The 144,179-nt window shown below is 42.4% G+C and overlaps 2 protein-coding genes across 3 annotated transcripts; one reads left to right on the forward strand and one right to left on the reverse strand.

Annotated features, from left to right (window-relative positions):
- Positions 1–47,196: 47,196 nt before the first annotated feature.
- On the reverse strand, positions 47,197–100,345 carry FAM120B (family with sequence similarity 120 member B; the record flags this gene model as incomplete). Its single annotated transcript, XM_082481549.1, has 11 exons — positions 47,197–47,242; positions 47,745–47,802; positions 51,742–51,855; positions 53,132–53,240; positions 57,129–57,335; positions 74,728–74,820; positions 78,867–79,039; positions 86,575–86,670; positions 92,362–92,542; positions 95,828–96,873; positions 100,303–100,345. 11 exons carry the CDS (start codon positions 100,343–100,345, stop codon positions 47,197–47,199), a joined length of 2,166 nt encoding a protein of 721 aa, XP_082337675.1.
- A 7,650-nt stretch (positions 100,346–107,995) lies between these two features.
- Positions 107,996–115,413, forward strand: DLL1 (delta like canonical Notch ligand 1; the record flags this gene model as incomplete). Of its 2 annotated transcripts, XM_082480949.1 has the most annotated exons (11): positions 107,996–108,055; positions 108,277–108,588; positions 108,894–108,954; positions 109,217–109,474; positions 111,940–112,000; positions 112,478–112,608; positions 112,741–112,910; positions 113,053–113,269; positions 113,985–114,777; positions 114,896–115,010; positions 115,401–115,413. In XM_082480949.1, the coding sequence occupies 11 exons, from the start codon at positions 107,996–107,998 to the stop codon at positions 115,404–115,406; spliced, it is 2,184 nt and encodes a 727-aa protein (XP_082337075.1). The 2 variants fall into 2 exon arrangements, with proteins under 2 accessions (XP_082337075.1, XP_082337074.1); XM_082480948.1 differs by lacking the exon at positions 115,401–115,413 and having other exon boundaries at positions 114,896–115,034.
- Positions 115,414–144,179: the final 28,766 nt, after the last annotated feature.

The raw sequence follows: 144,179 nt of genomic DNA on the forward strand, positions 1-144,179 counted from the left end.
TTGGACAGCAAAATGCAAGGGCAAGGAACACATGCAGTCAGCACTGGACAAACAAGCAAGCCCTTCAGATATATAATGTGCAGGAGCAGAATTTGCAGAACAATTAATTTGTGAGGATTTCCAGTTAAAGGAAAGTGACTGAAGAGATGAGATACGTGCAAAATCCAACCCCTTTGAATGCAAATACTCCTTGATCTTTATTTGGGGCAGAGGAAGTAATTTCTTTTCTGTCTTCTCACACTTGCTATGGAGATCACAATTCAGTATGCACCTCCTCCCCAGGTAATTCATCTTTTGGGCTCTTCCACTGCCACCCTCCCCCCCCCCAATCATTTTCCACCCCTACCACTCCCCAGTTACCAATGCTCATATTCCCACACGGGTGCTAAATCCCATCAGTCTCTCTGTCAGAAGGATAAGGATTGAAGAGGATTTCTTTGATCTCTGAGACTCTTTCATGGGTCGTTTGAGAGGTGAGGATGGAAGAAGGTGAAGATTTCCAGTTTATCAGCAAGGTGTTGATGGCCGCCAGATTGCTGGGAACATAATAGAGGACATTCCTGAAAAAAAAACCAAGGTGCTTTACTGCCCAGCACTAAGTTGTTAATGAGCTCCCGGTGTAAATTCATAGGGTGCAGGGGCTGTACCTAAGCAGGTGGCTCTGTAGTGTCAAGCAGCCGCCAGTTATCTACTTATGAGTAGGTTGTACAGCCCCTGTCCCTGAAATACCTGCGTGCTCAGTATGTGTGTTTAGATCAATGCTACAGAGTCCACAATGTACTGGGCATATTTCTAGAAACATGGACCCACCTTACAGACTGTAAACCAGAGAAAAAAACAATTTCTGTAGGAGCCCCGGAGGGGGCCCAGGCTGTGTCGCAGAGTGGGCCCGAGTCCTGGTACCGGCAGCTCATTTGCCTTGTGGCCATCTGTAAAAGGGGCTGCTCGGAAGTCACGGCTCTTCGATCTCTCCATACGTGAAGGTGCTACACATGTAGAAATGTTGCAGGTAGCTGCAGTCTGCCTGTTGTAGTTATGAGTACTATAACTCAGGTAACGGATGCCAACACGTAAGTCTATTGAAATGATACAGAGGGACAGAGCTACAGCTACATATTCAACCTTTGTTGTAAATTTCCCAACTTGATGGCAAAACTGACTTTTTTTCATGCTCCCAACTTGCCTTTTGTCTCTTCCAGTCCATCTACATCACATCCCTTGCAATTATATCCCACTCCCTTTGTCTGTATGCCAAGAATTTGCCGAGGACTTGCAAAATCCTCATTCCTGATTGTTTACCTGTTTTGTACAGCATTTCTGCCTTTCTTCAGAAAGCAATTCTGCTATAGCCTCCTTCTGTTAGACAAAATTATGCAAATTGCATAGATTAAATTGCTGTATAATGCTTGATCAGCTTTTCCTTATTGTTTGCCATTTGTTACACAGGATTTGCGTGCATTTAAGAGTTTTATGTGTTTAATAGTTATTTAAGAGGCTTAGCATAGCTAATACCTTCAAGCAGTTCTGCCCCTGCAGACTACAGAGAAGTAAAGGCTACCTCTGTCGTCAGTGGGTTTGACTCTAGGAGGTTTAAAGATTGTTTTAAAGGCCTGAGCGGCAAAGGAGCTGGGGAGAAGATGCAGCGACTGCTGACGTTTTGAGGGTGTGCTGCTGTTTACCAAAACGACCCCTGTCCCTCTGCTGATAAAAGGAGCTACGAAGCAGACCCAGCTCCCACTGGTGGAACGGGCCCCGCAGGATGCGGCTCTCCAAATTCCGTGTTGTTCAATTACAGCCTGTTTCCGCTCATGTACATGCAAAAGCCTGGATGTGAGCATAGGCTCCTATTCTGGCTCGAGGCTGGTTGCGAGCGAACACATAGGCATTTCCCCTCAGTTGCCAGCTCCTGTCCTCGTTAACGTGTTGCCAAAGCGTTAATCATATCTCGAATCCCGTGTGCCCCTGAGCGGCCTTTCCCTCCCAGCTGCCTCATCCCCATTCCTTGATAGACAGACTTTCAACTCTCTCCAGCTCCTTACACGTCCTCCGTCTTTTCCAAGAGCTGCCGCCCCGCTAGAGCGAGCGGGCCGGGAACAATGAGCGGTGCGCTGCCATCGAGCTGCCTTTTCTGCTCCCTCGCCGGTCGCGTAGCGGAGGCCACTCCAGCACACTCAGCAAAGCACACACAGAATCCATGCAATACCTACAGCTTTTCTGCAAGCAATTAACTGAAGAAGTCAGGTTTGGTTTTCTTAAACAAATTAGCCTTTTAGTATTGAGTTATACACACCGTTGAGAAAACAGAGAGTAAAGTAAATACGTTCTTGAAAAGCAACCCTTCTCCCATGCAGCCCCAGAGAGTAGTACTCACACATTTGCCCACTGCAAACAGATGGGCCATTTTCTTGTGTCTCTATTAGGTAATAGGCTCAAGCTGTGAACAAATAAAGCAGAAAACACCCAATATGCCAATGTGTTAATTTTGTCTTCCTGTAGGTGTCCCTGTCGATTGCAAAAACAAGTCAGACTCAACTTTTCACCTCTTATTTTTCTCTAACAGAGAAAAAGACAAGCTATAACTTTTTTCCTGTGCAAAATAAACTCTCACCATTTTTTCAGAGTAACACATCTATAAAAGGTGTTGATTAAGCCACACACGAGAAACAACAAAACTAGCCCTAACAGCTCGATAGGCTGTTTGTGTATGTGTTACCTTTTTAGATAGCTGAATTCTCCTTTAAAACGTACATCTCTATAAATGTTCCTTACCAACCCTAAGTTTTAATGATATGCCCAGAACCAGTCTCCCTAATGTGCATATGAATACCCACAGTATATATAATTAATTGACATCTGCATGGCCTTTCTTGCATGTGGGACTTGATGTACCTCACTGGGGTGTAGCTCGGGACAGAATCTGGCTCAGGCTGCACAGGCCTTATGAACTAGTAACATGGGTGAATAGTTCATTATCACTTTTATACACAAGACTGTTTCCACGCTTGCATTGGAACTGCCAGGAAGTTTCCACAGGGACCAGAATGGAAGATAACAACCTCTAAAGAGGTCTAGGTAATGACTAAACCCAACAAAGATTCTAGATATTTTTCCAAGGTACTTGGTCCAAATCTGCAGTTTTACTTATTTTGCCTAGAAAGCCTTTGTCCTTGCAGGCCTGAACCCTCAGCCCAAGGGGGAGCAAGTGCCGAGCGCCACAGGGATTTATTTGTGTACTTCCCAACACAAATCGCACAGTTCTTAATGCACTCAGGCCTATACCTGAGAGATATAAAGGTGCTTCTCTTTCTTTAAAGTCTAACCTGATTAGAGTCACTCCTGTGTCTCTTAATTTACCACTATCAAGCTACCTCTCCTATTGTTATAACCTTTCTTTCTTTCATGAAGGCCCTTTGGAAGCTTTTCACATACTCGTTAAATGCTCTTGGTCACAAAGCCTGCTCAAAGTTCCCTTGATCATGTCATTGCTATGGTGTAAAATTGAATTACTTTTACAATGCGTGCTGTACCCTGGCAAAGTGAAGCCTTTTCCCACAGTTAACAGAGGTGGAAGGCTTCAAAAATAAACGAATAAAGAAAGGGAGAAAAAGAAGTGAATTTTCATTAAAAGGAGGAAAAAACCCTTTTTCTTGAAATGCGAGGAAGGCAAGCTCAAACGGCTCTCTAATAAGTGTCAGCCAGGCACACTATCTCACTGTTTCAAAAGAGAAATGGATTGACTTGCTGGGGATGGGTTAATAATAGTGAAAAATAAAGCATTTGCAGTTTGCATGATTTTTTTGGTGGTGGTTATAGACAAAGACTTGTCCCCCGCAAAGAATCAAGAACACGAACAGCTTCTTCCTTGCTGAAAACGGCTGTGGGATGTTGTAGGGTTGCAGATCACAAAGTTAGTTCTCATCCTTATTTGTGTCCTTTCCATAGGATTGAACGTTAAATGAATGAGGTTGTCCGAACCAGAAATAAGTGTTAAAACTAAACAAGCATGCTCAGACCATAGTCTTTCTTGGAAAATAAGACAGGCTTTGTTATTGCTGTTGTATTGTCTAAATAAAGGACTTTGATTAGCCCTGTTTATTCCAGATTCTTGTTACGTTTGTAACACTGTACAATAACAAGGCTGCTCTAGCAATCTCTGATGCTGGAGATAGCAGAGTGCCCCTTGGAGGCCCAAGCCTCTCCTCAGGAGAGCTCAGTGGTGCTACACTGTCTACAAGGTGTGAAACTCATGCAGCAAAGCACATAGACATGCCTAACATCTTGCTTGAGTTCAGCATGGTCCTCCAGTGACCCTGTTCATCAACTATTTTACCTGGTGTCAAAAACTGGGGCTAATGTACCTTTTCCCTCAGTTTCTGGTGAGTGACCTGTTCCTTCTCGTTATACTTGTCTGTGAAGCTCCTGTTCCTTCCTGTCACAGCTACAGTGGCTTCCTTCAGCTTCAGGTCTTCAAGTACTTGACAACACATTCAGTCCTCAAGCCAGTGGGCCGGGACCAGCAGGAGCTCATGGCCAGGGAAGCAGCAGTCATCCCCAAGCTCCTAGTTGGAGAGGGTCTAGATGCACCCATTCTTATCTTTGGTAACTCAGACCCAGTTTCAGGTGCCCATAAAAACCTAGTTTGATCCAAGACAGTCCCAAGTGGTTTCAGTCCTGCCTATTCTGTAACAGGGACTGTGCTGCCATGTCACACGGTAATAATTTCCCACTGGTAGCTGTGCTCGTAGGTATATATTCTGCTAAAACCATGCTTTCACGGTGAGAGCTTGTGTCCTGCCTAGCGGCGTGATTTCATTGTACTGTTACCACGAAAGGTGTTTGTGGGGAGCTGCTTCCACACTGGCAGCACTGCCCTGCCCTGGGATGTGGGCAGAGCACATCTGGGAAGATGTGACCTCTCTGCTGCTCAAAGGGATTTCCAGTTAACCAAGCAGCAAGAAGAACAATGGGAGCAGCAGCCTTTTGACTTGCATGGTTTTCATCTTTCTTTTGCTTCCCTTGGATTTTCTAAGGCAGGCTGTGAATACCGCAGTGTCACCACTTGCACTTAAAGACTTCGCAGGTGATAGCGCGATGCTTGTTCACACCAATATGAGAGGAACCCCACAGCAGGAAGTCAGCTCTCTCGGACCGCTTTAGAAATGTGTGATAATCTTATAGTGCATCGACACTTTCTCCCTCCCCTCTCTCCCAGCCTCTAATTTCTCTTAAATGAGGCTATGTCATTCTCTACGTTTTGATGCTGATGCTGACATAGCTCTCCTTTCTCTAAATTTGCTTTGTTTCACACCACAGTATCCCATACCGTTGGACTATTCAGTGTTTTGGGGACAGGTTTATGCATTCAGTCTACACCTAGCCTGCTGTGTTGCACTCTTCATGATGCTTTTTTCCACATGCTTTGGAAAAGACACATTTGATGATAGATATGCAGTCCTTTTTATATTCTCTTTCTTTTTTCTTCTCTCCTGTTGTGCCTTGCTTTCGCTATAAGGATTGGCCCATATTTAAATTTTGCACTTTTGCATCACATTCCTTCTGTTCTTACTACACATAGAATAAGGGTTTTTTAACCACAAACCGCCTTTTTTTTTTTTAACCGAACTCCTCAATTCTGAACACTTTTCCAGAAAAGGAAAGCCCCACTTTCCAGTCCATCTATGAAAGGAGGTAATAGAAATTTGAATGCAAATCCACATCCCATAGGAGCATGCTTACCATCAAAATTATTTCTCTTCTATGTATGTATTTGTTTCAATTACCAATCCACCAAACAACCTTTGAAAGATTGTTTTATCTTGATGTGCAATAATGTTGAAGGGTCTGAGAAGAGTTTCCTGCCCAGGTCTATTTATATCACTGTAGTAGCTGAGCGTCTCTCAGAGGTTGATTAATTTGCTCATGCAATCCTGCAAACAAGGCAGTAACATATCAACTTGAGTTTAGAGTCGGGCAATACACAGAGGACAGGTTAAGCAATTTTCCCAAGGTCACACTCAAAATGGGAATGTGCTCCCCCACAAGACTCTTCCTCATGCCAGACTAATACTTTATCCCCAAGCTCATAATTTTTAGTTAAGTTCCGAGCAATATTTATGCCATCACCTGATATCGGAGCACTGAGATTTACTGAACCTTTCATTAGAGCCGTGTGCAAACACTAAATTCTCACAGTGTCCATCTGGAGCAGCCACCACTATTTTGTCTCCTCTGTGGGTTGTGACACTGCGGGACACATGGAAAGATGACATGACCAAAACTGTGCTGAGAATCATCGGGGAAAGTGCTGTCATCATCCCCGTCCACTCACAGGCGCACACTGGGTTCCCTGTAGAGGACACCAGGTTCCCAGGCGGCTTTTCATTTAGTTTAAACATTGGATGCTACCTTATTAATCTTGGTGAACATCAGTGTTTCCCTTTTTAGTGCAACTGAGGTGTGTTAAAACCCACCAGGATTTACACACCACATGTGGGCCTCTCTTAAGAAGCTCAGCTGTAAAAATAATTCTCATCACACATTAAAAAGTTGACTGTGGTGTTAAACATAGCAGACATTTGGTGAAGTGTACTCCTGGACAGGACCGAGTAGTTGTTAAGCATGCTGAGAAACTGTTCTTTCATTCAACAGAGGCCACCAAAATGGTTTTTGAATAAGAACTCACTGAGTTTTCTTCACCCTTTCATCTTGTCAGGAAATCTCTGTGAACTTCCCTCCTCTCCATTTGCTTTCCTTCCCCTTTCTCTACTGTCATTTACCAGCCGGGCTATTTTCTTCAAAGTACCCTCTAAATGTCACAACCACCAAACAACCACAGCAAATAATGGAAATGCCCTAGTAACCCTTCCCAAAGCACTCATATACCGACACTGAATAATTTGGCCTGCTCTCATTCTTGGGAGCATATTTCACGGTAGTGGCAGAGGAAAGAGAACAGTTTTAAGATTTTGTTCCCTTTTCTCCTGTTTCTCTTTTGATGTAAGACAGCTCTACAGACAAGAATTAGAAAAACCCTACAGCCTAAACCAGACACCCCTCAGAAGGAGTGTGCCAGCTAATGCAGAATGAGGAACATTCCCATTTCAAGTGAAATTGCGCATGCTTCGCTGTGTCCCCCTGATTATAAGAAAATTACTTAAGAGTCCTCAGGGACCTCTAAAACAAATAATGCATAACAATAAAGGGCTTGGGTATAGCGAAGGTGTGCACATGTTTATCTTTGAACACAGAGTTTCACCTGAGAGACACAGTCTGTAATACAGGATTTCAGGCAGAAATACAACTCTTCATTCAGTTTTAAAAAAAACGGGAGTTTTTCAAAAAGCCATGATAACTGTTCTTTTGCTGATTTTTTCTAATGTATCAAAAGACACTTGCTCTAAAGGCTCACACTAATAGGCATTTAACCATGTTAAAATATGTTAAGATACCCTATTTGACTAATCTTGGGATTTCTGTATAGTTTCTTTCAGTGTTGATTAAAGTTCTCATCTCCCAAACAGTTCATTTCTATCTGTCTCTTTGATCACTGACAAATATGAATTTCGTGGTATTTTGCATTCAAGATGTGCCTGAAGCAATATCCTCAAACCAGCTCCTACTCAACATCAGAAAACGAATATTTAAGCCGGCTTTGAAGATGATCTTGTTGCAGTCCCAACAAGACCTCTGGATCTAATCTAGATCGGGGCTTTGGTTGCTGCCACCTTTCTCTTTTACAGGGACAGAACAATACTGGCTGTATTGTCTTAGTCACGATAGCCTTCCCTCCTTCCCTTCAGGCCTTTCCCTGTGCCTAATTTGCCTTACCCTAAACAAGCAACACTGACCTTATCTGCTCTCACCAGAGAGATGCTTCAAACCTAACTGAGTTACTCACTCCGGCTTACAGGTCAGGAGCGAACAGAAGAGTTGGATTCAGCTCTCAGAGGTGTGGGTTTAGCGAGACACTTATCTGTTCACACGTAAGCTCCTTCTGAGCTGCTTTGCACCTACGGAAAACAAAACGGTGGCACTGACAGTGCAGCCAAACCAAAGTCTAGATGCTTCCCTGGACATGGCCGGGGTACACGACTGAAGGAAATTCAAAAGAAAGATCCTCTCCACAAATTAAGGTACTATGCAATTAGGTAATGAAGAGAAAAATTGTTTCTGGATCTCAGCTGTGAAACTTGAGTACTGACATAACCCTTCCTTTCCAGGTCTGCACTGGCAACTCCTCTCAGATCAGCTACTGCAGCCAGGAGTTGGAGAATATTCTTTCTCTTACCACCATCATTTTGCCAGGAGAAGCCCTTGTTTAGGTACAACCAAATCAGCAGAAGAGTTATTTGCTGATTCTGCTCAGAAAACGAGCAGGATTGATACTGGATAGAGAACACGACGGCTGGTAGCTGGAGGGCTTGCCAACACGGTTCAGCAAATAACTGCACCAAGATCCCCTCTGAAGCACAGACAAAGCCTTGTTCTCCTCGCTGTGCAGTCGCGGGAGCTATCTGCCTCCTTGAAACCATGTGGCAGTATGTTCCTCTGGTTAATTAGAAGCAGCATAAGGAGGAGATGTTTGTACACCCAGTCAGCCCCCTCTGTGTCTTACACAACTAGTAAGGAGACAAGTTGATCTTGTGGTTGATGGCACTGGCCCGTCTCACCAGAAATGTGTTGCTGCAATACCCACACTACTCGTCTGCTGAGCCCTTCGTCTCTCGTCAGTCAAGTCTGTGGCAAGGACGATCTGGGCATGTGTGGTGCCCGATACGACTTGGGTCCCCTATCTGTCAGCTGTGGTTTCTGAACCCTTACACAAGCAGTTGCTAATGATAAGAGATCCTTTGTCGCCAGTGTATAAAAATAAGCAAACAGTTAAATGTTTTAAATGCTCAGCTCTGGCTTTTCCTGAAAGAATGGCAAAATGGCCAGTGGAGTTGGAAGGAAGGAGGCCCAAGCCCTTCAGCAGTGCCCTCACCCACCTACCAACCCTGTGCCCTCCATTTTCGTTGCAGCCTCTTTGGCTGCACGGAGCTCTTAACTGTTAATATACTGAAGGTCATAATTTCCTAACCTGCCCTGTTGGCTTCCCCATGGGATTTACAAGCTCTTTCTGGTGATCTGATTTCCATGTGTATGAGATGAGGTGAGAGCATGGCCATTTCAAAGCCTCGGAAATGGACCTCCAGCACTGGGATGCTGAAGGAGGGCAGAGGAATCAGCATGAGAATGTTATCCTAACACCTTGGCAAGAATGGGAACCCTCACACAAATGTTTATTCAGAGGCAGGGGGATGGCCTATCTGGGCAGCATTTTATTTTTCACTCCTAGGAGTGTGAAAGGAGGACACGTAAAGAAATTTACAACTTGTAATTCCCCTCCTGAGACCAAAAAGATGCTACAAAGCTGTGGAAAAACAAAAGGCTTTTAAGATGAGGGAGGGCGTTTGCTGCCCACAGTGAGCTTAAACCTGCAGCTGGTTCTTCTGTGTTCAGACAAAATGTTGATGTCAGAAGAGATGTATCAGAAAAGAGCAATGGGATTTTACCCAGGCCGTGGCTTTCAAAATCAAACAGGATCCTTCTTGTTTGTGGTTGACAACACTCAGCAGCCTGACACAGTATGGCTGCAGAGCTGTGCAAGGGGTGAGATATCTAACAGGAGATCAGCAAATCTGGTCAACTAATGAAAGTTACCATCTGCCTAGCAAAAGCTGCGAGTACTTATCTGGTGCTCTTGAAAGAGCACATGGCATATTAATTAGTGTCAGACACTAATGAAAGGCTAGCCCAGTGATTACTGATGAACCAAAGCAGCGGCTGCTGCTGCTCAGCGCGCGGTGCAGGAGAATGCAGAGAAGGGTCTTGTGTTGGGGTCCAGCCTGACCTGGTCTCGCTTGTGCCCTGGGAGCTGCCTCCAGCTTCCAATAGCCCCCCTCTCTCATGTCTTCACTCTATAGCAAGAGCAGGGCACGTGGCTTTTCACATGAACATATCACACCTTTCTCCTGGATGAGTACACATATGGGTTATTTCTAAACATTTTGTCCAACTTTAGGAGAGTTTTGCAAAAAAGCAAGCCTCTTCTGGCCCCCACAACATCCCTTAGGAGACCATCCTGTAAGTATATTTGACATATGTAGCACAACAGCCAAATATAATCAGAACGAACTATGTCTAGACGGGCATATTTCAAACCCAGAAAGCCCATTAGATTTTTTCTGACTTGAACACTTGTGTGTCCTGAGTGTCCTCAGCCATGGAATTTCAGCCCATTCCTCTGTACCGAGCAGGGCTTTCACTTTGGAAAGATGATAAATTGCTATGCCCTGGTGGAGATTAAAAGCAGGTAAATGGACAGCATGGCCTTGACCTATTTCTCATACATTTCACACAGGTGAGTTCACCCGGTTTCTAAAGTTTACCTACCTGTCAGTGATAAGCAGTTTACATTAGTTTCCTGTTTTAACCACCAGCCTCTGGCTACCTTGTGTTACAGGGTCACGCTTCTCTGCTCCAGATCAGTGAGTCCATCCCATGAGCGTGCTTCTCACCAAAGCTGGATCGGATGAGGAGGAACTGAAGTAACAGGCCTAGCACAGCAGCTTGATGCTATTGCCTGACCTTTTAGACAACCGAACGAGAGGAACACATTCATCGGTACATCAGAAGATGGTGGCACATACTTCTAACTTGCGTTAATGTGACTAGGACTAACATGAGCAAGGCCACTTTTGTGGAGCAACATGTTGGCAAATCACAATTTATTATTATATTTAGTTTTCAACAAAAAGTGGGCTGCTCTTATTTTAAGTCTGCAGGCATGAGTGTCCACGTTCAGATGTCACAACAGACTGTTTTCTAATCCAGATAGCATATATCTTCACTTCATCAAGAAAACCAGCTTGGTAAGTCAAAAGCTTTTGGTAAGGCATTTGTGTCCCATAGATGGTAACACTTACAGACTTCCTTATTCGGAAGAGCAACAGGTCCCAGAGAGAAATTTCCAGTGAACTGGCAGAGCTCTGGGGCTCTGCAACAAGTCCCCTCTCCCTCTCCTCCAGAATAAGACTGCGGCAAGACAATCTGGTTTCATCTTAACACTCTCTCTCTGAGCTGCCCATTTCTAACAGTCAGAGGAAAACCAGCACTTCCCAAGGGCAGATTCGGGTCTCAGGTGAACAGAATAACCCTCTGGAAGAGACTGTCTTTCCTCTACCTTGAGCAGAAGCGAAGGGAACAATGAGGCTAACGGGGGCAACACACACCTCAGGTAATCAAGCCACCAAAAATCAGGCTTCTAGCTCATGTCAGCACTTCAGGCTCTCTGTACAATCAGAGACAAAACAAGCACCTGCGGGAGATAATTTTCCCACCTATTTTAGGAGGGGCTAAACTGCCCTCTGAAAATATCTATGGTGTCCTGACTGGCAAGAGAAGGAAGACAGACTATGGGTTTGGACCTGCAGCGGCTCAGCTTTCAGACAGCTGTTGCTGGGTGAGCACCCTAAGGCATCATAGGTTAGATGCCTCCAGTTAGTTGACAGGGAAATCTGGGCCAAATACCATTGTCAGCTTCAGAGGAGTTTCACATTTTCAATATTGAAACTCTTCTAAAAAGAATCAGAAAAAAATAGCAGAAGAGATTAGGTCATATTGCAGGCTATTTATTGGACACTTATATTTTAAAACTGAATCATCTTCCGCTATGCGAGGGCAAAACAAGAGCAATCAGAAACAGCTGCAATGATTTTAGTCGAAGGAGTAAACTTTCCAGCTTGGGCTAAGATCTTGCATACACGCTGGTCGCTCTGGCTAGTGCTATACTCACCAGCATCTTGGGAGATCAGATGATAAGCTTGCACATCCCCATGGAATTTTCCGCAACAGCCACAGGCAAGACTTATTTCAGTGATCCAACCTCAAACTTCCTATCAAGGCATTTTGATTCCCGTATTACTGAAGACAGAGCACAGCTGGCTGCAGCTTTTGGGGGCAGTAAAACTGCACGGAAAATTCAGGGTGTAGATTTAAAATACTCAAATAATTCTCATTAGAAGCCCCAAGACCCTCAGAGTTCCATGCCTGACTAGCAAGACTCACGTGCAAACAACTGATAGTGAACCTAAGATGCATTATACATTCTTTGCAATGTTATAAAGAAGCATTCCTGATTTCTTTATAAATCATCAAGCTCAGCCTATATCTGAAGATAGCATCAGGCACCCTGAACTGATAGTCTGATCTGGTGCAGCAAATCCCACTTTGTTTTGCTTTCAGCGTCTTCTTTTCCACCACCAATAGTTAACATTTGATATGCAGGGCCCTGGGATAATTATCACTGCATCTGTTTTCTCTATTACAGACTGCATTTTTAGCCATATAATCACTTACAATTGGATGGAGAATTCTCAGAGTGTGTTTACCAAAGAAGTGTAGTGGTAGGCATCTGTCTAATGAGAAAAAAAAAAAAAGTCAAAATTGAATACCTACCCTGGAGCAATGCTGAAATTACGCTACATACTAAAGTCCAGGCTACTACTCTATTAAATCAATTTTTAATGCCTCCTTATTAATTCTACTAGCCTTTCCTGCACCAGACATGCCCACAATTCATGAGCATCCTTGCCAATACTAGGAAACAACTGATGCTAACCAAGAACAGAACGCAGCAAAATTTAATTCCCAGAGTAAAACCAGCTTGTATTTTGCACTGTTATAATAAGCAAACTCTAATTAAGTGTACTAAGCAAAGCCCTGGCTTGCAGAAGCTCTGCACAGACTGCAGAAGCTCTGAAGGGCAGGAGATGCTTTACTTGACAGCTTCTGCTAAAGAAAATAAAAATAAATATTTATACAGAACATTCACATAACCCCTTGCTCATTTCAGAGTCTGTGGTTTGCAGATCACTGCAGAAGAACTAAAATTGCAATACTTGGCCATGTGAATTCCCACATATCTCTCTCAAAGTCTTGTTGTTCTTTGAAGACGGAGGAAGTCTCAAGTATTAAAACCATCTTCAAAATCTTTATGAGACAGCGTGACGAGGTATGTTGTGCTTGTAGGGAGATGGAAAAGCAAAGATTTGTAATTTTTTCCAGCTTTTCTTATGCTACTTATGTTGCACTTTCTTATGCAACACCCTTGTACATGGGGATACTCTCCTCTCGCCTCTCATCTCCCTCCCAGTTGCTGGCAGAGTAGGACCTTGGGCTGCAGAGCAGAGACATCCATTATCTGAGAGGACACTTCACAGGTCCTGGGCATGTCTCAGCTGTGCCCCACGCTACACCGCTTAGCCTGCTTGTAGAGGTGTAGAGGTCCCCAGATCCAAAACCCGAAGGAACAGGTGGACTAAATTAAAAACACCTCTTCCCCTGGGGACACTCTGCCCCTACATACCTGCATATCTCTTGTTGCGCTTCTCTGATACTGTGATAAACTACTTCTTTCCATAGCTGCCTCCCTGAAGCAAACTACCAAGCAGGTTTCTGATTGCTGACATTTAATTATTCAATCCAGAGGTTGCTTTGCATGGGTTTTGCATTTGCATTAGAGCTCTGGTATGTATGGTGACTTCCAACAGGATCTGGAACTAACTATCTATCTATCTGCCTACCTATCTATCTGCCTGCCTGCCTGTCTGTCTGTCTACCTATCTATCTATCTATCTACCTACCTACCTACCTACCTATCAACCCAGAGCTACCAGCATTAACTGGTGTTAATAAAACACTGCATAAAATTTCAGTATTTAGAAAACCCAACAGCATGAGGTGAAATTTAAATAAAAGCACATGTTTCAAAGTCATAAAAATGACCATCAAAGATTGACTTCTCGTTACTCTCTCAGCTGGCTGCTGTCACTGTGAAGAACTAAGCAATTCCATTTTTTAATGCCATGTAAATTATACCACTGTGTTGTGATACATCAATTAAGTTCTTTGAATAAATTAATCAGAAAATTCTGTAAGGATGCTTCTTTGCCTTCTAAAGGGAAAAAATAATAAACCCAAACACAAACCCAGGCTTTGTGTTTATCTGGTGGTTTGTTTTCCTCTGGAGTTAATTCATGGGTTGAAATCTCCATGCATGTATATTCACACATGTAAATAAGGAATGAAAAGCTTCACATTCTGTGTGAAAGGCCTCAAAACACTTCTCATAATTTAACTTAATAGATGTTAGCAACATGCCAACTAAATAAAGTGCCTTACACACATTTAGATGAAGCATCAGATTTGCAGCTGACTGACTACTGCTCCATTATTTCTACTAATTACATATTTATCTGCCTTAAGGAGCAGTTTTACTATTGATTCAACTAGAAACAGCTTGCACACAGCTGAAAATAAAGCAGCATTATGAAGTCAGACTTTTACATGCAAATACAGGACCCAGTTAGCAGGGTATAAAGCAGCAGAGTCATGTAACTTCACTAAGAGCTGCACCACCTCATCACCCAACCAAAATTGTTTCATCTCAGGTTTTAACATGAAAGCAGACAAGTTGGTTGAAATCGGATGAACTTACGAATAATATGGTACATGTGAGCGTCCTGTGGTTAGTGTAAACACATCAGTGCTTCACAAAAGAATAAGAGTCAGATTCACAAATGCTGAGTATCATCCAAGCTCTCATCATGGCATGAAGAGCTTGGGTCCTTTATAACAGAGTAATGCTATGTGTTGCCCAGAACCTAATTTCTCAAAAACTAATTGCTTTAGTACCCACAGAATGAGCTGAGATCAAACCTTAGTTACGCCTGAGTTTTGCTGCAGCCTGACCTATGTTAAAACATTGTAAGAGTCAACACCCTCCTATCTGATCCTTGATCTCTGCATCAAACTCAGATCCCGATTTTTAATTTAAACGCTGAATTTCATTTATTTAAATTAGATCATGATTTTTAATGCTTACAGCTTCTCAGGAGTGGCTCCGGCTGTGTAAGGGAATGAATGCAATGTTTATCTGTTGCACAGAACTCTCAGATGATGGTTTTGTTCAGCCATCTCCAGGTATAATGTGCTTTCGTTAACTAATAAAAGGTGCATCCTAACCCTTCTCTCCCCCAAACAACCATAGAAAGCAAAAAAAAACCAACTGAAAAAGGGAAACATCATCAAATGTCATGGATCCAAATCTCACCTGGCATGGGCCAAACCACTGATGCTGAAAGTCTGTGGAATTGCACTGATTTATGCAAACAAAGAGCCTGGAAGCTGAACTGCTGCAATGGCCTGCCCAGCCTCAAAATCAGTCCCTGTAATGTTCTCCAAAACTCAAGGTCCACAAGGAAACATCACAGCCAGGTCAGGCAGCCACAGTCAAAGTCTGGCTGACGATAAGACAGAGAGAGGCTACCTCATAGCGTGTTTTATTTTTGGGGGGGATTTTTTTTCCTTTTTTTTTTAATTAATCTATGCATTTAGGGATTTTGACATCCAGTGTATGGAAGGTAAGTATGTGAGTACTGTATGCAGAAGCAGAAAGGGTATATATTGTACACTTCTAGTATAGGTGCCGAAAGTGTATGCATGCATGCATGCGTGAGTAAATATATAACACACGTTACGCATTTTCAAGGGAACACACAAGTGTTTCTTTTTGGAAAAATGAACAGAGCACTAGCTGGGGGGGGGGGGGGGCTGAAGAGTCTCCCCATCCCCTCGCAAAACCAAGTGTCGTCTGTACTGCATTCTGGCAAATAATAAGCATTAATGCCCTTAAACAATGTGTGCTTGAAGAAAAAGGATGGATGGATTGAGGGAGGGGAGGTTTGTAAATATTGCCCACAAATCATTCAGTACTTCTTTCACAGTGCAGTATTAAAGCCAGACTAAATTAGCAGTCCACTTCCCCCGCTCTCCTTCCCACTCAAGTCATGTCTGTTTACCCTCAGTAATGACAAAACGTAGACAACTGTCTGCTAGGACTGTGGTGACATTGGCACACACATACCAGACAAGCAGAATGTTGTGGGAAACAGAGATTGAAGCATCTTGATATACGAGAAACAATTATCATGGGAATTGTTGTTTCTCAATGCAACAGCTATAATAAATAGTTGCCATATGCTAAGCACAGATGCCTCCTTGAAAAGCAGCCCTGTGATGGCACAGCCCATGTTCTCCGGAGTCTGGGGCTTTGATGAAATGATTGGCTTTTTGCAAGCAGAACCGCTGCCCCAAGGAAAGGTATCTCAGGCCACTGAAGAGCTTAGGGGGAAAAAAGGCTCAGCAACAGCTTTGTGTTTTGCTGGTGGGTTTTGCGGGGGAATCTGAAGCCGATCCCTTCAATCAGGTGAGAGAAACAGAGGTGCCTCTCGGTAACAGAGATTTCACCTCTGCTTGCTTCTCAAAAATCAGATAGATGGAGAGGCACAGAAAACCTTTTTTGGGAAGAAGTACTGGTGGCCTGCTTCATGCATGTACCAGAACTGCAAGAGGATTTGGTGCACTTGCAGGGGTTTCAGGCTTTGTTTGATTTCAGGACTTACGGGTGGAACGGTTCATAGATATACATGCACACACACGCACACACGCTCATATGCATGTATCTTCACCCATATATCACAAGATTGTTCTGTCCATGTTATATTTGTAGCAGGGGAAGGTAAAGAAGTAAATGGAAGACTGTGAGGTTTTTCCACCTATTTCACTAACACATCACAGGAGGCTTGTGCTGTTCAACGCAAAAAGCAAAACAAACCAAAACCATCTAACAGGTCAAAATAAACCAGGCAGACCATCTTATACAGGATTGTGCCGAGGCTGGCAGAACTGATGCTATTTCATCACCACTCCTGGTTTTGCCTCTGTCTAGATCCCAAGTTCTTTAAAACCCTATCTTCCGTGCATTCACAAAACCCTACGGGCACTTCTCCAGCCTTTCCCACTGCACAATGCAAAGACTAGATTGTCAAAGCTATGTGCCTAAAAAGGCGAAGACAGCCCAGACCGTTAAAAGACGGAAGACACCTAGCTAGCAGATTTCAGTGAGAGTTAGAAGAGTAGATTTTTCTGGGGAAGGGGGGGGCTGGGAAGGGGGGGTAAAAACCCCCAAATCTTATCTGTACCATTAGGCATCAAAACCTTAAAAAAAAACCCTGCCTCTGTATTCTTCAAGGTTTTACAGCATTCGGCAGTCTCAACCCTCGCACAATGCTACAAGCAACTATTAATGCGTTCTACTTCTTCACTTGCACTAAAATGGGATTACAGCCTCAGTCTGGGCATCGAGGTGTTACGGTAACAGAAACATCTGCTTAACACTCGGGACTTCGCTGCCAGCACACACGAGCACTGACACTCCAGCAGGCTCCGCTAAGTGAGAAAACTGGATGAAAATCTAAACCTGCCAACTGTCTCAGGGGGTGTGTGTCACTTTAAGAACATGGCAGGGCATATATTTGGAAAGCCAGCTGTAAACCCCTTAGATAGGCTTTGGGAAAAGCCAACCCATCATGCACAGCAGATGCTGGCTTCATAAATGTCACAGAAGGCAATGATGTAACCTGCTGTACTCTTTGGCTGACATAATTTATGTGTGCTATCATACAGAATGCTAATGGTTTTTAAAATACATTTTAAAAAGTGTTAACCAAATTAATAAAACATGTTCCAAAAATCTTGGCTAGTTTTTCATTTCTCATATGATTAACATATGACAGTGATTAACAACTAAGAGAAATTTCCAATAACTTTTCAGATTTTTCATTCATACAGTCCCTTTTAATCAGAAACTTTCTTTTATCTGAATTCAGTTTTATGCTTTGTTAAGAGCTGTAACATCAACAATACCAGGAACTTCCTTATTATTATCCTATTTATGCCAAGGATTCTGATTGCTACCCCCCACTCCCATCCCAAATTTAAAGGAAAATGGAAAACTGTTAAGGAAAATTAAACCCTGCCGAGTGGTTGCTATGCATTTTGAATAGCCCTTTTGTGCATGTATTATACATACATACATACTACACGAACCTTTTATTGGCTAAATTTGTATCTAGTGTATGTTTATTAAACAGCCAAAAAAAAAAGCCCCTGTTAAGAGGCTGCCTGTTTTCAGCTCTTGCTGCATTTGCAACACCACTTACAAGACAGCTGAATAAAGGACAAATGCTCAAGTGTTATTCTTTTTTTAACATATGAAGAATTTATGGCTTCACACTTGGAGTTCTTAGAAGTTCCCCTGTTTCCAGGATCTTTTTAGGCTCTTACTGAAACCCTTGATACTAATTTTTTTTTTTTAAAGCTGACCTATTGGTCATTAAAAAAAAACAAAAACAAACAAACAAAAACACCCAGGATTTTTCTCACCAGCCTCGCTATTAGCCTATTAAAGATATTGTACAACGATCACGATATCAATATAGAAGCTATTTTAACTCTGTGAATTCCACAGCACCGTCTTACCTGAGGGACATAGAGACTCAGACCCCAGTGCTGCACCTGGCTGCCGACAGAGCAGCCTTTTCCATCTCTATGGATTCTATGATTCTATGATCTCTCAGAGCTGAAGAGAAGGAGTGAAATTCAATACTGGCACCAGAGTCTGCTTTAATTTAGACCTATGGTTGGAGGAATTTTGCAGTCCTTACTTAAACTGTCTCCTCACAATATTCATACTGCAATCAAGGGAAGCACCAGGAGGAGTAAGAACCTCTTTGGATTCAGCCTGTAGGTAGCGCCGTGCAAAACAAACTCGTTGCTGAAATGCGGCTGCTCTTGGCTAGAGCGGCACAAGGAAGGAGTTGAGCCTAACAAAGTGCTACCTGACAGCGTGGGTCAATACGTGCAGGAGGGAGCTGAAACCACGTGAGGAAGACGGAGAAGTGAAGTCCACTAACTCCAAACTGGAATTTAGCTGCAATGCGCAAGTTGGCACCTGACAGCTGTGAAAAGTAGCAGGAGACACTCAATAAGAAGAAAGAGTCAGGTCCCTGGCTTTACAGTTTATTTGAAGGAGAAGTTCAGGCACATCAAACAGCATCTGTGATGGACCTGAACTGTGTTTGCAGAGGGCAGGAAGCTTTCCGCCTCTTTTAGTCCATGCTCATTAAGGAGGGCAATTTCCTTCTGCTTCCTCTGGATGAGAAGGCTTATTCTGGAGACAGCTGGAAGTGAAAAATCTGACACTCAGATGAAGGGAAGGGTTCGAAAACCAGTAGCTGATAGAGGTAATGACAAGAGGTATAAGCTCCTGAATGTTAAATCATGGTGTGTCTAAGAGAGGTGACACAAAGCACTCTACAGAATAGACCAAGTTGAACAGAATGGCACTCATTTCCTGAGTTACACATTTTGCCAACCGCTTCTACCGCGACCCTTGCCCTAGCCTCCCTGCACAGATCCTCCCAGCTGAACACACTGCTGAGCCATCCACGCATCACAGTATGCTGCAGGAGCTAAGGTAAAGCTTTTAGAAAAAATGCAGCTCCAGGTTATTTCCTCATTTCTTCATACCAGCTAAGGTCAAAGTGCTTTTACAAGCACTGTTACGATACACTGCCCACGAGGAGTTCTTCAGCAATCCCCTGAGCTTGGACTCTAAACGTAAGACAGTGTCTCCACCATTCTTCAACACCAGCGATGCCAGACGTGCTTGTAGCACAGCCTGCTCCACGCGTCCTCTGAGCTGCAGCAGCAGTGAGGCAAGACAGCCATCACACCCACCTCTCACCAGCCTTTGGCTGCCGTGAAAGGGACAAGCATGTGTGGCACCAACACGTCCCGCTACGGTCTGAATGCCACCACGATGGAAGTACTGAAGGACCGAAGGGCCAAAAAAAGACAAGTGCAGAGTTGCTACGGATGCTACTCTTCACTGTTGCCTTCTGTTGGCTTCTCTACAGCCAAATAATTTGAGCATTTGTTCTCTCATCTGTAAGCACTTCAGACAATCTATTTCAGGGGTTACATCTGTATTCTCTTGTGGCAGATATGATCTTAAATATTGATGCACACCTTTTTGGCAGCAGTTATCTTACAGCGCTGCTCTGAACGGGGGTTATCGCAGCCATCCACAACACCTCCCGCTCACGTCGCTCGCTCGGCTTGCAGGGCCCGAGAGGAGGACCGTGGTTGTTTCTGACTCTCCCTTTCTTTCACCTCTGCTGCCCCAATGACAAATTTCTGACGGACAGTGCAGCCTCTGGGGAGAACGGCTCAGCCTGCTGGGCCCAGCGGCTATTGTTAACTCTGCTTTCAGACACGTCTAATTCAGGACAGACTCTTAAGCTTGTGTCTGGAGTGTCAAGAGTTCCTGTAGAGGGATCTTCATCTAATCTCCTCTGGGATAGTCTTAAGTGTCTTGTTTTCCCTTTTCCTCGTGCTTGGGCTTTGTCCCTTTTGGTTTGCACGGCAGCTAAATTCTCGAGTTGACAGCAGTTACTGAGAATCTGGAGGTAACTTCAAGTGTCTCTTTCACAGGAAGAAATTCCTCCTATTTTCCTCAGCTCTACTTTGCAGAGTAGTTGTCTTGGCTAATTACCTTAATTGTTCTGGTCAAAGACAGATACGGTTTCTGTGTTCGACTCTTAAGTTTTCCAAGGCATTTAAAAAAAAAAAAGGCAAGAATAGCCAATGGTTTCAAGCATGCAGTGCGTGTTTTAAATAGGACAAAACCTCCCATTTGAAGAGCTGTGTCCATGTTCCTCTGTAGTAAGCTGGGAATGGACAGAGGAACTTCGTACCTCACTACATTTTCAAAGGAGATAAGCTATTAGAAAAAGTGATCTTCAGATCAGATTCCTAAATGTACACACATAACCAGATAAGAAAGCTCCCAGAACATCACGGATTCACAACTGCAATGTAGTCACTGGGAGCTGATGGAATATTACCACACAGAGGCAAAAGCCTGATGTTCAACAATAATTTTAAGCAAAGTTCACTGAAAAAAGAATGTTTGTTCAATGATTTTCTGCACATTTTCTGCATGTATGCCTAGCTCTCTTAACGGCCTTTGAGTTAAATAGCCAGGTTCCATCAAGTTTGAGGGAGGCTGAAATTACACTCCAAGATATTGAATTCCTGCAAGTCTCACAAAAATGGACACCCGGGTTGAAGAAGGTGGTTCTATTTGTGCCCTTATTGAGGAAGAGTCCTCAGCTGAAGCTAAACCTTACTAGGTGCAAGGAATCCATAGGGCAGACATTATGTCTTAGTTATGGGGAAAAATCTCAACTAGAGCCAACACTTAAACACCAGGGTACGCAAGCACAAAGCAGAAGTCCCGCATAGATCACGCTCCTCCAGTTCCTCTGCTCTCGCCACAGAACTCCTCATCTTAATTTTTTTAAAAAATGTCTTAGGTGGCTGACTCCCATGTTTCCCTGTCTTGATCACTATGGGTCATTTAAAAGATCCGAATCAAAGCAGAAATACAAAGTATTATATAGGCAGTCAATCTACCTTATTCATAGTCTCCTACCACTTGTTCCACTTACCATCTAAATGCAGGTAATTAAAGAAAGATGAGCGGGAGAGCTGTGCTAACAGTATTCTGCACGGGCAATTGCTTTCCGAGGGTAATATTTATTTCATTTATGGCACTACCAAATACTGCTGGCCAGGGCTGATGGGGGCATTTGCAACCACATGAAATTTAGCCAAATATGTTGTTTTGCTAAGGATTAAGTGTTTCCCAGAAACATATCTATTTCAACAATTTTCTGGTCCAGATCCATCTAGTCGCTACTTATTACAGAGAGAGTGGAGAATAAACGGAAAGGTTTGAGTTTTCAAGGCTATATACATATGAAAATCCATTAACAGTGCAGTTATCCATCTGGTTCTGAAGAGCAGCCAGAAAAGTATTAGTAATATTGGAAATTTATGTGAGTTGAGTAACACAAAGCATTGAATGAAAGCAGTTTGTTCTGAGAGGAACCCATCTTCACATTTTTTTGCTGTCGTATCTTATCCAGATGCTGAATTCCGCCCTTTTGGTAAAATCTCATACCCTCTGCTTCATTAAGGAAAGTGAAGGATAGCGCAAAGAATATCTATCTTCCTCTTCCTATTACTGTTCAAGTGCTTGCTGAAGTGGAGATAACAACACTTTTCCTCATAATCAATGACTCTGGGTTGTTAAGTGGTACCATTCGAAGGGCAAAATTTTGAGTTAGGATGGATTTATCTGTATGAATCAGCAGACTTTTCATTATCTCTGTGGTTTGGCTGTTGTTATAGAACTTATCTATGTGGTTTAGCATTTTGGTGACAAACTACAACTGTCAATATTGTTAGCTTTTCCAAGGTGGTCACCAAATGAAAACTGAATGCCACAATATCGGGTTTTGTTATGCATATGCTCATTCTGTTTATGTTTACATGATGGTGAACTTTGCTGCTGCCTCCAATACATTCCTCTTCTATTGCAGATTTGAAGTATTAGTGTTATATCGATGAAAGTAAGCAGTAAAGAGAGGAGGAGTGAACATCTTTGAAACAGCACAGAAAACACACACACACTTCACGCAATTTCAGAAGACCAAGCCCTAATCTAAAGCCACATCTAAGAACGCATTTGCAAGTACTCTTCTGAAAGCTGCCCAAATCTGCAACCAGATTCTGTTTCAGGATGTTGCCAAATGCTTGAAGAAAAATGAAGCATCACAGATCCAGGATTACGAGAAGTATGAATAACCATGGCCAAAATCAGGTCTTTTGGGATGTCATTGGGTCAAAGGAGTAAGGCAATAATGGCTGAGAAGGGAGGAACTTCTAGGAAAACAAACAGGATCCAATGTGTCTTCCACCACAAAAAAGCCCAAAACTTAAAAAAACCAGCCCCCAAAACAACCCCTCAAAATACTTGAAAAGACAAGGTAATAGTAACCACCTCTAAAATGTAATATACCATACGCTGATGTGCAAGTAAGGAATATTGCAAAGAACCAGGAACCTTGTCATTTTCAACAGAGAAACTGTGGCTACAAGCGTTCATTAACGACTGGCGGTGTTGCTATTTGTTCTTTACAGCGAAGGCAGCCAAAATAACAGCGGTGAAGAATACCAGATGGATCATCCAAATTCTGAATATTCTGCAGGAAAAAAACCCTTTATCTACCAAGCGATCTTTGCATTTATGATGAAGTGTCTTTGTTAACCCAGATATGATAGCAACTTTTAGCTCAAAGCAATAGTGGTTCTATCAGAAAAAAAACCAAAGCAAACATGCAAACCAATAAATAATATTTCAAATGAGAAACAAAATATTTGGAGCCTGAAAGACCAGGTTTGAAGGAGACACTAGGTATGTATCCGCCCGAGTGACAAAGGGAAACAGATCACGTAGCCAGACAACTTGTTGATGGATATGCTTGCCAAAGATAATTTAGTGCTGAACACGGGGCTGAAAGCAACCAAGTAAAAATCAATAGGCATCCAAGCGGTGCTGCGTAGAGCAGTTTTACAGAGGACAGCAGACATCAAAGTATGCAGTGAGAGTGAGCTGTGGCCTTTTCAGCCCTCAGAACTGAATTAAGTCAAATGCACATGGCTTCTTCATACAATGCTAACAGGATAGAAGGAAGACTTAAGCCCATCAGCAAGAACAGAGCAACGGATAAACCTCTTTGACTAAGACTTAGTTTATTTAGTCAGATGGGGGAAAAAAAAGATCCTCCAAAGCCCCCCTGAAACCATCACTATCCCATCTGTCTGTGTTATTAACAAAGACTTGTCCAAAGGCTGAGTGGTGTTAACAAGGCATCTCTGCTCATTCGAACTATACGGAGGTGCAGAAAGTCATAAAGTTAATACATTGTTAAACATTTACCAGGCAACAACAGCAAAAGGTGGTGAGAAATCCAAGAGGATCCACTACCAGCATTTATTTCAAGGATACAACTGCAGGCCGTGAAACCCAAATAAGAGACAAATTTTTCTCTTGTCCCATCAGCAAGTGAAACCTCATCAAATTCTTGCTTAAGAGATGCTTGTGCATGTGTGTGTAAATCACAAAGGTAAAGCACATCACATCTCTAGTCAGCTGTGATCCTCTCTGTGTTCCTAACCGGAGATGGCCCCAAGAAAACAGAACTACTCAAAGTACCATTAAAGAAAGAAGATGTGTGTTATACTGCATGCTCAAATGATGGGTAAAATCCAGCAGTAATACAGATCTTCTCTAATGCATTAGAAAGTCAGAAAACAGACACAAAACATCACTCACTGACAGTAATATAATAGCGTGCTCCCCCAGGACTAACGCATGCAGAGTACTGAGTCTTTTTGGGATGCAATGCTGTTAGTGTTTTTTTTTTTAGACAAAGGAAAACTGGGAGCCCTAGAACTCATGCAAAGAAAATGCCATTATCAATATAACTTGCCAGTGTTTGGACAGCCCTGGGAGCTTTCATCAGACTTCTTTCAGAAATCACAAGAATTCACATGCCATCTGTTTGTCCCTAAAAGTGCAACAACTGATGCCATTATCAACCCTTCTCTGCCAAAAGGGATGAAATCGACTCCAGCCAGCTTCCCCCATGCAAAGATTCCTTATTCCAGCATGAACTGCATGCAAACTATTAAGCAGGAATTTGGAGATGATTCCGGCAATGTGAACCCGCTCTGCTGGATCCAACAAGTTATGGCTGGACAACTGATGCCAAAGGGAATTTGGACATTCAGTGAATGCCTGAATCATCATCACCCAAAACTGTCTTGAAGCTTATGAATTACAGATGTGCAATGTCCATTCCTGCCAAATTGATGAATGCTTATGCATTAGTAATGGATTCAAATGCACAAAGATATGCAAGTTCCAAGCCATACCAACTAAGTGACTGATGGTGGAAAGGAACAGAGTTTGCAAGATCACTCCAGCGAAGATTTGGCAGAGAAAGATGAAAAAGAGAATAATCACGTTATCTGCAATACCATGTTCAAGAAGCGTAGTGTTATACAAGACCGGTGAAATAAATCTCTGACATGCTTCCACAGGGGGGATATGTGTCTATTGATGGTATATTTAAACTTATCAGTTCCCTACTTGTGTTCAGAATCTCTTTTTTACCCACAAACTATTTAATCAGATAAAATGAGGATCATCATCAAAAGCATGCTTAGCAGCACTGAACTACGCCACTGAGAAAGTTATCACATCCAAACAAACTCTAGAGGTTGGAACACCAACAAGGAGCTTCATAAGAATTTTTGACCACAGGAAACATCATCAAGAGGAACGCCTGACCTTGGCTCACCGGCTGTTGGCTGGACAAGATACTCACTTGTGCTACCATAAGATCTCCTCAAGTGGCTTCTGTTGGCAGATGATCCAGCTGCTAAAAGTGGGCAAACTGTCCTTACTAAATGGGAAAACAGACTTCAATGGAGACAACAAGCTAGTGCCAACGGAAAAAAAAAGTGGTCCTGCTCTTTCTCTGCCCTGGCTGCCCAATTCTATCCTTGGTGGTACCACGTGCTATCTACTGACACAAGGATTTGTGTAGTCATGCAGTGAACTAGACTGGGAAAAATGGGTCCAGCTACATCCCCTTCACCCCCCTACCCCAAACTCTGAAGTAGTCTGAAAAGGCTATTTCCAGCCTAATCTGCTCCAGTTCACCATTAGGCTGCAAAAAGAAAAGCATGGTAAAAGGAAGAGAATAGTACAAGGGTGAGAACAAGCAGCCAGAACCCGGGGAAGTGTGGAACTACTGCTTTTATCAACACTGACAACTTATGCCGGCTTAAAGTATTTATCTGACTACAACCCTGGGATCTTCCAAATAGCATCTCATTTCAGTTTATATATTACCACTCCATAATCCTGTCATCACTGCCTGAAGCTGGTCAAAACACTGCAAGGCAAGAGTGGTTTTGGAAAAGAGAATTTATTTTTCAAAAACTAAACTCAAGCTTTCCTTCAGGTGTAAAAAGGAGTGAATACCTGAAGACTACTCCTACAGATTTAGATCCAGCATGATCCCTCACCCCAAAATACGTCTTGCCTCATTGCCCTTGACAAGCGAAGAGGCTGAGAAGGGAAACCCAGAATAAACTCGCGAAAGCCAAAACTGAATAAATCAATTGTGCGCATTCAGAGACCATTTCATCCTCGTAGCTGATAGACCTAGCTTCAGCGCTCCTCTCCCAAGCTACGGAAGCGATAACCATTACCCATTCCCCTCTTTTCTCACATGCCGCGCACAGCCTGTTGTGCAGGTCTGATAGTGTGCAAAACCTGTGCAGGTCTCTCACCTCCGGTGGGAAAAACAAGCAGTCTTCGTACAGCTCTAGATCACTTATATCTGCTCACCAACGGTGTCAGCAACAAGTGCCAGCTTGAAAGCTTTTGGCCAGGATTTTAAAATAAATGTTTTTCTGTCCATCAGCCCCCATCCCCAGCATGCTTTGATTTTTTTACATTGGTATGAAAAAAACCTTCAAACATTTATCTTATCCTTTTCATTTTGTTCATTTTGGCTCAACTTCTTAGTTTCAATTCACCTGTTATTAAAGGGAACTGACTTTTGTAATTAAAATGTTTTAAACACATTATACTAAATATTTTATTTTAAAAACTTACCATAATCTGCCATATTTTATAACAATTCAATATTGCATTTTCATGTGTTTTAATATAAAAAGCGTAAAGAAGCTGACACGACTGAAATAAAAATTTCATCCTTCTGAAATAAAAATATTCAATCGATCTGAAGGAATAAAAAGTGGCGTATCTCGTCTACGACCTATATAAGCACTTTTGCGTTCCACACAGATTCTGAAAATAAGGATCCATAGCATTAATTTCCCCGTGTACTTCCCACCCCTGAAGACCCTGACTGTGGAGCAGCTGCGGTGGGTACCCCAAGACCTGCATTTGCTGACTCAGTGGCAGCGCTGGTGCTGCTGATCCTTTGGACAAAGAACGCAGCCTGCAGTGCTCTCCCTGAGCTGCAGCTTATGAGTAACGATTTTCCTTGTACGTTTTTGTGAAATTGATTGCTGGGCCAAAGCTTTTACACTCAGCACCAGTCCCTCGGGCATCTGCACGCTCATTTACTTCACCCGAACCCAAAGTTGCTTTGCGATCTGGGGGTTTTGCGTGTGAAACAAACTCTGGTGAATTCAGATGACGGTGTTACCCTTCTCAGCGTTCAGGTGATGAAAGAGATCTCATTTCAATCTAGTGACTCAAACCCACCTTTGCTGTAAAAGCCTCGTCTCCCAGGCAGCCTACAAGACTGTCTGAAAAACTCCTGGAGCTCCGACAGCCATTCTCTTTCCCTCATACCCCTCTCCAGGCCCTTGCATCAGCCCTGAAAATACTACCAGAAAGGACAAGAAATTCCTACTGGAGGGAGGCCCGGCGCGTCCGGGAGGCAGGCAGGTAACGCAGCTCCCTCCTTCTCCCCAGCGGATCCATCCTCCCCTCGACGGGCGCGCACACGAAAAGGTTTTATGAAAGTGACATATGTCTAATTGGCTGAAAGGTAATATTCAAAGGCCCGCCGCTCCTCTCGGAGCTCAGGGACTGCAGCTGGCAGAGTGTTAAATCAGTTAACAGTTGGGCCCATTACGGCGCTGCACCACTGCTGCTGCTGCTGCTGTTACCGGGGCTGCTGCCCAGTTTGGCTCATTGAGCTCCCCAGTCAATGGAGAAGGCATCTCTATTGTGCACCTCAAAGCACGCTCACAGCCCCTGAAAGAGAAACAGGCCCCAAACTACTGGGGCAGATCGTATGACAGGATTACTTGCTTGTTGTTCCTCTTTCTTTCTTTTTTTCTTCTTTAAAGGACTTCTATTGGACTACAGGAAGGAATTACGTGAGGGGGAGACCATATTACATAGTGACAGCTGGAAAACTGGGGATTGCAGGCTAGTAACAGAGCTGGGTTCCTTCTGTGCCGGCTGGACACCTACCTAAGGCATCTTTTAATTAATTTGTGCGGAGAGTGATCTCCAGAACCCAGGCAGCGCAGAGCAAATCCTCGCGCAACTGATGTTCGTGGCAGCCCGCCCCCCCCCACGCTGCAGCGAGGACAGGATTTTTTCACAGAAGCACACGCAACGCAAACCTTAGAGCGCAGCAGTGCCAGCAAGGATTTATCGTTCTTAGAGGATCCAACCACCCCGACTCAGGAAATGCGTTAAAGCTGTGATTGAGCAGAGCTCTGACTGCCTAACGCTGCAGCCACAGCAGAGATCGGGTACTTGGCTGGCAAAAATCAGTATTTCTCTAATGGTGTCAACAGACACTGACTGGCTGCGGAACTTCCCTCACAGCCCCACAGCCCTTCCATAACTAGTTCTGATACCCCTGTCGAAGCAACATCAAATAGGAAATTTATATCCACCCCTCCGCTTTTTGCAAGCGAAGGCCGTGCGTACCCATCTCAGAAGCCTGTGTATGAGCTTGCGATGAAACATCTGCAGTTTGCCTTCCACTGCTGTAGACAGACACGGCGCCAGGGACCTCCACCACCAGTTAAGATGAGGACACTCACCGTTACATAGCTACCCATGAGGGCAGCAAGGACGTCGCTATCTGGGATTTCAACACAACCCTTAGCTGCTACACTCTCCCAGAAATTCGCAGACATCACAAATTTCTCGTAAAGTACATGCATGTGCCCCATCTCACCTTGTTAGTAGCATCTCAGCTTTGAAACTCTTTAATTTACCACTCTCACTGTTCAAGTATCACTCAGTAAAGCCACGCTGTAATCCATCTCCTCCGCCACATGTAGAAAACAGTGCAACCATTTAATCTGAGTCTAAAAACTGCACAAAACATGCATTACCTGTCCCACGTAAAAATAGCACTTTCAGTTGGGAGCTGCAAATCCTGCTGGAGGCCGGGCAGATGGTGGCTCGTGCTACAAATTTTCCTTCACGTTTTTTGATTGAGGGAAAATCAAGCTGTCAAATCTTAAAGCAAAGTGTTAAATTCTGCATTGTTTTGATTCAAAATGCATGTTAGTCCGGGCCCGTAAAGCCAGCAAAACCCCCAAGCTCTATGACATTTCTTGGAGGGGAGAAAAGATTGGCCCAACATGATTTCATCTACGTCCTGGCACATTTGCACCATTCTGGCAACAAACAAGGACACCGAAGTGGATTTAAAAGCAGAGGGGCACCAAACAAGTTGCCACAAGAGAGGGCATAAATTTCGAGTGCTCAGGCTCCGTTGTGGTAATCGTGATAAACTGCAGATAAATGATTTTATCATAACCGGAATAAAGGCAAGGTAAGAGACCCGGCTTGCCACTCGACAAGAGCACAGAGCACTACCTCACACGTGCCACGGAATAAGACCCAACACTCAGGCACTCACCACAAAGCAGATGAGGCAATGTAAATCCCCACCCTTGCTGGCCTTGCGGTAATTTGTTCATGTACTCATCCCCAGGGTGAATAAAACCAGCCTGTGGTGCCAGAACATCCTGAAATAGCAACACATGCTGAAGCTGTACATTATTATTAACACCTAGAATTATGTCAGGATGTATATCATATCTTATCCTCCCCTACCACATACGTCATGTAGTTTCTGAGCGCACAGCATTATTGTACTATTCAGTCATTTAATTAAAACAATAATTGATGTATAGGGTGAAAAATAAATAGCCCTTTTCCTGAAGAGTTTACAACTTAGCCTTACGAAAAGATTGCATAGATATCTGATGGGATGCGTTAAAAAATGGGAAGAGGATTTTTGCGCTAGGAACAGAAGAAAAGAGGATTTTAGAAATGTGAGAAGAGAGGGGAGCTGGCAGAAAGGCCAGTCAGAGGGCGACTGACCGGCCAGGCTACAGGTACGATTGACAGAGGACTGTGATAGGAGAGAGAAAGGATACACTGGAGGAGAGAAAGGCTAAAAAGTTCGCTTTTGCTGTGTAGGGCCTGCAAAAGGACAACGTATCTGAGAAAAGATTTTGGAAAAAGAGGAGAGAGGCAAGGCTGGATGCAAGGCAAGGGAGAGGAATGGCAGGACGATGGGAGAGTCCTTGGCCCCAAGGCTGAGGCTGGGAGATCCTGGAAGTGACAGCTGTCAACCTGGGACCAAAACCCCATGATCAGCGGGGAAAACACTGATGAATACCAACACAGCAAACGAGAGGCCAAGCCATTTCACAGCTTCGGAGTGTCTGACACTACCGAGCATCCAGACTTTCTGCGTCCCAAAGGCCGCCACTTTTTACCCTCGTTATCGTGGTCAGCTTCACCAACAAAGTTCATTTATCAGACGCTGCTCTTTTCCCTTTGCATATAAGGTGGAAAGAACTACAGGACACAGTCTACTTGGCCCTCACGTCTGGTATGCAGCCCCTGTTGGCACCAGGGCTGAGTGGGGGCTCTTGGTGTGAGATGAAGGGCAATATGGTCTAGTGATCCCAGCAGGCGAGGGCCGGGAGGTGGGCATGCCGCGCTTCTCGTGCCAGCTCTCACACTTTGCTTCTCCCTCTTTAAAACGGGGATACCACCTGCCAGCCCCACAGGCTCGTCATGAGGCTCGATTAACGTGTGGAGACATTTTTAAGAGAGGGGGAAAGCTCACCAGACAGAGCCGCAAAAAGGCTGCGTGCGGGCAAACGGTTTTATAGTCACTGCTACGGCTTAACATCACATTGACTCCACAAACTGAGGCCCACACGGTAAAGGAATGGTTACATTTGCATTCCGTTGAGTCTGAAAGATTCGTGGCTGTCAGGCACAGCTACAACCCACAGCAATTACAGAACCAGCGACTTTCAACCAAGGGAAAAGTCGCTCACCTCTTGCCTTTTGCTTGGCTGCAAAAATCCCTCTGTAGCCTTGCACATCTTCAGGGCTATAGGTGATTCTGTGCTCTGCCAGTCGCAACTTCTTCTTCCCACGCAAACTTTCTAACCACCCCCAAACGTGCTCCCCTGACCCTGGGCTCCCATCGCGGACCGTGCCTGCCCTTACGTCCCGGCCTGCGATGCCAACGCTTTATCAGGGGCACGTTAGCTGTGCTGCAGCCTTTCACATTCGCCCTATAAACTAGTAACTTGAATTTTGACTGCACATCCACCCCCCCCCCCCCGCCCCCCCCCAACCCCCGCAAAGTCGAGGGAAAAGGCAGGGATGGGGTAAACCCGTAGCGCGGCGGGGCTGCCATTCCAGAGCATAGATAAAAGTGAAACCTGAGCGGAAAATGTTTGCGGTGCCACTGGCAATCAAGGGCCGGGTTGTCCCAGCAACGGGAACACTTCATCAGCTCAGCTAACAGATGGTCAGTGAGCAACAGGCAGCATATGTTCCAATAAGCACTGACATCAGCACAGATGGAGGGTGGGCAGGAGGCTGGCCCTGAAACATAACCTGACATTTCCTTCTCATTTGGTGCTGCATTGTTATAACTCACACAGGAAGATTAGCAGGGAAAAGTGAATAGCATTAGGGAATCTGCTCAGGAACCGATTACTAACACTTCACTGCAGTTTTAGATTTTTTACTTAACCAGAGTGCAACATTGTTAACAACATTCAGGGGCAGAAAAGGAAAATGCAGTGGGTTTTAACGACGGGGCTTTATTTTCATCACAGGCAGGTTTTCCCAAGAACACTAATTAACAGATTGCCACCTTCCAGGACTCTAGATCTCCAGCTCCACTGATTTCTACAGCTTTTTCTTTTGCTGCTTCCATCCCTCCTCCAACAGAATGCACCCAAATACCCCACAGGATTAAATAAAGCCCCACAACACATTGTCACAAAGGGTATAACTTTCCTCAGCCCACAAATAAACTTTAATGGCTGCTACAAAAGACAGAAAAACAGCCACAGAGGAAAAAAAATAATCAAGCATATATCCCTGCTGATGAGCATTCAATAACAACTAGGAATCAAAGGAGACTATAGTCCTTGGAAATCAACAACAGATTGATCTGAGACGCAGGGAATCAGTATGCAAACAGGTTACACACAAGTTGTATATTTATAGACTTGCACTGATGATAATGGGAAAGCATGCTGGATGGCTCCAAAATGCCTCTTTGTGACAGACAGCAAGATGTCAAGTAGATACATCCAAATGATGTAGGCATACAGCTGTATCACAGGCAGATATTAAAGAAATGCAGCACGTGCAGCAACAACTTTCTGTTGCCTCGTGAGACACCTTTAGAAGCCTTTTCCTCTGCTAACGCGTGGGAAAGTTTAGCAGGCACCTCCCTTCAATGCTAATGGGACTTGTATGTACATCCATCTCTTGTGTCAGCAGAAGAACAGACCCTCCAGTGAAGCCAGTCTACAGTCCTGGGGGACTGCCAAGCTGTTCTGGGGATGGCAAACCCTTGCATCTCTGCTCCTTGTGCCTTTCTTTGGAGAGCATGAATTTAATCAGAGATTTGCAGTCTGGATAACCCCGTGTACACTGCCCTATTTATTCACAGTTTCTTCTCTGAAGCTTTACCCAGATACTATGCAGTCCTATAGCCCATTCACATAAAGATCTCCTGCCGTTCCTCAAGCTCTAACCTTTCTGAGAGGTGAATATCGTCAGCAAAACAAACAGCAAACACAGCAAACAGCAGCACAGGCAGTCAATTGCCCATATTTTCAAGTGTCTTCTAGCTTTGCACACCTCAGTATCTGGTTGCAGCATTACAGAGTTATTAGGGGTAATATTCCACACATTTAGTGGCCACCCACTACAGCAATCAATGCCCAATGGATCTAAGCTTCATAGAGACTTCTAGAGATGGCAGGCTGTGATCCAGCAGATGACAATGGGTGGTACAAGACGTTGATATGTCTTGACCAAGGTCATAGAGTACGTAAATGACAGGTCTAGGAAGGAGCAGGGGAATTAATCAGGTTTCCTAACTCTGTCCCATATCCTACTGATTAGACAGAATCCTCTTACGGTAGACCAAATTAGATACTCATCAACTCTGAAAACATGTGTTCAATGAGAACTCCCTAATGAAGGATGTACGCCGACGACTGAACAATCACACACAAACTGCAGATTTCTGCATGAGCAGCAAGGCGCCCCAAGCACGTGCTCTTGTGGCTGACTTCCAGAGACAAGCAGCATAACTCCAGTAAAGCCATTTAAGAACACTCTTAACCTGAAAAGACTGAGTAGCCGAGCCATTTCTGATTCATTTCAAGCACCAGGATGCCAGGCTGCTGAGAGGTGCCCATTTTTCTGCTCTGGGCTGCTTTATGCCATCAATGACTTTTAGCCTATCTGCAAGACAAACTACAAGTCTGGGACTGTCCTGTCAGAAGCTCACCTCCTTCAGTGTCATTTCAGGGATGCTTTTCCAGTCAGAGGGGATGTTTTTTTCCTTTCCTCCGCCAGATGTAAGCAAAGTTTGTGCATACGTACAAGTTTGGTGCAGCTTCGCTGTCCCCATTACACCAAAGACACTTGGTTCTTTGGCAAATCTTCACCGAGGTTAAAGAAGCACAGGTCCTTTGTGATCAAGGTTCTTCTGGAACCTGGAAGTTGAAGACAGTCAAAGATACACTAAGTCAAAATGAAAAATCCAAAGCATGTGTTTTAATTGCAGGGATAACACTGATTGTTTATTGCAGGGTGAGCACATATGACCAGTATCTGCCATTTGGAGTGACATTTAACACATGAAGACTTTCAGGATCCAAAAGGATTGGTCTGGTTTTGTATAATATGCTCTTTATCAGAACAAATTTCTTCTGTATCTCTATTTGTACTACGTATGCTCCAAAAAATGAGGCAAGTAGGGTATTGGGATTAGTTATCCAACAGGACAGGGACTGAGCATGCCATTTCTCCATGTATATATCTGTATGAGACAGGATCTGGACAGAGATAATTTCTCTCGTAAAACTGGCAGCTGAAGGCTGTTAACATTGCTTAGATCTTCAGAAGATTCCTGCCTCCACGTACGTCCGTTAAAGAATTAACCTGGCCAAGGTACCTGAGCACTCCCTTTCAGTAATTCCTTCAGTTCCCTGGTGCAGTATGGGTAAGGGTTTGGACAGGTGGCTAACCTGAGCAAGAAACAGAAAGAGAGGAGATTGCTTCCAACTCTCCTTTACTCTCCAACTTCATGACCCTCAGAACAAGAAGCATCTTCACGTTTTGGGACCAGCACTGTTCAATATCTTCATCAATGACATAGATGGTGGGATCGAGTGCACCCTCAGCAAGTTTTCAGACGACACCAAGCTGAGTGGTGTGGTAGACACATTGGAGGGATGGGATGCCATCCAGAGGGACCTGGACAGGCTTGATAAGGGGGCCCATGTAAATCTTATGAGGTTGAACAAGGCCAAGTGCAGGGTCCTACAGCTGAGTCGGCGCAACCCCCAGCATCAATACAGGCTAGGGAACAAAGAGATTGAGAGCAGTCCTGAGGAGAAGGACTTGGGGGTACTGGTGGATGAGTAGATCAACATGACCCAGCAATGTGCATGCACAGCCCAGAAAGCCAACAGCATCCTGGGCTGCATCAAAAGAAGTGTGGCCAGCAGGTTGAGAGAGGTGATTCTGCCCCCCTACTCCGCTCTGGTGACACCCCACCTGGAGTACTGCATCCAGCTCTGGAGCCCTCAGCACAGGAAGGACATGGACCTGCTAGAGTGGGTCCAGAGGAGGGCCACGAAAATGATCAGAGGGCTGGAGCAGCTCTCCTATGAAGACAGACTGAGAGACTTAGGGTTGTTCAGCCTGGAGAAGAGAAGGCTCCCGGGGAGACCTTGTTGCATTCTTCCAAGTACTTAAAGGGGGCCTACAGGAAAGATGGGGACAAACTTTATAGCAGGGCCTGTTGCGATAGGACAAGGGGTAATGGCTTTAAACTAAAAGAGGGAAGATATAGACTAGATATAAGGAAGAAATTTTTTATGATGAGGGTAGTGAAACACTGGCACAGGTTGCCCAGAGAGGTGGTAGATGCCCCATCCCTGGAAACATTCAAGGTCAGGTTAGATGGGGCTCTGAGCAACCTCGTCTAGTTGAGGATGTCCCTTTAAAGGTCCCTTCCAACCCAAACTATTCTACGTTTATTGAAATAAAGGTTATTCCTTTCTCCTGTTCACTGCCTTCGTTCTGATTCACTGCAGCCACTATTCATAATGTAAGGCACCCACTTGCTAAAGATTAATCTCTATTGCTGATGACACTAAACTGGGTGGTGAGATGGACACACCAGAAGGGAGAGACATCTTACAGAAAGACTTGGACAGGCTGGAAGAGTGGGTGAGCAAAAACAGTATGGAGTTTAACAAAGACAAGAGCAAAGTCCTGCACATGGGAGGACAAAATTGAAGAGCCCAGTACAGGCCAGAAGCTCTGTGGCTGGGGAGCAGCCTTGATGAAAGGGACCTGGGGTCCTGGTGTACAAGCAGCTGAACATAAGTCAGCAGTGCACTGCTGCAGCAAGAAAACCAAACTGGATCTCGGGCTACACTAGCAGAAGCGTTAACTATCGGAGATAGAGACACAATCATCCCACTTAGCGCTTGTCAGGCCACACCCAGAGTATTGTGTTCAGTTCTTGTCCCCATAATTCAAGAAAGACGCAGACAGACTGGAGAGTGTCCAAAGGAGGGCCACAAAGATGATCAACAGGCTGGAGAACCTTCCTTGTGAGGAAAGACTGAAGGATTTAAGGTCTTTTCTCCCTGGAGAACACAAGGCTCGGGGGGACCTCATCACAGGATTCCAGTACTTAAAGGGCAGCTACAAAGTGGACAGAGGCTCTCTCTTCACATGGAGAAGACAAAGCGCAACGAGTACAAGTTGCACCGGGAGAGGTTTCATCTCAATATAAGAAATAAATTCTTTACAGTGAGAACAATCATTCACTGGAACAACCTCCCCAGGGGTGTGGTAAAGTCCTCATCGCTGGAGGTTTTCATGATGTGGTTGGGCAGGGTGCTAGATAATCCCATCTAGGCTCCCTTTCCCACGAAATGTTGGACGAGATGATCTTTGGATATCTTTTCCAACCTAGGCTCTTCTATGATTCTGTATCTCCCACTGCTTAAAAAAAAAATATAAAGGTTTACAAAAAGCTTTTGGGAAGAGAGCCTGGGTTCAACTTAATGTGGAGCAAGTCCTTCCACTAAAGAGAAGGTCCTGTGTTCCCTCACCTGCTCCCGGCTACCAGTTTCTGCCCCTCCTTTGTGCTGACATTACCTTTTGTGCAGCCGCAGCAGACGGATTGAGTGACTGATCAAAACCCGGTATTTATTTTTAGTTCCTTAAGCAGGTTAGCTCTCAGGCAAGCCAACTCCCTGACTTTGTAAACAAGCCATGAGCAAAGCGAGTCTGCGGCCACTACTTTTCAATTTGCTATAAGGCACTCCACTGGAAATTTTCAGGCCAGACAACAGTAATGGCAGTTGATTTCAACTTCTGTGGACACGTAGCCTCAAAAGGTGTCCAAGAATTAAGTGGCAGACACTGGGCAATGTGGGTCTTGTCTTGAATGTTACCCATCGAAGCTGCAAAGTACTAGCACGGGCAGGACCTACAGCCAACGCACTACACCTACAAGTAAAATCTGTGTCAGGGCAGAGAAACGAAACCAGGGCATTAAAAATCAGTTCACTGTGAGCTTCCGGACCAGTTGCCTTTGGGACACGGAGAGCGGGGCCCATAAAATAGAAGAAGGATCCTCACTAATAGCGGATCCCGGAGCCTATGAAAGAGCAAACGGAGAAGCTGCTTTGCCTAACGTCCTCATCAATACGAGGGCTTCAGGCATACGTTGAAGCGCCGCAAATAGAGAGGCCGCAGCAAAATTTGCTCTGAGGGAGCACAAACAGAGCAGCTCTAAGGCGGCTCATGCAGTGTTCGGAGCATATTTGTGCAGGGACTGGTAGCGTTTTACAAGCCATTGCAGGTGCCTGATCTTCATGCTAGCAGCCGCTTCTTTTTGTCTGTACTGTAGCCAGGACTTGTGAGCCTGAGAGAGATTGAATGCTTTGTAATGAAGGTATATTGTAACATTTCTCTCCAGGTGGCACTTTGTTAACAACAATTAGATCCTGATTGATCTTTGAAGGGCTAATTCTTATGTGGTTTGCAAGGGTCCTACAAGGAGCAAGTGTTGAGTGGGGGCACTTTAAAAGTATTAGTGGGGAAAAAAAGAAGAATAGTGCCATAAGAAATTTGCAATACAATGCCCAAGCCTCCTTTGCACCCCATAGTAATTTGTTCTTATTCCTGTTATTATCCCCTCGGGCACTAATGGTCACTTTATTAATTAGTTGAAAATTGCATTCTAGGTCAAATGGCAGCTTTTTTCCCCTCCCATTGTTGCAAATTGCTAGTGGTATGGCCCAGTAAATGGCAGTGTTACTGCAAAATGGGAAAGATCCTTTGCTTTTCAAGATAAAGCCCACGGACCAGCTGCACTTTCCATGACATTTCTAAGCAGAGCATTTCCCCAGGCCTGCTTTTAAGCAGTTAGAAATTAAACAGAACTCACTGTCATTGTTAAGATTTCTAATCATAGGCTGTTACTGTATTTGCTCTCGCTCGCCTCACCATCCCCCCCTCCCATTTTAATTCTAGCCGAGCCTGTTTTCTAAGGTGCATCTCTGCAGCGCTCAGCCCCGTTTTTCAGGAAAGTAGGCAGTGCGCTTAGGTGCCTTCGTTTCTGGTGCGCTACTGGAAATACTTTAGAGCCATCTGCTTTAGCAGAAGAGGACAGATCCTTGGCAATTTCTGAGAAATAAGGTCCTGTCTGTGGCATCTGAAGTTAGAGGCTCGAAAATTACCAATAGCTCTTGAAAATATTTGCTGGCTACTGAATGTAGGAATAAAGCAAACCACAGTCTCAGAAAACAAAATGGGAAATTACAGATTTTGTAAAAGTTTTTCATAAAGAAAACTCCTGCTGAGGACAATAGATGTTTAGCCTTTAAACCAGAGGATCAGCCCACCAGAAGTGAACATCAAAGCAGTCTATTTTCCATTAACTACTTTCTGCAGCCTACTGTGCTGGATGCAATCTGTCACGCGAGTTTGTAGTCCAGCAGTCAGGAAAGCTACCAGAAGTCAGAAGGCCTGGGCTAATTTCCCAGCACTGTCAGCCTAACGCATCTAAAAGGGGGCAGTTAATCTCAAGGCTGTTGCATGAGCCATCTAGGACAAAACACAGCCCTTCATTTCTATTTTTCAAGCATTTCTGGCTTCATATCCTCTTAATCTTCTTCTGTAAAGTTACCTTTAAATTGATTTATCTCCTCCTCTGGCCCAATTTAAAACCAACAGAACCCAGGGAAAAAAAACAACTCCCTCTGGCCCTTCAGAGATTTAATTGAAGTCACAAAAAGAGTAAGGAAAATCTTTGTACGGGAGAAAAATGCTGCAGAGTGTCTTACAGAAAATTCATGCGTGCTACCCTCACGTACCTAGAAGTACAACTGTTTTGGGGTTGAAACTATTCCCTCTTGAGGGACAGACCCTATCCAGCACGCAGAAAGGCAAATGCATCTCATCCTCCAGCAGGCCGGACACTCACCCTCTCAAAACCTAAACGCTGTGGGCTGGCAGCAGCTGTAGCCCCCAGCGAGCATTACACAGGGCAGCTAACAACCCCTTGAATCACTGCACTCCTGGAGCAGAAGCAACAGAAGAGCAGCTCCCCCTTCCCCCCACCTCCCCCCCCCAATTTCTAAAAAAACAAGCTATCAGCCTCGCTAGGTTGGGCTCTCTACAGACAGATGGGGCGTTTATCAGGGATGGGGATGGTGGGTTGATTAAGCAATAACACGTTAGTGTAAACAAATGCACAACCACAAATTTGGGATTTCTTTCCTATTCCCAACAAGTAAGTGTTAGGACACACAAACTGGCTCCTATTAGCACTTAATACTTTTTTTCTTTGATGCTATTTTTTAATTTGCTTGCAGCAAGAGTTTCTCACAGCCCTATTTGATGCCAAGAATTAATCTAGTAATCACTCATGCAAAGAAGTAAAAGTCCATTCTCAGAGTAAAAGGGGAATGAATTTGCAGGTTATTACTTACTTCTTTCGTTCAACCACTTCAGGAAATCATTCAAAATGTAAAGCATAAACCACAATCACTGTCTAGGCTTGCAGAGGGGACATAGAAAGTTGCAAAACGAGCCCAGATATGCAGAGAGCCAATTAAAAAATATAACTAGATTAAGTGCATTGCAACCATGATGCAAGTACAGTATGGCCTAGGTTTCTGCATTGTTCTTAAAAACTAGAACTTTTGGTCTAGCTGCACTACCCACCCTCTTAATGCTCCGTGCTGCTGTGCATCAACTGTAGAGCTGCTCTCCCTCTTTTGTCTGGAAATGAAACGACGCGAGCGGATTTTTTTAAACCTCTCCCATTTGCTCCTTTGAGGAGTCTCCTCTCTGCACAGGGAAGGTAGAGTAGGAATTAAATCACACCTACGAAATCAAGGCTTTGTTAAAGAGAGAAGTATTGCAATTTGCCCAAAGAGGGTTACGATTCTGAGTCAGCCTTATCAGCATATTTAAATACGGTGATCTTTCATATGCGTATCACATAACAAGAGGTCTAGCTTTATCAGCAGTGTGCCTCAAACCTGGGTAAACCTTACTCAGATTGAAAACCCTCCAGCAGAATGTAGATCAGAAAGGCTAAAGGATCTGACGGGTAATTAAACCAGAGTGCAAAGATGATTATCAAGCAGCACCACATTATACATTTACATCCCTTTAGATGAGCTGCATCGTCATCACAAATGAAAATTAAAGTATTCTCAGAAAGTAAATACAGAGCCTGCTGGGCCTCTGCTGTTAACAAACAAACAAACCCTTGACTAAAATGAAGTTGGATCTGATAAAGCTAAACCCTGAATGGTTACCTTGACTTAAATTTTCAAAATGCCATAAACGACAGGGAAGTTTCTCATCATAATTGTCTCAAAATTATGACTGCTTTCACTGAACGATGACTTTTTGAACTACCTACAGCATATTTAGAAATGACATCTGAGATCATAACAATTCTTACAGCACAGTTTTGCTTTTTAATAAGAGTCCAAAGGCCAGCTGCATACTTGGCTACCTAATTTTTGGCATAGGGGGCACCACTCTCTATTAAAAAGCCTGCAGCTATCAAGCATTTTCAGACAGCTTATTCCCAGGATTGGTTCCTGTGCCTAGTATTTCTTGTTTCTTCTGGCATGAAAAAGAGAAGATTAATGCATTTGAAATATATTTGAAATATATATTTCATATAAAAATTCATGCTTAGATTAAGGAGATTAACATTGAATATATCCCTTTTTATCTATGTGACCACTGCTAATAATATCTCATTCAATAAGTGATCTGATGACTAACTGTGGGAGAATAAAAAGAATCAACACAAAGATAAATGCCTTAAAATATTAAATATTGTATGCATCCCTTGTATTCTGTCTCTTCCTTGCTTCCTAGACTCTGTAATTTTCAGGTTTGTGATTGCATCAGATCAGCAAATCAAGTCCTTCATCTCTGAAGGACTGGTAAGCAGTAGTTGCAAATATAATCAATAAGGAGAGGAGAGTCGTTTGGTGAAATACAATTTTGATGTCAAATATGAACAGCCAGGGCAGAATGCAACACTCTGCGTGACTGAAATTCTGCAGTCAGAACGGTTCTTTGGCCCCAGTTAAATGTCCCTATTTGTAGTACATAGAGATATGGGAGACAGAACTTGCAATTACTACAGCTCAAGTCCTGATTTCAAGCTTTTTCAGTTGTGCACTACCATAACTCCTACTCATGTGATGAGCAGCACTCAATACCAGATCAGGGCCAGTCCTTGGTTTTGATTCCTCGCCTGAACAAACAAATATTCAAAATGGTAAGGTTGTGTTTTGTTTTTTTTTTTAAATACAATAAAGGTATATTTACCCAGTTGGCACGAGCAAAACCAAAGATTAGTCCTTAGTTTTGTAGTAAGATTAAATAACACATGTAGGCTAGTGAGTACTCAGCCAAAATACCCTGCCAGCTGCCTCTTCTATGGACACTCGTCGACTCATCACGTGTTGTCTCAACTACAGAGCCCTAAGAGAAAGACATACTTCCAGGTAAAAAAACCTAGCCAAGACACTGTAGGTTAAACTTAACACCTAATGCCTTACCTAGGACTTCAAAAGCAGTGCAAGCCAGCAGAGCTCTAGGAGTACTAGCTGCAAGAACACACTCTCTAACAAATGAGCTTCCGTGTTCTGAACCAGTTTCACGTTTGTGGTGCGTAACGTTGAAACACAGTGTACTCAGTAGCTTGATTATGGATGAGAAAGGTCTGGATGTCAGCTGCAAGCTCTAGGAAAGCAGTGAGTGCAAGCTCCTAACCGTATAGAGATGCAAAAAGACATTTTACTCGCTGTAGCTCTTTTCAGTTTTTCAGCAGCAAGTAATCCCACAGGCCATATCTATTGTTTTGACACCATCCAATTACTATGGTAGCCACAGCCAAACTTTCTGACCACCTGTGCTGTCTGGGCCTTAAAGCCCACTGTGATGGAGCAGCAAGGGTGGGCTGCTCCACAAGGGAGGGCAAGCCAGCAGCTGCCAGTGATGGCACAGGTCGGACAGTGACCTCACTGGTGAGCACGGTGCAGTCCCACAGCAGCTGAACAACAGCAGAGCAGGTCTGATGATGGTAACCAGGTTCACACAACACTCCTGTGATCACTGGACAAGTCCATGGTGATGAGGCACGTCCCAGGTCAAACCAGGAATTCAAATGAGCAAGCCAAGGGCAGAATCGGCAAAGTGCCAGGCTCAGCACAGGCCTATCTGCACAGGAGATTAGGCAAGGACTGGAGCTTGAAGGTATCTCTTGAGCCAAGGAGCAGAAGCCTCCCATGAGACTTTTCACAGCTCTCTCTCACGGGTCTTTCTCCCACACCAGTTGGATCAAAGGTCATCCAGCTGCAGGCGGCCAAACCCCTTGGGGGCCACGAGAGCCTGGTAGAGCTTGGAGGGTGCAGACAGCCATGTGGTTGTCAGGCACCTCTGCACCTGGGACACTAGGAAACGCCAGAGCTTGTATACTCGCCCTCATTGCACTCTGTCCTGAGCAGTCGCAGCCAGTCCGAATGACCTACGTTCAGAAGCAACCTTACCAGGACAACAAAACGTATCTAACAGGGCAGCCTCACCGCACTCACAAAACGCCCTGGTATACCTACACGCTCAAGCTCGATACGCCTACGTGGCACACACAAGTCAAGGTTTCTGCTTATTTACTGGGCTGACCATGCTTCTGTATCACCAAAAGATACTCTCTAAGAAGGCTCTGCATCACAGACAACTCTCCCATCAACCTTCCCAGGGAAGGAGCATATACTAGCCCACCTCCCAGCTTCACTGACAAGAAGGGGTCAATGTTTAAACATGAACAAGTAAACTTTTGATCTTCCCCAACATTTAATTAAAGGCCACTTTTGCAAAATAATACGTGTTTGATTAACCATACAACTTTGCCCAACCACATGGCACAAGAAGATTTGTAGGGCTTCAGCACTGCTGTTCCCTCCCCACACACACCTCAGTACAGCGCTTGCTAAGGCAGCAAAGCAATTAAACCCGTAGTTTCCTGTTTTACAGAACAGGCATAATCTATATGGTTTGATACTTACAGAACCACAGTCACCATAAGATTAGCTCAGTTCCAGTGTTTTCTGCAGCCATGATTCAGATTCCCAGTGTGATGATGTCACAGATGAGCAAAGTAATGTAAGATGAAGGACACATAATAGATAAAAAGAGGAAAGTTGACAAATGTCTTCCTGTCAGTCACTCTTTCCCTCACCATGACCATGTCGCTATTTCTGTTGAGTCACAGGTGACTAAGTGAGTGATGTTAATGAAAGTTCCCCACATCGCCTTCCAGAAGGGGAATAAAGCAAGCTAATAAATAAATCCACAATTTCAGTGAACATTTGATGAAAGGCAGCTACCCAGTTCACAGGCTAGAGAAGACAGTATGCGATATAGCCAAACAAGAACTAGGAAAGCTTTTCTTCACAAACATAGGTTCCTTCACTTCAAACCCACGTCTGTTTTTCCTCTGACCTGTACCCATTCAAAATAACTCTGTAGTTCACATATTAAGGAAACCCTACTAGACTGGAATCTTTAAGGTCACGTTCTTGTATATGATTTGCTTCTACAGTCCCTAAGCTTTATGGTACTCTGACCAATTTAAAGTTCAGTGAGACAGGAAAGTAGCACCTCTGTGTTTCAATTTCATGCTTCTGCTTTCACTCTATGATTCCTGGTGGGAAAAAAACCCCAACTTTTGGCTTGGAAATAATAATAAGCAGCTTCTGGTTATGGTCTAACATTAACAGGAAAAAAAACCTCACAGAGAAGCTAACAGTTCTTCAGTAGTCAGGGTAATTATTACCAACGATTCATAACATACCACAACCAGCACAGCAAAACTCCCACTCTAACTGTATTTAACTTTGTTTATTGAGGCCAACAGAAATCTTTTCTCATATCAAAGCCTGAAGGGAGAATTACCAACAAATTCTGGCACACAGTTACATTCTTTTCAAATACACTATTATACATCATGAGATTCCTGAAACTAGAGAACTTTCCATAAAAATCAGACCACATTATTCCAAGGAGGGGGGCGGGAGAAAAGACAAAAATGGTAGTACAATTACAGTCAGTGAGAAATCAATAGAAAAAGGAAGCAGGAATGCCCCTATCATGACAGGATCCCTGCAATGCAAATCAGACAGTGTTGTGTAGCAATTGTGTCTGTTTAGGCTTTTAGCAGCTAGAACCTGTATCGCTGCCAATTTATTTGTTTAGCTGGACTGTTGCTATATGCAGAGTATAAAGGAATATATTTATCGGGTTACAAAGAGAAAAATACATGTGAGGAGATTATAGGATTGAGTTATGTATGTCTGGCAATACTATTCACTTTGACATCACTTGTATTCTAAATAGGAACTAAGTTCCACTGACAGTTGCCTCAAAGGAATTACCTGCACAAGGCCTAAGAAACAACATTAACTGAACAATAATGGACTAAAACCAACAGAGTTTAAATGGGTAATCATTGCATCTTATAGATAAGTGTAAACCGTACAATAGCTACGCTACGTCTTCTGAAAATAGATTTCAAAATTAGAGTTAAATTTTCTCTTTGGAATATAAAAATAATGCTTCTTTCTCATGCTAAACACCTCTAAAGACATTTAATTTCAAGTGTACTTACATACTATTCTAAAAATACACATATCCCCAAAGTAGCAATAAAGTCTGTGTGATGAGTAATAGGCCAGTGAAAATTAACAGGAGATACCAGCTTGCCCTACCTGTACTCTGTCCACTTACTTTGATCTCTTGGGATTACCTTATTGGTATAAAGTGAAATCATGGTGCCACTAATGTCAGCAAAAGATGCACCAATGATGTCAACTGGGAAAAAATTTTACCCTGTGCGCTTCGAACAACTGCCACTTAGGAAAAAAAAATAAAAAAAAAATGCATTCCAAATGTCTGATAGTTTCCCCTTGACTTAGAATTTCCTCCATAATTATACTGACCAGAGGCTCACACTCACACCTTTACATTGAGGCTAAAGACAGATGTAAGGTCTGGCATAAACCTTAAATGTTTCATAAATGACTCACTACATACGGAGGAGAATTCTAGGTATTCCAGAAGAGCTGCATGTGATGGAGCTCTGAAAGGCCCCAAAATAACAGGATGCTAAAACTGTAGCAGTTTTGTACATAGAAACTAATTTTATAACTCTCTGGAATGTTTTAGCTACCCTTTTCTCATTCTCTGACATCGAGGAATGATGAATGTAAGCCATACGATGGAAAAGTAACATTTTTTAACCAAGATATCATTGTAAACACTTTAGAAGTACCCTTTTTTGTCTGAGACTGGGCACTTTCAGCCTCATATAGCATAAAGGTTTAACAGAAGAGACATAATAGTTTTGATGACAGAACCAGATGAATTAATTATATTTTTGCAGAATAATGATATTCTTCAGCACCTCAGACTGGCCTCTACTTTTTAGACATAATTTTTAATGATAATTTTTCATAACTGTGTCAACAAGGTTCTTGTCAAGTGCTCCAAAAAATACTACCCGGAACCTAAATTATATAATAATTGTTTCACAACATTCCATAATTTACTTCTCTAAGCTATAGGCTAGGAGAAAAAAGTATACAAAATAAAATGGAACTAAAAATGAAGCATGATAAATTTCTGATGAGAGCCTTCCCACTCCATTCGTGAAATATACTGATGAAGATTTTATGTTCTTCAGCATACAGCATTTCATAAAAATGTATCTTGTTCTCTTGTCCATTTTCATTTACTTCCAGTAATGAGTAGGGTCACGTGGATGATCTAAAAGACAAACAGTTGTGAGGAGACAAATAAGACACACGAACATCAACACTGAAGAGATTTTAGAAGTTATGGCCTGTTGCAGGATAAGATTTTGTGATCTGTATTTCAAAGGTGATTAAACTACCATAACGATGCATTCTGCATTTAGTGATCTATGTATTAATTATCCAGATCAGCACTTATGTTTTGAACCTTAAGTTCTGCAAGTCTTAATGCAAGAATTAAGTTTTATAGTGTCTGCTACTCTCTGTTAGTATGGGTCATGAGATATAGTTTTCAGATATAAAACCGATTTTCCAATGCATAAAAAAATAAATAATCCTGGCAGTAGTACAATAAGAATCCTAAGACAGATACAGTTTCTGTATCAGTAAAATCTAGAATGATGATTATGAGAACTACGCTAACAAGATACTAATCATTATTATTGAAAACAAACAAAAAAAAATCCAAAAGAGTGGACTTTCCAACAGGATAAACATTAAGGCCACAGTTTTCTGCATAAATTGAAAGTTTTGTCCATGTGCAACACCACTGACTTTGCTGTTTGGAATAGTCATCATTCTCAGCAACTAAACATGCTCTTATAAAAATCTGCAAACTCTATGTCCTGTTTTGAGGTAAAACAGGACCAATTTTGTCCAGTAACTTTGCTTCTTAGCTGGGCCTTGTCTAACTACTGAAATTGGCAGCATATTTTGCAGAGACTGTTCGCTCTCAGAGTAATAAGACCTATGTTTATAGTTGATGCCAAGGCACGGTATTTCAAAATTTGCTCTTAACATTTTGCCTCTATCTTTGGATATCCTCTTTTTCTGCTGCTCAGTCTTTTTTGAGAGCAGAACAGGCATCAGGCTTTCATTCTTCTTTCATCATATACCTTGCGTATGAGAAGAAGAGAGGTTACTATATAACTTAATGTACTGAAAATGCTGAAATACAAAACTAAAGATACTGCGATTCCAAAGCATATAAACAGATGAAAACCCATCAGTTCCATAAACATCCACTCCAGTCAACCCAATTCTAAGACTGCTAGAAACCTACAAAAAGCATGAAATTCTTGAAGATTACATAGATGGAGACAGTTTTCAATTAGGTTGAGATGCAGATCAGCAAAGAGATAACCACAGTTATAAGTGTGTCATCCACTTTCTATGTGACATAAGTGCTGTTCACACTTTTTTCCTCTAGTACAATTTGTACACTTCATGATTTAAAACGGGATTTCTGCATAACTGCCTATTTTTTCAAGCCTGAAGACAGTAATTAAGTAAAGCACCTCTGATTATTTTTAACTGAATGGGTATGCAAATGGAAGACATAAGAAAGTTGCTGTAATCTCAAAAACAGTTTCTTAAAAAACACAAGTAATGACTTGAAGAGGGGCTTTTGTGGTACCAATTTACCAATATATGATCCTATGGTGCTGTTAAAAATTGCACGTGCTTTGTTATTTTACATTTCTTTAGTATCATTTACATTAACTCTATTTAAAATAATTTAATTTTATAATTAAATACATACATCACTGAAAGTTATTCACAAAATGAAATATATTAATTCTTAAGAAACAATTATGAAGATAAGTGTTTAAATTACAATTCTGGACAGGAAAAAATACTTAGTTCTCATAAATATTATTTATTACAGAAGTAAAGCACAACAAGACTCAGATTCTTTCTCTCCTCAGCAATGATGTGGGTTTACTCCACACAGTCAGCTGAGATAGAAAAAGTTGCTTAATTGGAAGTGCCAAAAGTAATAGCAAATTTTGGCTCTTGAAAGAAAGCGCTGCATTTTACAGGAAGGTCAGTTTGTTTCACTGGCAGCCAATGTTTACATCAGTGATGTCATGTTTCAAACTTTTCAACAGGTTTCAGTAACAATGGTATAACCCTTAAAATAAAGATATAATCCACAATTAAGACACAAACCACAATTCAGCATGGATATACCACATTATTCATAGTGAGCAAACTCTTGTAATATACACAACTATAACAAAAATATGCAAAACTTATCGTTTAAGTCTTAAAACTCATAGTCAGGAATACCTCACTATGTTGTAAAAACACTTTAAACACTGACAGTGTAAAAACACTGTCAAAGGGACAAAACTATGTAGCTATACCGTGCTATGCTTCAGCTGGTATCTTTAACTTAAGTTTTAGTGATTCTGGTCTCATAGCAAGCTTAGACCTAACATGACAAGTGATTAACAGGCTGAATAGTCTCAGCTTCAAGCGATTTCCTCCGCAGTCACATTTTATTCTGTAAGGTTCATAAAGTCACAGCTACTCTGTAAAGTTCACAAAAAGAGGCTCTCATAGACAAAAATTATCTCAATGGTAACTATCCCATCATCTCAGTTTCCTACCTGTATACATGTAGTCTTTACCAAGGAGGAAGGTGGAATCTTCTCCTCCGGTCTGGATGTCCCAATCTATATTCTCTACCTGGAGGGAGTAGCAGAGGAATTAAATACTTGTAGTTAACATTAAAGCAGGAAAACAAGGGCTTATTCAGATAGTCTGCAAGAGAAAATACATTAATACATATTACGAAAAAATAACATTTCTGTCTCCAGTTGATGTATAGCATTTTGAGATGTTGGAGGATAAAGTCCACGGTGGCATTGCTCTTCTTAAAGCTCCTGGGCCACTTTAACTTTTAAATGTAGTCCAATTAATGCGCTAGGATAGTGAATCATACAGGTCATACACTCTGGTTAGTAGATCAGACTGTGTGAATTCAGGAAAGGAAACTAAACTATTTAGAACCAGACATAAGCTATATTAACAAACATTTTCATACTGGTTTAAGTATGTCTGTGTGTGATACTGCTTTATTTCTAGATTCCTATAAGCAAAGTACTACTCAAACTGTAAATGCAACCTTTTTTTCAGCACCGAAGTTCCACCAAGGCCCACCTACATTACAGTTCTATCAAAATCCTATTAATCAGAAACGCGTTTGAACACAGAGTATGCAACATGAGCGTAGAAGCCTTTATTAAATACCTAGCAAATGAAAACTTGCTACAAACTCAGATCCTTCAGTATAATTGTATTACATTCAGCTACATGGTTTACAGTGTGCTAAGACTGAAGTGAATGTACCTTTTTGATGCAATTACATTCCATGAAGAAACGGGACTCTGGATAATTCCCTTTTGTCTTGGACAAAAGAGTTTCTCTTGAGTGAGATATACCTCCAACAATTCTATTTTTTCCATATCTTTCCTTCAAACTCATCTTTCCTTTCCCCTGAAAAACTGCTTTCCATTTTCCAAAAAAGCTTTTCTCCAAGACCTTGCTTTTAAAGAAAAAGAAATACTTTTGAAAAAGTGGCAGTTCTAATTTAAATTATTTAAAAAAAAAAAAAAAGCTGCCTATTTTCCTTTTACTCTTCCAATGGAGAGATGGAATCAAAACAAGGCAAGGTGGATGGAAACAAAGAAAGCAAGATTATTTTTTTGGAGAGAACAATTTTCTTAGGCAGCATATAGTTGACTCCCAAATCCAACAACTTCTAAATGCGAGTATGAAATTGTCAAAACTCTTCACTATTTCCCCATCTCACTGTTTATGATTCTGCTGGTAGATGACTGGTAGCTGAAATTCTCATCTATTACTTCTAGCTCTCTGACAGCTCTTACTCATTATGTCCTCATCCCTCCCCTGGGTCCATTATACAGAGAGTTCGGGTGTCTACCTTACCACTGGCAGAAATTATATATCCTTGCCAATACCTTTCGCTATGTCTAATGTATTAGGCTATTCTTGATTTCAACCATTAATGTAGCAATTCTATAAGCAGTTCTAAAAGAATGAGTTAAGAGATACACTGTGTGTACTAAAATTGTAATCTTCAGAAGTAATTTAGTAACAAAACCCAAAGCCTTATATAAAGCTCTAAAAGACACCTGAAACCAGTCCCATAGACACTCTCTTCCTGATATTCTTCCCTTATCTTCAGCTCAATGTTCAGACAGGTTTTCAAATACTAGTATGAGAACCATTGTCCAAATCACTGGAATGTTAAAATACAGCTATAGGAGTATATAAGGCAATGCATAGATAAGGTTAGACTTACTTTTTTTATTTTCTTTTTTTGCTATCTTTCATACATTGATTCAGAATTAGGTGGTAATTTGTATGCTATGACAAACAAGCTCAGTATTTATGAGCTGGACTGCTGAAGAGAGTGACAAAGACACATGATACTCAATAGTGATTTCCATAGTTCTTAGTGCTCAATTTATTTTTAGCTATTTGTAGAATGAGGTAACAATGTGATTCAAAACAACGTATTGGTGGCCTTAACTGCTAATTAATGAAGTTTGATCTACCAGTAGGCTATATGGCGTGCAGTGCGGTCTTTCAGCCATGAACCTAGAATCCGGAAAATCATGCTTTATTACAGACATCTAGACTACCTCAGGCAAGACTTTTAAACTCAAAGCACACGGATTACAAAGTGTTGCAATACAAAGTTTTATATCTCAATAACATAAGACCAACGTTCGCTTTAAATTAGATACCTACAATCTGTTTAACAAGCGTCAGAGTGGACAGACACTCAGAATGGGATACACAAAAGTCAGCGTGCTAAATAGGAAGTCTTCTAAATTAACAAACAAGAACCACTAACGAAAAATCTACCTCCCTGTGAGGCTTAGCTGTCCTGCTCTGAGTTATGTGGATGCACTCCCAATTGGGATGCACGGCCAAGTAATTTATGAAGACAACTTAAAATAAATACATAAAATCAAAACAAAACAACTCCCCCCCCCCCAAAAAAAAAAACCTGAAAACCCACAGCTGAATTCCCTTCTCTCAAAATACAGCTAGAGGATGAGACATTAATTACAACCGACCAGTGGTTACTATTCACCATAAAATGAGGGATGCCTAAGTTCAATTCTTGTTCTGCCTGAGGGGATTCAAACCATCATCTCAGAGAAATACCAGTGCTTCTTAGGTTTATGCTTTCTGGGTGGTGGCACTCCTTCCTTCACAGGCTACATAATGAAGCAACCCAAATACTAATAAATATGTCCTAATATTAGCAAAATTAGGAAAAAGAAACTTTGTCAAAATGAGTCATCCTGGTAGATCAGTTTAAAAGGACGTCTAAAACATTGCAGGGCTCTTTGATAAGGACGGATATATTGTCCCAATAGATCTATTTTACTTATAACAGGGACAATTTAACTGCACTTATGGGATCATGTTTTAAGAGCGCCCTGAGGGTAGTAAACAGGACTCGTGTAGAAGAAACCAAGAGGTTTTAATCATGCTACTGAAACACATTTATAACACAGTTCAGCACAGTTACTGAGGAACATACTTTGTGGAGTACATCTAGTCGTAAGATCTCTGGAGTTGGTCAGAGATGACCTGACTCCTGAACAGCTGGTTTCTAGAGATGGTCACAGTAACAATGACCAGATTTGGTTCTGCTCACAGTCAGTACACACACTCTATATTTTAGCTTTACATTTTGCCTACACGATCAAAGAATCTTATCTGTGAATCAAATGAAAGTATCTCTCTCCCAAGCATAGAACAGTGGCAGCTGAAACACATTAAAGACTTTCCTGTATTTATTTATTATTTACCCTCCCTAACCACATCATCAATCTTCTTTGAAAACCTCACCTGGAAACACAGAAATTTAGGCTCTGGAGACTTAATAAAGCAATTGATCTTTCTTAGACACTTCTCTTCCTTTTTCTCATTTTCTTTAATCTATGTGAATATGCTTTACTTCCTCATTATTATGAGTTAAAACTGAATTATGTTAGCTCAACAGTGATATCCACAGTGATGCTTCATTGAAACGTCTGTTCTGTTCAAGAAGTGAGATTGGTGAATTACTTAAGATTAATGCCAAGACAAGATAGAACTTGCATTTGTATTGCTTAGGCAATGATCTGGTAGCTGAGACCCTGATCTAGAAAACCACTTAAGAATGTCTTTAACTTTATTCATATGCTTAAGTATTTTGTTGAAGTATGAACTAAGATCTGCAGCTGAAGACTTCAGACAGACATTTCTGTGCAGCTGTGCCAATTCATTTTAGAACTACTACAATTTTAAACACACTTCAGCTGAGCCCAAGCATGGAAATATCACATGAAAGCTTTGTTCCAGAACACTGTGAGTAAAAGATGACTCCAGATTATAATGCTACACTCCACCTCACCTTGCAGAGTTGCATTTTGCTAATGGTAGTTGCTAACGCAACCAGAACTGACACAAGTTTTATCACTGACTGCTGTGGCCACAGGGTAACTGCCTACATACAAACACAAACTGCATATAGACATGGAGCTGTTATACTGTCGATAGAGACGATTCCAAATACACACATGTGCATGCGTTTTTTACCTTGTGGTTGAGGATTTCTCCATAGGAACCCCCTCATCTGGTTATGATACGGAGGAACAAAAGAACTTCTATGTGATTGTTGGAACCTGGGATTAAATTCTCTTTGTTGCATTCCTGAAAAACAGTATTTACTAAGCAACTCTGACTGTATATAAGATTAAGTGAAGAAAAAGAGAGACAGCGTATTCTTTTTTGGGAAACTGCATTTCTTAGTTTTATGCCAAACTACTTATGCACAATTATGATTTTTCCGAACTAAAGTCAGCCTAATAAGCATGGTTCTTGTCCTCATTTCTATCTATGCACATCATGATTACAAGCTGTTAACATGAGTATTTAGAAACCAGATCAAAATTTTATGATACAGATTTGGAGACTGCAGTCATTAAAACAAAACAGAAATCTCTGTCCAAATTGGAATCACAAATCATAATTAAAATGGTTAAGTACAGCTCTCAAGCAATAGCAGATGCTAACAAGGTCTGGTATCATAAACCACCAACAGACACCCTTAGTTTTGAATGTCCAGCACCAATATGGTGGAGTAACACATCAGAAATATTGCTGTCACATAATGCAAAGTACTGAACCAGCAGAAAACAATTTTGCCTGTTGTAATTTGCTCAAGGAATTTTGAAGGGCTAATTTTTATCCTCACAGACATTATAACTGATCAAGTATTAAGCAGGCAATAAACATAATATCAGCATAAACACTGAGATTCAGTGTGAATTATTTCAAAGCCTCAAAAGCCTCAACATTCAGGCTGATCTGTGAATGGTGCTCAAAAGCTTTTAGAATTTTTTTTTTTCTCCAAAAAGGCAGGCGGATCAGGCGGGGAAAACCAATGTCTTTCGTACACTGAGCCATAAAGTTGGGGAAAAAAAGCTCAAGGTCTTAGGCAAAAAAAGAGCCGTTCTCCAGGCTGCCCGAAACCTTTCTTATATTTTGAACTATATCAGTCAGTCCAATAAAGAGTATTCTCTCTTCAATGCCTCACTCAGGCCTTCAACTATCAAAGTTAAAATAGGTCCCCCGAGGGAAAGGAAGAAAAAACTCTGAGTCATCTAATCCCTCCTATAAAAATAACTTTAGTCACCGAGTAAATAGCAGTGATGTTTCTGTCAGTGAATGTATTTTATTTACTGTGTAGATCTCACTAATTACATAGCTAGACAGAAATATTATTTTAGCTGAACTTAGGTAATCAAATTCACATGAATTCCTAAACACATGAAATATTTTCTTAGATGTCTCCTTAGGTTTCTTGGAGAAAGACCTTACAATTTACTTAGCTTGATGGGCTGCCTATATAAATATTGCTGCTGCTGAAGGATAATAGAGCTTATCAATATATTGACTTCACTGAGAAAATTAACACAATGCCAACCTGTGATAAAGCCATTCCCTCTTGGTCTGCTCTGGATTGTTCTCTTCTCCGCCATGCAAGCCTGGCAAATGAAAGACTTCAGATTGTGGAAGGGTGCATACAAAGACTCCTGCAGACAATGGGGTTAAAGATCAATGACTGTTCTGCTTTTCTCTCTTCAGGTGTAGCACAAATCAACCACATATACAACAATGAAGAAAATGTTCTTAGCCCACACTCATACGTATATGAAGGTGGTAGATCTGGTTCACATTTTTTCAGGAAACAAGGTTCAAACATTTAGTATTAAAAGTGGATCCTTGGAAGGATTGGAGTAGGGGTGCAGAAGGGATGTTTTCCCCTTTCTCACTGAAGTTGATTCTTCTCTGATGACATCTGTAAATCACTTGCTTCTCCTATTTTATTACCTTGCACCTGTACATATACTTAATTAGACGTCTATCAGCAATACTTCAGGCAGAGATGGTTAAAGGCTCCAGGTGAGGACTGATGAACTCACAGAAATCACACCAGTAAAAATCAAAGTATCTTAATCTCATATATTAGTAACAAAACTTAACACAATAGTAGTACATCATCCCCCACTGCTGACAGATAAAATATAGCCAAGTCTAAAGAGAAATGGGGAATTAAATACAAACGTTTACCTTGTGGTGTGATGAAAAGTTCTACTGTCAAAAGGACAAGATGAAGCTCTTTTAAGGTGCAATATTAAGAGATGTGATATATCTTAACTTTCACAGATTAAAGTGAGCTTTGAAGAAGTGTCAGATCTTAGAATATTTTTCTTTTTTATTGATTTGTGCTGGGCATATGGGCAGTAGTACACATTAAAAAGAATTATGAAAAGACATATTTTAGAGCAATATCATCATTTGTGATTTTCATAAAACTGAACCGATGTCTACAGCGTCCTTTTTGTAACTGCCAAGGCAGAGGGGGAGCAGGAAGGAGTGGAGAGGATTACAGGATAAGGTGAAAATCCAATAGGAAGCAAGATTGCAGCAACTAGAGAGGTTTCTTAAATTAGAGGTAGGTTCTGAATCCTGAACCCTCCTGCGAAGTTTCCTAGCACGTTTTTTGAGTTAACAAAACTCTTTATAGAGCCTTAAGCAAAACCCACAGATTTTTTTTTTCCCCACACAAATGGAGTCTGTGAAGAACACTCACTAACGGGAAAAACCTTTCATTGTATTCTTGGGAGAATAAATTCAGAATGCGTTCATGAAGGTTGGATGAAAGGCATGATCAGAAAAGGAGAAAACATATCACTTATGCTGACCCCATTAAGTAATTTGGTTTTAATTAAAAAAATCGATCATGAACATTCTCATTAGTGAGAAGCACAATAAAAAGGCTAATAAAGTGATAATATCATTGCCTCACTGCTTTATGAGACTATTATATCCAATTTTCTGTGTGGATAAACAAACTAATATGATTACTGTTATGAAAAACAGACATCTAGCATAATATGAACTTAGAATATTTTTTTAAAAAGCAAGATGGCTCTATTTTTGATTCTTATCAGAAGATTTCCATTTTTTATCTTTAACAGCTGTGAGGCTACAAATAGCCGAGCTACACAAAAACTTGCCCACAAATATATCAACTACATTTAATTGATACATTTTCTTCTTCTTTTGGTACAAGAATCTGTGGGAAGCAAACCCTAAAATGTTCAAAATTTCTGGTATACATGTAAACATTTAACCAAGATTGTATTTCTACTGTAATTTCATAAAGCTATTAATTGTATTTAAACCCATCATAATCAAAACAATGCTGATTCTGAGATCTCCTGAACTCCCTGAAGTAATGTAACTGTCCAGATCATAGAGGAGGGACCTTAGGAGACAAGCGTCGAACACCAAAAGGAGTAACCTTTTCCTATTATTTATCTTTTCTATAACAAAACATCCCATCTAGACTAACTTTTTTCTGAATACAATGCTGTTGCTATTATCAGATTAGGTTTGTGGTGCTCAAGGGTAGATTGTTAACAAACAAGTGCTGAAAGATCTTGGCTTCCAGCAGTACATTAAGCTCTGCCAGGAACTAAGTACCAGTTTTATTTATTAAGGTTGAACTTATAATAATAGCAAAAAACAATCACATATGCTTGTTGCCTTGCCAGTGTCCTCAGCTAAACTGGCATCTCTTGGCAATTCTCCCAAAAACAGATTCTTGCCTCAAACTGATAAGCTGGAAAGTTATTTTATTAGTCTGGGAGCACTCTCTGCCACATACATACCATAAAACCGTACCTAAAAAAGAAAATATATATTTGAACTACTCTAAAAATTCACAGGACTAGACTATTTTTCCCCACAACAGAACAGTTCATCTGGGGTTTGGCTAAACTAGAGCATCAGGCTTTTAAAAACCCTAACCTAGATATTTTAGTTGATCAATCAAATTTCCAACTCTCTTCTAGGGATCTAAGCATCTTCCTTCATCTGCTTTCTGAGACAGGTTAAAAGACAACCTCAACCTGACCACATCAAGATTTTTAAATGTGTTAGCTAAAACATACTACCTAACACATTTAAAAATACCTCTCAGACAATATAAATTTTGTATCGATTACATATTGTAAAAGTTATTCACTAACACGAATTCTACCCAACTAGAAAAGTATCAGTTTCACATAATTTGTATAGTTTTATTTTGTTCCATTTATTCTTTAGACCCTCTATTGTTCTGCTAAAGCCCTACATGAAAACCTGGATGAACCAACAGCTCAATCCATAATCTACTGAAATCAATGGAGCAATTAATGGGAACCACAGGATTTGGATAGAGACTATAGTCCTAATCATATGATTAATTCCATATGGAAAAGATTACCATCCTCCTCCATGCTGAAAACACATACATTCCACCCACCCACAAGCGTTCCACTCATCACTCCAGATCAGGATGGTATGTAATTGGAATTAGAAAAGAAAACTAATTATACAACAACTAATATTGAATGCATGAGATTAAAATAATTCAAAACTGAAAACCTTTTTTTCTCTGTAATCACTTTTATTTATTTTAACCTCAAGTGATATATGTAACAGCAGGTAAAAACATTTCAAAGGTAAAAATTTCAAAAGTAATTAAATGATACAGGATTTTCATTTCCACATTGAAAAGAGATGCATTAATTGAAGGTCTTAAGAGCTATCTCCACAGATGAGTACAGACCTACCCAAGCATCTCTCCATATATTCTGTGCTGGTGGGGCACAAGCCAGGTCTGGTCCTTGCATCCAGTCTAGCAGACCCGACCTCTGAGCCTGGACATGATGCTGCCCTAATGCGCCAGACATGGCCCGTACCCAGCAAGACTCTGCTGATAGCTCCCTGCCATTGACTGGGCAGACATGTTTTAAGTAATACTGTTTTTTTGGTGACATAGCATGCAAATTGTACAAATCCCCACCTTCTGAACAGTGGGATTGAGAGATAAATAAGTACTTAAAGGCACAGGAAGGTACTTGATGAGATTCTAAAAAAATACCTAGATATATACCTTCCTCTTATTTCCAGTTCCTCTTTAAATTCACCAGACCTTCATCTCCAACTTTAGATTCCGTAATACTTTTAAAACTATCACTCTTAAACACTTTAAAAATTATGCCTAGTATGCTTATTTAAAGACATTCTTAATATTTCACCTAAAATCTTACACTAATATCTTAGTACTAGAAAACCATTACAGGTATTTTCATTTTTTGAAAATGATGACCATTTTGACACTTCCTTATATTATTTTCTGAGTAGTGGAAACAAAAATAAAGGTAAAATTATAGCTTCCTTCATAGTCTCAGTATTCCTACCTTTTTAGGGTTTTTTTGGTGGAGAGGATGAAAAAGGAATAAGGAAGAGAGGAAAAGTACAAAGAAAGGGGACCAGTGTAAACATGAATATTAAAAAGAACCAAACAAACATGGCCAGCTACAATTCACAAAGAATAAAGAGCTGTCTAAGAGGATGCGATTACTCACATTGCCTTCCAAAAGCTCTTCCAAAGAGCAACCTTGGTGCGACTGCTGGTATTTTTCTTGAAAAAGTTTCCCATCAAACACTTCCCAAGGCATCAAATCATCCATTCTGAATGGAAAGCCACAGGCACTATTCGCCATGAGCAAAATCGTAAGGCCACGAACGAACACAGCACCAAGATGTACAGCTCTGGAGTCCACTTGCGCAAGCTGTTAACATTAAAAAAAAAAGTAGGCCTCACAAATCAGGGAATATCAGCCACCTTTCCGTCACATATAACCATGCGAACAGCAGAGCAAATGACAAGCAGTCCCAAAGTTGTGACAATGATGGTCTCTATTGCATAGTAGAATTCATCAAAGGATTCCATATCTATCTTTATTCAATAAAGTGAAATAAGTGCAGTTCGTTTAAACAAATACAGCATCTCACTCAAGTTTTTAAAACAGAAACTCAAAATGAAAATGTAAAGACAAAATAAATGGCTATTCTCCATAGTATTTCTCAAATATTAGCAGTTCCCCAGAAAAAATTCTGTTACTGGAATGCAAAACATGAACTGGGAGTATAAAATGATGCGTACAGTGATCCACTGACCTTCCACAGTTTGATCAACTAGGAAACGTTACAGCACTTAGAGATCATTTGAATTGTAAGATTTGACAAAATAAAGTGTATTGTGCCCAGACTTTTATTTTAAACACTCTGAAATTTTCTCTGACTGTAGTCTGAAAGTCAAATTATTTCACTTCAACATGGACGTCTCCAGAAGAAATACTGGAATGGTATGACAACATCCAGAAAATGCAAAATGAGAAACTCAGCAAGACAATTGAAACTCATGGCCAAAATAAACTTGATGGGTGAATTTAACATCCTGCTGTGGCAGAGCATAGCAAACTATAAAAGCTTTGAATCCAACATGAGGAAAACTGTGATTTTAAGTATTGTGTAAACAGTACAAAGCTCCTCAGTAGGGAATGCCTCTTCCACAGTCAGCACCGAGGCAGCCTGTGAGGAACAGGAGGGATTCATAATAATGCAGACATCAGTACTGTAATCTGTGGCAGCTGTTGTACCCTTACAGTAGAGTTTTGCTTACAGTCTAAGTTATACCAGGAATGGAATTGCATCTGAAATAGTCCAGAACAGAAAGGACAAAAACGTGGCTCAAATTTGATTTAGCCCTAGCTCCCGGAGAGCTGTAAATTGTTTGTTTGAAATGCAATGGAAAGGGTTAGCCCATTATTACTAACAATAATAACATGTTACATCTTGAAAGATTCCCAAAGACTTAAAGGTATGAACATACAGCATCAGTGCCCTACTTAAAAAATGACAAGTAATAGCAGACAACATGAAATTTTGTACTAATGGATCAGAACTTTTACCCCGCTAAGGTCCACATAACAAAATCAAGAAACCTTTGCTAGCAACACAGAGCTACAAAACTTCTTCCAAAAAAGACAAACACAATAAATCATTTGGAGAATACAGCTAGAACCTAGTCAAGGACTTAGGTTTTCTGTATTATTATGCAATAAGCTAAAGTCTGTTGTATAATCTGACTACATGAAACTGGCTTCTGTGATAGGGTTCCTCCTAACCAGAGGCAAGGGACAGTAGGGTTCTGTTAAGCCGACTTGAAGATATGAGGTGTACTTCCACTAACTGTTTTTACTACAGTGTAAAAGCAAAAGAGGATCTTGAGATGATGTTGCAGGCAAAAGATACAAGGCAGGGTGGGCCAGAGCCCTCTTGGAAGATCTTCTGCCTCCAGTGATTCCTGGAAAGGCACTGACCCACTGACACTCAGTACTTTAAATTCACCCAATCCAGACAACCGAAGACAATCACTGACATCCTGACAAACGCAGGCAACACAAGTTAATTTGAGCAGTCATTTAGAAAATGAAAGACCTATCCTTGTCGGACTGTGACACTCATACTTGAATAAGGGAGACCTTCTTCTCCCCTCCCTTTAAAATAAAAGTATTTTCAGTATGGGATCAGGCTATTGAGTTTCAGGAAATTAGTATCTCCAGATGTAAGCTATCATTTTGCCAGCTGAGACGCGTCACTACATGCACACTCATAACGCTCTTGCTCTGGCAAGTAAAGCAGGTTTTTGCAAACCACTTAACGCTGAAAGGTACTTGAAAGAGGAATGTGGTTTAAGTGAACCAGCATTATTTGTACTAGAGTGTAACAGTGCACACAGCCAGTTATCGTGTTTCTTATATTGCACTAACCAGATGGCTTCTGATCACCTGATCAAATCTCAAGACCTGCTAAGGAAATAAGTCCACAACATCAAAAGCTTTAAAACGAAATCTGCTTGGTTTGTGATCGCAAAGGAAGAATTTTTGAGCAGAAGTACAAAGAGAACTGCTGGGCATCTTCAGAACTCTCCGTTTTGGGTTTGTTTTTTTTTTTTTTGGTAAACTAATCCAGCTAGGGAATTCTTTCAGAATTTATGCACCCTGGTCTCATTCTCAATGCAACAATAAATTAAACTTCAAATAACTTCATTAAAATACTTTAGAGCACTTTGACAAGTACTAAATGTAGGTAAAGTTTTCCTCTTAAGCTATACAGAAAAGGGACAGGTCAAGCTACAATTAGCAGTAGAGTCCAAGAGTGACAGTAGCACACCAACCAGCTGAATCCAATTTGGCCAAATTTATATCAATTTGATTTATACCATAAATAGTCTCTTTATTATAGATCAGCACAAAACCAGACTTAAATTCCCTGTCATACAAATCAGTATATTCTGTCACTGAACGATCAGTAAGTACTGATAATGTCAAAAGACTTAATTGCTGAAAACACTTTCATTAAGAATAATGAAAACAAGTATTTAACCTGCTGAAAAGAAAATAGTAAATGCTGGCATCTGCAGCAAGCAATTTCCATCTTCTAATTTAATGGCTGTGAACTATATGATTATTCATGCCTTTTTTTCATTTATTGACAAAGTCACTTTTGCTGTCCTTTTTAATCTCACTGGTACCAAGGATGTAAACCAGCTGTTAGAACAGATTACTAATACTATATGTGGAAGCTGGATGCCATCTGGGCCATAAATCTTAAAATAAAGCTTTTATATCTTTATTTTATTCTGAAAACTCTAAGCATATACCCAACACAAATATGTGTACCCAACTTCCTTCAGTGACGTTATTCAAGTTAGTGCAAAACAAATGCATACATATTTGCAGAACAAGTGTCTAAGTGAGAATTTGAAAAATTTTGCTTTTGATGGTGACGCACAAAATAGTAAAATATAGAAGAGGACTTTGAGTACTGTCTGGAGATCAGTGTAGTACCATCACTGATGATAATTGTTACTTCTGCCTAAGTGAGTATGAAGTCTGAGCCACCCATACACCCTAGCTGTGCTCTTTTCAAATCCACCGGAGACATACTGGTTAAAAAGATAAAATAATATTGCTGGTGACAGATTTTACAGGTAGAAGACTTCGCTGCCTAGGGATATAAATCTAGAACTTTCCTAAAGCACTAAAGCATCAAGGAGTGGATACCAGGTAAGGCTTGTTTTTTTTAATGGAAATCAATGTTGGTAAGACCAAGGCAAGAACTATCAACAGTGATTTCTTTATTTTAATCAGACAGGAAATACATTCACTAAAGGGTAGTTTCTATTTTCCATGTCTGGCAATGAAAACCAAAGAAAATGAAAGCACAGTGAGTCTATAACAATAAGCCTGTGCACATGGCAAACCACAGACTTGCTTTGCCATGGGAATGCTCACAACTGCTCGGTGTCTGCAATGCAAAGACATCACGATGAGGAGAAGTGGAAAATTCCAAAAGAAAAGGAGGCTGGCTTCCAGGGCATTACACCCTAGAGATTAGTTCTTATTGGAAATTGTGTCTGTTCTTTTTACTATTTTTATAAACTCAGGACCCCAGTGAATCATGTGAGATACACCCCTGTGATCTCGCTGCTGCCACTCCTACCATCAGCTGATGACATTTGCGTGAGAGAGACAGGGAGTGCGTGAGAACTGCTCCTCCTGCACCAGCTGCCTGCGCTGTGCCCCTGCTGCTGCTCCTACCAAGAGCAGCTCCCCACCCACTCAACCTTTCGGGGGAAAAGCTTACTTTTCCCATTTGCTAACATTAACTGAGGACTAAGAAGAGAACTCAAAGCTCACGGTCCTCTAGTATCATTGCAGCAGAGGTTACCGATATTGTGCTTAGAAGGCCTGAGCGGAACTGGGTAAGCTCACTTGAAAAGAGCGAGAGAAGTGCTACAGCACCAACATCACTAATGTATCTTGTTTTTTTCTAACAATTTGAGAAATGTCTTTGCTAGAAGAGTCGTCATCATAGACTTATATCATGCCTTTTTCTGCTCTAGAAACACAGAGCTTTAGCCTGTGGACCACAAGTTCAGGCTGATCTCTGTGCTTGTGTGTGTCCTCGTTGGCTATGGGAAGAGGCTTTGCAAGAGCGCAAGTGTTCGCTAACAGGAGCGGTTCGCAAACCTAAAACCTGGAGACTGTATATCCTGCTGAAGAGTTTTTACTTACAGGAAGAAAAATACATGGATCTTGTAAATGAAATGCAAATTTCCAGTTCAAATTAGATCTACTACTACTAATAGTAATAAAAATAATCAGGATGTAAAAACATTTTTATGTTTTAAGGAAATACTGCTAGTCCTCTGACTCTTCTTTGTGGATTAACAAGTGATTCTTTGACAGAGGTGTAAACTTTATCCTATGCCCTTTGAAAGCTGCACAACCTATTTTCAGGAACATACTAAAAAACCCCGCAGATGCTTCATCCTTACAACAGAATTTGAACCCTCTAAACTCCATAGAAGATGAATAGGTTCTACTGCACTTGAAATGTGAGGGCAAGTATCTGAACATGCCAGATCTCAGCAGACACAAATGAAGGCCAGAAGCGCACCCACTGGCAAAGCCACCTCACTATCTTCATTTCTAGAACCCAAGGAGAAAGGTGAAGATATGACACTAATTTTAAAGTTCTTTACTTGCGCTACTTAACACATTGTCTGTATCTCAATGCACTAAATACTACATTTTGTTTAAGAACTGGTTCCTTTAGGAGAATTTTCAACAATATTCTGGGGACACACTTTTTTCAATGCAAAAAATTCATATTAGTAATTGCTATTTAGGTTAAAGTTGTTCTTATGCATTTAATTTTTTTCCTAATCTGTTGTCTTCTTCCTGTGGTTGAGCTGAATACAGAAGACATGGCTATGGCTAACATTTTGAAACACAAATTTAAAAAGAAATAACTTAAAAATTACATGAGGCATTTTTCCCCACCCCACCCACCCTCAAAAGAACATACCTGTTTCTATTATGAAAAGGAAAACACCACACTCAGGGACAGGTTAGTATTTGCTAATTTCTAGTTAAAATTAATCTATTGAAGAACAATAATTAAAAATCAATTATATGTGACCCAAGCAATAAACTGCTGGAATTCAAGTGATGGTGATCAAAATCTGAATACTTTCCCAGTTTAACCAGTTCTTTTTAGATCCATTTGAACTCAGTCAGTGTATTATCAGTATACTTCGTACATTACCTCCCCCAAACCCACCTGTATCTTAAACGATCAAACATTTAACCATAGGCAATTTATGCTTGAGCAATAAAGGCAGCAGGTAGATCCTATCTCAGGAACTTGTCGTTAAAACAGTAAAGCTTAGCTTTGCCTAGGAAAGGTAAGGCACATTGTGTTCCAAATATAAAGAGATGAACCGTCAGCTGATCACAACTTCACTGAAGTTAAATTCTCTGCAATGGAAAGTATCACTAAGCAAATTCTTACAAACAAAAGACAGAGTCCTTTCTTGAATTCCAGATCTTCCTGCCTTCAGCTATTAGTATAAATTCCCAGTGTGAGTTGTCAAAAGACATTAAAACCCCTGTATACTGGAGCTATGTACTCTGTTCTTGAGCAAAGAGAACCTAGACTGGTGCAATGGTGGCAAATTTAAGGAGTGGTATCCGACAGAGATGGGCTGGTGAAACTGCACGTTTATTTGGCATCAGTCAGCTTTAAGCAATAGGCTGCTGGGAGCATAGTACATCACCAGCTTCCTTGACCTGTCAAATTGAGTGGGGAGAGGAGCAGCAGTATTTTGAAAACACGACTAAGGTTTATTCTGATAAAAGATTACAGCTTAAATTAAGCTCTTCCTGCTTAAAAAAGGTGTGGGCAAAGGAAAATGGGGATTGAAAAGAGATCTTATGAGGGTGTTTGCTGCAACAGAAACTCGAAAAACCAGTTTTTAAACGCTTCTAAGGCTTCACAGTAAATATTTAGCAGTAAACAACCCAATTGCTTAGAGTTTACTGCTGAGTAAAGTTTATTTACTGGGGTTTAATCAGGAGTTTGATGTAAAATGATACCTCTCTGTGGAACAACACCATTATTTACATCAAGCCAAAACGTCCAATGAAGTCAACTTAAAAAAAGCTTCAAAATTGCTTTTATCTTTAAGCACCCTACAAAATAATAACATAAAAGTACTACTGCTAACCAATCTGCAACTAGACAAAAATCTCCTTCAGTTCTAAAGATTGCTTCTCATTTCTTGTTTAATTTTAAAAAATACTGGCCTTTACCAGAGCTTTTAATCATATCTACAAGAAATCCCAGCATAAATGACATTTGTGTGATGATGAGTATCACCAGTTAAAAAGTTTAGCCCCCTCAGCTTATTTGTGCACAGTTATGTAATAGACAGCACACTAGCACCTGCCAAAACAATTAAAATAACATTACTTTTCTTCCTTTAGCCACAACTGCTTGACTCTGATCTAAATGATTACTGGGCTAATGACAGTCCATAATACATGTGACTTTACAGAACATTCGTATAAATTTTGAGTTATAGTCATCGGGCTAACCATCTGATTGTAGCCCAGCCTGCAGCCACATCCTTTCTATTAAATTGAATGGATTCATTAGGTTTTTAATTTTTACTCTTAAATATATGCTTACGTTTCTGGTGACATACGTATCTTTGAACCTCCTCACTTTTCTCTTATATAGATAATATTGGATTTATTTGGTAGCAAAATGTATTTTATTTGTTTCAGACTCTGCAAGCTCTTACGATCACATTTTCTTTCCTTTTTTTTATTTTTTTTTTTTTTTTTTCTATACATTACTTAGATGTTGTGGAACTATGAGAAGGGGAAGTATTGGTAGCTCCATTTGCCTTGCAACTAACAAAATTTGTCCCTGATGGGGGACAAATTTCTGACAGACTCCTGGTATGTCTGCACCAGGAACTGATGGGCATCTCTATGTGCTATGTCACCGGCATTTGAAGTGGTTCAGTAATTATTTGAATATTTTTCCCAGGCCTGTAGCAATGTCTCCCTCTCACATGGATGCCCTGCTAATGTGATGTCACATTAAAGCTTCCTCCTGTTGGGCAATTTAGAGAGCCTTCCCCTTCTCCCCAGCTGTCTATTTAAAACAATCAGCAGTAATCTTTCTCTCAGAGACTCCTACATCTCTGTCAAATGTGGCTGAAATTAGCCAATGTATTCAAAAGTTATTAGAGGACATGGAGAAAAAATAAAAGAACACACAAAAGGTCACTTCCCTCTCTTAGTTCCAGTAACTTTCCAGTATAAGCCTTCAGAGATCTGAATTCTTCCACTCCCTTACTTTCTGACACTCACTATATATTTCTGTATTCTACTCCACACTAGCTCCTTTACCAAAATCTTTAAAATAAGGGGCCACTACCTGCATCTTGACCATACTCCTAATCTAAAGCCCTTATCCACACCCTACCCCAGCCCCTTCTGTTTGTTTAATCATAGGGACTGGTCCATGGAACAAAGTTTTAGGAGTAAAAATTCTGCCACCAGCACAACTCCTCGACAGAGTGTGCTTGGCTACCTTTGCTAACACAGCGTGTCCTTCCACAGCCGCACACTGTACTGGCAAATGATAGCTGGTTAGGCATGCAACTGCTCAGCGTGCTGCTGTCTGGTGGCCCATCGTGTGGACATTTTTCACAGTGTACTGTGAAACCCTTGCCATGGATTAAGACGTCACTGAGACTACAAAGAAATTTTGATAGGTGGGAGTTCACTTCTAAAACTGTCCAAGGCTTAATTAGCCAAGCTTAGAAATTAGGTTTGTTTTTTTTTCTTCCCCAGAGTCAGAGTAGATGTTCAAGATCTATTTAATTGTCCTAACGTACAACCATTCCCTCTCTTAAGCTGTTTTGAGCATCTACTTTTTAAGGGTCTGATCTACTTCCCAGTGAAACCAACAGAAAGACCAGTGAACTTCAGCAGAATTAGATGAGGCACAATTTATTACGTCTGAAGCTCTGCAGCTTCCAGAAATATTATGACAATTGTTACTAATGTCATGTCTGGTATACAAGCTCTTAAAATAAAACTGTTATTGAACCAAGATGGTTAGTACAGAGAATTCCAAAAGAACAAATACTGTTTGCCAGTGCAATATAGGTTTTGTTGTTTTGTTTTCTTTTTTCTCCTAGGGTTTCTTCGTATTGCAAAGCAGCTGCACAATAAGATTGTTGATACTACGGTTCACCTTTTCAAGTTATATGGTCCAAGGTAAACAGCTCCGGCTAAGGAATTTTCCAGGTGTTAAGTCCACAGGTTGAGGAAGAAAAGAACTGGTCTGCTTCTATTTCATGGCAATCCCAACGTCCAAGAGAAATTGAGCCATGAATCAACACAGCAGTATCTCAGATGGCCTACGAAAAGCACTGCCAACTGCAGCCTGTGATCAGGTATGGTCAAGATACTAGGAACTGATTTGTAATTTTGCTGCAAGAGAGTAACCACTTCCAGAGCACCTATTTCTTTTGGAATGGAAAACTGCCACACACAGCTTGAAAGATGCTACCTTTTGGCACAAGAACATCAAACCTATGCTGTAGATTAGATGAACACATACAGTGAAATTAGAGAATCCTTGTTTGGTGCACACAGCTGTTGCATAAAGATGGTCTTCTGAGCTATGCAAGAACTGACTACAAAAAAAGGTTTTAAAGAAAATAAGATTACTTACATGTAATATTCTACATTTTCTTGTATCAGCACTATGTCAGAGCAAATTGAATATAAGTAGGGAAACAATTTATGTGAGAGTAACTTGGCCATTTTTAAAGGTGTACTTAACATGGAGAAGAATGCCGTTTAAAAGAAAACGCATGCTCTATAATAAGCCAAACTTTGGGATCTCACCACTTCAGCCAGCATTGGACTCTGCAGGCACTTTGCCGATGAAATAAGCATTCACTGACATTCCAGCCTCAGGAACTGATCCACAGCCATTTTAAAACAAAAGGTACCTTATTTTTTTTGGCACGAGGTGCTGTGCCAAAATAAACTTCCTGAAGAACTGCTATGCTTTCAGCCTCCTGTAATTGAAAAATACTACTTGCCATTGTTGCTAGACTGAAGTATGCCTCTGTTGTATTGAAGTCGCACTGTACAAATACAATATACAATTGTATAATTTTGCTAAAAAGTAAATAACACTGAGCAGATTGAGGGATGTTTTTTTCAAAACTGTATTGGCATAGCTCTGCTTTTATTTAATTCAGTAGTAAAGCTCTCATTGACTTTAGTACGAACTTATGGAACTTCAGTCCTAGCATAGAAATATTTTCCGCCAAGATGTATTTCTGTATCCTATACACAGAAAGTAAACAGCAAACTATTGCTAAATAGGAAATGATACTTAGGTATGCATTAACCGCCCTTGCTAAAACCAATGCATACATAATTTTGTATTTGGCAAGGAACTGAACGTCTCTTCTTTTAAATCTATCAGGGGAATATATAGCAGCCTAGCTGACTGTAATATACCTTTGTAGTTACTGTGCATATACTTCCTACTAGTGTTGGTGAGACACTAGACACACTGATTAGATTCCTAAACAATTAACTAAATCTCCTCATAAAGCACTAATTTTGTTTGGAGATAACACACAACCACCTTTACACATCTGATGTTTACTGTCCCTGTGTGTTGTTTCCTCACTTACAACACTGGGATAGAATTGTCTTAACAAGTGATGATGTCTTGAGGTGCTAAGATATAATGCTGGTAAGGGATGTTACAATGTACGTGTATCACTTTTCTCTTAACATAGCTCCATTTCTTTATAAAAAGCTCCTTTAACCACACCTCAGCACATGACACTCAGTGAATGTCAAATGAAATAATCCCAAAATAAAGGGGAAGGGGAGGAGAATTATATGTGTTAGCAATATTAGTGTTACGACGATATTAAAAATTCACATTTATACAGCACTTTTGGCTAAAGAACTTCTATTATTGAGACTGCTGGCACATGACTGTCACAAGTCAGAACTAAAATATGAGAAAGAACTGAACAATTTGACCAAAGTCATAGAGGAAGCAAGAGATAGGAACTGGACACCATCTTGACTTTTAACCCCTGGAATGACAATGTCAATCAAGAATACACTTGAAAAGAAAGGGAACAAATCTGTTCTTGGTTAGCTTTGCCGTTTCTGGTATCTTCAACATGAACATTTCTACTATTGCAATTTGAAAAATTCCCGTACATCCTACAAAGCACTGTACCCACATGCCCAAAGGCTTGTTTTATCTTCTTTCTCCATCCACCTATAAATGGCTCATTAGGTCATTTCAGAAAACATTTTTGCTTCTCCGAAGTTACGCATAGCCATCTGCTTCTCCAGAGAAAGCCTAGACAGATGTGCAGCTTGCATTCCTGCTCAGGCGTGACAGGGGCAAGCAGGCAGGTGCAGGCAGCCCTGAGCAGATGACAGGCAGGTGCACGCGTGCCACCGCTTCCTGACGGCACGCTCCCTTCCTTCCCCGGCTCCAGCCCCTGCACGTCACCTGCCCGGTGGGAACACAGGTCAGCCCTCAAAGGCAATGGAGAGCAAACCCACCTACGCCACACAAACACGCCTCCAACCCTCACGTACTGCCTGCTCCTTCTAACATACAATATGCAAGGAAGTGAAAACTATTTATCTCATGAGTAAACGTACACTTTGACCAACACCAACTTGGCAGGAGAATGTCTGCTGATACCAGAAATTATTGTTCTCCCTCTCTATAATAAGTTATCTCTGACTTTTTCAAAGCTGTCAGTTTGCTTAATATTTGGGAGAGGTTTATTACTCTCGCTAACAATAACTACATTTCACCTTCTGCAGTATTATTAAGCATGGATTAAAAATCAACAGCAATTTTGTTATCCGAAATTCCAGAGTGTCTTTTACCTTAAACATGATGAAAAATTCTTTATGCAATATAAAGCCTAAAAGGAATTTATAACTGAATCATTGCTCCTATTTCCTTGCTGTTGAAACCTTGCTAATAATGACCTACATGGCAGTAAAGGGGAAAACTCAGAGAAAAGCAGAGCAAACTCATACAGTTATGGAGAAAAATGAAAGATCATCTGCCATGAAAAAGAATATGAATCCTCTCATTTAAGAGCCTTATGCAAGATCTTGCTCAAGATTTTCTCCGTAAGCAAACTGCATCCAGCAAAATTAATGCATTTTTCTCAGAAGGTAGAAGACCTGATCTAGACATGCTGGGGTTTGCGTTTGTGCCAGTGACACATAATAGAATTCACAGTTATGCGAATTCTGATACTTCAGCTTATGTCAAATGTAAAAAATGTTCAGGGAAACAGAGTCTAATAATGCTAATAAATATACACAATTTGGCGAAGAAAAAAATGGGGGAGAGTGGAGCAGAAGAAAGGAAGTTCATCTGGAAGTTGAGTATGTTAGCCTACGAAAGTTTTTTTATATGTTTATGAGCCAAGAGCCACAAAGAAAGATAAAGTCAGTTCTCCATACAGCAGGACCAAGAAAACTTGAATTTCTTCAGAACTTTAGAAGATGATTATGAAAATAGCAACAGATTATAGATGGGACTTTCAAAAAGTACTGTAAACAGTGACTAACTTTAGCTTCAGAGATATTATTTGCACTAATGCTTAATCCATGCAAATGCAATACTTCAGTCTCCGTAAAAGAATGGGGGAGCCATATCCACCACTTCAAAGTCATTAGAGAAAATAAATAGGCTCTGCGATACTGAACTAGGCATGCAGGCCTGGGAGGCCAAAACACAGCTATTAGGAGAAAAGCAGAGTATGGAAGCCTGAATACATTCAGCTTTAATATACAGATTTAATATAAGCAGGTTCATTTGATGCAACTTTCTCTTGATTAATCACGCGATTTTTTTTAATGTTTTAAACCAAAACTAACTTAGCTGCTGTAAGACTTGAACTGCTTCTCTTCGGATTAGTTCATTTAAGACTATCTTGAGGAAATTAGAAGAAAGTTATATTTCTGAGGTTGAAGAGGGACTGAACCAATCTCAGCTTGCAATCACATCCCATACTGCTGACTTTTGTTCCAGGTTAGCCCAGAACACTGAGAAAACCTGGAGACTGTAGATGATAGAGAATGGGCTGGGAAGCAATGCCAAGATCAGTAAACCACCTCAATCCCCCCGGCTCCCCATCCCCTGCCAGTTACAATCTCACCTATCATTTTAAAAACACTTTTGACAGATGCATATTTTGTGGGAATATAAAGCCCCGATTCAGTAAAGCACTTGGGAATGCACTCAAATTCCACTTTAGTTAATACCAACGTACATCACAGAAGCAGGTCCTAAGTATGTAAGAGAGGTTTATCTTTGAGATCTTTACAATATTCTTCCTTGTATTTTATGTTTTCTTCAATCCAATTAGACTTCAAGCAAATATTTATTAGGAAACAGTCACATAGGCACAATAAACATACACCCCCTGGGGGAGAAAGGTTTTTTTTAAACAATTATATTTTGAAAAACGTAGATAGCTCATAAAGCCCGTTTGGACTCTGTCTGAAAAGTATCACATCTAATGGTGTTGACAAATGTAGCTTGGCTTGCCAAATAGGTCAGAAGATTGAAATTCTGGAATGTTCAGAATCTGGGTATTATTTATGCTTTTCTGTCTGCATGGCAAGGGAGAAAGAATACTGCATTTAAAAATACAGAATAGATTTAGCAACGTCTTTCTGAAAATTGCAAGACCCTAACAAAGATACCTACACACTACTCTAAAACATCCTGCTTTTTTGCATGCACGTAGCTAACTATCCCTCAGGAAAATATTCAGAGAAAAATATCTTGTGTAACATCAGTATAATACTATTACCAAGCTAATTCTGCTTCCATGATACTGTACAATAGAAAATATTCAAAGGTTCCTTGCAACTACAGTTCTTGCTAAAGCTACTTCTGTGTGTCAAACTAGTTAACTAGTTTCCTCAGTGTTTTTTTTTATTATTCCAAAAGCTAATTAAGCAATACTTAATATGTCTTTTGTGAAAGTTCATTTGCAATCAAATTGCAAAGACTCTCTGGAGCTTATAATTTAAGATCTAAAATGACTCTGCTTATTTCATATTAGTAATAGTTTTTTAAAAGCACTTGCAAAGTTGAAGGAATACACTTCAGTGTTTGACTTTCTTATACGTCATACACAGCCAAACTGTTCTTTTTACAAGTGGCACAAAAGATGTAATTACTCCGAAGCAGATATTCTGGCATAACTAGATATTTTATGGCAAAGCCATAAAGAGCTTGCAAATGCCCTGAATTCCAGAAGTAGGTGATGTCTACCCATGAGTCTGCTACTGACTTTGAGTTCATATTTTCTGACATATATTACACTTCTAAAAGCATTTAACAGGATGCAAATTTCATCTACCGTTTTCCAGGTTTATTTCCTTTTTAACCAAATTTTCCTATCATCTCTTCTTTGGCTACAATGTTTGGAAAAGATGTGATTCACAACTTTCCACTTCCAATACAAATTTTTCCTATATTCGCAGATTTAGAGATATCTTAGAAGAAATGTATTTCTGTTTATAATTCACTCTGGCCTGGCCTGTTTGGACAGTATTTTACATGCATTACAGGTGAAAGATGATCTATAGTTGCACTTGTAAACAACCAGGGCCAGTACAACATAAGAAACAGACTGCAAGCATGACTGCTGGTGCCTCTTTTTCTCTGCAATGGCCTCAAAGTTAAGACTGATGGCTCTCTGGGCTTATTGCCAAAACCACACACCAGATTAAAATAGAAAGAAGGGAAATAGGCAACCTGGGGTCCAAAATTTAATTCTGACCTTATGTATAAGCTCTACGGGAGGCTTGGGCAAAGCAGAATGTTAATCTACCATATAAGGGGGGCACAAGGAAACTAGAAAAAAACTTAGAGAAAAAGAATGTATAAAATCTCTTCTCTATCGTGTGCACATTTTGGTATTTTGAAACCATGGATCTTGAAAAATAATCAAATCTTCATGTATAAATATTATGTTATTCTCAGAAAGTAACTATTTAATGTGCATTTTAGTTGTATGTCCACAGCCCGCTTTCTTTCAGCATGAGACAAACTATATTTTTTATGGCTTTAACCCACTTTATCCAAACTGTGGACATTTCTGTTCTATAAATTTGTGGGTTTATGGATCTCATTAACTATGAAATATGGATAGCATATCAGAAAGCAGATTTGAAAGTGAAGGCTGAAAAGACCTCTTCATCCTCTGAGAAGAACAGGCTCTATTTGCATTTTCTCTCATACTTCACAGTGGAAGTTAAGTTTTCTCCTGCTAAAACATATTTGTTAATGGACTGAAACAGGGCAATTATCAAAGCAGTGCTCTTCACAGAATTGTTTACAAGGAGTAAACGCTTTTTCTACACTTAAAATAAAAATAGTGTTAAGTCCAAAATTGCAAATGAGCAAACATTTTCATAAAATTTGGCAGATGCTAAGTTTAACATAGCTTCCTTGAAAGCTCTGTTATTAAGTTGCTTCTAGGGATCATGTCAGACTTCTCAGTGGAGAAGAAAAAATTTGTCAAACAGATTAAACTGTGTTCCTCTGTTTTCCTACTATAAACCCCATATATTAATTAGCTACATACTAGTGTAATTCATTGCACTTGGATTCTCCACTGATTTTAAACACAAATACCAAGAAAATTAAGCTATTAAATACCTATTGATAACCTAATTACTACCTATTAAAATAACAGCATAACTCAATTTTGTAAAACAAAGGAATGTAGTAATGAGTAAAACCAGTTTAAGGTATTCTGAAATGGAATCCTGAAAGTGAGATACTTGAATTACAATGTTCTGCATTCTTGTTTTATTGATGATTAGTTTCAGAATATTCATATAAGATATTATCTTAGTTTAGTCTCCTGCCCTTCCAAGAGAAAATTCACACGATGTTTTTAAGTTCATCTACACGCCACATCTCATAAGCACAGAAACGAGAAACAGACCGTTTCTTAGTCTCCTGTGAAGTGAGATTAACCTCATACAAATCTTGAAACTGATCCTGGTCCTACCACAAAATTACAGGTGGCTTATATATGAAGAAAAAGAGTATTTTTATGGCAATTAATACAACATAACACCCTCTTTTGGTATAGCTGTACCAGTCAGAGATACACAACAAACAGAAAAGGCAGCTATTTTCCACTGGAAAATCCAAGTCATTAAAACACATGAGGGGAGGTTTATTTGAAGGTAACGGGAAAATTTTGAAACTGTTACTCACCTATTCACAACCTTGGAAGGGAAAGAGGCCAAAATCTTTCTCACTATTCTCTTCAGAGGGATTTATTCTGGCTCAAGCTACTAACAAAGGCACTACCATGAATTTCAACAGAATAAGACAAGGAAGTGCTCTACAAAATACCCTGATACAAACATTTCAGCTGCATTACATGAATTTTTTGTTGGTTTTTAGCACAGCAGAAGGCATTATGTGTCAGTGCATGAAGTGCTTACATAAGCAGCAGAGTGATGTAACTTTGGAAAGTACCTGCCAATAGCACACATAAGCCCATTCCAATAACATACCGTCTGCTTCAGAGAGTGATACATGATACAGTGTACCCCAGACCAGCTTCATGTTTCGTGTACTTTTATGTCAACAATGGAAGAGCGGGCAATACCTGATTTGCCATAAGCTTTGTGGGAAAGTTACAAAATTTTGTGAACAACTTTGAATTAGTAGAATGACTGCTGATAAGTAGTATATATTGATTAGTATGATGTGTTTGGATGCAACACCTGTTTTTAACTTCATAGAAACACAACACAAATGAATCACGCAAAGACATCTAATTCAAACAGAATAAATTTCCAAGCACTCTACAAACTTACATAATAGTACCTGTAAGTGCACCTATAAACAATTTGTTTCAATATTTCCTGCTTATGCTTGGTTTCCTTTATGCTTTTACTGAATGACTGACACAGCAGACTTGATAAAATAATGATACTCTCAATGTTAAGTGCAGCACTATGTGCAATAATGTCTTCGACAGAAATAAATCCTACATTTTTGCTGTTTTCCATATTGCCTTCATCTCATTGCTTCCTTTTTGTTACACAGATCTAACACTTGATCAGCTGCAGAACAAACTATTGATTAATTTGGAAAAAAATAATAGGAGGCTGGACTTTACCTGTCATAAAGAATCAAAACATGAAACTGGAATTACTCTGGTTTTGTTATTTTGGTCCCTGTGCATTAGAAACCAATGGATAGTAACACGAGTGGTTAATTTAATTTGGTATCAGCAAAAAGTACTTTTAAAACTCTAACATGGTCTGGTGAAAGTAACAGAGAATTTATTGGAAATATAAACAAGCTTTTCAAAATTAAGATACATTAAGATTCCAAGCTGTCCCTCTCACTTCAAAGCAAACCCACAACTCAAAGAGCCATTGACAGGTACAGTCTGTGCTGTACACTGCTAATACTTTGAATACAATCTCAAACTATGGGATTGAAAACACTCTTGTATAATAAGATATGCAAGAAGAACTATTTAGATGGTTCTTCTGCAATAACCATCCAGGAACCTGCTTTTTCACATTTGAATTAAAGAAGATAGGAAAGGAAAAAAACAGATTTCTACAGAGCATAGAAAAATTTAAAAAATAACTCCTGAATAATTACAGATTAGTGTGATCCAAAAAGTCTTCACTACAGTGGGCCACATTAGGTAACAACACATTTTTTCTGGTTAGGTTTATGTTATGTTTACGTTCTTCAACAAGTAGTAATACTAAACTTTATTTATGTAGCGATTTTCATACAACTTATGTCCCAAAACACTATCCTCCTCAGGTAAAAAGAATGAAGCAATGTTGCAAGACAGGATTCACCACTTCAAATTTTCCATCAGCTGGAAGTCTGGAAGCCAAGTCAGGAAGAAATCTGAGACTAATTCGTTCACCCTAGGAGTGCAACCAGCAGAAAACGCCCCTTCTATTTTTTTTTTTTTTTACGTGATTAATAAATGTAAGAATTCAACTGTAGCACATTAATAGCCTATATATTTACGGTGACCCTCAGTTCTGTATCTGAAAAAACTTAATGCAGAAAAACTTTCCCCAAAAACATTTATCCCAAAGCTACCACAAACACTTTATGTTACTCAGTTATTCCAATCCATACCTGCAAACCTGCCAGTTGAGCAGCTGATTTCCCTTTGAGGCAGAGAATGACTGCCACAAATGCATTTAAGTCCTCCAGAGAGAGGCTACTGACCTAAAATAGATGAAAAAATAACACATTATCTGAAGACTCTGAAGAGGAGCTTTCTGAAAATTGGCTTTTCTTGCTCAAGCACATCAAACTTAAATCAATGACCTCATGAAGTTGTGACCACCGAGAATGCATTGTCTAGGAAAAGACAATTAAAGTGAAAAAAATACTTACTTTCACAGTTTAAATGAAGTGCATACACCAACACCCATGTATAATGTATATACATGGATTTCCACACACCAAACAAAATGCCCACCCTTCATGTATTCCCTTCTCTTCCCTTGTTGTTTCTTAATAACAGGAAATTTGTTCATCTCCGTAACACTAAGCATCGTAAAAAAAATGAGATTTATATAAAATATAAATTGCTTTATAATCAAGACCCAGAATAAAAACCACCTCAATGAGCCACAGATGTGATGACCATTTCTTTCAAATGCTTACACAGTTATCTGTCGGAAACTTTAAAAATTATCTAAAATATTTTAGCTACCTATTTTAAGCTAAATTTCAGGATTTAATAAAACATATTTGGATTCTTTTAGGTTTTTAGGTTTCATATTGAAGTGGGAAGAGCTCAAAACTATAAGAAAACTAAACTTGTGAAAACATAAAGGAAATTCCTAAATTTATGTAACAGTTCACTCTAATACTTTTATCAGAAAAGGGAGGATGGGGGCATTTACTGTTGTGAAGAAGTATTCTGAGATTCTACAGAGGCCCTTTCACCTCAGGAGAAAGGCAGCACCTCTACACCAGCTGGGCTGATTCCCTGATGCTACCAGCCCAGTTCTGATCACATGCTTCCTCTTATAAGAGCACGATAGATTATGCATGTGCACCAAGACCAAGTATCTGTTACAAATGTTGAGGCTGTAAAGAGGGCTCTAAGCGAGATCCATAAAGCATTACAATTCTTTATCAATTGGAATTCGAGGGAAGGTTTCTCTTGCAAAGTGTGGAAATGTGCATTGTGGGCTTACAGTACAGTTAAAAGGCTGCCTAAAACTCTGCATTGCCTTTCTTTTAACAGCTTGATTTTCTGGGAATGTTGTGTACTTCCTATTTCAATCCATTAAGAGTTTCTATTAAGGCTACTAAAAATCAAAAAGTGACAGAAAAAATGAAGGAGTGAAAAATTTACAAAAAAAAGTATTGATGTAAACCAATAGGAAAAAAAAACACTAAGAAGCTGTTTATAATTACTTCATTCGTTTATTTGCTTAGGAGAAGTAACCCATTCTTTCCTCCTCAAGATAAAAATTATTCAACCACTACTGAGAATTTCTTTTTTTCTTTTTTTTAAATCAGGCCTTGCTGCTTATCCCACTGTAAAATACTTTGCCCTCTACGACTCCGTTAAAACTTGAATAAAGCACAAGAATGTGAGGGGTATCAGAAAAGTTTTAAGCTTTCAAAATGCTCCTTGGTATTCATTAACTTCACCTGGCTGCTACGATCTGATAACACTTTACCCTGTATTTCAAGTCAGGTGTCACCTTTGTGTAGATGGCAACAAGCGAGGTTTACTAGACCTGCACATTTTATACATTGCAGTACAGAAAAAATGACTTTAATCTACAAAACCATTCTTAATACTTTCACAATGTTGGCCTAAGGAAAGTAAGGCAAAGATTGCTTGCAGGTACAAGAGCAAGGAAATGCCCCCAACAGAGCAGATCAGCCAAATGCTTACAAATGTCAAAACACTTCTTTAGAAAAATGTTTTATTCAGTAACCGAACTTGGTGGGTTATCACACTTCCATTGTAAGATTTCTTCCAAAACTGGAAGAGCTTGAAAAATAAATTTCCCCTTTCTTTGGAGGCTCTGCAGTTTGATATTTGAATTAATTCACTCCTTTCCCTAACTTTAATGACAGACCTATTATTTCGTACTTTTTTCACTAATTTTGCTCTTAATTTGGAGGATATTTGAAAAGTACCCTCACTGAAAAGATTACTTTTCAAATCGACACTTTCTTTATATAGTCAAGATTTGCTTATTGGACATTTTTTCTCACTTAAAAAAAATGCACCTGAAGTTTTCATTAAATACTTGCACATAAATTTTGAGGAAGCCAGATGGGTTGATCAGTACGCTGGTTCCTGCAAAAACCTAAGTTTTAGGTTAGATTAAATGATCAGTAATGAAATTTTTAAGAAGTTTATTTCTCCCTCATATGAGCTGAAGGAAACGATGTTAGTCTGCTTCAAGGCAACCTAGAATTGCTCAACTTAAATCATCTTTGGGCTAACATTCCACCTTCCCATTCTAATACAAACGGAAGACTAAAGTGTAAAGTAAAGACAAGAATTAGGCCACAGTTAGACAGGCATTGTTTTCTCAGCTATAAAACAAATGGAAGCAGTATGGCCAGCTCAAAGCATGGTTGCTGACACTCTTTTTTCCTCTCAAACATCCCAAGAAACCAAATGGATAATACCAGAAAACTAACAAAGTTTAGAAGAACTCAGCAGTGAAAAACTTTTTAATTCAAATCAATTACCTACTCTGGTTCAGAGTAGATTGTATCAGTGCAACTCAGAGGGCAGAAGAGAATTGGGAAAATGGGACAGGTGTTGAGAAAAAGGCACTGCCATGAAAAACCTTCCATCAAACTAAGCCCTTTGCACGATCTCTCTGTTATTATTCTTGTTGAAAACATGAGCTGCAAAACTGTTTTCATCTCTGTTTTTAATATTAGCCATTGGATAATCAGTTCTCAAAACCATATCTCTAACAAGCTTTTTTTTTTATTAATATGCTGTGATCAAGGCTCAGTGAATACACATTTCTGTAGGTGTTCTGTTACTCCTCCTCTTAATCCCACTGAAAAAATGCTTCTCAAATAATAATCATGCTATGAAAGGTTGTACAGGATAGCACAACAAATGAAGTGAAAATAGATAAATAAATGAAACGGTGATTTCATATCCAAACATGAAAAACACTTAAAGTTTGTTTAAAGCTAAGTACATGATATGTATCTTGCTGAACTGAAACCACAAGGCATGAAATGATGTTTAATGAGTTTCATCTTCAAAAAATTTTCCATTTATATTCTGCTATACAAAAATTAAAGACAAAAAAAGACCTATACGGATCATTTGTATAATTCCCATATGTACTTCCTCAATGCATCACTTAAGTTTGAACAAGCATGTATGAAGCAAAAAGAAAGGAAAAGTCAGAGAAAACTTTTTTCATGTATCACACACCAGTATAAATCTGTTATTGAGGAAAGTGAGGTCTGAAAGCAAAACAAAAGACGAAATGCAGTTCAGTGTAAGTAAAAGTGCAACACAGCTCATCAGATTAGATAAATGCATTATAATTTTCTCATCCTTAGAGAGAAAAATCTGCTTGTGGGATCAGCATTTGAAAGGTGGCAAGTACAGACAATCTATTAAATACGTAAAGAGAAATGTAAATAAGGAAGCAATACTGTATTTAATCTTGTGTTTCTTTTTATTACAATTAAGATAGACTTCAGGCTGCCAAATATTTGGAATTATAACAGAACTGCTACCTGATGATCGCTTATTACTCAGAATTTAATGAGAAGAGCCATATCCTCAGTTCTGGCTTGAAACTGAGTAGATTGACAAGATGGTGTGAAAATGTAGTGAGAGCTGACTAAATATTTATATTGTCTGTTTGCACAGCCTGCATAGTCACCTGAGGGAATGTCTTCTTTTGACAACACAAAGGAAACACAAAAAGAGAAGCTTTAATTTGCAAACAGGTCCCCCAAAGTGGGGGAAATCCCTCAGTTTATCCTCTGTTAAACTGCCCAAGGGCCTTTTTCATGGGCATGTGAGAGTTATGATTAACTACTAAAAAACCCAAGCGTTTCCTGAACAGGATGACGCATGTTAGATGGAGTAATTAAAAATACTGTAATGCAGTACTATTATATTTGATCAACTATGCCTACAGAAAAGATTAAGAGAAAAATCCAGCACAGGCTAGCAAGAAACAGTATATTAGTCAAACACATCTATCAGGGCTGACAGCTAACGAAAAAGCAGCTATCCCGGTTACCTGCATCATAAGATAGGCCAGCAAGCAACAGAATGCTGCAACAGGTGCTTCTAGAGTTTGGAGCTCTTCCATCCCATCCTGAAGGTGAAAGCACGCCAGAAATGTACTATACCGTTGCTTTTCCACGTCAGGTCCTTTGGCAAACCACAGTGTTTTCAAATTAGGTGTTCCACCTACAAAAGAAATCCATTATTTTATCTTGGCAGCAACAAGATAGAACATGCCTACCTCATTACAATCTAAAAGGAAAAAACTGATCTGCTCTTGGCACTTGCAAGGACAACAGAGTTGAAAATAACATGTACTTGGCAAAACTTAGCATTTGAAAAAAAGAGTTAACCAAAAAATTAAGGCCTGTAATTTAAACAAATTGTATGGAATAGAGGCATGTTTAAGCAGAGTGGACTGAATTCAACTATTACAACAATATAGACAACTTTTGAGACATCAGGCTTTTACCCTTTGCAAGGACAAAGTTTGCCTACAAGTGTGTCCTTTCCCTTGGGGATCCACAGCACTAAATGAGATGAGCTTCATCATAAAATAGCGATTCAGCAGAAAAGAACCATATCTGTTTTTTCTCTCTCTCTCTTTCTCCCTCCTAGGGCTAGTGTATCAGGGGTCCTTGAAGGATCCTCGCATTGCCTCACTTATAATCACCTGTTTTAATGAACAAACTGGTTGCCTATGCCATTTGCTGGCAACTGCATCCTCCACAAAACGCTGAGTATGACTCCTCTGCAGTAGGTTCCAGTTTGGGAACAAAAATCAAAGCTTTCTAGTATTTTGGACTCCCTAGGCTACTGTATGAAATGCTGTTGCAAACACACACAAAAGAACTGCCATCAGTTATGTATAATGTATCTTTCCAGACTTTCTATAGTATCATTCACTCTTGTCTCTAAATCCTTAATATTTACCCCGTGTTGCCATCTCCCGACTTGTGACATGTGTGAACTAATGTAAAATTTGCTCCCCATTTAAATTACGTTTAATCCATTATCAAAATAAACATTAATGCACGTGAAATAACAGAACAGCTAACTGGTTCTGCCTAAGAATCCCAATTAAAGACAGAAGCCTCCCATAAAGTACTGCTGCTTCTGTAGTTAAATAGAACGAGGTGTGAATTTTAAATGTGGACTAATTAAGCTACATTTGGTAACACCTTTTCTTTTTTGTGACATGCAGCAGCTGTAGTCCAGTTAGGAACATTTGGGGCTAATAAATGGTTAAAGTGACAAGGTGCTGAAATCTACATAGACGATGTTTATTTAACCAAGAAAGCCCATTAACCAAATGGTACTAATTCTTCAGAGAAACTGGAAGAGAAGTTAGTATTTTCTTTCTTCATCTCCCTGATGGATGTTTCTTTTACTATTTTTAAGACTAACTCCCATCAAAAGTATTAACCATGTAAAGAACTACCATCATACAATCTGTAAGTTTCTAATCTTATTTCATAGAGAAATATATATCTATTAAGAATAATACTAGTTGTTTGATTTGTGTCAGAAATGCAGGTTAGTGATAACACAAACACTGGCAGTGAGCAGGCCAGTACAGACAGCACAATAAAACTCAGATTACTGGTTTTCCTACTGGTAATTGCTTCCTTAGGAAAACAACAGAACAGCAGAGCCTGACTTCCAGGAAGAAAAGCAAAGATAATATGCATAAAACCAAAACAAAGCCAACTTTTCCTACCAAAGCTAAGCAACTTTAATGAGTGAGACAATTTTTACATGGGTAAACTCAAATAGTTTTGATGGTTTCTGTTTTCCAGAAGGTTCCCAGTCAGCTGCATATGAAGCGATATGCCAAGAACCAGTTAAAGGAAAGTACTCATTCCATCTGTACAGCTTTTTTTTTAAATGAATTGCATCCAGGGGTATACCTAATAATAGAAATCCTCCTTTCTTCAAGTAAAACCATGAACTACATCAATAATCAAGATTACATATCTATATTGAGAGAGCTCAACAAAAAAATTCAAGACATGTCTTCCATAAACAGTTTCTTACACTTTCAGAAACAACATCTACTTGCGCCTGGGAAAAAGAGGTACTGGTGAATTATGAGTTATTCACTCTGGGAAAGAAAACTTGACACTATCTCCTTGTGGAACATACCAACAAAAAGTGTTATTTTTCTGAAAGGATCTCTTCTACAAGTAATTAAATTCCATGTAATACCCAAGAGTGAGCCATTATATTAACCTTTAAATGAAAGATAAGTAAAACAAAAAAACTAATACACTGAAGTTTAATGACTCTCTCATCTTGAATACAGTCAACAACAGACCTAAAATTCATATAAAGTAGACCCCCAAAACTGTTCTCTGCTCTAGTTAATCCTCACTACATACTTTACAGCAATCAGAAAATATTCCTGAAAGAGAGAAATTTACTTGCACAGGGAGGAGAAATATTTTACTTTCTGAACACATCTAAATATTTACTAAATTAACCTAAAAAACCCCAAATCTGAGCAACAAAAGGGAAATACAACAAAAAATTCTGATATATATATAATTGATACATCTTTACTGTAAAGATTAGTCACTAATTATCCTACTGGGGTCATAGGAACCACAAGTTCCTATGAATTACAGAGATACACTCAAACACTGCAAATGCTTATGGTTATTCTCAACCTGCACAAAACTGTGTGATTCTGCCCCTCTACTCCGCTTTCATGAGACCCCACCTGGAGTACTGCATCCAGCTCCGGGGCCCCCAACGTAAGAAGGACATGGACCTGTTAAAGTGAGTCCAGAGGAGGGCCACAAATGATTAGAGCGCTGGAGCACCTCTCCTATGAAGACAGGCTGAGAGAGTTGGGGTTGTTCAGCCTGGAGAAGAGATGGCTCTGGGGAGACCTCATAGCGGCCTTCCAGTACCTTAAGGGGACCTACAGGAAAGATGGGGAGGGACTCTTTATCAGGGAGTGTAGTGATAGGACGAGGGGTAACAATTTTAAACTGGAAGAGAGTAGATTTACATTAGATATCAGGAAGAAATTCTTTACTGTGAGGGTGGTGAGACACTGTAACAGGTTGCCCACAGAAGCTGTAAATGCCCCATCCCTGGAAGCATTCAAGGCCAGGTTAGATGGGGCTTTGAGCAACCTGGTCTAGTGGGAGGGGGGCTGGAACTATATGATCTTTAAGGTCCCTTCCAACTCTCACCATTCTATGATTCTATGAAAACCATATTCAGTACACTGTAAACTGCAGTCCTTGGGAACCCCAAGAAGAGGAGCATCAGAAAGACCTCCATGGTGATCAAAAGGTACTACTTGCCTAAACATAAAAATGGACAACCAACAAGTTAAGAGAAAAAGCATTGCTTGAATTATTTTTTCTTTTTTTCCTTTTTCCTTTTCACTCACATATTTGAAGATATTTTCATATAGAAAGCATCATGATAAACAAGCACTTCAAGGGAATACATACCTTTTTTCATTTGTTTGAAATTCAATAACTGATTTATGAATATACAATGCATGCAAAAGTTGTGGAATGCATTAATACTATAATATTACAGAATGACAGAATCACAGAATGGTAGGGGTTGGAAGGCACCTTCAGAGATCATCTAGTCCAACTTGCCTGCCAAAGCACATTCACCTAGAGCAGGTTTGACGCAAACACATCCAGGTGGGTTTTGAGTATCTCCAGGGGAGGAGACTCCACAACCTCTCTGTGCAACCTGTTCCAGTGCTCTGTCACCCTCAAAGTAAAGAAGTTTTTCCTTATGTTCAGACAGAATTTCCTGTGTTCTAGTTTGTGCCTATTGCCCCTTTTTCTGTCACTGGGCACCACTGAAAAGAATCTGGCCCGATTGTCTTGACATCCACCCTTTAGATATTTATGACTCCCTCTCAGTCTTCTCTTCTCCAGGCTAGACAGACCCAGGTCTGTCAGCCTTTCCTCGTAAAAGAGGTGCTCCAGTCACTTGATCATCTTCATAGCTCTCCGCTGGACTCTCTCCAGTAGTTCCTTGTCTTGAACTGGATAGACCAGAACTCGACACAGTACTCCAGATGTGGCCTGATTAGGGAAGAGTAGAGGGGGAGTATAACCTCCCTCGACCTGCTGGCCACGCTCCTTTTAATGCACCCCAGGATACCATTGGCCTTCTTGGCCACAAGGGCACATTGCTGGCTCATGGTCAATTTGTTGTCCACCAGAACTCCCAGGTCCTTCTCCACAGAGTTGCTTTCCAGCAGGTGAACCCCTAACCTGTACTGGTGCATGGGGTTATTCCTCCCTAGGTGCAGGACCCTACACTTGCCCTTGTTGAACTTCATTAGGTTCCTCTCTGCCAAACTCTGAATATTGTTGAACTCAAGGCTTATACAAAGGTGATCCTCACATTCATACCAACTTAAAACATCATCAATGTGTATATAGATGTAAATGTATAATATTAACTGTTCATATATATTTGAAGCAATGACTATAGAAATTTCACTGTATAACACCAGCAATAGAACTTTAACGCTTCAACATTTTACATGCTCATATATATACTGAGCAATAAAAATAAATTTATAAAAACACACTTGCTAGGAACACTCAACGTGAACTTGCCAACAACTGTGGCAAATTTTAAAGATGCCATAAACCCAAATGCCAATTAAATCTGGCCATTAAAGAAGCATTCCAGAGACACCATTTTGAACATAAGCGTATTCATGACATATTCCTGTAAGATGCAATGATTAGAATATTGAAAGTACATCCAAACTGCCGTGGTATGAAGCTACAATATCCTACACATTTTCAGAAATAAAATGAAAAGCAGGATCCATACGTTTGCAGTAAAGACTTTAAAACTTCCTCTGTTCCATATAAACTGTACACATATCAAACAGATCAGCTATGTTCACACGATATAGATGTTAAACAGTACTGTCTTGGATCACAGATCTTCTAACAAAATTAATTTCTCAGAGACATTTTTTATCAATTTGAGTGTTGCTCTGTCAATGTGTGGGAAACATCATGTTCACATTCATTCAACTGAAAGGAAACATTCCAGAAGGGAGAAAGAGAGACAGAGAATGCGAGCAAGTGCAGATGCTAATTCAGAAGACTTGTCTCTCAACAAAAATACATATGCATAAAATACAGTATATATTAAATATATTTTAAGCTATCATCTTGCAGCCTTTAGGATTCAATATTTCATTTTTTTAAAAAAGCTAACATTCAATCTGTTACCTGCAAGCTTTTCAGATGCAAGACAGTTCTGCTGTTTTATACACCCAGAAAAAAATCAGTGGGAATTCTACTTTTTTTTTTTAATCAAATGCAAAAATTGAAATATTTATGGTTACGTGCATTATAGTTCAAAGCTCATACTAAATATTCTTTCTTCAGACTATTTAATCTAAATCAAATTCAAGAGTCAGGATTTATCGTATATTCTCAATACACTTCTAAAGTAGTTGTGATGATGAGGTTATAATTTTTTCTAGAAAAGATAAAACAAAGAACCTTCCCTGATTAATTGCACCTGTGATTTTTCTAATAGTTTCTGGTAAGGTTTTCTCTCTTTTTTGAGTAAACTGATCTTGATTGACAGCTTTGAACTCTAACTTCCTATAACAACTTCTTTAAATTTAGCTCTAAATATGATCCCTTTCTGAAAAATGTGATGCGCTGTTGAGAACCTTATTTGGTGAATTAGAAAGTCATGCTGTGGAAAATAAAAGATGCATGAGCGAATGTAAGGCATACAAATATGGACTGCAAAAATTTTAGAAAAATATTTGTTCGCTGAAGGAATGACAACAGAGCACTAAAAATAAACACTAGAAGTCCTCCTCCCCTTTTTTAATAGTCTGCTTGAACAGCCTTTCATTACTGAGCTAGTAAAGCTTATGGCTGAGAAGATGCTGTTTTTATACACTCCTCTTATGCGGTTGCTATAAACAAACACACACAATGATTTAAAATCCTGTTTACCGTCAACATGAGGTGGGTTATACGTATAGCATGTTTGCAGAGCAGTAGAAAAAGCATACATGAGATTAAGTGGATTCCTCTCCAGAAAGGGAGGAAGGTACTATACTATCTGGGAAGGAAAATTTTACAACAATAAATATGGTACATTTGCTATGCAAATTGAAATGTAGCTATATAGGTATGGTTTATACTTTGTTGAGTTTTGTTTACTTGTTTTACAAATGCATGTTCCCAGACTGTTGTATGCTGAAATAAAACAGTGTTACAGGACAGACTGATCAATTTTTACCTGGCATATTCATATCCATTGGGAAAATTTCACAGCAATTTCACGCTATCATCAAGTCAATAGGATAATCATTCTCCTAATATTGTATCAGGGGTACTGGACAGTGAAACTACGGTATATCAAATGAAACCTTGTTTGTACTTTGTCTATGTAACTTATTTGTTTCTAAACAGTTCCTTTCAAAAGGATTTTGAAAAGGCAGATATCTAAGGAGCAACTGTTTTTCCTTCATCCTTGAAGTCTCTCATTAAATATACAAGTTTCAAATATGAAGAAAACTGTACAATCCAAGGATACCTTAAAAGAAAATGCACTATAACCCTACAAAATTAAAAACAAGTAGGTTCTAAAGCAATCTCTAACAGAAAAAAAAAAAAAAAAGCAGATGCATTTCAACTTCTTCTGAATTTGGACTTAGACCAGATCAGAACAAGGACTGCTACAGAAAGCTCTGGGTGCTGAGGTAACCAGCTGGTAATTACTCTCAAAGCACTGGTAATTACTCTCAAAAAGTAGAGTAGACAATTTTTCTTAATAAGATATCAATAGTATATCAATGGAACTAAGTCATTTCATATGAAAGACTAAAAAAACTGAGCTCCTGATCCACATGATAGCAGATGCTAGACAGAGAGAGAGCTGAGAGTAAAGATAGAGGGGTAATGACTACAACAGCATTGACAAACGAACAATGAGAACAATTTTCCCTCTGAAATAACAAAATTGATACAGTACTGTTTCCTTCCTATCCTAAACTTGTATTGCATGATACAATTTCATGATAAAGAGGTGAGTGACATATACAGTGCCCAATCTTTTCACTAAAGTGTACGATACTTGCTTGTAAATGTAACACATTCCTCGTAACACTAATTTCACTAAAAGTGTTAATGAGTGTGTCCTTTACCAAAAGAAAGAAGATTAAAAAAAAAAAACCAAAAAACACAAAACACTTGATGCTTAAGACAGTAGAAACAACTTCACAGAAACAGCCTAATTATTTTCTTACCAAAAGTTGGAATCTATTTTGGGGTTGTCACAGGTGATCTAAAAATGGTCCTTTTTTATACTGTCCATCAGTCTCGTTAACACATTCTCGCAAACAGCTTAATAGGATAATTTTAATATGGCCCTACACACCACTTATCCTGGTCTCAGAGCAGTATTTAGAACCTCTAAGAAATTGTTTGCATGTTAGAACTGATGTTTGAATTAGCACTGTGCTTAACAAGACATAGTAATAACATGTAGCTCAAAGCTGAATCCTATTATAATTACACAGGGTAATTAAAAGCAATTACAGGCATGCAGCATTTCAACTTTAGCTCCTTGTTCTCCACAGTTGTTTTGGATTCCATATCAAATATGTGATGATGGATTGTCTAACCTGGTTTTTGTGATGTCATTATTTCAGTTCAGATTTAAACACATTTTTATTCTACCTGGGATAGAAGGTGGTACAGGTTGTATCAGGTCCGGCTGCTGGAGAGGATTTCCATAATAGACAAACCACTCTTTTACCAAATGATTGGCTCCACCTAAAAAGATAAACTGGCTCAGTAAGGCAAATGTATGTATTGACACTAGTGTAAAAGTTGGAAGCAGTGGTGATTAGGATTCTAAAGTAATACAAGGCACTTCATGATGACTTCTTTGCTCAGCTTCTTTAAAAACAAACCAAGAAAAGTTAGTTTTAGTATCTTTATGACAAATCATCAGAACAAATGAAGAGAGTTTGAATTATGTGCTATAAACATGAGTTTGGAGTTGGGAATTGCAGCCAAAAATGTAAGTACAAGAGCTTGTGGAAAACATTCTAAAATGGCTTTAAGCCAACTTCAGGCCTTCCCATTCCAAGGCAGTTCAGGAAGCTGTGGAGGCATCTGGCATAGCTTAGGGACCTACATGAGCTACCTCAGTCTCTCAGGGTTGTCACTCTGCCACATATGCAGGGAGTCTTTAATATGATTCTCCTCCCAACTTGCCCTGACATTTCCTGTGTCAGGGCTCGAGACAAAATCTTTATAAGGAGGACTTGATGCCTATTTGAAAGCTGACAGCAATGGAGTCATCCCACTGTCAGATGCAGAGCTTTTACAGCCCATTGTTCCAGACCTTTTATCTAGTATAAAGGGACTGTTTATGCATAATAGCTCAAGTGGCTTCCTACCCCCTAACCTCAACTCTGCCCCGCCTCCCAGTAAAGAGTAGGGTGCCTCTTAAACTTAAAATTTCACTACTTGGTTGTGCATCAAACTACTCAATGCTTAAAAAAAAAAAAACTCAACAGATGAAAATACCCTCCGAAATAACTAAAGCATTTAAGAATTTTTGAAATGCAGTCTATTCAATTTCCAATAATCAGCTCACAATCATTCCAATGCAAGTCTTCAAAAAACACCCTTCATTATTGTTATAAATGGTGCTTCTGCATTCTGTCCAGATTTTCCTCATTGTAATCATGTTATAGTGCCCTAAATTTCCACCCTCTGTAGTCTGGTAATCAGTATGAAGCAAACAGATTTAGCTAGTCCTGGGCACTTGAAATAGTGTTCAAATCTTTTCCAGGCAAATTTCAAAGCTTTTTTTTCCTTCCTTTGTCCCTTTCCAGATTCATAGTATTGTATCACTAATTCCTTCCAGCTCCCACTCAGTCCTGAAGCCACAGTTCTTAAAAATTCCTGCCTTTTATCATCAATTCAAATCACTCTGCACTTTACTGCACAAGTATTTGATGCCACATTATGAACCCTAATCAAAAACCTCACCTAGCTTAAAACAAACCAAACAAATCTCTCCAACACTCTCCTTCCCTCCCCTCCACCACCCCAAAAAGATTGGTCACATTAATTTCCTGATCTCATTCATAGCTCAACGCTGCAAATGACTGTTGGCATGAATGAACAAATAGTGTGCTACGGTGCAAGGCAGAAATTCCTCAGATGGATTTCTAATGTCATGGATAAGAGAGGAGGGAAAAGAACACGACAAAATCTGATTTACAGCCCTGCTTCTTCCTCCTTCCTTACCTATGCACCTGCAGCACAAGCTCCCAATAAAGGTGAAGGACTGAAGAACCAACAGCTGGACAGCATTACACCTGGGTTGCCATGCTTCACTGTTCAAAAACTGATGACATTAAGAATAAAATAAAAAATGCCTACACTAAGGAAAAAAAAACCCAAAGCCTTAAACTGCACATTCTAGTAGCTGAATAGTCTCACATCTTGATTATAAATCATTGCCTATGATAATGCTATTTCACGAATAAACCCCTCCAATTTAATATCCCAAAGTCACTTTCAAAAAGATTCTGATGTTTTAGCATTCTGTTTTAAGATTTATTATGTAAATTATTCTGCTTTATTCAATTTATTCAGCCTAGCCTCCCAAATTTTAGCCTGGCTTCTTAAGAAAGCAAGCCTAATACAATTATGACATCTGTGTTATAATTAATTCATGGATGCACTGCTCTGTTTCAACTAAATCTGACAGAGGAGAAGAGATTTCAAATGTATTCCTAAACACTTTGTGAAACTGGTGATTCAGCTGATAGAGGGATCCTATTAGGGCACCAACTGAAAGAATGGCAGGAGAGTCAAGTTACCTGTTGTATACGAATGCACTGGATGGCAAATCAATACGCAATTAGCTATGGAATGGGATTTGATGGGATTTGGGGAGAGCAGGAGCCAATAGGGAACTTACCTGAAAACACCATATATTGCAGAAGGCAGTTATCAAGGACGTGAGGAGAAGTTAAGAGGATGCTAAGAAGGAGTATGGAGATATAAAAGCTTTGCTGAGGGGAAGCTGGCATGGAGTGTCACTCTTCCCAAGTTCCACAATTCACAGAACAACTTATCAAAATGTCACTTGATTCCAAATGCCAGTGAAATACTACTTTTACATCACCCATGGAGCTCAAGCACAGTAAAAAGAGAAGTCAATAGGAAACATCCAGTTTTGTTTTTTTAATCTACATGAATGCTAGTACAGGATGTAGCACCACATCAGTGCTTTTCACTATGATAATTCATTAGTAACAAAGGTATATGACTACTCACATAAGTAGCCAAACAAATATAGCTGAAAGCAAGGTCCTGCAAACTGACTGCACATTAACATACCAAGAACAAAATGGAGACATGATTACTAAATGCCAACCCTCCTTGCATGGAAATATCTCTGGAAAAGAACAGTAACTTTTCAAACTTTTTTTCCCCACAATGCACATACAGAATGTCATCAGTGAAATTTAAAACATAGCAGTTCCTTTGTTAAAATAGATTTTGAACGACCTGTGGAACGACCTGAATGACCTAGGCAGCCTAAGGAAAATTTCAACTATGTGCAAAACACCAAAACATGAGACAGTTGGAAATGCTGTTATGTGTGCTCCTCTACTCCTGCAACAATGCCAGCCCTCCTGAGCGGTCACTGGTGATAACTGGCAAAAATTCTGCTAACGGACTTTTTTGACAGTGCCAAACCGAGGGTCATTCTGGCCTGCTAATGTTAGAACTGGGAGTGATGCCAGGACTTCCAGGAGCTGGCCACAGGCTTAGGCTACATTACACAACCTCCTAATTGGCAACAGTCATGCAGGTACAGGTATTTCCACAGACTGCGCTAGTGCCAAAACCTGCCGGCTTTGTTCTGAAATCTTTGCACACAGAAGAAAGAGCTTGGCTGGCCTATCAAGGTGTATTAGTTACTGTTATTTTCCTCTCCTTGAAGTTTTCCAATAATACTGTTTTTCTAGGAAAGATACTAAAAAATGACAATTTATATAACCTGATAAGCAATATTCCACTTAATGACCAGAAAGAGCTCAATTAATTATAAAGATACTTTTAAAGTACATGGGCAACAAATGTCATGTTATCAGGATCACCATCAACCCCCTATTTATTTTTGTAGGGTCAAAAAGAAGACTGTGATTCTAGTAGCATCTCGATGAGTAAAGGCACGCACATACTTACCATATACCAAACTATGCCAAAGGCATAGTTCATGAGCTTTCAGCAGCACTGTGAACTTTTAGAGGCAACCACTGGTTTGCTCATTCCCACTCCCTGCCATTCCCTTGGGCTGCTTCACCACAGCTGTTTGTGGCTACACAAAGAGTCAGATGGGGAAACAGAACCAGGTTACTTACCTGATTGCAAGAAAGGGAGGAAAGAAAGAGAGTGGCTATTTTCAGTTTCTCAAACTAGGCCACCATGCAGCTGCACAAACCGCTGCACCAGCACAACTGAGAGGTTGCACAGGGACTGAAATGAGTGACTGTGTGAGAGAATTACTTAAACTGGCACTGACAGCACAAGAAACACTGATCACACTATGGCTTCAGGCAAAGTGGCATGGTCTACAAGGGTGATTTCAAAGGATATGACAACATCCAGCTCCTATGGATTCTTGGGTCTCTTAGCCACATTAATTCTATATTATACTACAACCTACATACAGCGTAGGTTACTTCCTCCCATCCTACCTTCATCAAATTACAAAAAACAGTCAACTTAACCTCATCTGAGGGAAACTGGCAGAGGATTCTACTTACTTTGTAAAGAACAAAACTTCCCTGTAGGTCTAGCAGTGAATTCATAAAAAATAATGCTGTCATTTACTTATTAATTCCCATACAGACTCTGATTAATGATCTACACTCGACATAGAAGCAACTATACACTGGAATAAAACACCAACCCACGAACTACTAGGAAGGGATATGGTTAAAGCAGTTAGAGGTAGACACATGCACTAAAAATGCAGACTTAATAGGGATGCCTGTGCAGACACACGCTACTTACCTTTCTGGAAGGGTTAAGGATTGAGGGCACACTACGATTTACTTTAGAAAATTATCACTGGAATTTGAGGCATGAACTTAGAACAAATAACACGTTATCTGTGGTTTTATTTGAAAATCACTTTCTTAAAAGAAGACATCTTTCACATCCAAATTTCATTTTCAATAAGATTCTAAATTAATGTTTCTGATTTCATTTCTAATCTTCTTCATCTGAGTACTACAAACACTGTAACACAAATGTAAATCTGCCTACTACCCTGCCATCTCGCAGCAACAATTGTTAATTAGAAGGTTTGGTCTGGGTGTTCCTGAAAACATCAATGAATATCCCGCTGCTTAGAGGAATAAACAAAACCCAACCAAGTTATAATTGTCTACAAAACTTAGAGGCAGTAGGCTGAAAAATGAAAAATGACAGATGTGCATGATTACTGCTGAGATTTTTGTTACTCTCTCCAAATGACTTTGTAAGCTCTGATTCAGTTTTTCCTATTTTTTTCCTATTATGGCATAACTTCAACCTCCAGTTGTTGAAGGAAGGTACTTAATTAACTTTCTGTGCCTTTCTAAGCACATAGTTTGAATATTAGGTTTGATGGCAGTGCGCTTTCATCAATAAAATGTAAAGTGATTACCAAGGAAAAATCAACATAAAAAGAGTAACAGTTCAGTACATTTTTAATTTTCAACTCACTGCCTAGAAGACATTGTAGCTAAAGATAACATTTAACTAACATAAGTCTTAAGAACATAAAATTTGTCCAAGGATGTGAATAAAGAATTACCTGTCTTAAAGCAGAAGAATGGAAGCACAGTTAAATATACCTACTACAGAATCTGTTTACACCACTGGATAAAGAAATCATACTTTCTTGCATTTTGATGAAAGAACTAATAATCACTGTATGACTACTTGCATTTGTATTACTACAAGAACTATATTTGACTACCCGCTGTTCTTAAAATCACAGACTTAAAACCAACAGAAAGTAAAACCGTAACAGTGTGTTACTGTTTTGCAGAAGTGTATTACAACTCACTAATTCATCAGGAGCTACACTTAGCAAAGCAACACAAGGTTTCATATCCTCTCAAACTTTAAAAATCTTCTAAATGCCATTGTTTTGTTCAATCTTTTGATCATTAAAAATTTTCACAACTTCACACTTAACAAAGAAAAACCCCAATTTTAAAAAAATCTCTTTAAAAGCACTGAAATTGAACAGCATGTAGAAAAACTGTATTTTCATTGTCACATTTTCTTTTGATACCTTAAGAAATACACTTCAGCTGCCCACAGTTTTTATCCTAAATGCTGTGTTGATCTAGCCACTGAAACAATGAATTCAAAGTTTAATTTTTCAGAATTGAAAGTATACTTGAATAATGGTGTAAGTAGTTTAATCCTTACCTTCTCCAGATTCCAACAAGACAGAATAAATATGCTGACGAGCAGGGCGGTAGATAAGTGCCTGTCCAGGAATCTCTCTATCACATTCGTCTTCCAAAGAGTTACTGCACTCAGTCTCTCCATTGCTTAAGATATTGAAGATTGTATAATTTTCAGATCGGATATGCTGTTCTTTAGCTAACTGATTGTTTAAAGAAGGAAGAAAGCATTATCTCCAAAATGAAAAAGGATCAAAACTAACAAAATATATTCACTGTTCAAGGAAATGGTACTTTCTCTACCAGCGGAAATGGAGGGAACAGCCAGGGAGGGAACAAGTGCCTGTTCAAACAACAGCAGTATAGTACATTTTCAGACATCTGTCTTTTTGTGGGCAGGAATCCCCAGGAAAACCATCATTGACTTTCTTAGCCCCTCCTTGAATTCTTAAAACTTGGGAGTTTTAATGACAGCTTTTTAGAGAGTAATTATTCTTAAAATTAATTCTGAATTCAGAAATAGAAAAATTAGCTGCTCTCCTTTAGTCACCTGAAAATGTATCTTCCCTCTTTAAATAGTGAGTGAATGCATGACAACCCCCAAACTTTTAATTTTATTGCAAGATGAACTACGTAAGACAGCTCCATTTCTTTTCCGAGCTGACTTTGCATAGTTTACATTGTGATGAAATTAGAATACTTCATCATACTTTTACTTTGCAATAGCTCTTCCTCAAAAAAAGAAATACAATCTACTCCAGTGAGGAAAAACAGGTCTGCAGGCTGTTGCTGAAAAGCTGAATCACAGCATCACCCAGGCTGCATATTAACCAGGCACTGGATGCAAACACATCTGGCTACAGCAGCTGGCTACAAGCAGGCTCAGTACCAACAGGGACCGCTGGTCTGGAGTAGCTTAGCTGCATAAGCAACAAAGCTGCTCTCAGGCAGCACAGAGTTTCAACCAGTAAGACCTGTAACCTGGACTGGCCAAGTGCAGGGCCAGATAGACTTTCTACTTCACAACCTCAGACTGAAACTATGAGGATGTTCAAACAGCTGAGGAGAGCCAATTATTTCCATGGGGTGCCACTAGTAAATTCTCAAGGACATATGCCGTATGGCAAGGAGGCACTGAAGTTTCTCTGCTCTGCATTCCCTGCATGTGTCACACTATCTGTATTATTTGGGTTGTGCCATCCATGCAGCTATCTCAGCCTCTTTCACTAGGAATTACCAGACCACTGGCCAGAGCCAAATTCACCATTTCTGCAGAATTCCAGTATCTGCAAACCTGGGAACTCAGTAGGTCAAAGCTGCAGTCTATCACTGGGTCATTACTGATCAAAAGTAATTCTACGAAAATGTCATACTTTCAGAAGAAATTCTCACATGAGTATAAAATCAGTGATAGGCTTCTATGCATAATGCCAATCAACAGAGCATTTTCTTACAGCAATAAATTAATGGTTGACCTGGAAGAAATATTTCAGTATCCCTAATACACGTAAACAATGTAATACCCCAAATCTACTTTTGTATAAAACAAAAGCAAAGAGTTCAGTATTTCTAAGCATGATTTGAATGAAGCATTCAACTATTTCATACAAAACACTGTCACAGATATGAGATAAATTGAAAATACTAGTTTCTTGCAATTTGCCAATAATCTACACATACTTATGTACTGAAAAAAAAATACAAGCTGATTCCAAAAGTATTGATGTATTCAATGCTGTATCTTAAAAAATATTTCTGATTTACATGTACAGTCAGTTAGAAAGTTACGCTCTTCTTTTCTGAGAGAAGCAGCAACCTAAGGCTATGTCCTCAAGGTTGGAACTGAGCTGTGTATGTCATTTATGTGCAGTTTAGGTTACGTGCAAGGTAAGCAGAAATACATATGGGTTTCAAAATACGAAGCAAAGCACACACATTACATATAAAAATATTTAAACACCTGTAACAAAAACAAAAGACAAGTTAACATGTCTATAACTTTGACTATAATTTCCTTGGCCCAGGGACTGGCTTAACATAGGATTTATTCAGCAACAGTGAGGCATTCTTCAATGGAGTTTCTAAACATTATTATTTCATTACAGCAGTAGCTCAGCAGGATGCTAGAGAACTGCAACCCTTCAAATGAAAGATCTAGCCAAGAAATAATGACCACTTGTCATAAAGACCGCATGGTACATTCTCTTAAGGAGCAAGAATATTACCACTATTGTCCTGGCCATAATCCAACCAAGATAATTACATTCTGGCTAATTTTAACTTGCACTTCAAGCATAAACAATATTTTTCAACACTTTATTAGGATCTAGGGGTTTTGGGTTTTTTTAAATAACATCTTCTATTTAACTACTACAGTCAAAAGTGACATGTATTATATCTATGTGTGGTTAATTAAAAAAACAAATATATCTGCAGTTTAGCAGAAACAAGCATTGCATAGGTTACAATGTAGTTTTTAAATGTTTTACAGTCTTTTTAAAAAAGGGAAATGTAAATTATAGGATTACTTTAGAGTAATATGAGGAAACAAAAATAGTTTTAAAGAAAATGCTCAAGGTAAGTAAGAGAGAAAAAAAAAAGAAGACTCCCTATTTGAAGTCTATAGGTACCTAACAAAATAGGGAGTAACAGATGGCTAATATAGGGTCTAAAATACACTACCTTGCATAGATTTTTTTCTATTGAATGTCGATGTGCTATCTTAATTGCCATGAATTTACAAAATTGTACTCTAGACTTACGACTGTTGCATAAACTCTGATGCAAAGTAGCTCAGTTTTCTATTAGCCAGGTAGGCTACCCTAGCTAACATATCTAGAGTGACCCAATCTGACTCACCCCAACACCAGCGCATCTCTGCCCATGTGGGAAGCCATAAGTGAAACTTGCTAGTGCAGCTCTGCCCTTTGAGGATTAACAAGCCACTCAAAGACCTTTTGGTTCCTTCAGGGACAATGAATCTGAAGGATAATTGACCTGATCCAAAAATCATGAAATACAGGTTTATAGGAAGTTTCTTCATCTCCTCCACAAGAGCAATTTCAACTTCTACATTCCTAGCACAGCTCCCTTTGACACCTTGACTGCATGTGCCAAGTACAGCCAAGCAGACCAATAACCAGCTGTAGCTGACCTGTGGGTTCTCAAAGCAAAAAGGAAGTCATTACATTGTGCAATACATGGGAAGTACATCTCTACACCCAGCTATAGGCATATACAGGAGCTGCTCCCCATTATTTCACCTGCCTGACGCTTCAAAAAGAGAGGAACCACTTTTAATTAAATGTACTGCATCTGCCCTCATCGTGATGCATGTAATAGCCCTAACCATGGCTGTACTTAACAGACAAAAGATTTTGCACAAGCAAATTTAAATCAATAGGTTTGGTGTATGGTGTACTCATTACCAACTTCCACTAAGTAGTCATAGCAATAAAGTGACCATTAAGCTCTAAAAAACAAGGTACCTGAAGGATTTCCTTGTCTTGACACATGGCTGTTTGTTCCTGAAGGGAGAATGTTTGGCAATTTGTTAAGTTGGGCGGAATCCATGGAGACTGCTGCCCGGGCAAAAGATAGGACTCCACTCCTCTGTAAAGTAATGTCTTGTCTGATCCCAAAGGTAGCATCTCTTTCAAGTGTTTCAGGCTGCTGTATGAGCATGGAACTTTCGAGATGTAATTTGCTACAGCTAGAATTATGTTTGCTCTTCTGTTGTAGCTGTTATTCTTGTGGGGACTGGTGACTAAACATTTATGCCAAAAGCCTTCCAACAGCCTTTCTGGAACAACATCGTTGCCAAGCAAGCAAGCAAAGAGAGGGAGGTGTGTCAAACTAAGACCCAACGCACGGCAAAGATCTTCTCGAGAGTACATAACAGTGACCAGTCTGTCCAAACGGAGCTTCTCAATGGAAAAGTAGGGGCATGTATTATATATGAGGTAGTCACTATCTTGCCCGAGAATTCCTATGCAGTTATGTTGCAAACCGTATGCAGCCACCTCAAAGTCTGCCTCTTGCAATGTGCATACTGTTTTCTGACCAAGCGACTTTAGGGCAAAACGTGTAAAAGTAGGCAAAGCTGAAGGAACAATAAACATTCCTCTCCCAGGTTGTTTCCTGTGAGTCTTGATAAACTGAAATATTTTGGCTATATCCTTGTTATTCTGCAACCTCCGTTTGATCCATTCATCTCTCTTTTTCTCTTCTACCACTCCATCAAAGTAAAACACCAACGTGATACCAGCTGCCATAAAAGATTTAATAAAATCCTCTAAAGTGGCAAGATACTCCCGCCACTGGCCACCGCACACCCAGGATTCTGGCGTGTACCAATATCTAATACAACTCATGGCATCTACTACGATGACTGGCGGGAAATCAGGATGATCAATGCGATGTTTTTCTGCCATTTCTCTCAGATCTACCGTTCTGCATACATCAGGGCAAACTCTTGCCACAAATCCCTGCAAACCTTTAATGCCCATGGTTGATCTCTGAAACTCACAGCAGTCTGAAAGAAGAAAAAGAAAAACAGCATTCTAAAATGCAATACTGAGAAAAGTAAGGAAATTCTACCATCAAAAAAAAAAAGCAGCTTGGAAACAGAACTGTTATTTTTCTGCTTTTGCTGATAGCTTGCTGTATTGTCCTGGCCTTTAAACAGTTTGAACCAGTTTTCTTCCCATCAACAAACTGGACATAAGTGCCCATTCACTTTGTCTTCCACTTCTGCTTATTGTATCAGTGAAAACAGTAAATATCAAAAGGCTTTCATAAATATGACTTTTAAAATTTCAGATTAATAGCATAAAATATAGAAAAGTATGCATTGATAGAAAAACAAGTATAGACGTAATTAAAAGCTTTAACATCTTAGCTGACAGTGTACAACACAGGAATTAATGGCTTGATTTTCACACTGAAAAGTATACGAATGCCTTTAATTGAAGTCAGCGGGAAAAAATACTGGATAACTTTGGAAATCAGTCTTGTACCTTGATTGTGCAAATGGCTCAGTTACCATCTGAGTTTACAGAAAACAGTCCACTGATATGGCAACAGCTGCAATACCTCTACTTCTGCAACGGCTTTGGTAGTATCAGTTCTGCTTTGAATCTGAAATTCAATCCATTTTACCATCCCATCATTTGAAGACATAATTTTCAAGACCTGTTTAAAGAATTAGAGGTTTACCTATATGTTGTGAATCTACAAATCTGACTACCATTAATAGTGAAGTTAATCTATTAAATGGGATTTCTAACATGTACTGCAATTTTGAACCAATCCATTTTAAAAGACACACATGCAAACATTAGCTAGACATTAAACATTTTAAAATGGAATAAGCTTATTTTCAGTTTAGGAAATACCAAAAGATTGAAGAAGAGGGTCTCTGAATTCTGTGGCAGAACTTGATACCCTGCCAAATTGAACCAATTTACATGTTACGTAGAGAAGAGTTGTGGGATAAAATTAAAACCATTGATGACCTCCATTTTTATTACTAGAAATCTCAATGCAAAGAAGTTTGGCACAGCCTGTAAGACAGAAGTGCTCTTTCCCCTATGACGGCATCAGTTTCCTCTACTTTAGCACCACTTTATTTTAAAAGAACTTCCAGTGAAACATTGAGGTAATAAGCTCCATCAAGCTTTGTTTTTTATTTTATTCCTAGAAAACCTGCTTTGCTTTTGCTCAAAAATCAAAACCCTTCTCAGTTAAACAGTGAAGAAATTCACTATGCTTTAATTAAACAGGTACAATTTTTCCTGTTTTTCACACTGCTGATTTCTGACATTTCAATTACAGACTGTCTCAGAAGTGTTACGTTACTATATATATGCTTATGGTATACAAAAAGAAAAAAGGCAGTTAAATTCACAAAAGTGTTATGAATTGACAGCTTTTAAAGGTATTCCTGCATCCTCGGAGTTTAAATATCTAATACCCTCCAGATACAGGTTCTAGATACCATCCTCTTTAATCATAGAATAGTTTGGTTTGGAAGGGACCTTTAAAGGTCATCTAGTCCAACCCCCCTGCAATAAGCAGGGACATCTTCAACTAGATCAGGTTGCTCAGAGCCCTGCCCAACTCGATCTTGGATGTTTCCAGGGATGGAACACCCACAACTTCTCTGGGCAACCTGTACCAGGGTTTCACCACCTTCATCATAAAAAACGTCTTCCTCATATGATGCAACATGAAATACATACGAAATAAAGGTGAGCACATACACTAGATCACATTGTTATAAAATCAGAAATAAACGTGTATGAATCTGCTTCATTGCTGCACATGGATACAAGGCATCCACTGCTCTCTCTATGAGAGGTAACACTGGAAGTGTTACCTGCGTGCCCTTAAGACTGGCCATTTGCTTTTCCAGGAAAGCTGCACATCTGGTTCCAAATGGTTTGAGCACCAGTATTTTATCATTTTTTATTACTTTCTATGGAGACCTAGAAATGGCTGTGAAGGCCTTCATCTTTCAAACACCAACACATGTGGTCAGACTAAATGATCTGAGGTCACTACACAGATGCAGTATGCCATGGCAGGTCTTACCTCTGCAAAAATGCATTGCATCCAAGCAAGTTTTAGTTATGATTCAGTACAGATTCTACTCAGAGTGGCGACATACCTAGAGCAAGAAGTGTGGTAAACAACTTACTAGCTATACTGTACTTTAATAAATGGAAAGAAACATTTTCCCACCACCTCACACCTGTATTTGAAGCACTCCTCTTGCTTAACAATTTAAGCAAGTCTATGATACAGAGATTATCAGAAAAATTTCCAGTACTAGTTTAGCTTCATCAATAGCAAGTTCACACCCAAACACATAAGCAAGTACCTTGCCTGCTACTAGCATGTTAATATTACTATCAAACATATTTGCAGAAAGCATATAAAAAAGGGTTTATATTCTGTCAACCATCCTCTTTCCCTACTAATCAGTAAGTCACGTTAAGGAAATCATTCTCTAATCCATCACAGCAGAAAAGAGAACAAGATCTACCGACTTGAGAAGTACTTTCATCAGAGGCACCTCAAAAAAGTTGGCAGAATCAGAACTAAAATGTTTTATGCTGTAATGCTATGCTTCCCATGAGTGGAAAACATGCACATTCTGCGCAACAGATCAACTGTTTAAGGCTGGTTGCTTATTTCTAACATTACTTGTGTGAAATGGAGACCTCAGATTACTGTAGGATCTCAACTGCACTAGACTATTTAAAGTGCATGAATCTGCAGGGGGGAAATAATTTTCTCCACAAACTGAAATAATAAAAAATGTTTTCACCCCCCATTTTATACAGACATAAAAATTCAGACAGATGACCCCTACAACAGCTAATACCACTACACTTCAACTTGTCAGCAAGCAACTACCACGACACAAATTTTATTATGCCGATAGTAACACGCAGCATTACAAAGGGTTGTCAGCAGAAATCTTCACAGTTACTGCCCCAGGCCGTCGCAAGAAACCCTCTAGCCGAGGCCCACAGTACACGGGACAAGGAGCAAAGTCCTCCACTTCTGACGCGCGGCAGCGCAGGGACAGGCCGGCAGCCCCCCGCTGCCTGTCCCAGAGGCACAAACGCGGGAGGCCGCGGGCAGGCGAAGAGCCGGCGGCACCTGCCCGCCGCTGAAAGGAAGGGAGAGGAGGGGAGGGGAGGGGAGGGGAGGGGAGGGGAGGGCCGGGGCCTGCACCGGGCGACCTGTGAGGGCCGCTGTATCCAGCCCCGGAAGGGCCTCAGGAGGCCGTGCGGCACCCGAACCATGCTGTCGGCGAGAACCGGGGCTCCAGTCGCTCTCACCCCTAACAAGCACCCTCCCCCCCACCCCCCCCCCGCTTTTTCCCCCGCCCCCGCGCGACGTGGCCGTTAAACGGCCGCCCGCCCCCTCCTAACGGCACCCCGGCACTGACCCGAGCCTGCGCTTCCGCTTCCCGCGGGGGCGGAGCTGCGCATGCGCTCGGCGGCTGGGGCGGGCCGGGCGGGCCTGAGGGGACTGTCGCCGTCGCCGTCCCCGTCCCTGTCCCTGTCCCTGTCTTTGCCCCCCCCCCCCCCGCCTTGCCCTGCGCTGCTCTGCCTGCTGGTACCGCCGTCCCTGCCCGCCCTGCAGGAGACAGCCGGCTGCAGCGGGCCCCTTCGCATGACAGCGGCGGGGGACGAAGAGGGGGGGTGCGGGCTAGTTAGAACGGCGGCTGTCCCCGCCCGCGGCCTGGTGTCCCTCGGCTTTGTACGGCCACAATGGGGCCGGAGGGGCCATTGTGCCCCCGAACAAACCCAGCCGGGACGGGGACGGGGGCCGTGGGGAGATGAAAGCATCGCACACTGAAATTGCTTGAAACCCCCCGGAGTGGTACACGGAGGATTTATGTGGCTGCGCGGTCGTCGGGGAAAAAAGTGGCCCGGGGCAGCATGGCGGGCGGGTGGGCAGGACCCGGTGCAGAGCGGGGACAGATCCGAGTTTGCTGTGCTTTGCTCGGCACTTGCCGGCGGAGGGGAGCCGCCGCTTCCCCGGGGTGAGGGCCTGGCTGCAGGCCCGCCGGCAGCCCGACCTGCTGCCAGTCCGCCGGCAACAGGTGGGGACCTGAATAACTTCACATCTTTGCAGGGGGAGAAGAGAGACATAGGGGAGCCGGTGGGAGGTTTAGATCAGATGTTATTGCCGGTGAAAAATTAAACAGAGCGGTGCTCTGGGGAGCACAGATTAATATATTTGGTGACTCTGTGTGCACAAAGCCTTACCATTGTAGCTGTGTCTGAATGCCTGTGAATAGGATGGAGCATATGTGGCCTGTCACCGCAGGTGCCCACATCTGTTCGTCTCCGGGCAGATGCTCTCAGAAAAGGGGAGAGCATTTCCAAAAGCTCAGGCCCGCCCCATCTATACCCATCCTCTTTCTCATAATCACCTTCTGCAGAGGAGCTTCTGCCCCCTTCTTCCCCCCCCCCCCCCCCCCCCCTTTCCCTGTGCATGGAGAGGTGTGGAAAGAAATAAAAACGACGCAAATTGGAAGTGGCTCGGAAAGCCCTGGAAACATATAATTGAACTGCTTCCCCCGCCCCTCCAAAGTTTATTAGCAGCAGGTTTTGCGCTGCAGCCAACGCACAATGCACAAGATGTGCACATCACGCAGAGGGGGCTGCAGGCCACAGGGGAACAGAAAAACCCTTCATGCATGAAACGCAGTACAGTACGGCAGCACACTGTGCTGGCTGTCATAGGGGAAGAGTGGTCTGCGCAGCTACTCTCTGGAGCGGTAGTTTGCAGTTACTATTTAGAGTTCTGGCTTAAGATGATGATTAATAAAACCAGGGAAAAGAGAAGAGGGGATTTCCCTGTGAGAACTGGTGAATGCAGCAAATATTGCTACTGAAGTCGGTAGCAGAAGAGAGTATTTCCAGCTATCCCGCAAAATCTCATAGCCAGACTGCAAAACATTTTTCTGAGAAGTGTTGTCATGTTTTTTGTCCCGTGTACATGATCTGACCCCGGTTGCTCACCCTCCTCGCTCTGTGACACCCCACCAAGACAAGCCAGGCCTCAGTGCTGCATGGGGTTATTCCAGGCTTGCCTGACAGGGCTGACAGGGCCGACAGGGTTCTGAGGCGCGGGGTAAATCTCAGGATCACGGGATATTTCGGGTTGGAAGGGACCTGCGAAGGTCACCTAGCACAAATGTGATCCGTGGTTTCTAGCGTGGCAAAGATCGTGAGTGTCTCCTTGAGGTTAAAAGGGGGGCAAAGGGGCCGGTTCTCCAAATGCGAGGCTGAGCTGTTCCCCAGAGGGGCGCGGGTGGTGACAGCGTTTGAGTCGTCGTGTCCCAGAGCTGAGAGCGGGGGAGAGAGCGGGACCCGCCCGGCCCGGGGCCCCCGCGGGAATTTTCGGGGGAAGGGGCTGTCCCGGGCCGAGGGGAGCCCGAGGGCCCGGGGGAGAGCAAGGCGGGGGGAAGCCTCCTTCCACCGGACCCCTCATGTTCCCTCGTCCCCGGGAGTCCCCGCGGCTCTGCCCCCCCGGGCGAGCGGTGGGCGCCCTCGCAGGGGTGCGCAGCCCTTCACCCTTCCCACTTTGGGAGCAACGACGGCTCACGCACACGAGTGACCAATTTTATCCCTCGTAGTTTCCCGCAAGCAAAATCCCGTCGGAAGCTAGCCAGGGAGCAAACCCAAACAAACAAGAAGCGCAGGGGAGCGGGGCGGAAGGGGGGCTCGCTTTCTCCTCGTGTGCAGTCAGTAAAACACATATAGGGGCCACTTCGGGATTTGCCCAGGGAAGGGTTGGAGAGCAGCTGGCTGCGGTAATCTCCTCGGGAGACAAAGGAATGCCCCGTCCCAGGATCACAGGTAAACACACAACCATTGTCATGAAAATGAGGGGCTAGGATAGGGCCGGAGCAGATGATTTGCGATTTGAAAAAGGGGGCTGGGGGGGGAGGGAAGGCCCAGAGCTGCTTATCTATCATCTGGCCTCGCTGTGTGCCAGCTGAGCCACGCGACTGCCCTTTCTTATTCTAATCAGCACATGCCTTTGCAACTTTGGGCTAACCTACACGCTAAACTTCTTAATCCCCCTCCCCGCACACGGCAAGGGCGGCGGAGCGCCCCTTCGGCACCTCCGCGGCCCCCGCACCCGCCGCCCACCCGCCTCGGGTCGGGGCGCCCGGCGGCGGGGTCCCGGGCAGCCGCCAGCACCCCGGTCATGCCGCCGAGCCCAGGGCCGGCGGGGTAGCCAGAGCCCCGGCCTGGCGGCGCCCGGCTTGCCCTCCCCTTTCCATCCCATCCCATCCCATCCCATCCCATCCCATCCCATCCCATCCCATCCCATCCCATCCCATCCCATCCCATCCCATCCCATCCCGGCCCGGCAGGACAGGTGAAGGGCGCGTGCGGGGAGGGCTGCGGCAGAGGGACAGCCGCGCACACATACCTCCGTAGGGACTATAGACCTAATTAAAATATTATGCACACTCGGCTACACATAGCTCCACACGTACACGTCCCTCCGCCGACGCACCGTTCGCCATATGCCCGGAGCCCGCCGTCCCGGGAAAATTCAGGGTTGCGCGCCAGCGACGGCACCGCGTCGCCCTAATTAACAATCCCGTTCCCCCCGTCCTCTCCCCCCCCGTCCTCCCCCCTTTTGAAGTGACTTTTCCCATCATCTGGCTCGCTGCGGCTGATAGGGAGCTCTCGGCCGCGCTGCTGCGCGGCGGGACCGTAAATCCTCGCCGGGGCAGGCGAGGGGGGGCCCGGCGTTGCGGAAAGGGTATCAATTAGGGGCAGGGAGGGGGAGCACAATACCCCCACCAGTCCCGGCGAGCCGCTGGCAGGCGGGGCCGGGCCCGCCGCCTCCCGGCCGTGCGGGGTCGCCGCGCCCCGGCGGGGCCCCGGGCACCGCGCCCGCCCCCGAGGGGGTTCCCGCCGCCGGCTCACCTCCGGCGGGGCGGGCGCGGGCGTCGGGCGGCCGTCGGGGTGTGTGTGGGGGGGGCGGGCAGCGGGGCCCCGTCGGGCGGCGGCGGTGCGCGGGCGCGGTGAGCAGCGCGGGGGCGGCGCGGGGGGCGGCGGGGGGCGGCGGGCGAGCGCGGTGCGGAGACACGCGGTTGGGAGCGAAAAAGCGCCATTTGGTTGGGAGCAGATGGCTGGCTGGGGGGCTGATCGCGTCTAAAGGCGTGTCATCCCCCTTCAGCGAGAATCCCTAAGGGCTCCCCTTGTCTTCGAAATCAATGAAAATTAAAGTGCAGAGAATGGATGAATAGTTAGACCTCGAGTCCCTCCTTTGTTCGCCTCAGCTACTGGTGGGCAGGAGTTAAACTACAACAGCCTCCTATAGAAACACTTAAGTTAAACAGTCTCCCCGTTAGCCCAGCATCTGAAAGAGAGAGGGAGAGGGGGGAAAAAAGCAGAAAAAGGAGCTTTCTGCTTGATTTCCCCAATACAGAATCGCGTGGCATAAATTAAGCCGGAGAAGAATGAGCGCCGTGGGCAGGATCCTGCCGGCTCTCACGGCGCCTTTCAGTCACGCTCAGCAGCGGTAATCGAGAAATCTGTGCCACGTCAATTTAACAAATACCCGGTACCGAAGGGGGGTTGTTAAGGATTTGGGGGCAAGTTTTTTTCGGGTCTTTTTTTCTTTTTTTTTTTCCTTTTTTTCCCTTATCGCTAGGTTAAAGCCCTCGTGCGTGTAACTTTTTATTTCCATTTTTTTAAGCAAGGGGATGCTCATGGACCAACTTTCTGTCTCTCGTAGATTAAAAGATCCGCGGTGATATATCACTTCTCGCCTCCACCGACGGGCTACCGCTACCCCCAAATTTCAAGACACATATTGCTCCCCCACCCCCGCCCCACTCGCTTAGTAAACTCGATACGAAATTATTCCCCCCCCCCCCCCCCCCCCGCCCTCTCTCTCTCTCCCTTTCCCGGGGATAACGCCGCGGCAAAGTTTGCGAAGCAGCGGCAAGCCACTTGAAAAGATGTTGACGCTAGGTGGCAAAAGTAATGTACAGTTAAACCCGGGGTGGCTGCGGGGCGGCCCCCCCGCTCCCCGCCGCAGAGGCCGGCCACAGTGGGGGGGGGGTAGGCGGCGGACGGCCCCGTCCTCCGGGGACCCGCCGCCCGCTCCGCTCTCTCCCGGGCCGCCTTCCCTGCGCCCTTGCACCGTGCTTGCGGGATCGCTGCTCCCCTCTCTGCCCAGATATAACTCCGGGGTAAAAAAGCCCAAACATTCCTGTACATTTAAGCTTTCGCTTAAGCGTCGAGGGGCGGGGAGAGGGGAGAAGAAGAGTACCTGCATGAAAATGGCTCGTTCGACCAAAATTAGATGTAAAGGACGCACACGTTGAGTGGCGAAACGTTGCAAAAGCCCAGATGCTTGTTTAGGTACCGAGGGTACCTGCCTCGATTTGGGGTAGGTGCCACAAGTCCCCAGGAAATGAACGTGGGCAGCTACAGTCCCGGAACAGTCCAGAAGAGCTTGGCTGAATGAACTCATTAGTGATTTTCTTTTAATTGGTATTACCCAACGCTTTTACTTTAAGAAGTCTTTAAGAATTTTTTTTTCCTAGCGCATTGTAAGATAATTTGTGATCAAGACATCTGCTTCAATGAAAGTCACATTTTGCCATGCAAATGCACGTTTCAACCCAATAAAGTCGCTATAATAAGGCTTTTAGCACGGCATACCTACAGTGAGGTTATTGTAGCCAAATCCTCTCCTTTCGCACACAAGCTTAATCTGTGCTGAAATGATCTGTTACAATTAAAATGACATTTACAGAGACAGTTACACCTTGCATCCTAATGAATCCGCCTGCGCCTACTGAAGGTGTTTAAACAGAGGGACCGAACAAAGTGGAAAACGCCGCTTCGAGTGACATGCCAGAGTCGCCCTCCAACTTTTATCCCCCGCTTCCATCTATCATTAAGAAACTGCTCAAATGGTAATCATCTTTATCCCTCTGTCACCGCACCAGTAAACTCCTTTCCATGTTTTTAAGATCAAAACAAAAGTTCTAGTGTCTGATGGATATGTAAAAAAATAATAAGGTGACGGTTGGTGTGAAGTTGGGTTGTGGAGTTGGTTTTTGGTTTTTTTTTTTTTTTTTTTTTTTTTTTTTTACGGAGGGGGGAAGTGCTGGAAGGGATTTCTTTAAAAAATGTGAGGACATTGTTGTAGAGGCAGTAGCGTGCGCCGAGGGGAGCTCTTTCTCTCCCTCGCATTGTGCAGGGAGCAGGTGCTGTCTACATTACCATACAGCTGAGAGCACAAAGACCTAACTGATTCAGCCCTCACACAATAACAAACGGCCTTAATGACAGCCACGCGAACGACACACACCAAACTCACTTTTTACTAAGCTGAAGGAGGAAAAAAAAAAGAGAGAGAGAGGGAGAGGGAGAGGTTGCTGGTGATGATGATAATAATCATAGAGGGGTGCGGGACCCGGGCGGAGCGGGTGGCTCTCTCCGGCAGCGGTGGTGGCGGGGACGGGACCCGCGGAGCCCCGCAGACGGGTCCCCTCCACGGGTCCCCTCCGCGAACCCGCTCGCGCCCTCCTCCGCTGCCGGCACCCCCGGGGACCCGTCTTCCCTCTGCTGGGACCGCCCGGGGACCCCCCCTTCCCTCCGCCGGCGGGATGCGCGCCGTGAGCGGACTCCAGGGAAGAGCGAGCCCCGGCTCGGTGCGCGCAAATTCCCCCCCCCCCCGCTCCCAATTATCCCGGTTATGCCAAAGGAAATGCGGTGTGAATTTCAAGGGATCAGATTCCCCTTGTTGTGGCTCGCTGGCTCCCACCTCCCTCGTCCCTTTAAAGCCGAAGATGCCCCTTGGAAGTGGTCATGATCACCGAGTCACTTTTGGGGGGCACGGCCATTGCTTTGCACGTTTCGAGAGGTAATTACAGCCCGCCGTCCCCGGGGTTGTTTTCTCGCCGGAGCATGTTGCGCTGCCTCTCTCCGGTGCAGAGGGGGTGTTACCCTCTCCCCGGAGCAGAAGGGGGATTCTTGCGGTTACCAAATTTGCAGGAATGTAAATGAGCACGTTTTGTGAGCGCGGAGGGGAGGGGGAGGAGGGTTGCACATTTTACAGCTCACTGACCATTTGGCGATCCATTGAGAGGAGGGTTTGGAAAAGTGGCTCCTTTGTGACAGCTCTAGCCAGATTGGGGGGCTGCTCATTTGCATCTCATTAGGCATGCAGGCGGCCGGCGGGATATAAGGGAGGCAGGCGCCCAAGGAGAGGCAGATCCTTAGCGCTTCACCCTCGGAGAGAGCCGCCGAGCCGCGGCGCAGAGAGCAGAGCAGAGCAGCAGAGCAGAGCAGGCACCCCCCTCCCCCGTAGGAGCACACCCGGACACGCTCAGTGCGCCGCTATTGAGACACGAGCTTATTTTTGTTGGCTGGGATTCCTCTAAAAACAAAAGTAAGCCCACAACAAGGGAAACAGAGGTTCGCTTCTTTCGCAAAAAAAAAAAAAAGAAAAAAAGAAAAAAAGGAAAAAGAAAAAAAAGGGGATCAAGGCTCCGACGTGACCCGCCCGCCGCCACTGCCGTTTGACACCCACCAGCCCCGACGTGTGCAGGGCGAGCGCAGCCGCGCAGAGCCGCGCAGAGCCGCGCAGAGCCGCTCCCGCATCTCACCGCACCGGGAATTATCGCCGCCGCTGCCGCCGCGTCCGCAGGGATTGCCAGATCGCCGATTTTTAATCTTCCTTGGGAAGCCTTTTCTCTGCCTCTGTTGGGAATTAAGTTGCTTTTATTTTTTTTTTTTTTTTCTTCCTGGAGAAAAGGAGGAGCACCGTGGATTGGGAAAGAAAGAGTTTAGCAGATTAATCTTAAGCTTTTTTCTTTTTTTTTTTTTTTTTCCCTTTTTCTTTTGCCATCCGAAAGAGCTGTCAGTCGCCGACAGGCTACACCCAGAGGTATCGACAGAGGGACAAAAAAGTCAGAGACACTCCTGAAAGAAGGAGACCGTGATACTAACTCTTCCAGCTCTGCTGGGGCCGGCGCTTTGGCCGCTGTATTTTTCCCTTCCTCCGAGAGACACTTTCCCCTTTCCCCTCTGACGAGAAGACAAGGGGGAGGAAAGCGAGGGCACCAGAGCTGCCCCTCCAAAATGGGAGGTCGGTTCCTGCTGACGCTCGCCCTCCTCTCGGTGCTGCTGAACCGCTGCCAGGTAAGTGCCCGCGGGCTGGGGAGCAGCAACACCTGCGGTGGCCCCTGCACCGAGGGGGTGCCGCGGGGGCGGCGGGGACCGTCGCTGTCTATTGCAGCCGGGAGAAATGGGGAGGGGATCGGGGAGGGGGGTGTCGGTCCCGCTGATGCCCGGCGGGGCTGGGGTCGGGTCGGGGGAGCGGGCTGCTCGGCGGGCTGACGGCCGCTGTCCCCGCCCCGCAGGTCGGCTGCTCCGGGGTCTTCGAGCTGAAGCTGCAGGAGTTTGTCAATAAGAAGGGGCTGCTCAGCAACCGCAACTGCTGTCGCGGGGGCGGCCCCGGCGGCGGCGGGCTGCAGCAGTGCGACTGCAAGACCTTCTTCCGCGTCTGCCTCAAGCACTACCAGGCCAGCGTCTCCCCCGAACCCCCCTGCACCTACGGCAGCGCCATCACCCCCGTCCTCGGCGCCAACTCCTTCAGCGTCCCCGACGGCGCGGGCGGCGCCGACCCCGCCTTCACCAACCCCATCCGCTTCCCCTTCGGCTTCACCTGGCCCGTAAGTTGGGGGGGAGCGGCGCGGGTGGGCGCGGCTCCCATCCATCCCATCCCATCCCATCCCATCCCATCCCATCCCATCCCATCCCATCCCATCCCGTCCCGTCCCGTCCCGTCCCGTCCCATCCCACACCCCCCCGGCCGCCCCAGCCGGGAGAACACCCAACCGAGGGGCCGCCGATCCCCCGAGGGTGTCTTGCTGGGGTGTGTGTGACAGTAACCCCCGGGGGACTGGGGGAGCTGCCTCCCGGCCCTGCCCTCTCTCACGCTCTCCCGGCGGGTTGTCTCTGCTCTTTCTTTCCCCAGGGCACCTTCTCGCTCATCATTGAGGCTCTGCATACGGACTCGCCTGACGACCTTACCACAGGTAACTGTCCCGAAACAGACACTTCCCCAGAATAATCCCAGCCCTGCAGCCCTACTCAGCCCCTGTCTGTGCAAGTTCCCCCCATCCCATCCCTACTTCTTTTGGGGAGACCGTGGGAAGAGAGGCCAACCTGTTGACATGCAGCGCTATGATCCTGCCTCTGTGGCTCCCCTCCCACCAGAGGCCCCACGTTGAGCATCTTCCTACACCCCTGCTGGCTTAGGGCTCCCTAATCATGCCTCTCCTCTCCATTTTCACACAGAAAACCCTGAGCGCCTCATCAGCCGCCTGGCCACCCAGAGGCACTTGGCGGTGGGTGAAGAATGGTCCCAGGACCTGCACAGCAGTGGCCGCACTGACCTCAAGTACTCCTATCGCTTCGTGTGTGATGAGCACTACTACGGCGAAGGCTGCTCTGTCTTCTGCCGCCCCCGGGATGATGCCTTTGGTCACTTCACTTGCGGAGAGCGTGGCGAGAAAGTCTGCAACCCAGGCTGGAAAGGCCAGTACTGCACTGAGCGTGAGTGTCCACCTTCTTGTCTCCCCAGGGCACCGGTTACAGCAGTGTCCCCTGAGCTCTTGGAGGGGGGGGAGGGTGCATTTCTCTGACATCAGGCTCCACGGGAGAGGGAGAACCAAGCTACAGTGGGTGGAGGTCTGGTGCTGTGTACAGGCTTTACTGGTGTGGGGAAGGGGAGGTCTTCAGCATTACCATAGAAAGTTAACGCAGACAGCCCCTTCTCAAGCTCATAAAATGTCAGTGCCAACGTTACACTCTTGCTCATTTGGTGTAGGCATCAAATCTGATAGCAAAATGTTCAGTAGTTGCTTGAGGATTTATCAAAATATATCAGGACTACTTTTTAACACCTAGCCACCCCTTCAACCATGATGCATCGTCTACATGGTACATGACTTCAGGAGAGGGAGCTAGGCTATGGCAACATCCATGCGGCAGGCCTATTGGTAGGCTTGTTATGGACTGATGTCTTGCCACCTTGTACTGAGAAAAGTATTGGGAGGTCCAAGACATTCTCTGTGGCCTCTAGACCGTACGTTTCTCATTTGGGGTACTCATAAACTGCCACTAACAGAGGTTGTTCCACAAGAACATTCAACTTCTTCCCCATCTCTCTTCTGTGCCATTGCTGTGATCATTACTACTAATAAAGCAGTGAGGGACAATGAATTTTAAAGTATGCCTGAGCTTGAAGTTGTTGAGGAATGGGGTGTGTAGATACAGCAGGAAAAGCTGGGACTGTAAGCAGATCACAGAGAGGATAGTCAGGGATGCCAGATACCTCCAGCTTTGTACAAGATTACCGCCCTTTGTAGAGACATAGTGGTGTACACCCAAACGTGCACACAGAGCTCCTGCTGCAGCATGTGATGGCATTCTCTGTTTGTGTGTATACACGGATCTGAAGTACGCTGGCAGATGACGTACTGGGTGAGTGCTCCTCTCCAGTCATCAAAGGGCCAGGCAGGCAGGGAGAGAACAGTTACAGGCTGTAAAGCAGCCTCTTGGTTTTCTTCTTGTGTTTTTGTTTTTCTTAAAGCCCACCTACACTGTGGTCTCAGCTGAGCTGCCATCAAATGACCCCAGACTGATTATTCGCACTGTTAGCGACTGCTAGGATGCTTTTAGCAGTTCACGGTACAATGTTGCACAATAAACAGCAGCCAGAGGGACTCGCATTTCCTTTGATAGTGTTTTAAATAGGAACTACAACCTTTCCCATGATCAAAAGTGCCTAGCCCGGTTGTGTCAAGGCGTGGAGAAAAAGGAAGCATTTTGATAATGAGCTCTTTCTGGGCTGTCAGCACTTTTGGATGCCTGTACATCACTGCTCTTCCCATAGCAAAGTAGAAGGCTGTCCGTCTGTCTTGACTCGTTATGTGTGCTCTTCGGTCTGCTTTCCCTCTCAGAAAAAAACAGCTTATAGCAGCGACGCAAACCTACTAGGCAGGGGAGATGTGTTTATGTGTGCATGCAAAAAGAATGTTTTGCCGTTAGCGAGTGGAGCTGCCAGTCGCAGATTGCTTCCCGTCGCCTTGCCCCCAGCTCCATTCTTTCCAACTTGGAGGCGATCTGATTATCAGCGCCGATTCTTTCTTTCTTTTTCTCCCCCCCCCCCCCCCCCCCCTCCTTCCCCTCGCATGCCATTGTCTCCGGCTGGCTTTGTTGAATTAAAACTTTGCAGTGCCTGCTTAATGAGTTCCATAACCAGGCGAAGTAATGAGCAGAAGTCCTTTTTTTCCCTTCCCTCATCCTCCCTCCCGCTGGCCCGCTTACCTCTTTACCAAGGCTGCACCCATCCGCCCGCCCCTTTTCGGAGTGGGATGGAGGGGGGGTGAGGGGGGAAAGGAGGGAGGAAGAACTTTAGACTTATTTATTTGAATAAGAAAAAAAAAAAAAGTTTTTTTGCAGCGAAATCACGCGCGTGCCATAGATTAGCTGTGGGCAGGGATAGGCTGCCCGGCCGCCGGCCGCCGGCCCCATTGGCTCCGGGGCCGGGGTATTGTTGCAGTGGGGCAGCTGCTGGGAGAGAATAGACAATAGAGCAGCTGTCTTGCACTGGCACCCTGCACACCAGCTGTCCACTCTTATCTGCACACACACTTTCGGGGGATATTAAGAGGTGGAGCTGTGTGCATAGAATTGGAAAAAAGGACTTCTGACCCTCACTGGGAAGGGAAGGGGGGTGAGGGGCTTGTGGGGAAGGGAGCAATTGTGAGCCCTCTTTTGTCTGTGTGCAACTGTATTAAGAAGAATGCTCATCCCTGGCGATAAGTAAAGTGCCCAGTTACGGGGCGAGATCAATACTCCTGCAGACTCCAGAGATTAACTCAGCTGCGCTTAACTGCCCCGACCTAGTAAAAGGGGCTCTCTCCCCACCCACAAGGTACTCTCGGCATCGGACTTGTAAAAAGGAAGCGTTCAGTCCCAGTGCTGATGTCTCTCCCTGCTTGGTTTGTTTACAGCGATTTGTTTGCCTGGATGCGATGAGCAACACGGCTTTTGCGACAAACCTGGGGAATGCAAGTAAGTTTTCCACTCCCCTCCTGCTCCCTTCTTTGTCTTTAACATTGACGCTCTGGTGTTAAGTAAGCCATTGCTCAGTGGAGGGGTCAGTTTAAATGCCTTTCTTCGTATTAGATGGTAATTTGAGAAGTCCAGGTGATGCCAGATCAAAGTATTAATCTACAAGTCAAACATCAATGCCATTAATATTAACCTAATGAGTTTACAGTGCTGTGTGTAAGATTTAGCTGTTTGTTACTAGAGTAAACAAATTAACTACCTGGAAGGTATCTATCTAAGGAAGTGGAAGAAATAGCTGGGACTGATGAAAGCTGATGCTACGGTTGGACTCGGTGACTTTCTCACATGAAGGATCACTGAGGGCTTTTAGGAAACTTGATCCCTGGCATCAGTGTGTTTGCAGAGTTTGTGACAGGGTTTCCAACTGTGAGAAGTCTAAATCTGATGAGACTTTGTTGTTTTTTTTTTTTTTTTCAGATGCAGAGTGGGTTGGCAGGGGCGATATTGTGATGAGTGCATCCGATACCCAGGCTGCCTTCATGGTACCTGTCAGCAGCCATGGCAGTGCAACTGCCAAGAAGGCTGGGGTGGCCTTTTCTGCAACCAGGGTGAGTTCTCAGTCCTTGCCTGAGCATCTGAAAGCAAGCGGCTATTTCCAGCTCACCCACCCTGTGCTAGCCTTGCAAAGTAGCAAGTATCTTGACTGCCCTCTTTTAAAAAAAAAAAATAATCTTTTACAGACCTGAACTACTGCACCCACCACAAGCCTTGTAAGAATGGTGCCACATGCACCAACACCGGTCAGGGAAGCTACACTTGTTCTTGCCGACCCGGGTACACAGGCTCCAACTGTGAGATTGAAATCAATGAATGTGATGCCAACCCTTGCAAGAATGGTGGAAGCTGCACTGTAAGTTTGAGTTGCTTGTGCCATCTGAAACCTCAAGGGAGGAGTTAATGTCAGCTTTACTGATTTTTTTTCTACATCTTTTTTTGGATTTCAAAGCAACTTCAGATAAGTATTTTGACCACTTTTTATTTCTTCCCCTCAGGATCTCGAGAACAGCTATTCCTGTACCTGCCCCCCGGGCTTCTATGGCAAAAACTGTGAGCTGAGCGCAATGACTTGTGCTGACGGACCGTGCTTCAATGGTGGGCGATGCACTGACAACCCTGATGGGGGATACAGCTGCCGCTGCCCACTGGGTTATTCTGGGTTCAACTGTGAAAAGAAGATTGATTACTGCAGTTCCAGCCCATGTGCTAATGGTAAGGCCAAACATGCTACAGTGACCTTCTAAAAGGAGACCCTCCAGTTACTTTGGCTTATGGTCTGGCATTCTTAACAAGGCCCACTGATCAGTCATGGTCCATGTCATGTCAATAGTTGACTCGGTGGAGGAACTGTACTTAAAATGTAATGGTGTGGTTTGGGCCACTGCTGCAGATTGCGTTTTCTCAAGGGGTGACTGTGGCCAGGTAACTTGGCCTGAAGCTTCATAAGAATGTGGAGGATTGTACTTGCAAGTGCTTTGCGAAGACTCTTTGAGGTCTGTGGATGCAAAATGTCATACAAGTGCTAAACATTATTACTTGTAATCCGGTAACAGTAATCTTCCTGTTTTGATTAAATTAGTGAAGACTTTTTTTACTGCAGTCCTCCTCATTCATGGCCACTCAAACTCTGTAATGTGAGATTGCAGTGTTAACTTGATCTGGAGTAGCTTTGTTGTCCAAGCTGAGTGAAATGTTAGAAAGGGAATAGGACGGAGAATGAAAAATAGATCTGATTAATAAATACCTTTCTTAAAAAAAACCCCATACTTTTTATGGTGGATCAGAATTGGCAAAGACTGAGCTAACCTCTCAAGAAGAAAGGTTTTCTCAGCTGCTGGTTGTGGTGGTCGCCCTGACAGCAGCAGGTGGGAGGCTGTCGGGTCTGTCTGCCCACCACTCAATGCTCGTCCCCCTTGGTGTCTTGCAGGAGCCCAGTGCGTCGATCTGGGGAACTCTTACATATGCCAGTGCCAGGCTGGCTTCACTGGGAGACACTGTGATGACAACATGGACGACTGTGCCTCCTTTCCCTGCGTCAATGGAGGGACCTGCCAGGATGGCATCAATGACTATTCCTGCACCTGCCCCCCGGGATACAACGGGAAGAACTGCAGCACCCCAGTGAGCAGATGTGAACACAACCCCTGCCACAACGGGGCCACCTGCCACGAAAGAAACAACCGCTACGTCTGTGAGTGCGCCCGGGGGTACGGCGGGCTCAACTGCCAGTTTTTGCTCCCTGAGCCGCCTCAGGGACCGGTCATCGTCGACTTCACCGAGAAGTACACAGAAGGCCAGAACGCCCAGTTCCCCTGGATCGCTGTGTGCGCCGGGATTATTCTGGTCCTCATGCTGCTGCTGGGGTGTGCTGCTGTGGTTGTCTGCGTCAGGCTCAGGGTGCAGAAGAGGCACCACCAGCCTGATGCCTGCAGGAGTGAGACTGAGACCATGAACAACCTGGCGAACTGCCAGCGCGAGAAGGACATTTCCATAAGCGTCATTGGTGCCACTCAGATTAAAAACACGAACAAAAAAGTAGACTTTCACAGCGATAACTCCGATAAAAATGGCTACAAAGTCAGATACCCATCAGTGGATTACAATTTGGTGCATGAACTCAAGAATGAGGACTCTGTTAAAGAGGAGCACAGCAAATGTGAAGCCAAGTGTGAAACGTATGATTCAGAGGCAGAGGAGAAAAGTGCAGTACAACTAAAGAGGTATCTCTCACATCCGAGCATGAGGGGGTGGCTTGACTCTGAAGGGGGGGTGTGTGTCTCATAGGTAGCATTAAGCAACAGCCATCTGACCTGTGTTGTCTCTTTTTGTCTTCAATAGTGATACTTCTGAAAGAAAACGACCAGATTCAGTATATTCCACTTCAAAGGACACAAAGTACCAGTCGGTGTATGTCATATCAGAAGAGAAAGATGAGTGCATCATAGCAACTGAGGTTAGTATACTGCCTGGCAGTTAGAACAGCAGAGAAAAGTCTCAATGTGCAACCCTCATCTAGCACACATCAGGGCAGCTAAACTCTTTTCCATGGTGCCACCGTGATTTGTACCTGCTGAAACCCAGCCAGCTTGAGTTTGTTGTGCCATGGACTTTGTAAAGACAAGCTCAGTGACTTGTTGCACTGCACGTTATGGGTACGATGACTTTCGCAGACAAGGGTACAACGATAGTGCGGCTGTGGTCTGCTGGCTTATGCCTTAGTGTGTGTCGTGCAGTCTGTTCCTACCCAGTGTAAAGAGAGAGTCCTGACCCTCTGCAGCCTTATAGGCCTCTTCTTACTTTCCATTAACCTCTCCTGATCTCCGCTCGTGTTTTCTCTCACCAGGTGTAAACCAGAGGCGATATGGCAAGGTGGTTGTTCAGAACAATTTCAGAGGAGACGTGCCCCGATGAATGCTGCTGAAAGAGGAATGGGAGATAGATTCCTTCACTGACTGCTGCTGAGAAACTAAATTCAGGCTTGAGCTGGTTCTCTACTGAAGTTAGCAAAGTGACTGCAAAATAAAGAAACAAAATGGACACCAGGCAAGGGTCTGTGTTCAAGGATTACTGTTGCACTGCCTTTTACGAATTTTATCATTGCACTATGGTCAGTTGCTTTTCTATATATATTTAAATGAATGGACTTAATTACTACATAAGAAGCATGCACTGCCTGAAGTGTATATTTTGGATTCTTATGAGCCAGTTTTTTCTTGAATTAGAGACACAAACACTGCCTTTATTGTCTTTTTTGATACTAAAATGTGTTTTTACTAGGTGAGAAAAAGTGTGTTATTTTTTTGAATCTGTAAAAATATTTTCATGATAATTGTAAAGCTTGAGTATTTTGTGATGTTCATTTTTTTTATAATTTAAATTTTTTGGTAAATATGTACAAAGGCACTTCGGGTCTATGTGACTATATTTTTTGTATATAAATGTATTTATGGAATATTGTGCAAATGTTATTTGAGTTTTTTTTTACCATTTTGTTAATGAAGAAATTCATTTTTAAAATATTTTTCCAAAATAAATATTATTAATGATAATCAGAGTGCTATGTTTATTCCATAACTGACGATAAATTTACTGAACCTTGCAACCAGGCATCTGACAAGCTTCTGTGGACTCATGGGTAGATGGGGTAGGACCAGGTCCTATCACAAACAGTGGGGAAAAACTTGTTCTGTGTAGACCCACTGCTGACCCTATGGTTTTGCTCCCTCTTACCCCAAAGGCAAGTGTCGGTCAAAACCTTGAGTAATGTTTGCTCAGTCATGTTGGGCTGTGTATATATAAACACACTCGGCATCACTTCCCGAGGAAGAGCAACGTGAATGTGCTCCGTCGCAATGCAGATGCAGGGCTTGTTGTGACTCAGCTCTTTGTTTCTCTCAACCTCAAACACTTGCCTGGAGCTCAGGGGTGTTTGGGACACCCAGAGCACACCAGTGAGGTCCCCCTGGCTCAGGTCTTTGATGCGCACCCATGGGATGTGAGCTCCCCCAGTCACACCTGCTGGGGGGGTGGCACTTCCCTCTCCAGGAAAGGGTGACACTGGATTGACTGGTGGCCACAACTCTCCTGGCTATGATACCTGTCTAAAGGATTAGTTGCATCTTTGGTTTCAACTCTGCCCCTGGTCCTTGCTGCCTTCATACCGGGGAAGGGTGTGATCCCATCCTCTGGCTTGGCCCTGAACAGTCAGGCAATTTCCCCAATTTAGCTTGCCCTAACTAGCTCTCCTCCAGGTTGTGCTGCGTGTTAAAACAGAAATAGGCAAAGTATTCTTCCACTTCAGGAAGAAAAGGAAAAACTAGGAAATAATTTATTTTTTGATCCATTAAAGCTGAACCCACCCCAATCATTGCAGGCCACCTCCTGCGTCTTCTGGGACATGATGAAAATACCCTGTTCCCATTCCCTTCAGGGGAGAGGGATGCTATCCTAAACGCAAAGAATGGGTTAGCAGATATAATCAAACAACTATTGCAGCTGGTGATGTATAACTGTAAAGTATAGAGGTGCTCCCCTTGTTTTAGTGTACATATGTACATGAACTACTGGAACTGTAGTTCGGTGTGAGGTCAATGGAAAAATCATGCTGACTGCAGGGGCTTGTCTGTCTATAAGGCCCCCTCGCTAAGCCAAACCTTAGACAAGATCTACTGACTCACGTCTCATGAAGTGACTCGATAGGGTAATCCTTTTCATTCATCCCAAAGTGTCTTTTTAGGGAAAGTTTTCATGAGGAGAGTGATGCGAGGTAGTAAAAACCAGCCTGTCAGTGGTGGTCTGAATAGCATTTTCAATCTGAGCAGCACTGTAACAACCTGCCAATAACCAGTCAATGCATCATATATTAAATGAGGCATGACGGTGTGTATGGCAGCAGGTGTTCAGAGCAATGTAATGCCACAGATTGGACAAACAAGTGAGCCTTGGTAGGATTTATTGCCATCTCTGTTGCTGATTTGCTCTTCAACCCTGGGAAAATCACTTTATTTCTCTCTGTTTCCTCATCTTCCCAAGCTTTTTGGAGCAGGCTCATCTCTTATGATGTACTGCACTTTGCACTGTCAGTGCCATGGTCTCAGCTGGGCCCTCTTAATGCTACTTCTGTAGAAACAGCAGTCATGAACGGAAGGTCATTGATGGCTGAGTGCCTCCGTAACATCAGTTTTTTAGTGCTACAGCAAGTACTACTTTCATATGGTGTCAAGTAAAGGTCTGGGAAGGCACACAGTTCCTTGCTCTTGTAAAAAGGCACAGCATTGGCATCTACCTAACTTTGCTTAAAAATAAAGCAGCTTCAGAAAGCTCAGGTTGTCCAAGTGTGATAATTACCAGAAGTGCTGAGCTTGGTGAGTGAGAAGGCCTGAGAACTACTGTGAGAACTACTACGAACTGTGGCCAAAGAAAAGGGCACAGTCGTGTCCTTCTGAAGCACCTCCTGAAATGATGGCTATGCAGATGAGACCAATGGCTTCTTCTGTTTCTGTCTTGAGCAGTGTTGGGGCTACCACCACATGCAGGATTTATTTCTTATACAGGATTAATAAGTCCCTCAAAACCTGACTGTGTGCACATACAGGGGCTCTTGGTGACCAGAGCAGGTTGAGGCGTGTAGTGCGGAGCACTGGAGCACGCTCCTCACCTTTAGTACCTGGGCCTTTCTGGTGGAGAAAGAAAAGGATGATCGGGCAGGGGGTGGGACTTGCGTGTGCGTTTGCTTGAGAGCGAGCAGGCGGCACAGTCAGGCCCAGCCGTGCGTGCAGGTGGTGCACACCGGGGGTGAGGGGCAGCCAAGGTGCCTGCCCTCCCCGGCCCTGCCAGGGCAGCGCTTGCCTGGGGATGGGAGCACTGCTGCCAAAAAGCGGCAGGAACCTCCCTGTCAGCAGGGTCTCCGAAAGGCCTCCTCGGTCTAAAACGAGAGGAGAGCCTGGCTGGGGAGGCTGTTTAGCTGGGACAGCTGAGAATTCAGGGCCTGATCCAAAGCCCATTAAAATTAATGGAACGGCTCCAACGAGCTGCAGGGACACGTGGCACCATGCCCCTCCTGACACAGCACATCTCTGGCTCTCCCCAGGGAAGCTGCATGTACCGATGCAGCGTGTGTCCCCGCAGGAGGGGACATGAAAGCCCACGGCCGGTCTAGCCGGCTTGTCTCACCAGTGCCAGGACCTTGGGGATCTGGGTGTTCCTTTTCAGGCCATCGCTGTGTCACCGTCCCTTCATGGCCCCCACCTCCACCTGCAGCATCTCCTCCCCTCCACCCTGCAGCAGCCAGGGAGGGCTTGGCCTCCTTTGGTGCTGGGTCTCAACAGGGTGGCCAGTGAGGTCACCCCTCAGCCCGCGCCTCTGCCTCCCGCAAACCTGTTTCTCTGTGGCAAGTGGCAAAGTATTTTGCAGGGTTGGCATGGACAGGACACGTCAGGAACTTAGAGGCACCGAGAGAGTGGGAGAGGTTAGCTGCAGGGAGGTACTAGCTGCCCAGTTTGTGGAAGGGGACTTTTTAAGCGAGGTGTGTCACAGCTCTTTAAACTTAAGAAGCTTTGGGTTCAGACAGCATGTCTTAGGTTTAATGGCAAGACACAGGTTTGTAAGTCACTTTAAATGGATATTTGTGCTTACTTTGTACACAGTACAGGAGGACGGCTTTGGGTGTCAGGAAACTTGGGTACTATTCCTGGCTGCACCGCAACCTCGATGTGTAACCTTGGGAGAGGAAGGATGGTCTTGTGGTCAAGGCACTGTGGAGGGACTCAGGAGGGCCCCTTTCTATTTCCAGTGCTCCCTCCAGACTTCCTGTGCAACCTTGGACCTGTATCACTTAATCTTTCCAGGGCCTTAGGAAAATGGGGCCTCCTGGTTGTGCTAAGAAGGAGAAGGTCATTTGCGCTTGTGAGAGGATACTTTGGTGGTGGGGAATGTTAAAATACCCTCCAAGACGAGTAAGGCTATTTCCTATCTCTGCATGTCAGACTGTCTCTCTGTGAGGTGGTGAGCTATTTTTGTAAAGCGCTTTGAGATGCTTGTGTGGAATAAAGATCCCTATCACAATTGACACATCCATCATCTCATATAGGATACGCAAACCCAGCACTGGCAGCAAGGACACAAACTGGCAGGGGGAGGGATGCAGCTGCGGGGGTGTAAGTGTGTGTGCAGCGTGTGCAGGGGGGACGTGATGCATCTGTGTGCCCGTGGGCCAGAAAGGATGCCCCACACAGCTGTGTTCACGTGGAGGGGCACAGTGCCATCAGCCTCCTCTCACAGATCGGCACCTGCAATCCAGGTCTGTAGCCGGCTCTCTGCTGCTGCAGGCTCTCTTCCAGCAAAACCATTTTGCAGGTGGAGATACAGGTTAAATTTGGCTTAGGACTGTGGGGGACAAGCAGGAAAGCTGCAGAAGTGATACAGATAGGAATTCTCTGCTGACAGACCCTGGGAAGCCTCCATATTGTTATGGCCTAACATCCAAAGTCATATATTTCAAAGAAAATGACCCAAGAACTACTTCTCCTAGGCCAAATTCCAAACTGAGTAGTGATCCCTCATGAAGCCTGAGATCTACTTGTGTCAGACGAATGGGGAGCCTCTCTGTTCCCTTCCCTCCTTGGGAGGCACTTTTTTCACCTGGCTGTTAAGACCTGGCTTTCTGCCTGTGTCTCCTCTACCTACTCTTCAAGTCAGAGACATCAAAAGGGTGGCCGGAAAAGACCCAACGTGCACTACGAGGCAGATTTTCATATGAAACATCGAGCCTGCTGTTGTGGAAATGTGATGGCTGATCCTGCTGCTCACAGTGAGGCAGAGGTGGACAACAGACCCACTGCTGTGCGGGGGCAGCTGCCTGGTCAGGGGACAGGCAGGTGGGAGAGATGGGGCTGGAGGCCACAGCATCCTTGTGACAGGTTGGCTTTCTTCCTCAGGAAGGAACATCCCTGGTCTTTTCTCCTGCTGCTATGGCTTCGTCACCCGCACCAATGAATTCAACACTGCTGGGGCTGCTCTCTGGCCCTGGAACCAGGTGGTATGGACTGGTCTGCATCCATAGTGTTAACTGCCTTAGTCTCCCAAACTGACTGCTTACATCCACACCACTTGTTTTGAGCCTGGGAACAACCTGGGACACTGCTAACTGCAGGGGCAAAAGCATGGCGGGGACCACTGTAGCAACGCAATGATACAGATGATCACACTCCAGAGACCAGGAGCTGCTTTATTTCCCAGCACAGGTGTATCCAGAGCATCTTAGTGCCATGTTTAGGAATGCTTTACTCCTTGGCACGGATGAGGAATGCCGTATGTCAGCTGTGGGGGTAACTGTGAAGGTCAGTGCAGACTCATGCCACCTGCTAGGGGCAACTATATAAACTGGCATTGCTTACTTTAAAGCCTGCTCTATGCATGGGTTATATATGACCAGGGTGATTTTTTTTATGGTATAAAACTATACCAGCTGAACAGCCAGTGTGGATGCAGCTACACTGAAAGCAAGTTCACATATACCAGTGCAGATACCTTCCCTTCCTTTGTTTATTTATCTAAAGCACGTTAGTAAAAGCAACTTTATACCACCGCGTTCTCTAGAGCATGGCTGTTCAGCTACAAAGACACAGGTATAATTCAGGAAACACACGGCTTTTCAGACAAGGCTTGAGTGCTTACAGCTGCGCAGGCTCAGGACACGCGTGTATCTCCACGGGGTAATTTCCCAGGGTGCGGAAGGCTGAGCCAGAGAAAGGATCAGGACGGGGGTACCCTGTGTTCTCTTTCGTAACACGAAACTGGAACTTTGTAAGGACAGCACTTTCTGTGGGAAAGGACAGAGCAGAGAGATAACTCTGTCCAGCCCCTAGCACGGAGAGGATGTGTGCTGCAGAGCCATTTCTGCACCCAGCTCCCACCACTGCCTGGATGTTCGTACTGGAGGTAGTGGATGATCATTTCTAATCAGAATTTTTACCTAGCAGAAAATGAAGTTTTTCAACAACACTTCAAAGTCAATATTTTTATGAAGGACATTTTCAGTGGGAAAACTCTTTTTCAGCTATGGCAAACTGAAATACCCTCTTGAAAAGCTCTATGACTTTCACTTTCTTCGTGAAGCAAGATAGCAAAATGACAAGTGCTTCCCGGCAGACAGCAAATTAGCTGAAAACTTCCTTTTTTTTCCTCCCCCCTCCCCCCAGGAGAATTGATCTGGGAATTTTATCTCATTAAAAAGTTGTATATTATACTTTTGATTTTGCTTTAGAATGTAAATATCTTTACAGACCAGTTCTCCCTCTCATCCCATCTTCTGGCCCTAAGTAGCACTTTAGTGGCCTGAGGAAGGTTGTATTTAACACAAGCAAACTGCAGGATTTGGCCATACGTCAGAAAACACTTTTTATGGTAACCTGCACAAGGAAAAACTGGTATCCTCAAGAACAACTAATTACACGAGGCACAGAGCATTACAAGATATGAACTCCTAGCAAGAAAGGCTAATACTTTACCATTAAATAAATATAAATAAATCAAAGCTCTTCAGAATGTTTTCAACAGGCATAGAGTCAAAATACCTCGTCTGCATTTAAAATAAAAATTGTATGGAGGAGAATCGAGCCTCCAACACTTGGATCTGAGTTCTACATCCAAGATAATTTGACTATTACTTGCGTGCTTTCCTTTTCAAGGCACTAAGAGATTTTTTTTTACGAGGTTTTCCACAGATGCAAACACGGTTGTTTACAAAGGCCACCTGTCTGAAAAAATGTAAGCCCCTTGCTTCAGTCTGGTTTTACCTTCGTTTGAATCAAAGGGCCCGTGGAATTCTCCGTTGCCCCACAGTGGTGATGGTTTGGCACAGCTGCTGCTGCTGCTGCGATTGCGGGCGTCTTTGGAAAAGCCAGATGCCCGTCGCTCTCGCTCAAAGCGAGCCGGATCCTTTAGAGCAAAAAATAATGCTGCTTGTAGCCTGTATCTTAATTTTCTTTCTTTCTTTCTGTATCAGTTTAAAGAAAGGAACGGTGAAAAATGTATGGTGTTGTGTAAGTTCTGCTAATTGACTTCAGGAAGTGTTATCTGGAATGGCAGTTGTGAGCACACAAACTCAGCAGACTTATCTGCGTTATCTAATTACCAGACTATAAAGTTCTGCTGACATTTCCTTTTGATAAATACAATACACTGCTTTCTTTATCTATCTGTATTAAAGAAACAATGCTCTCCTAAATCCAACCCCATGCATGCTTTTTACTAAAACAATGTTATAAACCTGAAGACTAACAGAAATATCGCCACAACTTCAACAGTCCTAAATGAAAACAGTGTCTTTCACATGAAAAACATTATCTAACGGTGGTAGGAAACCACTACAAATCTCAATGTTTAAACTGTGAATAAGCATGAAACAGATTTGACTGATATTTATTAATCAAAAAGAGAGAGCTGGGAAAAGAAAAAGGAAACAAAAAGCAGCAATGCTTTTTGGGGCTATGGGGGAGAAGCAGGAAAAGCAAAGCAGTACGCTTGCATTTCTTCACTGCTGCTGCTGTGTTTATGTGCAGAAATGTAGAATCATTGAATCATAGAACCATTTACATTGGAAAAGGTTTTTAAGATCATTGAGTCCAACTGTAAACCTAACACTGCCAAGTCCACCACTAAATCATGCCCCTAAGCACCACATCTATGTCTTTTATTTTATTTTATATTATATATTAGTGTTTACCATAAGGTTTTCAAACTAGAATTGCCAGAGCCAGCTGGACTTTCAGAGCTCACTTCTGCATGCGCCCAGGAGGGTTTCGGATGATCGCGGAAAGTAGGACTTCCCACACCAAGCTTTGGCACTGGAAGCTCACAGATAATGGATATAAAGGAAAGATGCCCCTAAACAATGTCAGTTGCTTTTTGATCTCTTCTGTTTTCATCTGCTACGTGAGAAGGCGTTTGGATGCCTCCTGCACTGGGAAGGGAAGGGGCACGAGGCAGCCGGGGGGGTGTTGGAGGAAGAAGTAAGCCAGGGAGTTGTTTTACCTGGGGACTCCCCCTCCTTTGGATGGCGGTGGAGAGTTGGGGGGGGGGGTCACAGAGACATGCTGGTGGGGGAAGACGGGTGAGGAATGTCCTCGCCAGCTCTGTGGGGGACCCCTGCTGGGCTTGCTCTGAGCAGGGAGATGGAGGCTTGGACAGAAGACAAAACTGACACAGAAACATTACAACACCTGTAGCACTGAAATCCCAGCTTGTAAGCCCTCTGAGTTTCTATTTGGCTTAGTAAGAATTAGGAATAGGGGGGAATCCTTTGGCACCTGCACGCACCCCACAGTCACTGTATGCCCCTGCCCTCGAGGTCTATTAACCAGGGCATATCAAAGATTAGAGGCTGCACAAGTATTCAGCAAAAGATATGAGATGTGCAGGGCTTTTTAAACCTACGCTTAGAATAAAGAAAGAATGCACAAGTGAAAAAGAAAAGCTGCGATACCACGCTGGGGTAAGCCATAACCACACCTTGTCGATCAAATATAGCCACAGAGTTCTGGGGATGTTCCACAAAGCACAGGGTGTTCAGATGGAAAAGATACCCATTTCTGTCAGAAATGCTAAAGGAAGTGTTAATGACGGGAATAAATAACAGGTGCTGGGAGCAGCTGTTACTGATTAATGACTTGTCTTTTTTTAAATAGGTTTTCTGTTGGGGGAATCAGAAGTTTTCAGTAATGCTCCATTGTCAGATATTTGAGGAATGTTTTTTCCTTTTTCTAATAAAGGTTTCCCCCATTATTTCTAAGGCAAAACAGATTCAAGAATCAAGCTAAATTAATATTTGAGTTTCAGGCCATTAATAGTTGAAGAAAATCCAAACTACAATGCTTTTCAATTGCACAAATAAGCTTTCTTTCTTTCCATGCATTTCCATCTTGTGCTCTCTCACTCTTCATGTAGTGTTTTTCTCTCTTTACCTCTCCATCTTCCTCTTGCTGTTTACCTGAGGTACCTGGAGGCAGTGGTTCCAATGCCATGCATATTTGGCCCTGAAGTTGTCTTTTTGTAAGCATATGAGGGATGATGAGATTGAATGTTACAAGAAAGACTGGCACTGTTGCCATTTTTCAATGATGAAGTAATTTAAAAGTCATTGAGGACAGCTCAGTGAAAACATCTGCTCTGTGCCTTGGGGCTATCAGAGAAGCAAACAAAATAGTGTGATAGAAAACAATATGGAAAATACAGTAATAATTATAATATTTTTTATTTAATAATTTAATTTTTATGTGCACCTAAAGCCACTTCAGAAACAATGGCAAGTATAATAATATCCCATTTTTCAGCACAAAAATGAAGGCAGAGGGGCTGCCGTCCTGGTCCCTTTGAAGTCAATGGCAATGCTGGTAATGACTCAGAGGGAGCTGGGATTTCTTACAGAAATCTAGGTCACCCAAGACTGCCTTTCCAGTAGTCTAGAGCTCCATCTCGCTGCATCCTAAAACGGACAGAAAACCACAGTCAGTTTCCATCTCTGCATTTCAAAACAGGTAGGCTCAAAGCTGAATGGACCACCGAGATTGGCAGTGGAGGTGATGAGGCATATAGAAAGCCTTCCATGTCATGATAAAATGATAGGGTTTCCTTACTAAAGGGTAGGTAAAGATGGAACGTAACATGGAACAGTGAATTGGCTTCTCCTAATTGCTTGCTGGAAAAGGCCAAAATAAGAGGACTTGAAACCACAACATGTAGTTCACCAGTAGAATTCAGTGCCTATGAACAGCTTTGATGACATTTCAAGAGCTTAGCATGCTTTAGAAAAGCATCGTTGTCCATATCAATAGTGAGGAACTCTACAGCTACATTAGAGATGATAAGTAATAGAATACAAGCCTTAATATGCTGAAGCATACATAACATTACCATAACTGGGACATGTCATGTGTTACACACTCTTCCAAGGCTAGTTGCTATCCTTATTGTTCATTAAAAATCTTTCTTTCTTTTAAAGTGACTATTTAAAGCCATCAGCAAAGACAAGACGCAGTATTAAATAAACACAGTCATTTGTTCTGGTTTAAAGACAGAGCTGAAGTGAAGAGTTGAGAGTTGCTTCCCCGCTGTCTGGGAGTTTTTAGTAACTCTGAGTTATCTTGGTTTTTCATTCATCTGAAGATAATGTTAAAAATAACGCTATCATGCTATGACTTGCATGTACTGAACTCCTTAGTTATCTTTGCTCATATAAGGAAAACACTTATTTTGCAACAGAGCCATAACTGGGGAAGAACACAGCACCAGTTCTGTCCAACACCAGTTACCTGTGACAGGTTTGAAGAGAAAAACAGCTATAACTGTAAATATGAGGGGAAGAGGAGAAGGTTTTGCTTAGGCAGAAGGTAATGGTCCTCATTGACATGGGTGGCAAGGGCTGTTAGCTTATGGGCTATGAGGATAAACCAGCCTCTGTTCTGCACTGTGCACAGCGGTACCTACTGAGTGCAGTTCCAGGTGGAGCAGTGCCACTCGCTGCATCGCCACTGCCACCTCCTGAGTCCTGCAACATCAGGGCTGTGTGGAGCGATCCCACTGCCAATCTAGCACTGTTTTGTGCCCTCAGCCCATTTGCAAGACTTAGAGATCGTAGTTCAAGGTAGCACAGGCACGTGGCTATGGTCCCGAGCAATTCTAGAGCATCCACGCACAGCAGTCTCTTTTTGTCATCCACCCACTGCATTTCTTATCTGTAACCACATCTAATATTTTTTTTTTTTCAGCTGACATGACCGAAACAAAAACTGTCCCTACATTAAGATTTGCTGATTGTTGTGAACAAGCCACTTCACAGTGGTTCCAAGAAAACACCCTTGGCGAAAACAGTTTCTGAGAACATGAAGTGCCAACCCTTATGGATCTGTCTGGTTTTGCATGTTAGTCCTGACCATCCCTGACTGGTTTAAAGATCTTCAAGAAGTATTCCCTCTGCCCAAAGAAATCCATTCCACAGTTTTCAGCATCCCTCTCTGACAACCAGGATTTCAAATCCCTTTATCTGGAGACAAACAGAAAGAGTGTGCTTGTGGTGAATAATTTGAGCTGATATTCTTGCCAGCTGTTAAGGGACACATGCAAAAAAAAAAAAAAAAGTCAGTGACATCTGGTCAGCACTGATATTTCCTAACAGAAGTATTTGTTTCAGGGTGGGGAAGGGGCGGTGGGGGTAAAGAGAAATACCATCTCCATGCACCCCTTTACTCCCTTTTGAAAAGTGAAAGCGATAACATTGACCACAGCAACTGGAACAAAAATTGCAACTTACATCATGGGGAAACAGTGACATTACATTAGCCCATATTACACAATGGTTGAGCAGTTGCTTTCACACACTAAGCTTTCAACTTTAACTTTTTTTTCCCCTTAAGCTGCACAATGGATTTTTTTGCTGAGTTGGAAAATATCAGGAGACAGGCAGAAAGCCTTCCTTTTGTTCCTTCATCCTGCCGAGCACCTCATCATAAAGATTTTTTCCCTTCTGCTCTGTTTTGCTTTCCCAACTTCCTTTCCCCTTTTCACCTTCCCCCACTTTTTTGTCAAATAAATGTGACTAATTAACAGCATGACTTCTTTCCACCAAATTGTAAAACCACCTCCTTTAACTTCATAAAGGTGATAACACTGCATCCTGGTTTGTTCTTGGGAAGTAGACTTGTAAACTACCTTCTAAGTGCTTTGCTTCAAGTGATGGTTTTCTTGGGCCTCAGACTATAAGACAAGTTGACTTTAGTTCAAGAGTAACTTTAGCTCTCTACTTCTCTTTTGGGCCTTTTCACGGAAGCACACCCAGCTCAAGTCAGTAGATAATAGAAATCCCAGAATGGAAACACATAAAAAAGTTGTTTCCTGGGGTCAACAAAGGACAGGAAAAGAGCCAACAATTACTTAAATAAACAGTATTCAGAGAACCCCCAAAAAATAATAATACATGCCTGTACAAACTGAGTTACATATGAGGGAAGCAATGGTTTAAAGCAACCCAGTGCTCATTCTGCCGAAGTTCAATACTGTTAGGAAAAGGAAATCAAAACCATATAAAATTTGGAGAGCACTTACTCTCAGAAAAACATCTTTTTTGCTTCCCTTTCTCACCTCATAATAATACTCTGCTCTTATATAACACTTTTCATCTTAAGAACAGTACTGACTGCAGGATGGACATTTCCTGGAGATTAATGACTAGCTGAAAGTTAACGATTTTCTGCTGCACCTCAAAGCAACAGCTCCTCCTGACTTGTCAGGAACTCTTCAAAACTAATCCCTACACCTCAGCTATTGTTGCCTATTAAGATTAGGAACAAAAGCATGGTAGAATAATTGTGAGTTTTGTATCATACAGTTATCTTAGACGAAGCTTTGCAGGAAAGAAAGTAGAGGGTTGAATAATGTCTTTAAGCTGCAAGAGAAAGATGCAACCGGGGGAATTCAGTATTTGCTTACTAATGACTACTACTTACCGTCAACGTGGCAAAAATCAACCATACTAGCAATTGCTCTACGGATTTCTGGCTTCTCAGAGAAATCATAGGGAAACTGCAGGGGAGAACATGCAAGCAAAATTGCCCTCCTGGGAAAACATGCTTTGCCTTGATATCCAGAATGCTCAAGGAAAAATCCAGGCCCCTACAAAGGCAGATGACATACAAATTCAAAGTGTGGGAAGCCCTTTGCTCCCCAGCACTGGCTCAGTGGGCAGAAGAAGCCATCCTCTGAGAGTTTCCTGGCTGGTAAAATTTAATGTTTTTTGCAGAAAGCAGTGTGAAAGCAAGAGATGGGAGTCTGGACACTGAGAAACATGTGAGAACGGTGGGTCTGGCCCTTCTTGAGTCCCTGCGTAAGGAAGGACATGTGAGGACGCGCTATTTATTTTCTTCATTCCTTTGGGCTGTGCCTCCTACATTTCCCTCTGCACTTTGGTGTTAGAGACTGGCTCTCTGCCCACAAGGTGGGTGAGGTGCTCTGAGACAACCCATCTCATATGATAGACTTAGAGTCTCCATTAAAGGAAGGAGCCCTAACTCTTGTGAATAGCTACTTCCAGAAACACAAAACCTATCAGAATGCATGTCAGGATCAACTGAGCCACTCAGTTCTATCTAATCTGCTTCTTCCTAATTGTAATCTTTTCTTGGAAATGCGAGTTCAAATGGGTAAGACATTTCAGGCCAAGTGACAAGAGGTGTACTTGTGTCTCCAGTTTGCTATGGTGCTACTTTTTACCTTGTGAAGTCTTGTGGACGAAATTCAGGTCTTGCAGAAGACCAGTAAAAAGCTGTAGGTTCTTAGCATTTAAGTCTTCAAAACAAGACTTCACTGGCACACTGGTTTGTTCTGGCTGTATGTGCAGAAACTGTCTTTGCTTTGTTAGAAAAGCCCCGTGCACTCAGAATCAACAACAAAAGTTCCAAGAAAATGTCCCCCTTGACTCTAGTATTTGGAATGACCTATTCTTTAAAAAAAAATGTTATAAAACCACCTAGAAATAAAGAAATGAAGCAATAAACTGATGAGAGTACTTCAGTTGGGAATGTATCTGTATCTATATCTGTATTGATATCTCCAGACATGCACACATACACCACACACATCATCATATTCTGTTTCTTCCTATTAACTCCTCTAAGAATTTTTTTATTTAACGAAACTTAATTGTTCCTTCAAATATTTTTGAGACTGTCTTATCTCTAACAAATTAATTCCTGAGGCAGCTAGTAGCAGTTATTATCTTCCTCAGGGCTCCCCTGCCTAGAATTTATTTTCCGAGAAGGGTGCACTCACAGTCAGGAGAGGGGTCTGGCACTCCTGGATCATAGTTCTCACACTGCCCAGAAATGAGAACAAGAATTTGGGCAAACTGCTTTGTGCCAAAATCCCCATCTCCAAAAAGGGAATTGCACTTCTACTTCTTGCAGTGTTGTGGACACATCCCTGAATGTTAGCACTTCAATGCCCCCAAAACAAAGTAGGAAATAGCAATGGGATCACTTCTACCAGGAACCAAGTGGCAACCTCACAGAGACCGCATATAGCCCTTCAGGGAGCACAGGGCACTCCAAGTACAGTATAATCAGCACTTCAGGTGCAATGGCTTGGGAAGAAAAGTGTTGCATAATTAGGTGAGCATAAGTGGTGAGGTTCAGCAGTGAGTGGCAGTGAAAGCCTTTTGGATTATGAGTTCTTTGAGAGCAGTTAGAACTATTTATTTAAATTGTTGATCTTGTGTGGTTGAATTTCAATGTTATTGTCACTGAAGCAGCGTTGAATTATAGAGTCACAGGACGACTGAAAATGAGAGCAGAGTTAACAGGTGATCTGAAGGACAAGGAACACTTCTGCAGTAGAGTAATGAAAATTAAGCTAGTCACATCAGGAAGGTTGCTCAGAACTGAACTTCACTTTATGAGGATCAGTCTGAAAGGTGTGCTAACCACTAACCAAATATTAATCTTATTTACATGACTCATTCAACTGTAGCACCTTGAGTTGCCAGTGAAGGATCAGGTACTAACACACAATAAAGGCATAGGGTGGGATTCAAATGACCTCTTCCAGCACCTTATACAAAAGCTAAACAAGATCGAGGCACAAAGAGATTAATTCAGAAACCCAGTTCCCCATTGTTGGGGAGGCACCTAGCATCATTCAGCTTCTGAGCTTTGGATCACAAAATTCCCTGAAATTCTCCCATTGCCACAGGAGCTGTGCTGTCCTGGAGGCAGATGCTTGTCCAGGCCAAGCTCATTGAACTTTGGAGACACCTACGCTCTGCCTGAGTACCCGGATGCAGCTGATCTCTCGGTGCGTCTGGACCATGCTTAATGCACCTCAAGAGCATGGAGGTCCTTACAAAGGGTGCTAGCTGTGGTAAAGAGAGCAGCTGCTTACCTCATTGAGTGCACAAAGCTGGTCAAAAAAGTGAGTGAAGAAGAATGAAACATATGGTTTTCAGCCGTAGTATTTTGCTGATCAACCGGCAGCAGCAAAAGTGATGCAAATGATCCTCTCGGCTTTTTACTGGGGAGTTAGGAAATTTGTGGGGTAGAAAGCTAAAAGTACTCCTGCATTGTCCCCCCAGAAGAGGGTCCGGTTGAAGATGATGGCATTCATGCAAGCAGTACATCACTCACAATCTGCGATGGTCAAGCTGATAACCAAAATTAAGTTGAAAAAGGTTCTAGTTTAAGGAGTGAGAAAACAAAATCTACTTTGATAGAAGTAAAGCCTGGTCTATCCAATCCAGAAACAAAACCAAACTCAGATGACTTCTGTGGATTTTAGACGAAAAATTCTGAAGAATGGGAATATGCTGAAAAAAAGCTTGCTGGGGAAAGCTTGCCAGTAATTTGTGACTATACTATCGCCATGAAAGCTCAGGAACGAAACAGTTTTGCTTAAGGAGCAAATTAGGCCTGTGTGGCTACTGACCTTGCAGAACCTCACAAGCAACTGAGGATTAACACTAACAGAGGCTATTTTGGGTCACGGAGGGTCTTCAACTGCGAGGTATTTCCCATTTTTCTATTCCTCTTTTCCTCTTGACGCTTTCTGATCCTCGGCTGCAATGCAGAGAGCCTGACACGGCGGTGAGGTCAGCTTCAGCAGGTAAGATCAAAGTCCGGAGGCAGACGCAGCTCCACACTGCTCTCTGGCCAATCCTTTTTCATTAATGGAGGCACAGGCCAACGACTGCTGCAATTCTTGGCACATAACGTAGCTGTGGGACTAAATCCCTCTGCACTGATTTTTGCAGAAACACAATGGGGATCTCTGCTCCTTGCTCTGTCCTGTCATCTTTCCAGTGATTACAAGTAACAAAAAAGAAAAGTGCACGTGTGGGGAGAGAATACTGTATTTTACAGTAGGTGGATGGGGTGATGGCGCGTGTTCGTGGCCCGAGTGGCAGTGTGCAGTGTACGCCTGGAGCAATGTGCACTTACAATTAGTTGAATTTCACTGTGTTGGAGATGGAAGCTGACAGGCCACCACACAAAACCTCCCCGCAGCCAGACTCATGCTGAGATCCAGAGCGGAAAAGGGTTTTAAGTAAAAGGCTTTGAAGGTTTTAAATATGGAGGCAGTGAATTCATGCACTGTTTACCTTTGCAGGCCTGTCTTTGACTCTGTCTTTCATTTTGTTTTAATGAACTAGGTGGTCTCATGTAATTCCCAACTATTGCAAAACTCCAGTCCCCTAAACCCCATAGCTTACAAGTTATGAATATTCACTGAAGCTCACCCAAATTCTGAGGAGGTGACAATACTGCAGTATTTAGATAGAAACAGCTCAAAACAGGTACATCCTCACAAAACTGTCTGTTACTAGGGTTTAACAGCTTCTGAATAAGCGTGTGCTGGTGATTCCGCTGGAGTACTCAATTAAATGGACCAGAGGTCTGAGGCACTATGGAAATAGTTTCTGGGTTCTTCTGTTTGCAGCCTATTTATTCCAGTATTGATCTTATCTCTGAAAAGACTATATTCTTCAGAGGAAGGTCTGACACCTCACAGGTGCAATTCACCACTGGATCATGTTTCTACCTGCCCCTGAACATTTTATTCTGGCTTGTATTCTAAGAGATGAGGAGTATCGTATAATACACATGTGCTTTTTCGTTTACCAGTTGATGCTATGTAAATGAATTATTCTTAATATAACTCCTCACCATTCTGCGAATCAGAAACCTTGTATCCCAAAGCTTACTGTGGAAATGGGCTCAGCCTACAAGCTCTCCATCCCAGCTCTAGCTTTTCTCTTCCTTGTCCAAGGCAGGACGGTCACCCTAGCTCTTTACACATGGCAGCAGAATTCAGCTTGCACTTACCCCACTGGTAAAACTCTGGGAAAAGTGAGTTTGACTTTGATCCAACAGAGAAAGGATCCTAGGGACCGTAAGACTCCAGCCAAAGCCCAGCTAGCTCAGTTGTCATAACACACATCTCCTACTTGTGGTTTTCTCAGTGCTTGGTCTTCATCCTCCTGCCTGAGGACTGACTCAGGCTGAGGTGGGACCAGTGCCTGTTAGACCATTACTTCCTCCCACTACCTTCTGAATCATTTCAGCTAGCAGGAAGGCAACAGCCCCCTTTTAGATTTTGGAGATACCCTGAGTATACCCATTCTTCAGACTCTGAGCTACAAGGGAATTCAGTGTTCACAGACAGCTTCACTAGTGGTCAATGTTCATTGGTGTCCAGACTGAAGTTGCTAGGAGTTTCTTTTCTTGACAGTGATATGGGGCATCACAAGTGCAAGCTGAAAAGGAAATTCTTCCATGCAGACAGGCACTTATTTCTCTCCAGCTCTAGATAAATGGAGTTTAATGTACATGTGCTGGTGAAGACCACTGCCAGCCTTTGACACAGATTGCCTCTGGCCACGATCTATCTGACAATGGGCAGGAAATGGTGACATCTCAGAAGAATACACATGAAACAGCATCATGACTTTTTCTTGCCCTTACTTTGAGAACTGAGGTGTTGATTTCCCGAGCACCCAGCTTGATTTGCGTGCTGGAAAGGACATTTACGTACATGTGAAAGAAGATCATGTATGGCGAAGACTTAGTTGTACAAGGCATGACTTGCAAAACCCAGGTTCCTCCTAATTTTTTCTGGCTTCTTTTCTTCCTTGTTCCTATCCCATGCACCTAAGTTTCATAGCTGTAATATCACACAATCTGTTTGTGAAATACAGTGATGGGAGCATCTCATTCAGTTGTCAGGAAATCCACTTGCATCATGGATCCTGCCACCTGGAGAATGCCTGATGGGACGTCAGTCTCTTATACTTCTGTGTGTATCCCTGAAATGGGAAATGGATATTCACAAGGTGGGTTTTCCACTTTGTGAGGCTTTGTTTCACAGCTTTGCCAGCAGTTCTGGCTCCCTTTACACATGGGGGACACCTTCCCTCTTGTCTGCAGTAGCAGGCACAGATTTACCTTGTAGAAAATGTCACTAGCTGGAACCATTTGGGCAGGCTTTGGAGCACCTCTTTATGCCCCCTCTTAGCTAGACCATCCTGGCATCTCTGATCTCCTATGGCAAAGTTACCATTCCCAGGGGGCATCTGAGGGAGACAGGGTGGTTGTGGCTTAAAGTGTAATTGAAGGTCCCCCTCATAATATTTTCTTCATAATACATTATCTCCTCACAATACGGGAAGTATCAGCTGTTCAGAGAAACACTGATAAAATTTGTGATTAAAATTGTCCTCTCTAGGGCATTAGTTTTTATTACCTTCTTGAAGTTCTTATTTTATTTCTTCCTTTATTATTTTAACATCTTAGATTCAGCTCACTTTGTCAGGTCACCCCTCACATGAGCTTGTTTCATTAAAAACTTAAATTCTCTGAAAATGTTATTAAAGTCCTTTGGACATATCCACATGTGAGTAAGCCCAGATGTCCTTCTACTGCCATCAGTGGAAGATGGACTTAGGCCTCTTTGCTCCTATTTTGCAGGTGGAACTGTAGCTACAGATCCTGAGGGACTGGGCTTAGTAGCCTGATGGGTCCTTTCAGAGACCCGTGCTTGCACAGACACCCTCCCATGGGGCCACCAACAAACAATGGTATCCACCTGCAATGCACTGCAGGCCTGGGGCCTTATTACCCCTCATCCTCCCCAAGAAATCTGTTTTCACAAGAGGTCTTTACCACTTCAGAGGACTCCCCTTTGCCCCAAAGTCTTTTGTTGGTTCAAAGAGCAGATGTGGTGCATGCAACAGCAGTGCCAGCTTCCCCCAGCGTCCCCCAGCACTCACCTGGAGGGAGCAGCTGGACAAGAGGAGGAGGTGGTTCAGCCCTACTGCTTTTTCCATTCTTCAGCCTTTTAGCGGAGCTGGCCTCAAAAAAGTACCAATTACTGCCACTTGTAGCAATGGCCTTGATGATGGGGAGAGCTGTCAGCTGGGAAGTGGACTGACACAACCAGTTCATTTCACATAGGTCAGCAAACAGCCATCAGATTAAAATGATTTTTGTTCGCTATCGACCTGGGCTCGATTGGAACCAGTGACCCGGAGATGAAAGGCTCAGAAAGAAGGGTTTCTATTTTGTGTATGGTCACACATCACTTCTGTCTCCACCTCACTCATTTTCTTGTCCAAAACTCTTTTCTTTTTCTTTTCTCCACCCCAAAAATTATAAATCCATCCTCTACTCTTTTAATTGCAATGCACCATATGGGGATCTGTTGAGGTTTTGTTAAGGCTTCAGTAATCTATTAGTCATTCTCTCCTTTGTGTTACAAAAGATCTATCCTTCAAGAGGCATGTATTGATTTCAGCATTTCTGCAGCTTGTTTGAATTTGGAGAGCACTTTGTGAAGTAAAGCAGAGCCTGGTTTGAAATCAACAATGATAGCAAAACAGCATTAACAGTATCAGGAATGATCTTATAGAGAATTCAAGATGCAAACTGTACAAACAAAAGTTGAGTGAATGGGAAAGAAGGTACACTGGTAGCCCAGATCTGCTTTTTTTGAGGAATAAAGTAATGTTGTCTTGGGTCTGAAATTTCTCTATCCATTTTTAAAACATGGGCAACTCTTTAATTCTGTCTTATCACCTCCTTTTCTCTCATTTTTTGCTGTCTAGCCTCTCCTTGCAACATGTAAATGAAGTTTCTAACATTTTTTTTTATTAGAAAAAAGGACACTTACTGGGAAATGAATAAGCTTAACAGATTTTTTAGTGCTAATATATTGCTCCAGACCTTCTCCATTTATCCTTTGTTTGAGAGAGCTTCCCTCTCATCTATGCTCATGTTTAAGTCCCACTCTAATAACAGGAGTCTCAATATTCTCCTGAATTAGGATCTTTGTTGCTTATGAATTTCACAAGATGCTCACAAATCTTAGTTTCTTTTTAGCACATGGATAGTTTTTTCTTTCTATGCCAGTGACAAAACAAAGATGACATAAATGGGACTTGAGTAAAATTTCAGAGCTTATAAAATGATACCAATAAACACGTGGGAGTCTGTAATGGCTCTCCTTACTATGATCATGACATTAACACCAATTTTTAAGGATGGCAAAGAATATCTACATAAAAATGCTACATTCTCTCTTCTCTTAAATGAATAGTGCAAATATGGTAGCCCACTACTTAAATCAATGTAATTTTCAGGCATTCAGAACAAGGCATTTTCCTGGGCCCATATTCCCCTGTAAAATTCATTATCTGTGATAAACTATTCATTCTGATTAAACCTGTAATCCATCCCTTAAAACACTGGTTATTATCATCCTTGCTACAGTTGAGCAGTATCATCATCATCCTCACCACCATCATTATCATATGAATCGCTGGTAATAACTGATTTCGTTGTGATAATTGCTTCTTTGTCATGTCTGCTGTTGCGTTTCCAGCGTGTGGATGATGGTTGAAGACCAGGAATGGGCAGTAGTTAATTCCTCCAGACACTTGGATTTAACCCACGGAAGTCTGCAGGCACCAGCCCTTATTTTGAAGCTTTTACCACTGACAAGGTGGAGCTGGCTAGCACTGGTCTTTGGGTCTTTAGAGGGAGAATTCTTCCTCTTTTATGAGAATGAACACTTTTCATTCAGGTGGCAATACCAAAAACATGGACCGCAGAAAACCAGTCCTGGAAGGCATCTTTGGAGGTCATCAAGTCCGTAGCACTTCACCAAGGCAGGATTAGCTCTACCTATGTGATGTATCTCCCTTCCTGAGAGATATCTAATAATTGCTTCTTTAAGACCTTCAGTGACACAGATCCTGCAACCACTCCCAGCAACCCAGTCAGGTGCTTCACTGTCATGACTGTCAGTTTTCTGAGTGTCTACATGAGCTCCTGACTTGTGGATAAGAAGAGCAGGTTATTTTTTTCTTTTTCACTGGCAGCATTTCACATATTTGAAGACTCTTTTCCTGGTGTCCCTCAGACTATTCTGAATGTGGCCACCCCATGTTGTTCAAGCTTCTCTCATCTTCTTTGAGCTTTCTCCAATTTCCGTGCATCTTGCTTCAACAGTGATATCCAAATTTGCACAGAGCACCAATAGTGAGCTGAATACAGGACTGTCATACACTGACAGGTATACTGCTGTAAAGTCAATATATGTTTATATGTTTATAACATATAAGGTATATTATAATATTGCATATTTATTAAAATAGAATATATTCTTATGTTTATAAAAGCCAAATTAATATAGCAGTGGCATCATTCATTACCAGAATACAATAACACCAGTCTGGCACAGTCTGGGCATGGGGCTGGCACCTGTAGCTTTACCAGTTGATTTTCTTTGGAAGGACACTATTCTGTCCTTGAAAAACTGCTAGGTTAAATCATGTCACCTCTTTCCCTGGGGAATTCACTTCCAGCATTAGAAGATTTCTGACCCTTGTTTTTGTCAAACTAAAATGAATTCTAGAAACAGGATCGGTTCTGATGAGTTGTACAGCAATATTTTTTGCTGAGAGGTCTCAGGCAATGGGCTTTTGAGTGGTTTTTGCCCATCTCTCGTGCATACAGAGCATACAGAATATATCATTCTATGGTGCGATGGCTGTGTGATAGTCTGCTTGTTCAATGAAGCAGCTATCCCCATGACTGCTCCAAACTGGAAGTTGTGGTTAGAGGGATCCTGAGCCTTTGCTAAGAAGTCCTGCTGAGAGATGCAGGAGAAACCACCTTGGATCCGTGCAGCACTAATACAGCTGCATGGTCGCTAGAACAAAGTTTCCTTGGTTTTGATGAGGGCGGAAAGAGTTTGTGCTGGCCTGGAGTGTGGGCAGAGTGAGCTTGTGTCAGCCTACAAAGCTTCTTGCAGCCAAACCCTAAAACAGTGATGCAGAGTCTAGGTATTTCTTTAATACATTCTGATTCATTTCAAAAAATCTGGCCCCTGGAGCTTTTCTGAAATACTGTCTAACCAGTTGTTTCCCAGCCTGAGTGCAGTCCAAAGAGCTGGTTTATGGAACAACCTTCCCTTTAGAGTGCATTCAGCTACAAGGTGAGTATTTAAGGTACCTCGTGACTGACGGAAATGTGAATGGCTGTCACAAGTTTCTGAGCCAGAAAGCCTGATAACTCCCACACTGAGAAAATCTCCAAACTCTGTAACACTTCTTCTCCAACCAGTAGCTGGTTTGCAAGACCACAAAATCTGGTACTGTTCAACAGAGTACTGATGCCTAAATAGAATGGGTCCACAAACAGGACTCTGAATGCTGCAGAAATATGAAGAAAACAGAAGGGGCACTGCACAACACAACTAATGATGGAGTAGTTAAAGCTTGGAAAAGTGTTTATTGCTAGATGTTGTGCAATTCTCTAAAAATGTTACACATATCAACAAAGTCTCTTTATTACTGTGTTTAGTTCCTTTGCTGGCTTATTTTTAGGCACAGCTTCTGTCTACAAGATATTTCTGGGTAAACCGGGGATTGCATGGTATGTGGACCAAAGCAAACTGTGTGAATGCTGGGAAATGGAAATTGCAGAGTTTTGTTCAGTTTTCTTGACTATCTGCTGCAAACAGAAGTTCACTGTCTCTGGATGCAGCATTAGGAATAGAAAATTATGTAATAATAATAATAATAATAATAATAATAATAATAATACTATAGCAGCACTTCTGTTGTTTCCTTATTGATTTGCAAGAATAGTTGACCTCAACCCTTTGTATAATACTATGTTGGGTTGCAGTTATTGGCTATAAGAGGCATTAGTGCTGGACAATATGGTGACTCTTCTTAAAAATCTAATAAATTCCTCTCTAAAGGAAGTATTTTTATTAAAAATTTGGCAATGAGTTCCTGTACAGCATCTTGGCTCCTATATTGCCTAATCCGTATTTTGGCATTGTTTCCGTGAAGCTCAGACTCAGGGATTTGGCACTAGAGCCCAACATGTTTCTCCTCTCACTTTTCTCCCACTGCTCCCCACCAGCTAAACTGGAACAAGAAATAATGACATCCTACATGTTCCAAGTGAGGGGGGGGAAAAGTGGCCTATGGTAGGACTGACAGGCCTTGAGCTGTGTAGAGATGAATACTCATGGAGGGAAATATTTGATTTGCAAGTAGATATTGAAATCCCATTTAAAAAACTCACGACTTTAAGGCATATGGGTGAAAATCAGAAATATTGATTCTGTTTTTGTTTTGTTATTGAGTTTTTACTTGAGTGTAGGGGAGGATATTTCTCCCAGGAACACTTTTCTCAGTGCAGTATAAGAACTTCTTTTTCTCAGTAGGTGGCTCAAAATGCCTGGATTTCTCTCTCTGTTTAAGAAACAGCTAACACCACAGGTACTCCGATGCTCATTGCACACAGAATTACCTAGGGAAGCCAAGCTTACCTACAGCTTTACTTGGTGGTGAGAAGGACTCACAGTACCCTCTGTAGGCCCTGTCTTCTTCACACCTTTTTGCATTCAGGGGGTTCCCAATGTCTATCAGTCCAAGCAGAGCAGTGGCTCTGGCCACCTAATGGGACATCAGTCATGTGCAATGACTACAGCATACCGATAGTCCTGCTGGTGACTGTACACCAATCATGTGGCATCCCTTCCCATATTTCTGCCTGGGATTTCTTGAACTGGTTTTGATGCCTCCTCTGCACGCTCTTGCCACTGATGCAGTCCCTGAGAATGAAGTGGTGCAGCCTGCAGCTTTGGACGGGGGCTGCATCAGAAGTTATCGACATATTGGTATATATCTCCTTTCCTCTTGGAAAGAGGACTGCTTTGCACAAACAAAGAGTTTGTTTGTGATTTCTTAGATTTCCTTTAGGGAGTCTATCACAGTGTTGATATACTAAAAATGCAGTACATCTTTGTATTTTCTCTGGATAGAAGTAATATTTTACTGTAACTGTGAACTTATAAGAAGAAACAACAAAGCATTGGCAAAATATTGAAAGCAGCAATCAGAAATAAGAAAGTGTAATGAAAAAGATAAAATTTATAACAAAGAATATAATAAGGAATGAAATGCAGGAAATTGATAAGGGAAAGCCAAAGGTGGGTAAATCCCTATCTGGAGTTGCTGAAGACAACCAACAGGAATTTTTAAACCACAGTAGGAACAAAAGAAATCCTAATGATGGATATAAATATTAGCAGATAGTGATTACAAAAAAGGATTCCCTGGATGTGGAAAAACAGGTATTTCACAGCTATATTTTTTTTTATTATTTTCTTGATGTATTTCTATTTTATGAAGATCATAGAAGCCCCCTCCAGACGCTGGTTTACTGGTAGGAAAGCAAGGCAACATCTTTAGTGATAACCGTTTATAAACCATCAAGGCTCAGTAACTTATATCCAGAAGTTCAGAAACCATTGACTGAGGAAATCTTCAGCTTGTTGACATTAATTTTCAATTAGTCTCAGAGTACCAAGGATATTCCAGCTGTACAGATTGCAAATGGCATGATGATAATCAAAGAGGGCAAGCAGAATGACCCAAGTAACAGCGGCACAATTAGCCTACCATTTGCCTGAGGGGAAATAATGCTTAGACCAATACAGATTTTAATCAATAAAGAATTAGAAGATGGAAATATCTTTGGACTGACACCAAGGAAAGCTGATTTTACCAAATAACTGCCAACTCCTGCTTCAATGAGAGTCAAAGTTCAACTTTTAAAGATAACTACAGAGATACAATATATTTCATACAGCATTCATGCTGTGGGACACTAATTAAGACTAAAGTTCTTTAAAATATCACTAGATCATATGATAAATAGATTAATAGCTAGATACCGGCCTGTGTTGAACAGAAGTTGTCCCTGGGTAATTATCTTTCAATGAGACTTTTCATAGTGTGCTTGACAGCAGCCAGACGCGTGCCTCATCCCGCTCATCTTGGAGTAAAAAAAAAAAAAGCCCTTCTAAATATACATTTACATACAAAGATTACTAGAATGGTTGAGGACACAGCAGTCATATGGAGCACTATGATCATGTGTCAGATGAACACAATGTGTTTAAACCTGCAGAATGCTGCACACTGAGGAGCAAAGAAGGTGGGCCACTCCTTGAGAAAGCGGGGTTGCATCCTGGAATATGGCAGTTTCGGAGAGGGTTGGCACTCACGGTGGGGAAACTGCCTGAGCATGGCTATGGCAAAGGGGTCAAATCAGCCCTTGGGTGCCTGCATAGGATTAGCAAGTGGGAGTAGGTAATTTCCACTTAACAGCAAGGAAAGATGAAGACAGTGGCTTACAGTGAACACCCTGAGGAGTTCTACCAGTTTATATTGTCAAAAAATTACATAAAGACACAAAGATTGCAAAGAAGTCTACATACTTTCACAAGATGAAAAAAAAAGGTTCAGGAAGACTCGAAGACTCTTTTACTCCAGTAGAGCCAAATCGGGCAAAATTGAACACTGAAGCCAGGCCCACTCAAATGAGAAACCAGGCACATGCTTTTGATGAGTGAAGGTCATTAAAATACTGGCACAAACTACTACAGGAGGTAGTAGTTTCCCATTTTTTTATTTCATCTCATTAGGACAAGATGGGTGATCTGTTTTAATCAAGTACAGGTAATTAGGCTCAATATGGGAATAACTGGGCAAAATATGATGGCATATGGTATACAGAAAGTCAGAGCAGATGATCTAACAATCCCTGTGGTCTTTGACTCTGTGAAATTATGAAATCTGTCCGATCAAATTTAGGGCTAGCAAAGTACTGACCTCCAAATCCAGGCTTGACCCAGGAGAGACTTTAACGTCTTTGGACCCAGGCAGATAAGCCTGCTGTTACTGCAGGCTCCACAAGTGGATCCTGGAAATTCATCGAACTCATTGAACACACTGAAGTTATGGAACGTTGAACTCAGACAAGTTTACAGTATCAACCAACTGTGAATGGGTCTGGGGAGGCTGAAGGAGGTGGTAGGCGGCAGCAGATGTTTGTTGCTCAGCAGTGACTGCATACAGAGACAGTGGTAGGGCCAAATCTAGAAATCAGCAAAATCAATGGGAGGAGTCTCACTGACTTAAGTTGACTTAGGATGAGGCAGAACTGGGGTTGTGATGTTCCCATTTATTTATACAGGAACAATTCAAATACAGAGGAAGTGATACAGAGTTTAATATAAATACTGCAAAAATGCTGCACATGGAAGTTGATGGTACATTCATTCTCACTCAGTGGCTATTACATGTAGAAAGGTCCTCTCTGAGATGTCAGACATATTAGGCTTTTAAATATTTAGCATATCATAAACTCATAGGGTGCAACGTCATCTTTGCTGTTATCTGTGAAACAGATCCCAGTCTTTGTCTACTAAAAAGCTGGGGGAAAAATATAGAAAAACTAAAGATCATTTAGGGTCTGATCCAGGCTAACAGGAGGCACAAAACACCAAGCCCAGACCAACATGAAGGCACCTATCCTGCTCCCTTTGATGCCATGGAGCAAATGGCCCTACAGCCTGTGCTGGCAGCAGGACTGCCTCTTTCCATCCGAATGACGTTCCAGCATGTGGTGTGGTGTTGAGTCAAGTTGCACTCTTCCCCTCTTCGCGACTTGCCAGCAACACTCCCTTCTCCTTCATTTTTCATCCCAGCAACGTATTAAAACTAATCAAAGCTGTATCCTTTGCCAGGCACTCTGTGTCTGTGTAGGAAAAAAAATGAATGAGTTAAAGGCAGGGCACCAGCCACTATGTTGAATTTCCTTTCTTTTGTGGTCAGCCTATCTTACAACACCCGGACATGGGCTGTAGTGGAGACCGATATAGATTTGTATTTATTAATGATTTTAGTGTATGTGAGGGCTAGTCACTTTTGTGTGCAGGTTTTTTTTTTCCATGTTCTGTTGTTCTTGCTGCCACAAACACTTGTGCCTGGAGAAAAGAATTAAAACAGGGGAGAAAAATAGATCGGCCTCTATCAATTGGCCTGTTCAGCAAAGAAGGAATAGATTTTACTCTAATCTGTACCATTAGCATAACAAGAGAAATGCTGGAGCAGTTGTTAATAACAGCAAAGAGGTTGTTTAAGTCAAGCATGTGTTTCAGCTCCACGGGCTGATTAATCTTGTCACCATTTTTTTTTTTTTTTGTTCAGAAAACTTTTCACTGGAGGCAGAGGGGAAGGGAGGGGGAGCGAAAAAAAAAAAAAGCCAAAAAAAAAGAGGCAGCAGAATAGCCACGTCCCCGCCTTCAAACCTGTCTCTGTGTCTACCCTTACTTCTGCCTGGATTAGTCGACATAAAGCTGTTTTCTACAGCCAGGGCCCTCAATGGCAAGTTAAATTCAGACAGATTGTGAGGAGTGGAGAACATGGGCCTGAGAAAAGGGACCCGGCTCCCGCCCTGACCCCGCTTTGTTCCCCCGCCGTGGTCACCTGCCACCCCGCACAAAGGCCCGCGCCGCCGCCGCCGCCGCTGCGCCGCCCTGACCCGTCCCGGCCCCATTGGCTGCTGCCCCGCTGTTGCCAGGGAAGGAAGGCCAGGAAGAGGCCGGGGAAGGCCAGGAAAGGCCAGAGGAGGCCGGAGGAGGCCAGGATGGCCAGGGGATGGGATTCCGGCAAACCCAGCCACCCAGCTGGCCCAGGTGCCGGGCACTGGCACAGGGTGGCATGGTGGACACCACTGTCTGGTGCCTCATGGGCAATGCGGAGGAGGTTCCTCGTGGCTGTGAGGCCTGGGGCAAGCGGCTTGGTGGCAAGCTGCTGCCAAGGTGAGATCTGGTGGCCCGTGTCCCCTGGCGTGCCATCGCTTCCTCCAGTAACCCCTTCCTGCTGTAAGAACAGGCCTGTCCTGCCTCTGCCTCGCTTTATTTTAATCTCTGTTTGGCACGGTGGGAGCTGTAGCTGCTTGGCTAAATTTAAAAAAACCAAACAAACAGTGGGTGAGTGAGACCAGCCTCCAGCTCACACTTGCTGTCAAAACCTACCTGCACATGGCAGAAGCTTTTTTCTAGTTTGCAGACGGATCTGCTGACAATAATGCTGGAGGGATGAGAAGAGACAACAGATCCTTGCCTAAATACCCTGCTCACCCATAATAAAGGAATTTTGTCTATGCTTGTTCCTGCTGCTGAAGCAAACAGGAAAAAAATATTGCTGCCTACCTGCAATATTTCCCAATTTGGGAAAACTTTTATGCACATGCTTGTCTGTAAACGTGCCACAGCTGTTTTTCATGCAGGGAAGCTGCTGGCAGGCCTGAAGCTTGTGCTGGTTTATGGCGCTGGTGGGGCCTGGGCCCCCTGTGGGCGTCAGAGGTGCAGGCTGTGCCCGCTGCCGCTCGCAGCAGCCGCTCGCTGACTTCAGCCAGGCCATGAGCAGAGAGGAGTCAAAACCAAGAGCAATAGAGTCCCCGTGATTGGCCTGAAATAGCAAAAAATACCCAGTGAGGCTTGTTGATGCAATGTTATGCCATTAGCGTGCATCTGTCTCGCTGTGCTTTTGTGCCTCCTTATGTCTGCTGTATCTTACTGAAGATCTCAGGAAGGCCACAGTGCCCTTCATAGTAGGTCTTACGTTTGTTCACCTTGTTACAGAAAATAGACACACAGCTCCTCCTGCAAAAAAGCTGTCAGTAAAGGCTCCTGTATCCTAATGGAAGTAGCA

This window comes from Vanellus vanellus, assembly GCF_965231255.1.
Source record: "Vanellus vanellus genome assembly, chromosome: 3".
Taxonomy (NCBI): Eukaryota; Metazoa; Chordata; class Aves; order Charadriiformes; family Charadriidae; genus Vanellus; species Vanellus vanellus.